Here is a 144,179-nt window from a genome sequence, read left to right as displayed (position 1 = left end):
TTTTCCTTTTGTAGTTAATTGCTTATGTTTTAAGTGATTTGATCTCAACTTTTCAATCTATAGTTGAACCTGAGATTTTTCGCTAACGACACTGTGCACAATAAATATCTCTTAATTAAGAAAATTCAAAATCTCAAAGGGTTAGAGGACGTACCATGGTATTGCAGAAACTTGCTTGCAGTCATAAAAATATCTACAGGGATCAAACTCTCAACTACACCCATGTGTACTTCTTGAGAAGTAAATGGTGCACCCGATGTAATGGCCAGCTTATCTCATTCCATAAAGGTTCTCATCATGTATGTACTATTCCTCTATTGGATAAAAGTTTAATTGATATTGTAACAAACAAAGTTAATCGAATGATTTACATCATGTTTTAATGCAAGCGAGGGTTTGCCTGACCCTATTATCTTTGTTTGTTTGTTTGTTTGTTTGTTTTTTTTTTTTTTTTAGTTAGTATCAAATTGGAGAATACAAAATGAGATGTATTTAATTGATTAGCACTAATCCAGATCCAATTGGAGAAAGCCCAAAGGGCTATATAATAATTAACATAGATGACAACTTGATCAAGGTAGATGACTATATTTGAAGTCATTGGACTTCAATGTACTTGCAAAAAATTGCTTTTAGTATTATTAATCTTAATCGTTGGTTTAGGTTTTCATTTCCTACTTTTATTGGAAGCGTATGACATTCTGTTGTAGTTAGTGGCATTCTGTTGTAGTTAGAGAAGTTTGTACCTGTAAAATCATCTCTTACTTTTCACGAATATGCGAAGGTATATCATATTTTTAACTCTCTCGGATCATTTCATTGAGCGTGGCCACACCATAATAGGATATTTGCAACACACATCTTTTTTGATTTGTAACGGTTATTTATCATTAGTAAGTTTCCAACGTTAAATAAGTGTTGACAATGTTGTAAAGCGTTGTTTTATTTGGATGAATTTTCGGAATTAATTGCTAACGCTTTTTATGCGTTGGAGAAGTGTTACAAATTAAAAACTTGGAAATTTCGCGAAAGAGGGAAATGAAAAAAATCGAAATATAAAACATAACTTTCTTTCCCTCCTCACTCTCTCTCTCTCTGACCCCCGCATTTCAAGATCCCTACAATCATCATCAAAACTAAAATCCAACTAATTTTCGTGACTCCTCAAAACTAATTTTCGTGGATTAAAACTTTAAAGTTCTAGTGTTATTCAATTTCTAGAGAGAAAAAAAAGGGAGGGAATCAAATTCCATATTTACCGAGTCAGTCGTTACTAGTAAAAAGAAAGAAGAAGAAGAAAACAAGGAGGAGACAGAGAGAGTTTGGAAGTCCATTTTGACATTCATTCCTCGTATTTTCTTGCAGTTTGAGGCTAGATCTCAAGTCTTGTACGTTCTTCTTTTGAGGTAAAGTGTAAATAACTTTATTATCCATTGAGGAAACTTGTTCTTTACTCAAAACCAGGTTGTTGTTTATGTGATGGTCTTAAAGAAAAACTTCATGCTGCTTTCTCTATCTCTGCCCCTGATTCACTCCATGACGTTGATTTGCAGGTATTATTACTCAAAATGTTTTTTCTGTACTTATTCTTTTGTGTTGTCATTTTGAATTTCTTTGTTTTGATGTTGTTGTTGTTTAGATAACAAGTAATCCAGAGTGGGAGAATGCTTATCAATATGAAATACCCGTTTTGGCTTGAGTTTTGTCTGATGGCACTGAGGTTAGTTTTTATACATTGTCATTGGTTGTGCAGAATTTTAATTGCAAGAGTGACTTTTTGTTTCATGGATTATTGAGAAATTTCCCCTTGTAGGCCATTAACAGTGAATGTAGTTACAATTTCATTTCATAATGACACAATTGATTTTCAAGTCATGGCTTCTGTATGTAGCTTTTGATTTGGATTTTAGGCTGCTAATGTTCGGTTTAATTAATCTGTAGTTTCATTTCATATTGGATCTAGTCTAAAAGTTGTATTAGTTGACAGTAGAGATTTTGGTGAGTTGATGATAAATGTTGGTTCAGCTACGTTTATAGGCAATTGTTGCATTTTATAGGCGCAAATTTTGTCATTGATGGTTTGTTGACCTACGTATCAATTACAACTATAAATAACAAATGACGTAGAAACGTAAGATTCTACAAATAGTTTATATATTAACACTTTTATAGGCGCAAATTGAGCTATGATACGTAGAATGCAGGCTACGTCTTACGTTTATATTATGCAGGCGCGTAGCTATATAGACGTTATAAAATCTTACGTTATAAACGTAGCCTATATCATGAAATAGTTTATATATTAACACTTTTATAGGCGCAAATTGTTGCATTAATCACGTTAACAAAAGAAAAACAATTTATTTAGGGTGGAATGCAGGCGGGTTGGGTCGAGTTGAGGCATAACCCGAGCCCAATCCTAAGTTTTAAATTCTTCAACCCGGGTTTGGGACCAAGCCCTAGTCGTAGTCGTAGTTGGTCTTTAAATTTTAAGTCTAAGCCCTAGCTTAGCCGTCAAATTTCTCAGGCTTTTTTTTTGGAATTACAAGATAAAAAACACTAAAATTGAAATATTATAATAAAATCAAAGAGATTTGATTGTTTGAAAGAAAAACTAAGAACATTTTTAGGAGTGATACTAAACTAGCATCAAACATCAAATTTCCAACAATTTGATATTTTTTCAATTTCAGGAGAGTCACATGTTGATGAAAACATCAAACCAAACACCAAATCGGCCAATATTTGGTTCCAGTTTTGGTGCTGTATCAAATTTTCAAAACCGCGTGGGCTTGGGCTGCTAAATAGGCTTCTATGACGCGGTTTTGGCAAAACCGCGTGAGAGATTGGGAAAGAAAATAAAAAAGAAAGTTGATGTGCGACATATTGCCCAAACTCGCGTGGGCTTGGGCTTTTAAGATGGGATTCAATGACGCGGCTTATCCAAAACTGCGTCATTTGATGTCGAAAATTTGATGTTGCTTCTAAAGATGGTTTGTATTTTTTTGGTTTGTTTCAAAATTTTGGTGTTTTTTTTGTTACTCTCCTAAAGATGCTCTAACCTTGTTGATTATATTATTCTCTCTAAAATAAGGATTATCAACTTTATTTTTTACAAAAATATAATAATTAAAAGATATATGTACATATATAGCACACGGGCTTGGGTTTTTTCGGTTTTTTGATATTCTAACCCTAGTCTAATCCAAAATCGAGTCGGATTTTGATTTTACAGAACCAAACCCCATGTCATAGATTTGACATGTTAGCCGAAGATAGGGGTGATAAAAGGACCGGATCGGGCTAGCCCCACCCTCAAACCATAAAAGCCCTTATGATTGAGGGCCGAGTCAGCCCACCTCCTATTTTGTATTGAGGGCCGGGTCGAGTGGAGTCAAGCATGAAAACTCAAACCCTTAACCCGCCCCTCGACCCTCATTTTTTAGGCCCAAATGAGGATCGGGTCGGGCTCGATCTAATTATACTTTACCAGTTTATATATTTTTTTGTGATTTTTTTTATTTATTTTTATCATACTTTGATTATGTATATCAATTTTAACTAAGTATACAAAACTAATTCTTATGCTTTTAGAAAAACAAAAAAGAAAAGAGATGGTGGAAGAGATGATACTCTTAAAGCATCTACAATTTTCATATTTAATTATGTTGTTAGATTGGATTTGCTTTTATGTATGGTGGGAGGTATGTGGCCCAAAATGTCAATTGGTTGGTTTCTGTCTGTCCTCTTTTCTTTCTTGCACAAACTTTGCGAATTTCTCCTCGCTCGTTCTCTCCGTCTAACCGATTGGAAAAGGAAGACGAACGACATCTCTCAGTAGCAGACGAACAACAACTCAGTAGTAGACAAACCGGGTCAACGATAGATTGAAGGAGGAAGACAAACCAAGTAAATCTCCACTATTATTGTTCAAAACTTAAGGTGTTGTTCTTGGACTTTGCTTCTTCAATTTCAATTCGATTTTTCGATAGCTTCCTCTAGGTTATGAAATCACCTAAATGGGGAGTCTTTGGTCCTGAAATTGATAATATTGTTTAAGATTGAGAGAAGGCTACAATTGAACTTACATAGTATGAAGTAGTATTTTTCTCTTACATCAATTATTGTTTTGTTCCTGCATATTCAATATTCTTATTCCAAGAGCAACTGGGGTACCCAAAGTGATCCTTCATCCTTCATTCAAAGGCTACCACAATGGGAACTCAGAACCTCGTGGCTTTGGTATGTATCTTTCTTTCTTCACTTGCAATGTTGTAGCTCAATCTATGGAAATGCCTGACTTGGATTTTATATGTATAACCACTCAAGAAAAATATGAAATATATCTAGGCTGGTGCTTGCAAAACTTTACAGTGGATATGCTATAAGGCTTTTTATAGTTAGTGTCGTGTTTAAGTTTAATATATCATTGAAGCATCTTGTCAGCTGATTTCAGTCGTCGCTTTCATTTTCAGGTCATATAAGCACTCCTCTCTCTCCGCTCACGCCCCCACTGCTTAGCAGTATACTAATTTATATACTTATCTTTGAAATGGTCCACCCATTTCAAAGAAGCATGGCATCGTGCCCGTTGATCTCAAACCACAAAAGGTTTCAGAAATACCGGAGGAAAAAATTGATGGGTGCGCAAAGGCATAACACAAAAAGTTTTACACGTATATTTGAAAGGAGAAAAATGCCAATTAAAAGAAGGCCCAAATTATCCACCAGTAGTCCAATATATTGGACAATTGGACCCTGTTTTTACAAATTAAGCATATTGTGGATGTGTCAGAATTCAGACTGATATATGTAATGATAGTTCCTACATAATACATGTATCGCTTTTGCTTTTTGAAATATCGAGATACTTTCGTGCCAAATTACAATGCCTTGGTGCGAGTGTGCGACCCTTGTGGATATATCACGTTATGAAGAATTTCTGAATATATGATAGTACAACTACAAATATCGAGATCAATTATACTTTGTTCCTAAACTTTGAAACATATTTCATGGTTATCAAATGAAATGAGGTCTACTAAGTACTAATGGTTCTAGACTTCTAGGAGACTACGAGTGATGACATTATTTTAGCCCGAAAGTGGCGGCAGCTCAACATCCCCGGATTGCTTAGGCCTTAGGATCACTTTCTGTATAGTTTTCAGCAGTCATAAAGTCTTCTGACTTCAATACTAACTAATACCATGCATCTTCTAGGCCTAATATCAGCAGAATATTTTTCAATTATTAGGAATCTTTGCTTAACACCTAAAAGTAAACAAATATAATGTTCATGTAAACTCTGTTGCTGTACCTGTAAAGTTGGTGCTGGGAATCTCACGGCAGATCTGATCTGGGAAAGTAATTCATCTTCATCAGTACCAACACACTGGGCCCTACCTTGAACAACAAATTTGAGGAGTAAACATTGTATCCAACCTCAGAGCTTCAACATAAGCCTTTTGTCTAACGGTGCATAAACTGGACGCATATGGATCTTTCCAGCCCATGTAATCCCAATAGTCTACATGAAATGCAAGTATAATCACAGGTACATCTAGCTCAAAATCTCCTCTTCCAAGCCTCGAGATAAGTAATTCAGCCTCGGGCGATGTTTTACAACCTTGTGAAGAGAATAGTTCGATCAATATGGCTCCGCCTCTTTTTTGTTCCTCCGATACTATATCGGCTGTAGCTGTTTCGGACGATTGTGTACGCATTTTCCTCGAGGATTGAGGATATGTATTTCGTCCGAAACATGCAAAGAGACGGGGCGCCATCCCGTCTCTGCCACACTTGTGGAAATGGGATGGCTCAGAGATTGAAGGAATGTTGGAGGAATGAAGAGATAGAAAGAGAGATTTTTAGTTTGTGGAAAAGAGGAGGAAGAAATCTAGAGAGGTGGAATGAGTAGGAATGTTTTGTTTTTAGGAAGGTAGAGTGGGTGGAGGGTAGAAAAAGGTGGCGAAGGTGATGGGAGAACGGTCTGAATGTTTTCCTTTAGTATATTTTTCTGCTTTTGGAACTAACTTATGAGACGTGGCGTGATAAAATGTGACCAACAGTGATGGGTCGGTGATGCGTTTCTTTGTAGGTGTGTGCTGTGGATTTGGTTCAGCTCGTTGTCAAACTTAACTTTTGTCATAAGGGAGCAGCAAGCCAGCAAGTACGTGGAAATGAAGACAAGATAAAAGAGATTCATTTGGGGACTGTATTCTGGTTTTGGGCTTGATATTTGGAACATGGATTGTTGTCTCACCGATAAACCAACGCCCAAACTGCATTTGGGCTTTGTAATTTTGTTGTCTTGTTGGGTATTTCCCTTAAAAAGCCTTACAATCTTCACTTAAACGGTTAGAGTGTTAGACCATTCAAGTTAAATTTTTTCCTCATCCGTCTGGGACAAATTTCGTTTAACATTCCTAATATTTCCACCTTCGACAAAATTTGCTAGTACTCTCCTGGTTAATTAACGACTCAAATTGTCAATTCTCCAGTAATCTCGAACTTATATAGAGGCAAACTAAATTCTATGAATATAAGAGGAGGTTCTGGAAGAGAAATATGTAAGACACCTCTAGAAATTTTGGGTGGAATAATCTCAACATATCCACCAAGATCGATCTAACATGCGCTCATTACATTTTTGAGAACAAAAAAAAAGTGTTAGAGCGCTAGCCACGCTAGCTATCTAGACAGCTAGACTCTAGTATTATACCAGGGTTGAGGCTTGACCATGGAGTTCATCCAAAATCACGATAGCTTATGTACTGAATGAAAGTCCGAAACAGATGAGCAAAGAAGTTTTGGAATGAAGTTATGATATTGGTAAGAAGTTAAAACCAGAAAACAGTCAAAGAAAAATAGAAAATGGTGTCTAATTAATAAAATCATGCATTAGGATTGGCAGCACCGACCAGATCTACAACACATACCATTTACAAACTTGTTTATAGGACTTTATATGATGATAGGAAGTTAATACACGTTTATATGCATGCAAGAAACTCAAATTTAATTTACGTATACGTATACAAACTATACAATAGGACATGAAGAACAGTAATTGTTTACGTTTTCTAATGGTAATATTTTAATTTGATCCATCCCATATTAGTCCTTTAGTTAGTTCTCCAACAGCTTAATACATAACATTTCGTAACGATTCTTCTGATTGTTTCACCATATCTTGGGCATCGACCTTCTTAGCTACTACTGAATTAGATAGCAGCGAGATTCTTTTTAGTTGAGCAAACGATTCAACATTTTTCTCATGTTGATGAAGGATTCTGAGACTGTTGTTACACTACTTCACCAGATTGGGAATTAAAAGACACGTTTAAGGACGCTGGCCACCTGTCTTTTTATGGTAATTCTGTTGTAGTGCACCTACTTAAGCCTTGATCCTTTACTGATTCTACAAATCCAACGGTTCCCACCACCGTCCATGCTCTGGCAATTGAAGTCATTATGTACTATATATGTAATCCTTGCTGATCTTAGAATTGCTCGATTGCTATGAATGTGATAACTGATAAGAGAAAGAGAAATGTAAGTGGCATATATATATGAGTGGAGAAACCGGGAGTAGTTTAAGAACCAATATCTTATGGCTTAGCATAACATGTTTTATTCTCTACGTGTCCAATAGTCATTGCATTTTGCCTTGTTCTCACACCACGTGTCTCATTTTAACAGTGAGAACTGAGAAGGCTTAGTGTATCGGAGTGCGACACGTATTGTGATGGGTTGAGTCGACTTAGTTAAACTCTCGTATCTGAGTTATATTGAATTGGACAGGTTTATGAACTGTGAGCATGGGTAGAATGGGAGATGATGAACACGTACGTACACTTGCAAGCTTTGGGAGTTGTAGGGGAGTGATATTCTCTATCCAGCACGCGCTTAGCATGGTGGAACTAATGCACCGACCTATGATATCAGGTCGCATCCACGAGCCAACATCGCCAAAGACAGATCGCAACATCACGCGAACTACACCAGCGGTGACATACTGCACTCCTATCCATAAGCAATCATGATCAAGGAGTACTTGCACTAATCTCGACCGACAACATCGATCACGGCCGCAGCTACTTGCTCGGATCGCTCCCTCATCATCACGCCAGGACCTATGTAGATATTTCACGTGCTCCCATGATCCACACCCCACGTTGGTGACATCCTCTACACGGAGGAGGTGAGGATACACTCCGATCTCTATAAATACCACTCCTATGAACTACGCCAGACTGATTCTACTCACGAGCCCGGCCCCGTAAGATATCGTAGGCGCTTAAGCTCCAAAAGCCGAACTCGGTCTCACCCATCCATCCATATCAGTTCCCCAGAGACTGTTTGTAAGGGAATATCACATCACACCTTTACATTGGCCGTCGTGGTCTCGACATTTGAGAAACCAAACCACTTTCACACTAATCAGTAACAAAAAACCAAACTAAAAAGACTCTCAAGCCCACGAAGCATGGTAAGCCTCGAAGCTCAATTCAACACTTTGGCCGGCCAGCTAGGAACAATGAACGAACAAATTGCCCAACTCAGGCAAGAAAACGTCACATTACGTGCACAAGTAGATACACAAAGCCCACTCGCTGGCACCGCAGACGACGACATCATCAACGTCAGTCAACAGATCACCAAGCTAAACCAAAGGCTCGACAAGAATGCGGTCAAGAAGGATTCCACCATGATAGTGCAGAAAATGTTGAAAACCTATCGCAGCGATCTCCATTTGTTTGCCGGAAGTACTTCACAAGGTCTCCCTCCGGACTTTGTCCAACCACGGTTCCCACTATATGACGGTCGCACATGCCCAGCCAACATATAGCAGCGATATGCTCAAAGCCTCGCACTTTACAAATAGCGCCCGAGTTCGACCATCTCCGATCGCGCAGGGCTCTTTCCAAAGAAGCCTAAAGGACGGCCCACCCGCGATTGGTTTTTCTCCCTTTGAGCCGGACTCCATAAGAAGCTTCAACGCTTACCGACTGCTTCAGCGAGCCAAGACGCATTAACAACAACGGCAAGAAGAAGGGTGATCTCAATTCACTCTTCCAACTCACTCCGGGCGGGAGGAAACCTACAAAATCTTTCTTAGCCGGTTCAAAACGAACTCTTGGACATGGAAAGCGGCCTCGAGAATCATTTGCCGCAGTTGGCTTTCACAACCGCTTTGCCGCGCATTAACACCGACCCTAACAGTGTCGCTCTTGAAAGACCAACCCGAACGCTGTTGAAGCCATGACGCCGAGTGGATAAATACATCAAGTAAAGAAGCTTTGCTAAAGCTAAAACGAAGAAGAAGAAGCGCCAGAAAGAGGGAGTTTTACAGTAGCATCATCCTCCTCTAGAAGCGACCCGACAACAAGGGCAATCATCCGGACCCAAACCAAGAAATGATCGAATTCGCCAGGTGCTCACCAGATCTCCTAGTCACATACTAGAAAAATCAAAGCGTCTTTGCATTCTACCGACGTGGAGATAAGGCAACCAACAGACGCCTGGACCAGCCCTATCAAGCGCTTTTCACCGCGCCAATTGCCACGACCGACGTCTGGGGGCTTAAGCATTACTTGCAAGACTGGATCGGGGTCGGGCACATCAAGCAAGACACTAATATACTGACGGGCGACTGCCCACACAAACTCATGGCTCGCGCGCAGGATACGGCGTCCCCACCCGCACGGAGCGACCCACGCTCTCAAAGTCGCCCTCATACCGAGGACGCCCCACGAACGCGTCCATCAAGATCGCCCGTCCACGGCCCGAGGTCGCGAGCGCGATGAACCATCCACATGATCACTCTTCAAGATGATTCCGCCTCAAGTTCACGAGAAAAAGGCGAAGGCGCCAGTAGGTGCCCTCCATGAAGTATACAATTTCTCTTCACAAGCCGCAGCCGCGCCACGCAGCTCGAGCGAACAGAGATATCACCTTCTCGAGGCCGACCTCAACAAGGTCTGCCCCATGATAACGATGCACTCGTGGTCCACGCCAAAATCAGTGGATCGGACCGTCAAGCGAAGTTTTGATCGACCACAGCAGCTCTTGGCGATATTTTGTTCTACCACACGATCCAAGAGATGAACTTACCAAAGTCGGTCTTCATAGACCCCATTGCACCCCTTGATTCAACGGCTCCAGAGCCGATCCAATAGGAGATATCATCCTCCCGCCTCTGCCGGGATCCCGGAAGACAAAGTCAGCTTCAACACGCACGTTTCAGCGTCCTAGATACCAAGTCGCCCCACAACGCCATTCTAGGGCGGCGTTGATCCATCGATGCAAGCCGCACCATCCACGCCGCATCAAGTCATCCGTTTTCCGCCTGCGGGAATGATGGAACTTCGTAAATCACCGAGGCCCATCATTGCAAATCCAGATCATCGCAAGCGAACTAAGACCACGGAACTTCCCATCTCCGCTCAAGAACTAACCTACCAACTATACAATGGCCAAAGATTTAGTGGCTGAAGTGAGAACTAGCGCAGCAAAACAGAACGCTGCCCCGATCTCGACCACTATCAAAGCGGCGCATCAACAAAGACAAATCCCGGAGGTCGCCCCATTGGAAAGCATCACGAACAAGCAAAGTCTCGTGGCAACACCACCACCTCCTCTCCAACCAGAAGAAAGGCAGGGAACTGCCCCAGTTCCTGTTGTCACGCCAACAGCAGTCACTTCTGACCCTGTTGTCGTAACCACAGAGGACGTCCCAGTTCCTCTGACTACTACAGCCAACCAGCGCACTAGCACAGACTCTACAAAGAACAATCCTCCGTGAGCGCGAGCACGCATTGCCGCAGCCAAGCACCGACTCAAGACAAGCAGCAAGTGAACCTGGGAACCGAAGACGACCCTAAACTCGTCTATGTGGGAGCCAACCTTGACCCCACACTTAAGGCTCAACTTGTAAATTTTCTGTCCATGAATAAAGATGTATTCGCTTGGTCGTATATCGATGTACCTGGTATAGACCCTAGTGTTGCATGCCACCGGTTAAATGTCAACCCTGGCGCCAAACCAGTTCGACAGCGTCCTAGACGATTGTCACTACGCTTTCAAAAAGCAATCAACGATTTGCGTAGATAAGCTCAAACAAGTCGGTTTCATCCGGAAGGTCGACTACCCAGAGTGGATCGCCAACATAGTGGCAACCCGAAAAGAATGGCACAAATCCGTTTTGTCGCCGACTTCACCAACGCCAATCAAGAAACTCCAAAAGACGCCTTCCCCTACCAAGAATCGACCAAACTAGTCGACCCGGACTTGTGGGCACGAGCTGCTATCATTCATGGACGCCAGATAGCGGGTACAATCGATACCACTAGTCGAAGAAGATCAGAGAAGACATCATTTATCACCGAGCAAGGAATTTATTGTTACAACGTTCTCCGCTCGACTAAAGAACGCAGAGCCGACCTATCGGCGGCTAGTAACTAACATGTTCCGTGACATGTTAGGCGATACCATGGAGGTCTACATTGACGATATGGTTGTCAAAAGCAAAAAGCACCCGACCACCTCACTCACCTCGAAAGCAAGCGTTCTCCGACTACTTACGAACCGGAATGAAGTCGAACCCGGAGAAGTGTCTTTTTTGAAGCGCCCTCCGAAAATTTCTCGGATATCGTCTCACAACGAGGCATCGAAGCAAATCCGGACCAAATTGGGCGTTCATCGACATGCCCGACCATGCAAAACAAAGAAACAGATACAAAAGTTGTCGTATGGTCGCCGACTCAACCAATTCATATCCAGGCGTCCGACAAATGCCGACCGTTCTTTCTGATACTCAAGAAAGGCGAGCAATTCTCATGGAACGATCAATGCCACCAAGCATTCGCCACCCTCGCGAGTACCTCACAACACCTCCCGCCCTAGCCAAACCAACCGACGGAGAAACTTTGGGGCTCTATCCGGGCGGTATCCGATTTTACATCAGTTCGGTCCTATTCAAGGATCTAACACAATTCAGAAAAGCCGATCTACTTCACAAGCAAGACACTCACTCCCAACCGAAGAACTACTCTTACATAGAAAGAGCGGTCCTTGCTTTGTTATACTTTCGGCAAAGAAAATTCGCACCGTATTTCCGTGCTCATCCAATCAAAGTGCTTAGCGATCTCCCTTTGAAGAGGATTCTTCACAAAGAAAACAAGACTACCGGGATGGCAATATGGGCGAAGAGTTGGGAACACCACATGGACTTCCGCCGCATATCCACGAAGAATCACGGTCGTTCTGCGGACTTCCTAGCAGATTTCCCGATTCGGACGACCCTAATTGGGAAAACACAGGTCGCGACCCAAGAAAGCGAGCATGCAAACGATCTCCGTCCCTACGTCGATGGTTCCGGCAACCCCGAGGCGATGGTATGGGAATCGCCTTAGTCTCCCCGAGGGAGCTATGGTAGAGAAGGCAGTTCGGATAGACTTCGCGAACGCCAAACAACGGCAGCGATATAAAGCACTAATAATGGGAATCTTGTAGCGGCGATCCATTTCGGAGTAAAGGAGATCCAAATCTTTAGTGACTCGCATGGCCGGTCGCTCGCCCAAAGTTGCAAAAAGAGTACACTACCAATGAAGGTAACCTCTCCAAATACCTTCAAGTTGTTAACAATTTGCTTCCGGCCATTTAGCGAGCGGCGACGACACCATTTTTTTATGCGTGACGAGAACCGCCACGCGATAGCTTGGCATACTTAGCCACTCGGACACCGAATCAGGTCCCCTCGACAACTGATTATCGGCGTAGTCGACCGACCGCTACCAAGCGGACCAAGTCTTGACAATTAGCGACTGTTCCCACTCTCTCGAAGATCGACGAAGTCGCTCCCCGATGCGACCTATTATACAAAGACATCGGCATGGCACACTCCCGGAGCGCACAAAAGCCAAGAAGGTTCCACACCAAGCACGTAGCTATTGTTTGGTGAACGCGGATTATTCCGCGAAATCGGCGGGGACCCCATCCGAGATGTATCAATCCAGAGCAAGGCTTAATTTTTCTGAAATTCACGGCGAGAGTCGCGGCAACCACGCGGAGGTCGGTCACTAGCCCACAAAGCGATCTCCCAAGGGTACTTCCGCCTCAGATGCAGATCGATGCTAAAGCGTATGTCTCAAATGTGTCAAATGCCAAACATTTGGTCACAACATCATACAACCAGCCCGCATAACCGATTAACATCGCGAGTCCTTGGCCGTTCCACATGTGGGGCATGGACATTATGGGACCATTCATCCCTCAGAAGAGCACCGGCTTCCGCTTCGTCCTTGCTGCCACAGACTACTTCACTAAGTGGGTTGAAGCAATTCCGTTAGCACACGTCAAAGAATCACATGTCAGAAATTTCATTTGGACTCATATCATCACCCGGTTTGGCCTACCACATACACTGGTGATGGATAATGGCTCCCAGTTCAAGGGCAAAACAGTCAAAGAGTTTCTGGCCAAATGGAAGATCGTTCATGCATTCTCTACACCACAGTACGCTCAAAGCAATGGACAAGCAGAGGCCAGCAATAAGGCCATTCTGGAGAATTTGAAAAAGAAAATTGAAAAGAACAAAAGCCAGTGGCCCAATCAGCTGGAGAACATACTCTGGGCTCATCGCGACTACAAACCGCCAAGCACCGGGCGAAGTCACCATTCTCCTATGCTATGGCACGGCCGCCATACCCACCGAAATGACAATCACGACAACCCGATCCGAACTTGTCGAAACAGGCCTTAATGACTTCGGTTCTAGCTCGAGATCGACCTCCTCGAGGAACGGCGCGACCTAGCGGCCGTCCGAGTGGCAAAATTACCAACAGTCCTCAAGAGATCTTACAACAAACGAGTACATCCACGATCTTTTCAACCGGGGATCTCGTTATTGAAGAAAACTCAAGACGATGCTAAGCTAGCACCAACATGGGAAGGCCCTTATATGAACGAACGCGTTAACCGTTAACGCTGTATTGATTAAAAAAACCGAGGAAGGATCTTTGCCACCACCATGGAACACATACTTGCTAAAACAATTTTACCAATAGTTGTATTACGCATTGTAATTCCTCGCTCCCGTGCACAAAAAGTTCAAATGAAAGAAACTCAAGATGGTATCATAAATGGCGGACCTACTCACATCTCCAAACCACACCTCCTCACAGAGCAAGCTCCATACCTAAACACGCCGCTCATCACGCGGGGGCGCCTCGGGGAGCTTACAGCTCAACGCCGCCCGAGTCTCGCTAAGTTGAGGACCTATACTTCTAGGATCAACTAAGCGAGAACGCTTCGAGAGCGTAACGCATACCGGGGGGGCTAAACACGCTCATACGCGGGGCGCCTCGGGGAGCTTACGGGCTCAACGCCTCTCTCCGAATCTCGCTAAGTTGGGGGCATACACTTTTCGGATTCAACTAAGCGGTGAACGCCTCAGAGCGAACGCCCTCGGGGCTAAACACGCTTATACGCAGCGGGGCGGCCTCGAGGAGCTTACAGGGCTCAACGCTTTCTCGAAGTCTCGCTAAGTTGAGGACCTATACTTCTAGGATCAACTAAAGGTGAACGCTTCAGAGCGTAACGCCGAGGGGGGCTAAACACGCTCATATTCTGCGGGGCGCTTCAGAGCTTACAGGCTCAACGCCTCTCCGAATCTCGCTAAGTTGGGGGCATACACTTTTCGATTCAACTAAGCGAGAGAACGCTACAGAGCGTAACGCCTCGGGGGCTAAACACGCTCATACGCATGGCAAGACGCTCGGGGAGCTTACAAGCTTATCGCCTCCGAAGTCTCGCTAAGTTAGGGGCATACACTTTTCGAATCAACTAAGCGAGAACGCTCTCAGGAGCATTACGCCCTCAGCGACTAAAACAAACTCCCATCCGAGCAGGACGTCCTAGAGAGCTTACAGGCTCATAGCCTCTTTCATCCTCACTAGACGAGGACCGATATTCCTAGGGTTCACCAACGAAGAACGCTCCCAGTGAGCACCATAACCCACGAGCTTGCAGGGGCAAGGCCCCTTCTCGTCCTAAAAGATCAAACACACTTACATAAGCGTTTCCCATGCATTGTCATAGCAAAGATAACATGTAACAAGAATACATTTCGGACGCTAAAATTCATACACGCGGAATCAAAGCCATGAACAAATCGGACCACAACATATACATCATTAATCAAGTGTTCACCAAAAGAAAACACATATCGGATCCAGGTGAAATCAGCTCGAAAGCACCGACCTGGCTGGTCTACCCGTAAAAATCCGTGTCGGTTACCAACTTACATATAACCAAAGGGAACGAATCGCCACTTTCGTGGAAACCAGCCTCCAAAAATCAAAGAAGCGAAGCCGCTTCGGGCAAGCCGAAAATGCGACTTAATGTTTAACCCTCTAGGGGGCAAAGAAAACACGCCGGTCAAATCAAACAAAACGAAAAACGTATCCTCACCAATAGTCGAATCGGCATCACGGGCGACCACATGTTTATCCTCGGGGAGCGTCTTTGAGTCGAGGGAACATGCTGGCGGCAGCTCGCTTGAAACAACACGCATACCGGCCTCTTGAAAGCACCATCCGCCTTCTTAAAGGCGACAATATTTCGCCCGTCCGGCGTACTCACTACTGAGGCGGTGGTATACGCGTCCCGAGCCTTTACGGGCAACCCTCGGCATTGCGTCACTTTCGGTGACTTCCAGATCTCCACTTGCGGATCGACCATAGACGCGGCAAGTTTCGCATTCTCATCGACAACGGCCGCGACATCTAGCCGACATAGTCTCGGCCTTTTTTCTTATCGGCTACCGAAAGAAGCCGGAACATCCCGGGCTCGACTTCGGGCATCGAGATGTCGATGTCGAGGCGTTGCCAACCCTCTTCGACTTTATCATAGCCGACAAGAAACTACAAGTCGCGGAAGCACGATGAAAATCAATCAAAGAGGACAACTGAAAAATAACAAACAAACAACGTACTCACCAAACAGCTCGCCATGTCCATGGTCCCCAAGAGCGTATCCATGTCGTCGTCCTCGACCTCAGCTTTGTCCCCGTCCAGCACAATACCCCTCAGAAGACTCGTCGCTATAGGCGCGGAGTGGAAGCTGCAGTCGGAGCGCTTTACAGCACGCCTCTTCCCCGACATCCCGACGTAGAAGAACTTCGCCCCCCCTCCAGTAGCGCGCCGAGTTCCCACTAGCGACGTGGCCCCCCTGCTCCAGGTCGTCCATCCGTTCGGCGACCCGAGGGACGCCGTCCTCCCGGTGGGGCGACCTGATCACAACACCTCCAGTAGGGCGCCACGACCTCCGGGGCCGTTTAGCTTTTTTGGACCCCGACGCTACCGCCTTCCTCTTGCCCACGGTCCTCCGTGCGTGAGGATGAAACTCCATTTCCCCATCGGTGAGAGAGCTCTCTCGCACATTGCCTTCCCCCCTACTAAAAGCGTAACAACGCGCCATAGAAAAATCTAAAGCACAAGGAACAAAACAAAGCCAATAAGCGAGAGACAGCATCCAACGTCACTATCAAAAGAATGACAGAACAAACATACCTAAGAAGATGACCAACGAAAGCAAGCAAGTTCGAGGGAGCCGAAGACCGCAGCGAATAAGGAAGTCCAAATGCCGTTGCTCCCCGAGCGATTCTATTTATGAAAAGGAAACGTCTCTTCCCCGAGGCAACTCATTAAGGCATCGAGCGTAAACGCCCGATCAACAAAACCATCATTTCATATTTCACAAACCGCTTCATCTCCTCGCGACACGTGCCCGGCCGACGATCGATAGAATGGAAGTGACCATCGCTTTCGCGGGGCGCTCGGCCGTACTTATCTTACCGATTAGCTAGAGGACGCTAACACCGCTACACGCATAAAAACATTCCAAAGGGTGACCGCAGTCTACCAACCCAAAGGCATACAAATCAAACGGACATACACATTACGCCTTGGAAGAAAAAGCAAAGAATAACAATATAGCCTTAATATAAAACGGGTTAGCCGACCGGCGACCGCTGATCGATTCTCAGTCGCCGAATAAAGCGAAATGCTGGTCTACCCGAAAATCCGATGACTAAACATCGATTATCATAAAGACAAACAAAGAAAAGGACGAACGCCGGTAACCCGGGAAATCAGCTCTATTGTTTTAGGCGGAGGCGCTTACAAACACAAAAACCGGACAAATCGACCCTCTCAAATAACACCATCGAAGCCTTCCACAAGAGGGGCGTCCAACACTTTGGGAACAAATCGGATCACGGGGGCGCCACCACTCCTTGATTAACGTCCCACCTGACCGCCAACGGCATGAGGTCGATCCGCAACCACCTCACCAAGAAGCGAAGTAAAGAACCGCCGCAGCCCCGCCACTACCGACCTCGAGTGAATCGACTGTCGGTTCTATTGCGGTCCATCTGGCCGACACCTCAGGCGAGTCGGTATCTACGCCTCGTTCTTCTTCTATTTCAAAGACGGATAGCAAGATAGGCCTCCTCGCCTCCATCGCGGTAGCTTTTACAACGTCGAAATATTAGCGGCGCAGCGGCTTTTTTCTTCGATCGTCGACCTCATGCCTCTCGGCCCGGCCGCCTGCGTTCACAGCCGATGTCTATCCAGAGAGAGCAGTAGCAGGTTATTGCCTTGAGTATCCAGCTCCACCTTCTCGATTGAGCTTAAATCGCGGAGATCGGAGACTTCGAGCCTCAAGGACTCAACCTCCGACTTCTCCATCTCGGCAAACAAAGGCGGTACCGTCTTCAATTTCGGTACCCGCAATCACCGCAAATAACTTCGCATTAGTACCACAAACGAGCGATGAGCAACGGTGTACAATAAGTAATAGTAAAAGCGGTAACAACACGACCACTTACCGGACAAATCGCCTTATCCACCCTCTCCGGATTCGACTCGAGCTCCTTGGCATCAAGGTCCTTCCTATCACCATCAAAGCGTCATCCCTCCGGCAAGCAAGCGGCTATGGGTGCGGACTTGTAGCTGCAACCGACCTCTTCACATAGCTTCTTCCCATTTGTCTCAATCAATGTACATCGGGTGCGCTCGGCTTCGTCCTTTCCAAGGGCGGCCCCCTTACCGCGTCTCTTGAGCCACCTTCCCTTCATCTTGCACGAGGGCATCTCCAACAACACGGGGTCGAACGACCTCCGGACAACCTCCCGGGCCGTCCCTCAACCCGAGCGAAGTCGGGCATCGGCCGACCTCGGGTTCGCGAGCTGCCCTCCCACCCATTCGCACCTCACCACCCCGGCGTACAGGCCCACCCTCGCCGATCTTAGCGGTGTCGGTACTCCGAACGCCGGAGGGAGTCGTCCTCCACGTCGAACGGAGCATCCTCCCCCATCCCCTCCCGGACCGGAGGCCCCAAAGACACCAGTGGGTCGCCACCCCCATGACGACCCCCGTTTCTATCCTCTCGGTCACCGACATCACTCCCACGCTCTCCATAACATCGCACTTTGGGCGACTCCCCTTACCACGAGCCCTACTTTTCGAGCTTCCTTTCTCTTCCGAGCAGCCCGCCCCTCCACGCTCCTTAAAGAATTCGGGCGACCTCGGCAACCATAATTTTTTCGTCCCGAAATTGACCTAAGCGAAGCTCTCGATCAACTTGCTTTCGGTTAAATCTCTCTCATGGGGGCGGTTATCCGTACAAAAGACAACATAACAAGTATTAGATCAATACAGGATCAATCGTTATCGGCATAAAACCTAAGAAAACGTCTTCGGGTACCCACCCAAAGAAAATCACACGTTTTCTTGTCAACACCGAACCCACTCGCCGCGGTAGTTACCCACTAACAGAACGGTCTTTTATCCCAAGACTCGTTACTCACTCCATCGAGCGGGTGGTGATGAGTAGCTCGGGTTTGCAAGCTAAAGTTATATGCCCTAGATCGCTTCAAGGTGAAGTGCTCAATAATATCGGCGACTTCGATCCGGTATTCACGGCCGGGCGTTCAACAGTCGAACACCTTCAACAACCGCCACGCGTGTTACCAACAAACCGCGACAGCGCTTTGCCCGCGTGGTTCAAAATTGACAAACCAACTTCCGAAAATGGTATCGTCATATATTACCAGCCTCCCCCCGAGACGATCACCCCCCTGTGGCGCGGTGGGGCGTACCTATCGCTAAAAAACGATGCGCCTCGATCGGTCCTCGTGGATCTCCGGGCCGTTTACGGTTATACCATATCTTTTCCTCGGATATGGAAACGCCTCAAAGCGTGTTTATCCACGATTCTAGTTGGTTACCGCCAAGAAGGCGACCTCTTACCGCGTCTGAAGTGCCAACGTCGGCAACCCGTAAGCCGGTCGAGCATCGCCTTCCTCACTCACCGGCCTCATCCCCATCACCCTCACCCCAAGATACCAACCGATTCATCCGCTCCTCCTCATCCTCCCAACCAAGGGAAACTTCCGCGGATCTCGTTCGAACGAGTGTCATCGGAATCCGACATCTTTCTCCTCTAAACTTATCAAATCTAGCTACTAGTATCTAACAGAGTACCCTAACAATTCTAGCACAGAAGCTTAGCACCAAACAAGGGAAACGGGTTCAAAAATGGCAGAGCACTAACCTGAAGATTGATGCGCTAATGAAGTTCTCTCTACCAAACGGCAACAAAATGAAGTCTCGGTCACGCAAGTAGGATTTTTGAACAACCGCCTCCGGTTTCAAAGGCATTATGATTACACCCTAGCCCTAGCCATCCACGACTTCCAAGTAACTGTCTTGTCTTTTCGCATCCCGAAAAAACGGGGCGCCACGTTTTCTTCTCTGCGAATCGCCGCTTTCCGGATCATCACGTCTTTGCAGCGTCACCGCGATCATACTAACTAAGCGACGCGGTTAACACCAAATTGTTCTACATCGATCGTGGCGCTTCCCAAATATCACATAGTACGCAGCGTGCCACGCGTTCTCTCTCGGTAGTCGTTACCCTGACAACCTACGCGAGAGGGGTCGGTAGGGAGTGATATTCTCTATCCAAAGACGCCGCTTAGCATGGTGGAACTAATGCACCGACCTATGATATCGGTCGCATCCACGAGCCAACATCACGCCACAAAGACGGTCGCGAACATCACGCGAACTACACGGTGCAAAGGACACGGACTCCTATCCATAAGCAATCATGGTCAAGGAGTATTACTTGCACTAATCCCGACCGACGATCAGCGATCACGGCCCATGAAGCTACTTGCTCGGTCGCTACTCCTCATCATCACGCCGGACCTATGTAGATATTTCACGTGTTCCCATGATCCACCCCCACGTTGGTAACATCCTCTACCGTGGAGGTGAGGATACACTCGAATCTCTATAAATACCACTCCTATGAACTTCGCCCGGACGATTCTACTCGACCCCCGAACCGGAGTAAGATCGTGGCGATTAATCTCCAAAAGCCGAACTTCGGTCTCACCCATCCATCCATATCAGTCCCCCAGAGACTGTGTGTAAGGGAATATCACATCACGCCTTTACACCTGTCTCGAGGTAAGGGGTTAAACGTGTTAGTTCTTTAGTGAAAAGACTAGACATAGAATAATCAATCTGTCCAAGACAACAGTCAATGGAATATTGATGCAATATATTACAGTAAATTCCACCGCAAAACACAATAGGCCTTCATCTATAGCAGAGTGAAAAACAGATATTGCAGGTGCCAACTAACAAAGTGTTATTATCTGCACTACAGCAAGGTGTTATTATCTCCACTACTTTTTAATATGGAAATCACGGCTTGTGAATGTTCTTATAGTAGTTACAAGCTGATTGAAACCTATTTGAATGTCAGTGACATGTTACTAGAGAGATGCCACAACCAATTTAAAAAACTGACAAACGTTTTTGTATCCAGGATCCAGCGGGTCACCGTCACAACATTCACCAGTTATATAGTTAAACCACTGCAATTATATAGCAATTGCTCCATTAAGGATTGAAAACTTGGAAAAAAAATATAAAATTGAATGAATAGAAGATAATGAACATATATATATATATATAGATCTGGGCTACCACGAGGATATCCCTATAGGGATGAGTGTTTCGAGACCGTTGGATCTCGGATCCAAAGGTTCGAAAATCAAAAACAAAAAGGAAGAGAGAGAATATGGGTTTGTTTTTGATTTTCGGACCGTTAGATCTCGGATCCAACGGTCTCGGCTGGCGTCCCTATAGGGATATCCTCGTGGTAGATATATATATATGAATTGGACCTAAAAAAGCCATTCAGGTTCGTTATCGATTGGGTATTAGTGGGAACATCAAGATAAAAGAGTTAACTAAGTATCAGATCGATCAAATACATCGCGTACCTCCAATTGATGCCACACCTGGGTAGAGCTATAAATGTAGTATGGTGCCGGCCATTCAAAATATAGAGCTCGCTTAGCATTTACTTTAAATAAAGCCCAACAAAGACTCCAATTTGATAGTATGGATTCGTTGGTAGGATCCAAAACTATGGCCTAAATTCACATAACCAGAGAGTTTAACGTCAAATATTACACATGATACTTAAGCAATACAGCACCAAAAGAGAATGAAATGAAAAGAAAAACTTTCCCAGGACACATTTTACAAATCCTGCCTTCAATCACATATCCATGTCAGGTGGATTATACTTGTGTTGCAGCTACATGGAAGTGGAAAGTAAGTTAATTTCTACGTGGTACTCCGATCAGAGCTCAAAGATTTGCCCTTCCAGTCATTTGGTATGTTATTAACCTATCATCCTCATCATGAACAATGTGCACGAGTGTACATTTTATCCATGGACGTAATTTTTGATATTTACAGTTAGAAGATTAATTCTGCTTTAAGTTTTTGTTGGCTCAAAACATAAAAACGAAAACCAAGACAAAACTCAAAAAAATCATCTCTTGTTCCTTCTCAAATTATATTTAGGAACTTGTCTCCTCATTATTCCTCAAACCTTGAAGGATGCCTTCTAACATCAAGGAAGCCCTACCTCTCACTAAGCAGTAAACTCATACTACCATCGCTTTCTAAAGAGGTATCACGGACACAGAACATCTCCCTAGAGCTATTGTTTGGAACCTAAGTTATCTGGACACGCCATATTTTAAAAATAAAACAATCCGTGTCGGATACATATCCACGTGTCTTTGTCAAACACATTGTATGTGATATACCTAAGTTTGTAATATTTCGCCGTGTCAAACACTTCATATCTGTGTCGGATAGGGTAATACGTATCCGTGTAAGCGTAACTTAGTTTGGAACTTGGAGACGAATGCAAGAATATATAAGCAATCTAGAGAAAGACAATCTCAAGGTAGGGGAAGGGATGAAAGAGGAGTTACATAATTGGGCATGTGCCAGCACATATTTCATAGGGGAGACCTACACGGCTTTATTTGTAATTGAGATACCCCTATACAATATAAAAGAGCTTATACCGGTAGTGGGTATCTTCTTGGGCATTGTGTAGCTCCTCCTTGGTATGTGTCATATTACGTGTAAATTGTAATACTATAATGTTGTAATATTAACGAATTTAATTTTACCGAATTTGAACATCTACAACATCATTTAATTCAATCCACTGTTTAAAGCATAATCCTAAAGCAAAATGCAAAAAAGCATCCTTTCATATTACAAATAAAAAAGATAGACCAAATTAAATAATCTCAAATCGTCACTTAAAATTGAAATGGCAAGAACAGTGCACCAAATTCAGATCTTCAAGGCAAAGATGTGACATTCTAAAACGGGTAGAGAGAGAATTCTTGTCATAGCTCCCCTTCATCTCCGAAGCTTTCCAAAAACAGGAATAGAAAAATCTGTGCGGGAGGCCGAGTGAAGAACTCGGTCATTTTTTGTTCGTACGTGTAAAAATGTGAAAATTGTGAATGACATTGCAGGCTTTTATTTGTAGCTACAAAAGTGTTTTCTTTTCTTTTCTTTTTTATTTATCAGTAAATTGAGAATTTTCATTAGAAATAAGTAGGTCGAGAAAACAAAAATAATATCTTTTAATTCAATATTGGTTTTTAAAGGATATATCTGGAAGTATAAAATGCTGACTCTCCACAAAATGTCATACTACGCATTCTAGAATATAATTCAGTAAATACTAAATCTCTGCTTAGTGGGTTTTCTCTCGCATGCACTCGCAATTTTGGTGGTCTACACACAATACTATATATCAAAAGCAAATAAGACCACAGCCTCCTTACAAACCATATTACCTTATTGTAGCTAGAAATGGCAGTTGAATAATTCTTTTCACATAGAGCATCCTCTGCCATTGTTTTCGCCTGCTTAAAATTTTCTTCCCGTATGAGCCCTCTCTATAAGAAGTAACATGTTTTCGTTAGAAAGCTTAGATATCTAATCTAAATTACATACTTGTAAGGTCTAAAATTAAAAAAATTATATTCCGACATCTTTGCAATAGAAAAAATTTGTATAAATTTTTTTTGGAAGAGTAACAACCCAAAAAATATGCAACGAGGGATATAAATAGCCGCACAATGCTATTTCTTATCAGTAACTGTACCAAAGAAAAACTCATGTCTTATCAGTAAACAAAGAAAACAAAACAAGGGCTTTATTTTCTGAGCCATTGATCTCAATGAAACAGAATGAGAACTGTCACAAAATTAAATGCTAACAAACATCTTGAGGTCCTGCAGTCCATCTCGAACCAGGAAATACATATGGACCATATGAATTTTTGATACCTGTTTCCGTGCTTCAGAAGAATCAATGTGCCTCATAACTCCATCTGGGCTCCACTGCGGATATGTTGGAATAGTAGAGGTAACACGGAAAAGAATTTTAAAATCTTCCTCATGACCTCTTAAAGCAGCAACTTCCATAGGTTTCATCCCATCCTGTCAACAGAATCAATAGAGTTAATAACTTTTCTGTTCTTTTTTGCTAAGTAGGAAAGAATCTATGAAAAAAGAAAAGGAAAACTAATTTTACAATGGTTCAAGTAAGCACATTATTTGCACAATTTCCCTAGCATCACACAAATCTAATGTACAGCTTATCAAGGACCTCCCATTTCTGGATTCATACCTTTTAATCTTAAGTTCATTGGTCATTAAGAAAGCCCTCCCATTTCTGTATCCATATTGTTTCTTCTTGAATTCATTGGTCATTTCCAAAGCCAATCCAACATTGGATTGCACAAATCTACCATGAATGGATCCCACTTGTTTTTCAGACACCCGCTCACCCACCTTTTCATTTCATCTCAACTGTAGTATCTAGAGAGATAAAATCTAAAACCCACAAAAAACTATCATCTACCGGGAAAAAAAAGGATCACTTACATATGCCTCCACATCTGGATTCGCTCCAACTTGCAACAAGTATTTGATAATTTCTGTTTCTCCTTCATATGCCGCGACAAGTAAGGGTACTAGTCCACAGGCATCATCATCTGGGTCAGCACCAGCCTGTAAAAAAGGTATTGTATAAAGGAAGTATTACATTTATAAATAGCTCATATCTTTCTTAATAGTGTTAAACATTACATTGTCGACTAAGTAGGCAAACAATATTGATTATTGCCATTTAAAGTGAAGTCCACTGAATACTGGAATACAAAATGCCCATTTTAGAGTTCTAGGAGGCGCCCCTCGTGAGATATCCTCCTAGAACTCTAACAGCCCACATTTCAAGATTTCAAAAATAATCTTGAAAACTGGTGAATGACAACCTTGTCTACAATTCAAGTGGTGCATCAAATGTGTGGAATTGTTTTCTAGCTGGTGGTCAGAGTCCAAACTCCAAACAGCTAATCAAGTATTTCTTGTCTTTTTTTTAATAGCAATGTTTTAAAGTAGTCTTTCTTGATAAGCAAATTCGACTCTGTTGAAAAAACAGCTTGCACTAGAGTAATCAGTTTTAGAACTAATAAAAATTGAAAATTGTGTTTCTAGGATTCTTGGGAAAATTCTCTTTCTGCCGATTTCTAGGGTTTGGAATTGACCCTTGTGCAGATTTTCACTTATCAGATTATCCGCTTTTAGGCTCTCAACTGTCCAACCCTTCTTTTCAATTGCAAGTTCACCTTCTCTGAAGTCGGCTTTCTTCTGGATTTTGATTCATGGCATATGTGAAGAAACGGATTATGACACAACTACAGGAAATTGTTGCAAATTTGAACCTAAAAAATTCAAGAAGCATTAGTGTCTCTTTAATCTGTTCAGAAATCATCAAAACACAAGAATCAACAGCAGTGAGTCATCCTTCGGATGATTCTTATCCACCTTCATTGACTGTGAATTGAACTCCACCCACAAGCAACCTTCCTTCTTATATTCCACCTCATTATCAAATTCCATATGCTTACCGTTCCTCTCGGCACTATGTGTTCCTCCACAACTTCACCCTCACTATTTTCTCTCCTACCCCTCCCACTTCCCGCCTCATTAACAGATTGCACCTGCCCTCCTCCATATCCCATGTATCCCACACCACAATTCTGGAGATGAACATCAGCACTGTCACATTGCCTCCTCCTGTCTACGCCTAATCCCTACCACGATGTATGGCCCTACTCCAGATAGTTCAGCACCAGCATCTAGCTGAACATCGATTAAATCCAGCTGATTACTGTCAAAGTCGGCAGTCTCCAGCATGCACACCACGTTCTTTCTTCTGCAAGCGCAATTGTGTTTCCTGGTTCTTACACTTCTTGGGATAACAACTTGTTCCCAGAATTTGCCGAGTAAAAGGTCCAACTTCTCTATTATTGACGTGTTTATATGGCCCATGCCCATTTCAGAAAGCCCCTTATCTACTTTAGGTCCATTATCAGAATCTGGTAGACTTGAGATACATATTCCTTCGATTCTAAGAGAGGGACCAAGGGAGGAGCATTAGGCACATTCTGCGGTAAGAAATGGCCTAAGTGATTTATTCTTTTCTCCATAGATTGTGACAATCCCCCAATCAGATTTGTTCTGATTTTGTAAAGAAGTTGTATGAATTATAAGTTAGTTGTGTCTAAATGAAATAGAAAGTTTCTTAGCTCGACTAAGGGTGTGTTTGTTATGATGGAAATACTATGAAAAGGAAAGGAAAATAAGAGTGGTCCACCTTTTCCATAGTTTTTAAGGCGTTTGTTTACCCATGGAAAGGAAATGGGCTTTTCCATATGGAAACAAATGGAAAAGGTTTTTTAATGTCTTTAGTTAACCCCCTAAAAATTTTGTGGAAAGAAAGGAAATAGATAGATGAAGGGACTTACTACTAATACACCCCACCCAACAATACAATTATTCCTTTCCATAGCTTTTGCAAACAAACACGATTATTCCTTTCCACGCTTTTACTTTCCTTTCCCCAATTTACCAAACACATACCATTTAAAATTATTTCCTTTCCATTCCATTCCATAGTAGACCACCCATTTTATTTCCTTTTCCTTTCCATGAGTTAAAATTTAACAAACACACCCTAAGAGCTTGAGACACGGTAATGATTGTGCAATAATTGATGCTACTACGGAGAAGGAGCATTATGAGAGTATGATTTAAATTTTGCATATACAAATACATAATACCGGTCAACAAAGAAGAAAGACTTCAAATTCTCGATTACAAATAGCGTCAAAATAAATCTTCATTGAGTAAATAGATATTTACATCCGCTTTATGAGCTAATAGCACCCTAACGGCTTCAACATTACTCCTTATAGTCGCCTCGTGTTGAAGGGCGTTCCCAAAGGAGACCTCGTGATCCACATCAAACCCTCGTGAAATTAAGTCCTCCACTAAATCATTGTCACCTATAAATACTGACATCATGCAACTCGGTGACACATAACTCCTCTTCATGCTCCATATGTGCCTGCATACACTGACATTTTGAAGTGTCCTTAACCATTTATTCTAAAACCACCAAAAGACAAACAATCTCTAAACAAATAAAATATATACTATCCCTTCTATGCATTTGATTTGTTCCATAATAAAAGTTAAGTGGTGCTTTAGTGAGTTGAGAACACCATAACATATTCCCCGTGAGTGAATAAAGAAAACCAAAAACTTCTTCGCCCGCCGACTGGTTTAGTGTGTGTGTGTGTGGGGGGTGGGGAGGAGAGAGTTGATACGAGTTTGGATCGAGAGCGGGCGGTGGAGAGATTAGCGGAGCACTAGGGCCAACAATAGTGGGGAGCGAAATACCCCGGTATCTACACTTATGTTTTCCCTTTTTTTGTTTAAACCGAGAACGGAATCTTACTCCACGGGCATTTGTTTAAATGGACCGCCCGCCCCTCAAACAAACACCGAAGCCCTCATCTTTGAGGGCCCGCCAATGCTTAAATCTCAAAGCCATTATCGCCTCAACTCTAGAAGAAGATCGTTTTAAAAATTGGTCGTATACGGTGAGTCTCTATCTATCTTGCTTGGCGCCTTAACCGACTCTTCGCTAGGTCCAAGTCATTTAAAAATCGGTGGACCAACTAGGGCGGGTCTAAAGCGACCAATTAGGGCGGTCTCTAGGAGATCCAGTCAAATTTTTATTATTATTATTATTATTATTATTATTATTATTATTATTTTATTTATTTTTAATGATTAAATGTCTAAAATTAAAGGCCCGTGTAGGCTTAAGATTTGAATGAGTTTAAAAGACTAAGTCTAATGTAAATTATATACCATTATAACAAAGAGTGTTTTTATATGAAGTCGATATTCTTCAACTATTACGTATTTTTGTAATAAGTATCTTTGTTTGTGTTTATTTTTTGAGTTATGGTAAATGATTTTCTTTATTTCTTGTAGTATAGGTGTGTATTACTATATATATTAGGGAAAAAAACGCCAGCTTATCCCGTCTAGGCATCGCCTAAAAAGGCCTAGGGCGCTTCCCACCGCCTAACTACTGCCCTAGTGTTTTTAGAACACTACTCTCGAAAAGGGTCGAGCACCATGTCATATATTTGATGAATATTTATTTAACCAAATAAATATAAAAAAAAATTATTAAAAATGATAAAAGTGTACTCACTTCGCCCCAATTAAAATTCCAAGCTACTAAAAAACTTGTTAAAATTACATTTGTCAATTAAGATTAACTAAATTAATTCATAAAATGAGATATATTACAATATAAATCAATAAATCTATGTTATAAATGTTGAGGGCCTAGTGAGGGCTTAATGAGGACCTATAAGGGCGAGTCGGTCGGCCAGGCGGCAAGCCGAAGGCTTGAGGGCCATTTTGACACCCAGTCCTACCTCAAGTCAATGCAATTAGAATCATCTCCTTTTTCCATGGTTTTAACAACTGGTTTTTAACCGAATCGGATTAGATCGGTTCGGTTCAAACTACTAGTTCGTTTAAAAATCCACCGGTTCTTTGTTAAGTAAAGTTTTAAATAACATTATATATTTAAATTAATGAATAAAAATGTTTAATGTTTAGTTGAGTCAACTCGGCGGTTAAGTAAAATCACTAAGTTGAATCAATTTTTCAACAGAGTTATACTTGAACTACCGAGTTTACGGTTTATAATTTGAATCGGACGGTTCAAACCCGTATTAAAACCGGATCTATGTTGAGCCAATTCATAGTATAAATATCGACTTGGAGAGTCTCCGACTCGGTTTAAACTTGAACTGGCCAAGTCGTAAAACCATGCCTTTTTCTTTTTAGTAAACCCCCGGCCACGTCACTGAAATTATATGATTATTATATGTATTTTAAAATAATTTAGATGAACCTATCATTTTTAGAATTTAAAAAATAATAATAATAATAATAATAACCCACTATCCATCCATTCTTGTTATTAATACCCAAAACATAATAACCAAATAGAACAACCCTGATAGCGCACCTAATCCAATAATTATTACTTTATTTTATTTTTATTTTTTTGAGCACCCCCCCCCCCCCCCAAACAAACTCTACATGCTGACATTTAAAGACACATCATTAGATGATCCTCACAAAGATTTAGCTCATTAAAATCTCAGACATTTTGATTGGTTGGAGAAGAATTGTTGTGTTGGTAAGGCTCGTAAATAACTGTTGTCGACTCTAGCAGTCAATATATACGACAAGGCTCATTATGTTGGCCAATGCATGTAGAATTTGTCTTTGATGTAGATATTTTATGGTTTGGACTTTGGATAGACATTCATGACAATTTAGATGTATATATGTATTCTACTACTAAAGAAAATGATAATAGGATTTTATTATTGTAATTAAGATGATTACATCAATCCCTTTAAAATGGGTTTATATATAAATAGCCAATAAACCTAATAAGGAAACTAGAATAACAAAATCATTATCAAAACAATTATAATATCTACTATTCTAGAATATCTTAATCTACCATTGTAGAATAATATTATATTCTCATATCTTTCATTTCTCCAATATTAAGCCTTTAATCTCATGGTATTGGAAAAAGTAACATGGGATTAACAGTAAAAATGAGAAATCAAATCCATTGCTAAACTTCATAGAGAAGCCACTAGATTTTCAAACTTTTAGTGGAAGTGACCCAACTAATGATAATAGTGTGCAAGTAACAATCCACGCTTTGACGAAGCCGATCGATCTGAATCCATGATGCAAGATCTGGATTCACGGGTCCTCTTCCCATTAGAGGCATTGATTTTTTTTATCAGGCATGGGTACTAATTTGTTGATAAAGCCTAACAACTCATGACTTTCATTCATCTCCGAAAACTGTGTTTTCCACAGCAGAAATTTTATTTGGTTAGGTTTAATAATTAGAAACAGTGACAACAATAGATCTGATGATGAACATATAGTTGACTCAATGGGGTTTGTTGTTAATTCATTGGAGAGATGGTGGTGGTTTAGGCTTTTGGCATTTATTAAATGCAAATATTGATGCACGGAGCAATAAATTAACAGGGGGAAAAAAAAGAAGCAACGGTGGACAAAAAATGGGCCAGTGGGTGGCGGTGCCCACCAGAAAAAATTCTCAAAAGATTAAACTAGTACCATGTTAGAGAATTTATGCTTTATCAACAAATTAGTACCCATGCTAATTAGGAGCAATGCTTGCAAAGAAAGAGGGAGCCAACTACATCGGCATGCAAGGAGATTGCGAATTCAAACGGTTATTAAAGCCCTTCAACAACCTGACCAAATCAAGTAGGAAGATGAATAGTGTAGTCCAGGCTACCATTAGTTGTCTAGACTCTAGATAGCAGTTTCCAGTTGGATTCCATCTTAGAATTGTTTTATTAGTTTCAAAACCCACCCATAAAATGGGAGACGAAGCCCACACTTAAGCCCAACACTCACCTCAAAGGTCGGTGTATCGAGCCTAGGGGGCTATAAATAGAAGAAAAAAAAAACTAGGGTTTCTCATATCTTCCAATCACAATTGTAGCGATGGACAAAGCCACTATTCTAGAGACAGAAGAAATATATCATCGTGCTGCGAAAATAAGTTCTAAAGATGAGATATTCAGAGAAGCTCGTCGACATGAGAGGATTGAAACCGAGTTCTGGTTCGATTATAAACCAATTGAGCAGTTCCCAGATCCCAGTGTCCCAGTTCTGACGCCGTGGTCAAAGTATGTGCCTTTTCGTCACACATCAATATTTGGTGCACGGCGTCCTCCTGCTGTCCCCAGTTGGGTGGAGAAGATTATTAATGGGGCTCCTCCTCCTGTGGTTGTAGCTCGGGAATCCTTGCAGGAACTGCAGATTAATTGACTAATCTTCAGAGTTAGGTGAGTGGGGATATATATAAATTCCAAAAAAGAAGGGGTTAGATGTTTGGACTCTTCTCCCTCACTGAGGTGGCTTTATTATGCTATGTAGTTTATTCATATCTATTGTTTTGTTATGTGAGTGTGTCATTTTACTTGAGAATATGGCTCACGGTTATTGCTCGAACTATTCAATTTTATTTTATTTTAAAGATTAAAAAATTGTTTTGAAAATCAATATTTATGTGTCTACCGCTCGAGAAAACGGTGATTGTTTAATATTTTTTCACGATTGATGTATTGGACAATATTTAATATGGATGTATATGAAGTTATGAACAAGTTCATCAAAAAGTGTCGAAGGCGTGGTAGAGGACAATGTCCATGTCAATTTTTTTATTTCCTGAATTCTTTTTTTTCCCAATAATTTATGTACATACTCTATAATATTGATTAGGTATAATTTACGCACCCAACTATCATCATTCATGTTCAACTAATCAAATTATTTTGCACATATCAATATTCAAATCATCAGTTCATTACAATTTAGCTTTGTAACTAGAAGTGAAAGAGTAGATGCATTTAGAAAAAAGTGATATTGCATAACTAGATCAATTTTTTATTGTAAAATACTCCCAAGACTACTACTAAAGGGCACAATTTTTTGGTCTGAGACACCACAACATACCGGCCTCCACAAAATAAACAACCACTTCAAAATAAATTGATTACAAATTCTCACATAGGCCACATATTTTGAAAATGTTTGGTTATACCAAAATTAATACCACAAACAACATAATAAGCACTTCATAACAAATTGTGCGTGAGGGCCGAGATGATACCTAGTAAACAAACAAATGTTAACATCATTTCAAACTAACAATGACAAGAAAAAAAATCCATATGGAAATTTATACTTTCATAATTTATTCTCTTAATTAATGTTAAACAACACGCATATACTTTAACACACCATATTAAAACACAAGCCGACCAACAATTAGGACATTCACAATGCAATTTTACTTTCGAGAGAGAAGCGATTAAGCAACCATCATTTCCGCTTCGCTCCTTGTAAACAACCACCTATCTCAAAATGGAGATATCAATAGCCTTGACATCGGGCTTCATAACTTCAGCCTTAGGAACGATGTGATAAGCACTCCATTCTCCATTGCGGCTTTCACTTCATCAACCTTAGCATTCTCTGGAAGTCTAAATCGCCTCAAGAATCGGTCCATTCTTTGCGTTCCACACTATGCCACTTCTCATTCTTTTCTTCCTTCTCTTTGCTTCTTTCTCCACTTACCTTAAGAACTCTCCCTTCTTCAACTTCCACCTTCACTTCTTCCTTTCTAAGTCTGGAAGATCGGCTTTGAACACATGAGCCTCACGGTGTTTCTTTCCATCAACAATCACTGAGTGTTCGTTGAATTGGGTTGATTCATTTGAGAACTTCGAGGCCGGAATGGAGAAAGTGGGAAGCCTTGGAATGGATCCTATATGTCAAGAGATTGGGCGAAAATGTTGCTTCTCGGCCACCGAAGATGCTTGGAATGATCGACATTTTGTGTTTTGGTTGAAAGAAATTGAAAAATTGGATGATTTGAGTGAATAAGAAGATGTCTTAAGTGTAGCGTTTTTATGTTATTGATTTTGGGTTTAAGTGTGGAGAGGCATTTATAGGAGAGGAAAAGTAGGAATTCCGGCAAAGATTGTTTCTAGATTGGTGGGACAATTTTGATTTTTACGGAAGATATAGAAGGGTCTAGGGCCCCGGTTGGTGTGGTCTCATTCTCTTTGGTTTCTCTGCGTTCTTCACACTTCCACGGCATCTCTAATTTGAGTGTGGTGCCACATAGGATGCTAAACTTAATTGGAATGTAAAGTCACGGGGAAATAAGCAAACTTACAATGGTAAAACTTCGGTCTCTCAATTATCCAACCAATGAGAAACAAGCAAATAAGGGGGTTGTTTGCAAATTAGATTTTTTAATAAATCTTCTATATTAAACGATAGCCCTTCCCAAATTTGTGGAATCTCCCCGAGTTTTCACTCTTTGGTTTGCAAAAAAAGCGAAAATCAAAATAATAACAAGGGAAATAACCCCGGCAAAAGAAATAAAACCGCCACATTACAAGATACTTTTCATCTTCCTAGAAACAAAGAAAGTCACCATTAATAAAACAAGAAATTGGTCCCAATGCCCATTTTGAATGAAAATCACTCTCAAAACCAACGATTTTTTTAATCACCCTCAAGGACAAATTTGGTGAAAATAACCCTAAAACCAATTTTTAAAACGAAAAATAACCCTTAATGACAAATAGCCGAATTTGAAATAAATATTTTCGATTTTATCCTTTCTATCGTTTTGCTATGAACAATGAGTGTTCATACCTTATGCTAATGTGTGAACAATGATTGTTCATACCAAAAATAGAAACGTACCTAATACAATATATTGATGTATAAACAATGATTGTTCATACTCCAATAGATGTTTTTAATAATCATACATTATGTATGAACAATGATTGTTTATACCCAAATAGGTAAACGTTACCTCATACAATATATAGTGATGTATAAACATTGATTGTTCACACCCCAAATAAGTATGAATAATGATTGTTCATAGCTCATGTTGATGTATGAACAATGATTGTTCATACCCAAATAGGTATGAACACTGATTATTTATACTCCAATAAGTGTTCTTATTAATCATACATTATGTTGAGGTATGAACAATGATTATTTATACCCAAATAAGTATGAACAATAATTGTTCATATGAACATTGATTGTTCATACCGAAATAGATATGAATAATGATTGTTCATAAATCATGTTGATGTATGAACAGTGATTGTTCAATCATTATTCATACTCCAATAAGTGTTCTAATTGATCATACATTATGTTTAGGTATGAACATTGACCCCAAATAAGGTATGAAAAGTGATTGTTTATAATCCATATATAGGTGTTTTTTTCTTGATCATACATTATGTTGAGGTATGAACAATGATTGTTCATTACCCAAATAGGTATGAACAATGAATGTTCATAGCTCATGTTAAATATATAGGTATGAACAATCACTATTCATATTATATACCGGTCGTTTTGGTTGGGCCAATGCACGCTTTTTATATTTAAAATGCACCCGGGTATACTTGACATTTCATCTACCCGAGCCGCTATTAATTTTGCCTCGAGGGTATACTTGACCTTTCATCTACTCGGTCTTTTTTTTATTAAAAAAAAAAGGTGTCCTCCTAAAAGTTACTTTTTCCTTTGATTTGTCTGGAGAGTCACTAGTTCAAAAAAGAAGAAAAAAAAATGAAAACTAAATCGATGGACAAAAGGACTTGAGAAAGAATTGTAAACATGTGTTAGTCTAGCTTGATATCATCTTTGCAGTCTTATATTGTGAATATGAGCTGATTAAATTGGTTTTGAGTTAGTTATTAGTACGTCTTCGGTATTGCTATGATTTAGTGTATAACACACCTTGATGTTGTTGAAATAACAATGTAACATATAATTTAATCCAACACCATTTTTTTTAGTTAAATCAATCAAACACACCATTGATGTTGATATTAGTAAAGATTGTTTCTTACGATCGATAACAAGTCTGCGACATCCGCGGACAATTATTTGGTTTTAATCAAAATAAAATTCCAATTGAGGTTTTGAATCTTTACTATTTTTTTAAGAAAATGAAAATCTTGAAAAGAAAGTAACATCAAGATTATAGAAAATTAGAAAATATTTCCTCCTAAGGCTGGTTAGGGCCCTAAGCACGCATCCACCACACATATCTACCATCTATTTTAACTAGTGATTAATTCTAGTTAATGAAAATCTAAACAAATATTTATTTAATACTCTCTCCAAATCATTCTATTTTTTTCCCACAAATCTTTTATTTTTTTTTTGTGTTTTCATAAAAAAAAAAGAAATTAAATTATTAACTAAAATTAAAAATTAAAAATTTGCAAATAAATTTTTAATTTTGTGTTGCAGATTTTTCAAGGGATTCTCTTTCATTCAATTACACCGCGAATTTATCAATTTTATTTTGTATTAGCTATTATCGTCAATATTTTGGGTTGTAATAAAGTAGCAATTTGTAATTGCATTTACGTTTATTTAAGAATTATGATAAAATTTATTTAAGAGTTTTTCATAAATGTTAGTAGCTTTCAATTTATTATATAAAATTTATTATTATTATTAATTTATATAATAAAATGATTTGGAGAGAAAATAAAATAAATATTTAATTAGAATTTAATTAACTAGAGTTAATCAATAGTTAAAAAGTAGTGGATGGAAATCTACTAAGCACCTAGGAGTAGGGCAGGGATCGGGTCGGGTTCGGGTCGGATATGGCTATATCCGAATCCGAATCCGAACCCGATTATATCCTAAATTTAATATCCGAATCCGACCCGAACCCGACCGAATCCGACTAACCCGATCTGATAACACTAAAAATTAAAAAACCAAAAATTATATCGAATCCAACCCAAACCCGAATCAGGCCCAAATATATAAACGGATATGAAAATGGACCCAAACCAATGTATTCACCAATGACGGTCGGATCGGTTCGAGGGGTCTAACCGATTCCCCGCCTCCTACCTAGAGCGACTTTTTCTCGAGAGAATCAGGGAGATTCCACAAAATTTGGGAAGGGCTAGTGCTTAATATAGAAGATCTTTCAAAAATTTAATTTGCAAACAACCACTTGACCCTTTATTACACCCGTGAGTTCTGGACTGACCAAACCCATTCCTCTCTCATGTGGTGCGGGGCTTGAATGCCTCAAAAACTTGCCACACCATATGTGTCTCAAACATCAAGGGTCATATCTTTTAAAGTTTACTCGAAAAATGTGTTTTGCTGCACAAGACAAGACATATTTTTTAGTGAGCTAACTTTTTTTTTTATTGGAGAGAGAAAAAGAAGGGGGCTTCTATTTACATCATTGTGGTAACCATATTTTTGTGCAACACTCATCCAATCTCAATACAAACACAAGGATAATGCATTTTGTATAGATGCAATTCCACCTTGGAAACAAGTTAATAAAAGTTATAATATGCTAGGTGTCTCCTATTTCTAACAATGAAGACCACACCCTTCATACACAATCGGGTTCTATCATCTAGACACATAGTATTTAGAAACTGTTTTTTCTCGTTGGAGCACGCCGACATTGACAATAATGCGATAAAAAGCACCGGCATGGGGTCTTTGTCAAAGTAAAAAAAAAATAAAATAAATGATTACAATGTCGTTCAAGATCCACATCCAAATTGTCAAATTCACGAACAAAATGTGAACAAGCGGGTTATCACGGTAGTTTACTACCACCTAGGTTAAATTCCAGAAAATTCGAATTATTTCTTCAAATTTGAAGATTTTGGCAGATGATACTACCACCTAAAGATACTCTTAGTTCAATATGCAAAGTCATCTCAATCTAGAAAAATAAACCATAGTAATTGGTTCAGTAATGCAAGTCCCCTCCGCTTTTGGAATCATTATTATGTCAATTTAAATAAGTCATTCTCGATCCCATCTCACAAGCAACAAACAAATGTTCACATTTTTTTTGTTCCTTTTTCAATATAAACAAACAAATGTTAACATGATCACAAACTAACAATGACAAGAGAAAGATCCAGATGGTAATTGATACTGTGACTTTGTTCTCTTAATTAATGTTAAATAACATACTTTTTAACACAACATATTAAAACACAAGCCCGACCAACAATTGGGACATTCACAATACAATTTTATTGAGAGAACGAAAGCAACCATATGTTCCTTCGCTTTCCTCTAAACAGCCTATCTATCCCGGAGATATCAATAGCCCTTGACATCAGGCTTAACTTCACCTTAGGAGCGATGTAATGAAAGCCTCCATTCTCCATTGCAGCTTTCACTTCATCAACCTTAGCATTCTCTGGAAGTCTAAATGCCTCAAGAAGCCCATCAGCTGCGTTCCACTCGATGCCACTTCTCTCATTCTTTTCTTCCTTCTCTTTTTGCTTCTTTTTCCACTTACCTTAAGAACTCTCCTTCTTCAACTTCGACCTTCACTTCTTCCTTTTTAAGTCCTGGAAGATCGGCTTTGAACACATGAGCCTCTCTACGGTGTTTCTTTCGATCCAATCTGAGTTGTAATTAGGTTGTTTCATTTGAGAACTTCGGGAGCGAATGGAGAAAGTGGGAAACCTTGAATGGATCCCATATGTCAAGAGATTGGATTGAAAATGTTGCTTCTCAGCCGCTGAAGATGCTTGGAATGATCGACATTTTGTGTTTTGGTTGAAAAAATTGAAAAATTGGATGATTTTGAAGGAATAAGAAGATGTAATAAGTGTAGCGTTTTTTATGTTGTTGATTTTGGGTTTAAGTGTGGAGAGGCATTTATAGGAGAGGGAAAAGTAGAATTCCAGTAAAAGATTGTTTCTAGATTGGTGGGACAATTTTTGATTTTTCGGAAGATATAGAAGGTCTAGGGCCCCTATTGGTGTGGTCTCATTCTCTTGGTTTCCTCTGCGTTCTTCACACTTCCACGGCTCTCTAATTTGAGTGGTGCCACATAGGATGCTAAACTTAATTGGAATGTAAAAGTGCGGAAATAAGCAAACTTACCCCAAATGGTAAAACTTCGAGTCTCGGTTTCTCAGTTATCAAACCAATGAGAAACAAGCAAATAAAGGTTTGCAAAATTAAATTATTTATAAATCTTCTATATTAAGCGGTAGCCCTTCCCAAATTTGTGGAATCTCCCCAGATTTTCTCTCTTGGTTTTCAAAAAAGCGAAAAAATATAATAAAGGAAATAACCACGGCAAAGGAAATAAAACCACCACAAGATTACAAGATCGTCTTCTTCTTCCTAGAAACAAACCAAGTCACCATTAATAAAAATCAAAAAATGAAAACTAAATGAAAATTTGGACAAAAGTTCGAGAAAAGAATTATAAACATGTGTTAGTCTAGCTTGATATCATCTTTGCAATCTTTGTCGGTCAATATGATAAGCCAATAAAAATTTGAGAGCTGGCGGAGAGAGATGTAAATTAATCAATGGATTTTTCGCGATGAGTAAGATTATCCTAAAAGGAACTCTAGAACCCATCGTTGTTGTCAGTTACCAACTTGGCAAACTCTATTTAATAGGTGAACAAAGCTAATGATGCAGTTGAAATTGATTGAGAGATATAGATCGAGAGGAGGAGCAATTAAAGGTTTTTAATGGTGACATGAAAAGGATTTTTGTTTTAAGAGTTTTTTTAAGTGGTGAATTCTTTGAGGTCTGAAGATTTAGTGTTGGGGAGTTCACGTAGGAGGCTTTAGAGCATCTCCAAGGTATAAACCATATAGAGTGGAAAATTTACACCCCAAGTGTCAAAAACTCTATCCAATGGGGTATTTAAAACAGTAGATAATAGCCTATCGGTTGATGGGGGTGGGAATTCCCCATCCCGCTATTAGTTGATAAAATATCGAAAAATTGGGCGTCACTTGAAATCACGTCTCAAGATTATTTAATGGCTTTGCCCGCGGATCCGGTCCGTCACTATGGGTTTAAGTGAAAATAGAAGTCCGCGGGCGTCCACTTCCACACACGTTTCAACATTTATTTAATATCATTTACAGCGGGCCAAGTCATTACTCTTCTTTATGTTTTAAGTAGCGACAATTTAAAGTCCCAGGTTGATGTCTGTTTTTACACATTTTTCTTCCCACCTACCATTAGAAGAGCTACAAGGTGTAAATATAGACCTTATTTACATTGGAGGTAGATAGAGTGTATAATCAATAGCACATGTGGAGGCTTATGTGGAAGTGGATTTTTACACTCTCCATATCAGAGCATCTCAATGGAGGTGTAAAATTGTTTAAAAGTGTAAAATCCACGGTAATAAACTAATGGTTAATGGGAGTGGAGAATTCCCCATCCGGCTATTAGCTAGTTAATAAACATCTCGGGTGTCACTTGAGTAATGTCCCAATTAAAAAGAAATTAGGGCGTCCTTAAACTCCGCGTCTGTTTGATTTTTTAGAATTGTAATGTTTGAAGGGTAAAGACCGCCATTTATTGGTTGTCTCAGGTTCATACTGTTATTCCTTGTGCATAGACTTCACGTGTTCTCCCACAGTTGGAAATACATGAGTAGCCATGTCTTCTCTCAGCTTCTCTGGTTCAACTTTGAAACTGATCACCGTTTATGAACTCATCTCTTTCCTTTTGAATTTTTTAGCCAATACTCTTGATCCTCCAACAACTGCAGAATCTGAAAAAAATTGGGTCAGACTTTGTTAATACCTGACTTTCGTGATTTAGCATGCCTTTCAGAAAAACTAAATGTACGTTAGTTATACTTCAAAATAATGAAATTGATTACAGATCTCATTGTTTGAGCATTGAGGATGTAAATTGGTGAAAGAGAGAAAACTAAACAGATTCATCAATCTTTTTAGATAGCATGTTTGTGTGGAGAAAATGAATTATCCTAAATGATGCACAAATCAGATTGTTAGGTTTGTTTAGTTAGAGCTGAGGTATATATGATAAAGGCTGTTACAAGTTAAGGACATACTGATTAACCAGATTTCTGGTCAATGGTAATCTCAAAAGGATGTTGGAAACTTGATGATGGTACCTTTGAGTTGGAACTTTGTGCAGCAAAACTTGTGTAAACAGAAAAGTTACATACTGTTTTCATTGTTGGCCTTCTAGAAGATGAATGCATGAGGCAGAGGCGTGCGGCCATAATCATCCTTTCCATCTCCTCTTTGTCATAATCTTCATTCAAGTGGGGATCTATTAGATTTTCACATAGCCCACAGCTGAGTAAAGACTTTGCCTGCAACCATAGTGGATTTAGTGCTTCCATTGTGAGTTCCCTTCAGAATAGAATGTTAAGGTGGTTATGTTTTAGTTACCTGAATTACCAGGCTTTCATGATTTGCTACCGTATCTTTGTTGGCTTGTTCCCAGTTATAAGTTCCAGAAGCACTATCCCATAGGAATAGACATCTATCTTCTCATCTACTTTTGCCAAACATCATGTACTCAGGGCCACATATGCAGAGATCTCAACCACATGGCTCGGCTTCTTAATTTTTAGGACGTGACTGATTTTGATGATGTACTATGGCAGCTCCAAAGTCTGACAACTGAGAAGTAAAAGGTTTACTTGGTAGAATGTGGAAGGAAATCGCTATTCTAAATCAATATAAGACGTTGAACAATACCATGAAAATATATGTACTTTTTGTGGTAAATGTTGATCTGCACATTTTGAGAGCCCTTCTGGTCTTATTATTTCTACTGAACTCTCAGTCAATTGTATGAAAAAATCATGAAGCTTTGCATAAATCTGGAATATGTTTTTGGTTCATAGATTTATTCCACCCACCCACCCCACTCCACGGGCAGAGTAGCCTGGTAAACTGACCACAAGTTTTGTGGGTATAGGATACTGCATAAGGCATACTACCACCACATCACTGCGATAAGCAGTCATGCATCCGTGACAGAGATTGAAAATGAATTCATAGAAAACTTGCCTGAGGCTCAGAGTGGCAAGAGAGAAGGATGTTAGGAAGACCTAACATCTCTGTGGATGACAGGTGGGAAGCAAGAATGGTGGAGATATTCCAATGCTTTTTGCTACACCAACTGCAACTCTCTTTCTCTCACTCCATCTGAGCTGTGTCAAGTGCTGCATCAAGTTCTTCTCCGAATAGGTTGTATGCCACTCATTCATTTCTGTGCTGTAGCAGTAGCCAATAAGGCTTACTATGTTCTCATGGTTCAACGCACTCAATATCTCAACCTCCTGTAGAAGGTCCTCTCTAGACCGGCTCTGTGATTTTGAGAACCTTCACAGCTGCAGGTTGGTCACTTCCAAGGTTGGCTCTGTACACCATGCTGTAGATACCCGTAGTTATCATCATGTGAGGGCTAAAGTTTTCAGTTGCTGAGTGGACCTCTTGTGGGGTGAGGCCTACTAGATCCCTTGACTTCTAGGAGTGCTAATTTTTGAATTGTTTCTGTAACATGGATTCAGGAAGCTGGAGGACATTCTTGACATTGTCTTCTATAGTGCCACAATGTCTTGGTGGTGATTGTGATGATTTGGTTCCTGTATATTTTTGCATTCAAAGGCTTGCCAAATTCTGGTTGTTCAAACCAAAACTTGTCGTTCAATAGAGATGACTTGTTTGGTGGTTTAAGGGTTTGGCATGGCGAGCCTTGTTCTTGAAGTACCCTGCTTTTGAAGTAGGAGTCTTCCTCTGGGGTCCATCACCATAAATGAGCAAGTAGGAGGGAGTCCTTTCAAGCAAGAAGCAACCACGGATTCTTTAGGTCTGCAAAACAGATACACATGAGAGAGAGAGAGAGAGAGATGGTTATGTCAGTTCAGTTTTGGTACCGGGGACTGTGGCATCCAATCACAAGTATTGTTGCATGGTGGAGTCGCACTTGATGGATTAGAACAGTGACAAAGGTGTCCCCTGTACAGACCTTGACTTGAAAATCCACCTGCAGAGACAAATACCAGGACGAAAAGAGAAAATAAATAAATGAAAGACTTCTACATCTGCCAGTTTTGATGTATTATTTTCTCGAACCTGCTTGGATTTGCAGATATCTTCATGGATGTGAAAGGTGTTTAGGTCAAAACTGTCGGTCGATTCTTCTACATGAACGGCTAGTACCTGATCACCCGAGGCAACAACCAAGGTAAGTAGCCGCAGCAGCGTCTCTCTACTGAAGTTGTCGTTTTTGAGGCCAACAATGATCTTTCGCTTCTTCTTTACAGACTTTTTCCCTAGAATTGACGGGGTTTGGAGCAGTCTCCAACTTCCAAACATCATAACCTGGTTGAGTTTTGATACTTAGACATCATTCCATTGCAAACAAGATTGAACGTGATTTCACATCTTTTATGATTCATAGATCCGTTCCTTTCTCCCATCTAAAAACCGACAAGTCTTTTTTATTAATTCCTGATCAGACAAGTTGCGGTCCCAGTTTCATACAGCAGCTATTTATGTCTTTGTAGTCTATAGTTTATACAATTAGTGCTAGCAAAAATGCAGGTAAGAACGACATTGCTAATTCGTTCTGTAAATTTATGGTACCTAGCTACCATAAAACTTGGATGGCCTACACTAGGTAATAACTAATAACCTAAGCTCCCAGTATATATGAACTTGTTTTCAGCACCATTACTCCATTAGTGTGAGACATGTTTCAGTAGTTTTTGCTTTATGTTCTGTCAATTGTTGCATTGGCAATTGGGCAGCCGTTTAGGTGTACCTTCGTCATACTCTCACGGTGAAATGTACCTTCGTCATACTCTCACGGTTTTCACCGTGGATCTACCTCCTTTGGTGATTGGATGGAGCTTTCAGCAGTGCTTTTAACCTCCATCCCTTCAACCCAATTTAAGTTGTCCACTTCGTAAGTGTCACCCTGAACATTCCTCATGGGGACCAAGCTGCAACGGACAAGCTCCTCATCAAGTACTGCAACCGATATAGTAGTTGAGTAATCAAGTCAGTCGAGTAGGTTTTTCGCTTTGGTGGCTTTTTGTGGTAACCACAACTTGTAGTTAAGCCTTAGGGTTGTATGTGACGCATCACAGAAGTTACTTTCAATTTTCTTGGCTAAAGGGTAGAAGAGAATTCAAGTAACGCCATAGAAGAATTTACCCACTTCGTTATAGTGATCTACTGCTAAAATACTTCATATATAAAATTTGCATGTCTGGAAATATTCCAACAATGGAAGATGAGAACCGACAAGCCACTGCTTACCATTAAGCTAAAACACACTCCAAAAATGGGATAGAGATTACTGCTTCACTAGAAAAGGGATAAACTAATAAAGTGTTACGTGACTCCTAAAAATTTATTGAAATAAAGAGATGATATTCGCCCATCAAAACTCTGAAAGCTGATGTAGATGCCTACCACAATTGACAGGAGTTACGGTTACTACACTTCAAATCTGAACGGTATCTCGTAATGTCCGCATGTATACTTACATTTCTTGTAATGCCCGCATGTATACTTATATTTCTTGTAACGTATGAATCGTGACTCTTAACACTAAAAAATTTATTGCTTGCTCCTTCCCTGTTAGGCTGTTGTTAGCCATTCATATCCATGCTGCTAGTCCAGAGGTCCGTCAAATCCACTGCATACACAACAATGAGCCGATGATGTACATAGGGCGGGGACAAGTTATTACAACCAAAAAAAAACAAAAAAACAAACCAGTCTTGTGTTCATACATGGTATATCTATTGTACAGGTCCATCGTTTTGAACTTCTGATATTTTTACTATCACAGGTGGCGTTCAAGAAGGTATGCACATAAGCCAGCATGTTGCTGCTTCATCATATTTTTGATATGCACTTGTTCCATCAAACTTTTACCTTTATGTGACACACGCGGAATTGCTATGAATCACTGACCAAGAAAAACTTAAACTACTGAGAAAGGTTAAAAAGACAAAAGTATTCAGAGCCACTTCTACCGCTTGGAATCAGTCTTTAGGCACCTTGATGTTGCCCACCTCTCATTCATGCAGCCTGCCCAACTATAATGCCTTGCTGACCTTGATTTGGAGCATCGACAGAATTGACTTAGCTGCAGGGCAAGGTCAACAAAATCATATCCTTGATGTGTGGTAGAAACTCAACATTTTGTCTATATTCATACTTACCTACATTCTTCACTAGTAGCATTTGGTTAGTTGATCCAGCAAACACCCAGCACCTTAGACATGAAACTGTACGCATCAGCTTCCCCATCAATCTGCAATGAAGATGACAAAGACCAACCATCAGGTAACTCATATAAGTCTACTGTTTTCTCTAACCAAGACACTCACCACTTTCTGGGTAGGACGGCCCGCTCCATGTCCAGCATTTCGTTCAATGCGACCAACAATTGGATTGGTCTGCGGGCTGTTCTTCAAACTTGTACAGAGTACATATTGCATTGTCTGAGGGAGAACAAAAGAATCAGTGTTCAGAGAACAACACAGCAAAACATTATATTTCCAGAATACTTCCATAATATCAATGGACATCTCAGACTCACCAAAAAGACAAACCATTGGGTTGTCAACTACACTAAACACAGTATTGAAACTATATAGGGTTAGCTAGGGATGACCCCCCATTTTCAAAAGGGATACCCCCCCACCCACCCCCAGTTGCAACATCCAACGGTAATTCTTCATCCCTAACTAACCCCACCTTATATTGGTAACCAAATATCCCTAAGAATTATGTAACGTAGCTCGATAAACCATACAATGATATGATTCCAGCCACCTTATCATATATGATAAACAATAAATTACAAGAGACACAACTAAGCAATTAATTGTTTGATTCGTGAGAGATAATGTTGTCAGAACATCAGGGCCTTCAATGAACGCAGAAGTCCCGATTGACAAAGGTAATGTCGTATGCATTGCTTAATTAGCTAAAAGTATCATTATTATCACCCACATTGCAAAACCCAACCAGCTAAAATTGTAATTCATACCTAAGAACCTGTTTTATCAGAAAAGGCCGTGAAATAAGTTGACACACCTAAGAACCTTAAGAAACAGCTGGCTCAGCAGTGACGCAGCTTAGCACAGATCTAAAACTCATTTCCCCAACTTTGGTGACAAAAAAAGGATTCTTCCCCATTTCATATGTTATTTTTTTCCACCTCCCACTCTTCTTATTTAAGAATCACTGAAAGCCTAACTTGAAAAAAATATATTTTAGTGCAATTAAGACTATCAAATTATAATACAACAAATCAGATATGTACACTATTAATCTTGTCCATCTCTTTATGACAATTTATATTATATCCTCTTTGTATTGATATTCAGGTTCTACAAGTTCCTAGAATAAAAGGAAGTCGACATTACTCATTAACAAGTTCTGCAGTTCACTGAATCGGTGTGTTTGCTTTCCTATTATCTAGCCATCATTCATTAGATATATGATTCATGTTGTCAACAAATATAGTACGGTTAAAACTAACATATAGCGCATCACCAGTTGTTTTCCTCTCAGAGCTGTATATACTGACGAAGTAGCCAAAGCAAATAAGTATAAATTTTTATCATTTGGTTTGAACAATTCATTTACAAGTTTTTCCAGCATCAGATGATAAATCAGAATGGGACGCCGAATGAAAACAAAAGAACTTTTCTGACTATTTGGAAGTCATCAAAGGATAAAAGGGTGTACCGCCAATAACTTCAGAGTGTGTAATGGCACAACCCTGTCATCGTGATCAGCTGTCAACAGCATGGTAGACGGGTACTGGCATTGATTGTCATGATTTTGTTCCCATGGTCTTTTCACATTATGAAGTGGCGAGTACCTGGAAATAAAACAATTAAACCCAATTTCACATCCCAAAAGTAATAAAACTAGTTATGACGTGCTTAGACAGATACATATTAGAAACAGTTATTTGTTTGACCCAAATTAGAATTACAGGATCATTATTTCGGGATATACGCCAAAAATTTGTCATGTGGATGCAATATGAACATGAACTACAGCAAGCAGCTGCATATATAACTCGAATATGTAAATATTTATTAATAACCGTTTGCTATTAAAGAATATATAATCATACTCGATTACTCGGAACTAATTATGAAGTCTCAAGAAATTTTTATTTTTTAAAAATAAATAAATTGTCTTACAACATATATGTTTACAGTACATACCCTATACGTATCAACCATCAAGTGTCTTAAACAGTTTAGGGGGTAAAATGGATATCTGAGAAACAGAGAATCTAGTGTTCATAGTGAAGATGATGTACACAGAAAATAATGAAATTCCATTTCTAATTATGATTGAAATGAAAAAAGAACTTAAAGATTCCATTTCAATCATATCACCACCAAAGTCTTATTTGTGTTTGTCACAAGAGAGTGGGCATGACTCCGGAAGGTAGATATATTGAAGTATATCTACGCACTTAACTAACCGAAAACCCCAAAGCTATACATAAGATATCCCAAATCAATAAGAAACCATAGTTATTTTGTTACTTGATAAGCCAGTGGAACTCTTCCTCCTTATCTGAGCAGCCATAGTCCGATGTCCATGAATGGCCTGGAAACATACGCTTACATCAATAAACTATATTGAACATATCCAAACTGAACACAAATTGTAGAGAATTACCAACAGTAAACAAATGGAACCGCAGCATGTCCATGACACCAACATGAGCCAAAGCACATCCATAAAGATCAGGTCGCTGCATGCCATGTTTGAAGGTTATTCATAAATATACTCAATAATTAAGAGCAAACTAAGAAGATATAACGGCATGTCCAAGTTCCAAACCTGATTTATGCAAGCAGCAACAAGAAGCCCACCAGCACTTGCACCTTCAATGCACAGCTTTTTGGGCTGGGTATAACCAGAGGAAACAAGAAACTCTGCCGAAGATATGAAGTCATCATGAGAAATTTGCCTTTTGTCAAGTGATGCAGCTTTATGCCAATCTTCTCCATATTCACCACCACCGCGAATGTTTGCCATGCAGTAGACCACACCTAAATGCCTCATCAAAACAATGCGGCTGGTGCTAAAGTAAGGTGTCGAACTAATGTTAAAAGCTCCATAACCATATAACAAACACGGATGAGATCCATCCAAAAGTATATTCTTCTTTGAAACAATGAACATTGGTACTTTGATCCCATCTTTGCAAGGTACAAAAACCTGAAAATAAAAGTTCAGTCAGAAGAAAGAGATTAAGGCTAGTAACAACATCTAGAAAGTATATCACTTTCGTCAAGTTCAAAAATAAAAATGTTGTTGTAGTGTATTTGCAGAAGTTGGGTGCATTGAAGCAATAACAAATTAACAATAAATAGTAGTATTCATGGAACCTTAACAATGATAACATTTTCGGTGTCCAACCCATATCGTCAGGATTCAGCATCCCATCCAGGATGTCTCACTCAAAAGAATCAAAAATCTAAACCCAAATAACATGAAGTATCTACACACCCGCATTCCCCAACCCTTGATTATTCAACAATGCAAATATGGAAACAGTTCAGAGCATATGTATGTGTGCCAACTGAATAGAGAGAACTTGTAGAATTAGATGATTCCTAATCACTACAGTCACACATTTGTATGAGTCTATATTTTCAAAAACTAAGTTAAAGGGATTTATTCAGTAGGTGAGTAGAGTGAAAAGTAGTTAGTATGATTACCTGATTAACTTCGAACTCAGTGCGGTCAAATCCACGAACAACACTCTCTTTAAATATCTTCAGTTGTGGAACCTCAGCTTTTAAATTGCACTGATAGATGATACCTGGAGTGAGAAAGCCAGCGAATTCAACATAAACCTCACTGTCTTTGCGCCTCCCAGAAATCTCTCTGACTGTGCCAAGGTCAAGAGGCAAATCATGTAGCAAGACACCCGTCTTCAAGTCCCTTAATTGAAGAACATACTTAACATCACTCAAATAACTGACCAGAATTTGGTTACTGTTCACAGTATGAGCTGATTCAAGAACGTCTTTTTCCGCTTCTCGGATGACATCAGTCCAAACACTCGGCTCCTTGAGATCTACATGCACCACCTTATATTTTGGAGCATCTTTATTAGTTAAAAAGGTGAATTCTGTACCATCATTTGCAATAGCTTGATAACTTGCATCAAAATTGTCAATGAGCTTAGTAAAAGGAAGCACATCTTCTTTCCCACTAAAACCTTCAAGCCCATGTGGAAGTTCTGATAAGTCACAGTAGTAAAGCTTTTTAACTGGATCACAACTCTCGTAGATGTAAAGAAGAAGATACTGTACATATAAGGAACAAAAAAACGGACCAAGAGTCAAAATGCCAAACTTGGGAAGAAAAAAGAAGATTCGAAAGACATTTTGCTAGTTTAAAACTTCAATTTGAAAACCAACTAGAAAGAAGCAATGAGCTGATGCCTAAAATATGCAGTAGCACACATACACGAATTGCTTACCCAACCCCAACACAACACTTATGTGTTCCAGAGGCTAGTACACTACTACACTGAAACGTAAAATGTGGAAAAGGTTGATAGTAATGTTGGCTTCTTAAAAAACTGGTATACTTTTGCTAGAAAGCTTTGTTTTGAAGAAAGAAAAGTATAAACGTGAAACTCTTATTAAAAAATACAAGTTATGAGATTCTTGAGAAAAAAAAATACAAGTCGTGCATTTCAAAATTGCCGTTACAGATATATGTAGCATGTCTAATACCTTCCCATCATCTGTTACTTGAGATCCAAACGAGTATTTCGGATTGTTCGAATCTTTCCAGCACAAAATATCTTGATGTTGCTCGGTACCCAGAAAATGATAGCAGAGCTCACTGTTTAGGTTAAGAGCTGTCTCAGTCCCTGCATCTAGTTGTTCCCCTTCCCTATGAAAACAAAACACCATCCTAATCAATCAACATTCTAATCCAATGGAAACTAAAATGTAAAAATTTCTCCTACAAAATTAATACGAACTTTGGAGCAGGATAGCGACTATAGAAGAAACCTTTGCCGTCATGTGTCCAACTGACGTTTGACCCCTTCACCTGCAAACAACCAAAATAATTAGCAAAAAACCAATCACATAATTGCTTTTGCACCTTTTGTTGTTGTTGGCTTACCCATCGAACAGTATCAGGCTGAACAACTTTACCCTCGACGCGCATAACTTTAATTGTTTCCCAATCACTTCCGCTTGAACTAAGTCCATACGATAAGTACTTACCATCCTCACTAAACACAATATCACCCAAAGCAATTGTTCCATCTTCACTTAGCCCATTTGGATCAATCAACACCTCTGCTTCTGCATCCAAACTAGTCTGTAATAATAATAAAACCAACACCAACACCAACACTCCATCAAAACAAAAAAAAAAAATCTACGTAATCATCGAATTAGTTAGTTAAGGGTCCAAAACCTGCATGTAAACAACACATTGAGCTTGGAGGCCAGTGTTATGGAAATAGTAATATTTATCACCTCGTTTGAAGGGTGCATAAGACCGTGGGTAATCCCAAAGCTTACTAATATGTTCACGGAGTTTATCTCTCGTGTCACATGTTTTAAGTACAGATTCAGTCAAATCCACTTGTTTGTCAACAAACTCTTTCACTTCTTCTGCATCAGGATTTTCAAGCCTAATATAACAACAAACAAGTCAAAACTTAAATTTCAATCAAATCACGACACTAATGAAGGATTTTTATTTTATTTTTTTACCAGCGGTAAGGATCAGGTACTTTAACACCGTGAAAATCATCAACAACGGATTCGTCTCTTCGGACGGACGGGTACTGTAAACGGGTCATGTTTTGTTTGAAGAAGAATAACAGTTGGAGAGAAAACGGTTTGTGAGTTTTGGTTTATATTATTATAATAGTAAGTAAGAAGGAAGAATGAGATGAGGCAAGTGGCGAATTTAAAGGGGATGGGAGAGAATGTGAAGTTAGTACATGGTGCAGCGAGGTCTACTGGTTTTGCCATTTGTGAGAAAATTAGTGCGGTATTTAAGCGGGAATGAAAGAAACAATCAAAGCATTTCCCATGCAGGTAGATAAGGTGGGAATGTGACTTTATTCACCTATTTATAGTTGAAAACATTTGACAAATGCAAAAGTGAATATATTGGTGACTATTTTTCCAAGTGAAAGCGAGAGTGAAATCTTCAACCGAGATAGTGGTTAAGTTGTGAACTTTGGATAGGACGTTGGATTTCGTCTCATGTGTTTTTTTAAAAAAAATCGGTTTTTTTTTCGTACGGAATGTTAGCCGTCTATCGTGTTTTCGACTTTTTTCGGTTTTTTTTTTAACTTCAGACGGGATGTTTCATTTTGTCCGGCGCGTTTTTTCGATTTTTACATTCAGATGGAATCCAACATTCCGTCAAAGATTATTTTTCACCTTTGCATTGGGCAGCCTCACATTACTTTTCACTAAAACAGTAGAAAAGAGAAAAAATACTGTCTATGGAGGTGAAAAATCATCAACAACGGATTCGTCACCAGTACATACAGAGTCGCTGGTAAATTGTAACCGAATTTTATGAAGCCGAGAGATGACCGAAATTCCAAAGGCATGTTGCCACGATTTTTGGTGCCTAAATTTGGGAAGGTATTTGTTATAAATTTTGGCACCTTGTTATTTCCTATATACTGCGTCAATTGTTGCATTGGCGTTTTGGCCCGAAGGTGGTAACTTCACGAGTTCACCTCACTTGCACTCACTGCTGAAAGGTGTCTGAATGATTTGAACTTTTTGATGATGCCCCATTTCAATGGTAATTAAAATTTTGTCATAATAAGAACCCAAGAAATAGGAAATTAGGAATATAGCACCCTTCAAGCTAAATATGAAGCTTCTCTCAAATTTGCAAAACTACACACGCATTACATTAAGTGCATTACTGGCTTACAGCTTCAGATTGTCACAAATAAAGTTCAATATCTGAATTCCCAATTCCTAATTCATGCTATTCTAAGGGGGTTCAAGTGTTCCTTGTACGAGCTCATCTCTGCAAAAGCATCCCCTTCCCCTTTCCAACACAAACTGAGGTGCCCCAATTAACTTGGTAAAATGCCACTGGAGAATTTAAGACATCCACCCAGATAATTGGAACCTCGAACTGGAGAATTTCACTCGAGTCTAAAGAGGATCTGACAAAGTGACAATATCCGCTTGAGGCGTTGACATGCAAACTTATGAGCTCTCAACTATTCTTGCATAATTCTGACTTTGAATGCTAATGTACTTGTAAAATTGCCCCTTCAATTCCCGTAAAAGCCAATTCAATCATGCTGCTAGTTCAGAAGTCCATCACATCCATGATCCGCCAACAAACATTACACGAAGTTGTGTACTTATAAGCCAAGTAATTATGATTTATGACACAACGAATTACACTGCAAAATACAACCTGCAGTACACTTGTACACAACAGATGGAAATCAAAGATTGAGCATGTAGAGGAGCATCACAATGACCATTCTAGTATCAGTCTATCACAGTTCACAGGCGAAGTTTCAAGTGTAAAAATATGCACATATACAGGAACGTCAGCTGTTTTTAACAATTTATAATGCACATTTTCATCAAACTTAAATCTTTATTTGTTATGTGCATTTCCTGTCTGCATCATAACATGTACCAAACCACAATAATCAGAGTTATGAAGAGGTGCTTAAATTATTCTTCCTTTTGTTCCTTTCTCAAGCTGAACTTTCCCTCAAAAAAATAAATTAAAAAAACTTTCATTTTATATAAATGAGGACGGTAACACGACAAAAAGAATTTGGGGGCAAGTTCCTAATGACCCTATATTGTTTCCCAGCTCGATCTTTAACGTGCCCAAGGATATGCCTTCATACCTAAGATAAATTACCTTGAACAAGCAAAAACAATAGCACTAGGTTAGTTGGTCCAGCAAACATCCAAGCTCTTAGCCATGAAACTGTACCTATCAGCAGCTTCATCAATCTGTGACAAGGGGCAGCAAAATCAGATACCAACACTATACAAGACTACAAGTCTACTGATTGCCTGTAACAAAAAGACACTTACCAACTTCTGCGTGGGGCCGGCCAGCTCCATGTCCAGCTTTTTTTCGGTCAATGCGACCGATAATTGGATTGGTTTGTGGACTATTATCCAAACTTCATTACACAGAACATACTGCATAGTCTGAGGAAGAACGAAAAGAATCGTGTTCAAAAAACAATATAACAAAACATTAGATTTCAAGAAACAAAACGAGCTATGATCATGATTCAAACACTGATCATAATGAAAGTAGCATAGAAGTCTTTTCAGCATGTAAAATTGTACAAACTACATTTACGAAGAATGATAATATAACATACCGCCAATAACTTCAGTGAGTGTAATGGCACAACCCTGTCGTCATGATCAGCAGTTAACAGCATAGTGGGCCGGTACTGGCATTGTTTGTCATGTTGTTTATCCCACGGTCTTTTCACATTATGAAGTGGCGAATACCTGGAAACACGAACAATTACATCAAATTTCACATCCCAAAAGCATGAAGCTGGTAATGAGGCAATTACACCATAACAGAATTAGAAACAATCATTTGTTTGACGCTATAGAGAATTATAGGTTTCATTTTTCAGGCAATACACCTTCTCTTTGTACCAGGGACGAATTAAGAACCTGGCCCCCAAAAAGTAGCTGTGGAAACTTGAAAAGTACTTCCTTGATCTCGACTTACAATTCAAGGAACATATTCAAGGTAAATACCAAATCACAATTTGCAATTCAAGGACCAAACCAATATATGAAGTATCATTAGATTTTTTACTGTTTTATATTCTTTTAAAAGTAAACCTGCTTGAGCAATTCTGCTGGGTGCTCATACCCATGTCAATAACTCAAAAAGCGTGAATTCAATTCCCATTCATATACATGTTACAGTAATAGGTGTCAAAGTTATCCTTCAGGACTTCGGGGGAACAGATGTAGCAACTAGGTACAAAGAAAGTAGAGCCATAGTAAAGATGATAGAGGCCATAGTAAAGAAGCTAGAGGCCATATATACATATAAGAATGAAACTAATTTCATCTCCATTTATTACTGAAAAGAAAAAAAATATACAGCTTCCATATCACTAGATTGACCAAAGCAGTGTTTATTTAAAATTGCCACAAAATACCTGCTCTCTCTCTCAAAGTCATGTTCTATCTGAGCAATAAAATTATCTCAAAAACCAAAAAACTTTCTTACTTGATAAGCCAGTGGAACTCTTCCTCTTTGTCTGAGCACCCATAATCCGACGCCCATGCATGGCCTGGAAAAGTATGGTTCAATCACTAAGCTGTACATGAAATTATCCAATCTGATCAGACAAATGGTTGAGGCTTACCTATAGTAAATTTGTGGAAACGCAGCATGTCCATGACCCCAACGTGAGCCAATGCACAGCCAAAAGATCAGGTCGCTACTGTAAAAAACAAGTTCGTTACAGACTATTCATTAGAACAGGGAGGCTAGAGAAGAAGAAATAGCCGTATCTCTAAATTACACACCTGATTTACGCAAGCTGCAACAAGAAGTCCACCATTACTTCCACCTTCAATGCACAGCTTTTTTTGGTTGCGTATAACCAGAAGAAACAAGATATTCCCCAGCGGAAATGAAGTCATCAAAACAATTCTGCTTTTTTGCAAGTGATCCAGCTTTATGCCATTCTTCTCCATATTCACCACCACCACGAATGTTCGCTATGCAGACAACGGCACCTAAATTCCTCGTGAGAGTAATGCGGCTGATGCTAAAAGAAGGTGTGAGGCTAATGTTAAAACCCCCATAACCATATAATAAGCATGGATGTGATCCATCCAAAAGTATATTCTTCTTTGAAACAATGAACATAGGTACTTTGGTTCCATCTTTGCTAGGTACAAAAACCTGTAGACAAAAAAGTCCAATCATAAGGGGGGAAAATTAGAATAAATATATAGGACCACAACAAAGTGTTGAACTTATGGAACTTATTGAAAGGGTAAAAGACGAAATGTGTTGCTTTGTATTTGCAGAATTCCGAGCATAATGAACAAGGAACACAAGGATCAGGATACTGCTCACTGAAGCTTGAGAATGTATTTTTAGGATTACAATCCATAACAGTCAGGCGCCTCACCCAGGAAGTCCCCACTCAATCATAAAAATTTGTTGACTTGGTCACAAATCAATCATAAAAATTTCACTGGATCTGCGTGTCAAGGGGGCGCAATTTTTTTTTTTAAACAAATTTATTATATTGTAGAATTCATTAAAATGTTGTAAGAAGTATAAGAAATGTTTGAATCCCCCCAAAGTAAAACAGAAGTATTAAGTATGTCAGAAAAGTACACAGTTTACCTGATCAACTTGGAACTCGCTGCGATCAAATCCAGGAACAACAATTTCTTTGAATATTTTCAATTGTGGATTCTCAGTTTTTAAATTGCACTGATAGATAATACCAGGAGTGAGAAACCCAGTGAACCCAATAAAAATCTCACTGTCTTTGCGCCTTCCAGAAATCCCATTGACTGTGCCGATGTCCACAGGCAAAACATGTAGCAAGATACCCGTCTTTAAGTCCCTTAATTGAAGAACATACTTAACATCACTCAAATAACTGACCAGAATTTGGTTACTGTTCACAGCATCAGCTGATTCAAGAACGTCTTTTTCTGCTTCTCGGATAACATCAGTCCAAACAGTCGGCTCCTTGAGATCTACATGCACCACCTTATATTTTGGAGCATCTTTATTAGTTAAAAAGGTGAATTCTGTACCATCATTTGCAATAGCTTGATAACTTGCATCAAAATTGTCAATGAGCTTAGTAAAAGGAAGCATGTCTTCTTTCCCACTAAAACCTTCAATCCCATGTGGAAGTTCTGATAAGTCACAGTAGTACAGCTTGTTAACTGGATCACAACCCTCCCCGATGTAAAGAAGAACATACTGTACATATAAGGAAGAGAAATAAACCAAACACAAGTCACGATGACAACATTGGGAGGAAAAAAAATATGTAAGCCATGAGGTGTATTAGTTAACTGATAATTCTATGTGAAAGTCTAAGCAAATGATCTAATGCGTGCTCATCAGTCCATGTAATTATTGTAGTTAAAGTGGTGAGGAGAGTATCGATTACCTTTCCATCATCCATTACTTGAGCTCCGAACATGTATTTAGGATTGTTCGGGTCTTTCCAGCACAATATGTCTTGGCTTTGATCCGTACCCAGGAAATGATAGTACAGCTCATGATTAAGGTTAGAATTTGTCTCTGTCCCTGCGTCTAGTTGCTCTCCTTCCCTATAAAAACACACCAATCATAATGAACTCAAAATATTATAGAAGTCAATTCAGCCCAAATACATCAAGCGCAATATTACTAGAATCGGGTACTAACTTGGGAGCAGGATAGCGACCATAAAAGAAACCTTTACTATCGTGAGTCCAACTGATTGAAGAAAATTTAACCTGCCACAATATAATAGATATAAGCACAATCTCATACAATAATATCAGTAAAAAAAAAAAGCAATACCTCAAAAAAAAAATTATGGTTCTTCTCAAAAACTATTAGTACAAGTATAAAGCTCAAAATCAACTTACCCAAGACAACATATCAGGCTCAACAACTTTATCCTCAACGCCAAGATTACATTAATCTTCACCCAATCACTTCCGCTCGAACTAAGTCCATACATAAAAGTACTTCCCATCTTCACTTATTGAAGCAATGTTCAAAGCAACGGTTCCATCCTCACTAAGCCCATTTGGATCAAGCAAAACTTCTGCTTTCGCATCCAAACTATCCTATAATAATAAAACCACAATAACAATACATCATTATACCTCTCAGAAAACCAAAATTTCTCTCAATTCACAAATTTCATAATTTTTTACCTGCACAAACAGAATATCCTGTGCTTGAAGCCCAGTGTTATGGAAATAAAAATACTTATCCCCTCGTTTAAACGGAGTATCGAATCGAGGGTGATCAAATAATTTAGTAATCTGTTCTCTAAGCTTCCCTCTTGTATCACAAGTTTCAAGTACGGATGCAGTTAAATTCACTTGCTTTTCAACAAACTCTTTAACTTCTTCCGCATCAGGGTCTTCAAGCCTTACATAAAACAAATAAATCAAATTTCTGCTGCTAAATTTTCCAAAAAAAAAAAAAAAAAAAAAAAAAAAAAATCATTCTCTTACCAGCGATAGGGGTCAGAGATTTTGACACCGTGGTAATCCTCAACCACAGATTCATCTCTTCGGGGTAATGGATACTGTAGCCGAGATTCATCTGCGACGGAGAGAGAGCCCATGGTTTTAGATTTTGAGGAATGAGAAGAAAAGTTGGAGAGAAAACTAGGTGAGGGAATAAGTGTTTTGGTATTTGTTTTTTTTATATTAAGAGGGAAGAAGGTGTGCTGTTGTGGTGGGCGGTAAAGTTTAGAAAAGAAGCCAGATTTAAGGCTAATTCGAGGGGTCACTATATATCGCGCATGGCGGGTGAATGTGGACATGGTTGGGCGAGTTCTATGGTTGGACGATTTTGAGACAATATAGCGGGAAAGATTAGAGGATTTTAGTGGTAAAAGTGATAACATTTAGATTCAGAATGTCGCCATGCTCTCTACATTTGATACTTCTTTCACTTTCTCAAGGTATTATCGTTTTCGGGTTATTAGGACCTTTTTATAAACCACACATAAAGAGTTGCACCCATGTTACTTATTTTCTCAAGAAGTATACACAATCGTTTGGGAATACACATCGGTTTGAAACTTGAAGCTGAAAGCTTTTGGGTGGTTTCTTAAACTTCATACCTAAACTTAAGCAACGTAGTGGGAAAATGCGACAAAATCCAAAAGTAGAGTCAAATACTCAAATGAATGCAAGGGTCGAGTTATGATTCTGATATTGTGTGCCAACTGCCAAATGAAATCTTAGCCCAATGACATCTTGTACATCTTGGGTATAGGAGTGTAAAAAAAAACTGTTGACCCATCATCCGTTAGGGTATCCGGTCTTCACCCGCCACCCAAACCCGCACCGACCCGAAAATAGACCCGCCCGTCCCACCACCGTTTTTACGCGGTCGGGCTATGGGTGTAGGTTCTATGCTCAAACCCGACCCGTCAAGCCGCCCGACCGGTACCGTGTCAAAAGCCGTTGACCCAACCCCGTTGACCTGCACAATTTCAAGACTCTAACTCTAATATTTTTGTATTCAATTTATTTATTTTTTTTAAACTTTTGTAGGAATTTGGGAGATCAATATGAACACAAACTTATGAGTTCAACATCAACTTCAAATATTCAAATTTGAATATTGGGCATATATCAAAAGTTCAAATTCAACTTTCGAATTTTGGAGAAAATGAATCATTCATCCTTATATTAATTTTAAATTCTTTTAGTTTATATTTTATTGTTTTGTACCATAAATCCTCGCTTCCATCTTCATTTTATCATGATATAGAAAATAATCAATTTACAAATGGTAAATCACGAGAAATAAGTTTCAAATTTACAGATATGGTTTTGAGTTCAAGTTAATTTTTTTTTTATTCTTGTTAATTTTTTATTGATTGATTCCAATTTTTTCTCTATGTTGTGAATGAAAAATATATTACATGCAGAATTAGAAAGTTTTTTTTTAGATGAAATTGGGTTAAAATGATAATTTTCACCCGACCCGGATGACCCAAAACCCGCCCCGTAAACTGACCCAATAGACCCGGGTGATGGTACTAAGACATGACACTTCAACCCCACCCCACCCCGTCGGAGACCACTGGATTTGTATCCCCTAGACCCGCCCCGCTCCGACCCATCATTATTTGAGCCACGGTTGACCCGGCCCGCCCCGTATTACACCCCTACTTGGGTATGAAGTTTAAGAAACCACCCAGAAGCTTTCAGCTTCAAGCTTAAGTTTAGGTATGACGTTTAAGAAACCACCTAGAAGCTTTTAGCTTCGAGTTTCAAACCGGTATATATATATATACACAGTGGTGGAGCCAGGACTTTATTCCAGGGTGAGCCGATTATCACTATAAATTTTCAATGCAACTTAATTAGAGGTACACATGTTTTTCTTGTTTTTCTCTTTAGTTTAATATTTGATAGTCTCTCACTTTTTTTAAATGCAAGCAAACAATTGCTAGTTTATTTTGTCAGTTTTTAAAATCAAATCATATTATAGTTTAGGTAACGAATTTTTTTTAATTTGAAAGAACGATCATATATAACTCATACCTGAGCATTTTTATTCGTGTCTTGGATGGAAAAATAGTAGCTGGAAATCTGCGTGCTGGTCTGGAAAAACTTTGGGCACCTTTCAAGATTGTTAAGATGGAGCTTTATAGAAATGAAGTCTTTTCAGTCCGGCTTGAGAACCAACACCAACCGAACTCGATCCTCAAAAGGCAACCTTGGATTGTGTCGCAAAGATATCTTGCAGATTGAACCTTGGATAGATGTGAAGGAAAACAAGGAACTTGATTTCAATAAGTTCTTTATATGGGTTCAATTACTAAACTTTCCTGAGATTTTTCAGGACAAGGAAATAGTTGAGAATAATCTACTTGAATCTGGTTGTTTTGGACCAACCCAACTGATGCACTTAGAACTATATCCAAAGCATAAAGAAATGGCTGAACTAACAAGAGTCAAGGTGTTGCTTGATGTCAACGACCCCATTCCACCTGGTTTCAAGCTTCCAGAATCGATTAATGGAGCGGAATGGATCCAATTTGCCTATGAGTATCTACCAATTTTCTGCTTTCGGTGTGGCTTCATTGGACATATTCAGGCCTCTTGCAATTACAACAATGCTGATTTCTGTGCTGAACCTCAATTCACCTCAACTGGTTTGAAGTTTGAACTCTATAACGCCAAGAACCGCATTTTCCCAAAACTAATTGCTGAGCGCCCCCTCCAAGAATCTCCAGTGATATCGCCAACTGAACCACCTCGAGGACATTACCCTTTTCTCACCAGGAACTCTTTTAATGTAGAAGGGCTGTATACATCAATGAAAGGACCAAATGACGATGATTACAACCCGGACCATCGTAAAGGTAAAGGTAAAGGGCCAGATGATTATGGAATTAAACACCCCTCGACTCTAATCCGGGCGCAGTCGGCATTTTAATGAAGATCGGATGATCAATGACAACCCCACAACTCAAGTCATTTTTTCTGATCAACTTGTTTTAACCATCAACTCCACGCCATTCGGTTTAATCCACTTCAACAATGAGACTTTCTATGCGGGCTCATCACGCATTTAAACCATCTAATCCTAATGTGGTTCCTTTGGTTGATCTTACTACGCAGTTGGATGGCGAGAATCGCGAAACGGATGAATCAATGCAAAAGGCAAAGAAATTAGTCAAGGCAAAGCCTGCGATCTCGATGAAAACTTTACCCATGTCCGGTGAAGTGGTGGATAGCTTTAACATGGACCGGAGAAGCGGACGCTAAGACTCCTCTTCATGTAATTATGGAGGATCGTGAAAACTCCATGTCTTCAAATAGTAATACTTTGTGCCTATCTAGCGGTAAAGAGAAGCCCGACGGTGAAGGCGGTGCCCGTAGCTTGACTCCACCCCAAGCAATGAATTGCATCAGCTGGAACTGTCGAGGATGTGGCCGTTCCTTGACTTTGGAGGAGCTTAAAAAGAAGATTTCTGTTTTTAGGCCTTTGTTGATTTTTGTAATGGAAACTAAATGTAGTAATCTAAATAAAGCTGCTAGTATGATACGTAGATTGGGTGACTATCGTTCTTATATGGTGCCAAGTATGGGTTTGTCAGGCGGTATGTGGTTGTTGTGGGAAAGTTTTGTGAAGGTTGAAGTGTTAGGAGCTGAAAGTTGGTTTATCCATTGTAATGTCAACTTATCTATGAATGGAAAGGAAGAGAGTTTTGTTTTGTCTTGTGTATATAGAAATCCAAAACTGGCAATTCGAAAGATGCAATGGGCTGTCTTACCTCTGCTAAAGCCACAAAATGATGAAAAATGGATTGTGATGGGGGATTTTAATGAAGTAACAACCCAGACTGAAAAGAGGGGTGGTCGACCTTTCCACTTTGTACAAGCCATACCATTTCGGATATGATTCTTTTGTGAATTGATCGACTTGGGCTTCATTGGGAACATTTTCACATGGACAAATAAACAAGTTGGACGACGACAATTAATATGGGAACGACTTCGATAGAACTCGGTTAATCTTTGCTTGGATTCTTCATTTTGTTAACACAAAGGTTTACCATCATATGTCTATGACTTCTGATCACAAGCTCTTGGTCATCAAAGTTTGTAATGAATCAAATCACCTTCCAAGACCTTTCCGTTTTGAAGCCATGTGGTTACAAGATAGGAGCTGTACTTAACAAGTTCAGCTGGCCTTCGAAATTGACACTGCGGGCTCTCCCTCTTTTACCTTGTGTAATAAGCTAAAGCAATGCCAGAAGAACCTCAAATGGTGGAATAAGAATATTTTCGGTCTCTTAGACACCAAAATGCAAGACGCACAGCATAGACTTGAGCAGATTCAATATGAAATCCTTTCTCAAACCGACCACGGGATGATTTGTTTTAAGGGCCGAGCACACTCAAATTCAAAGATACAATGATCTTCTAGTCCAACAAAGCTACTCATCGGGTCGAAAATCTTGCTCGACCGGGTACAAGTTCGGTGACCTGAATACCAAGTATTTTCATGCTCTAGTCAAATGTCGTCGGCAAAGATCTTTCATTCACCGGATTAGTGACCCTACAGGGGCAATACTCACTGAAAGGCGCCAGATTGGAGATAGATTGACGGAATTCTTCGCAACATTAATGACAACTTCTGAACCGTCTTTTGATTCGGAGATTCTAAATGTAGAGACACCAGTTTTGTCCACTGAGGATCTTCTTTGTCTCGCGAAGCCAATTGACAATAAGGAGATCTTGTTTGCTTTAAAACAAATGCACCCTTTCAAAGCTTCAGGGCCTGACGGTTTTCAAGCAATTTTCTTCCATCATTTCGGCACCTCGTCGGACCACGGGGTGTGTGATGCGGTAAACAGATTTTTTACCCAAGGATCTTTTTTCTACAACTCAATCATTCTTTCATTGCTTTAATCCCAAAAATTTCACATCCTACATCCCCCTAACATTATCGCCCAATCAACTTTAACTAATGTAGTGTACAAATTAATCTAAAAATTATTGTAAATAGGTTACGCCCTATTCTGAGGAAAATAATCAGCCCTTATCAAACCGCTTTTCTTCCACATAGAAGTATCCATGACAATGCTCTTCTCGCCAATGAGTTTTATCATAAAATTAGAGGTCGTGGAAATAGGAAATCCAAGTTCTTTGCTTTAAAGATTGACATGCAAAAAGCTTTTGATAAACTTGAATGGTCTTTCCTTAGAATTGTTCTTTCCAAATTTGGATTTCCGATTGACTGGATTAACCGCATTATGTTTTGTGTGGAGAAAGTTTCTTACTCTATTCTCTTAAATGGAGCTGCTCATGGTTTCTTCAAACCAACAAGGGGTCTCGGGCAAGGGAGACCCTTTATCTCCGTATCTATTCATTATATATGCACTGAGATTCTATCTTTGAATTTTCTGAAGTTACAAAGACAAGGTCTAATTCATGGCTGCCGTCTTGCAAGACATTGTGCTGCTGTTTCCCACCTTATGTATGCCGATGATCTCTTTGTATTTGGGAAATGTGGTCTGCCGGAGCAATTTCACTTGAACAACTTGTTATCAGAATACTGCAGAGTTTCTGGCCAGACAATTAACAAAGACAAGTCTCAGATTCTTCATCATCCAAAGCTCCACAGGAGGCTTGTTTATTTTCTCCGCAAATCCTTCAGAATGCCTTCCACCAGCTGTATGCCGACTTATTTAAGAATACCAAATCTTACTGGTAGAGGCCGCATTCATAAATTTGCTCCGTTACTCCAGCGTTTTCAAAATAAGCTTGCTGGCTGGAAGTCGAAGATTCTATCTAAAGCAGGCCGTTTGACCTTGGTAAATTCTGTTTTATCTTCAATACCGACTCACACCATGTCTTGCACTTTACTACCGGCACAGATTGTTGACACTATGAATGTCATAAGAAGGTCTTTTCTCTGGGGGCACTCTCCTTCTGAACGCAAGATGCATTATTTTTCTTGGAGGCTTGCTTGTACTGCCAAGGGTAATGGAGGACTTGGCATCAAAGACCTTCAGCTTCAAAATTATGCACTGTTTGCCAAAAAAGCTTGGGATTTGCTACAGCAAAATTCTATGTGGGCGAAACAGATGAAGGGCAAGTACTTCCATTCAACAAGTTTTCTCAATGCAAAAATTCGAAGCAATGACTCCATCATGTGGAAGCAACTTTGTGCGGTGCGAAAGGTGATTAGAGCTGGTTGTTTTTGGAACATTGCAACTGGTTCATCAATTAAAGCATGGGAGGATGCTTGGATTTTAAATGCTAACGAACCTTCACGATGCCTCCAAAACCACAGGCATGTGATTTGGAGTTAGTTGCTGATTTTATAAACCATTCTAATAACACATGGAATTTGGAATTGCTTCGTCAATTTTGGCCGCCTGATTTTGTTCATAAAATCACTTCCATTCCATTGTTTCACACGACGGACATTGTGATAAACTTGAATGGAAGTGGACCAGTTTCGGGATGTTTTATGTCAAGTCGAGATATAATGGATGTCTACATTTGGTGAATTCGAAGTAGTTTGGTGTGCGAACAAAGGGTTTTGTTCAAATTTGTATGGAGACTCAAGTTACCTTTTCGAATTAGATTTTTCTTGTGGCAATGTTTGCAGGGTGTCATCCCCACAGTGGATCATTTGGCATCTCTTCATTTTCAAGTTTATGCTAGATGTACTCTATGTGAGACTACTTGAGACTCCATTTCATGTTTTTTCGAATGCACTTTGCAAAGGTCGTATGGTGTGGTACAAATTGCTTGACAATGATCGACGACGTCCTATACTCTTACTTCGGATTTTAAACAAAGAATTTTCCGGATGTTTGATACGAAGGAAGCGCAAACAAGGGGATATTCAAGTTTGCCCCGCTAGGACCGGGTTTGTGGTTCATTTGGCTTGCAAGGAACGACTCACGTTTCAACCGCAACAGTCCAGATCCTATTTTTTACATCAGAAAGATTTATGGACAGCTGCAAATTCTTAAAGACATCCTCGATGAAAAAGAACACAAGGAGCTTATCACTATATATATTAAGTGGCATCCACCTATTGAAGGGTGGGCAAAACTCAACACAGACGGAGCTGCCCTCGCGAATCCGGGATTCGGAGGTGCTGGTTGTGTTTTACGAATGGCTAATGGTCAGTTTATCATGGGTGCTGCGATCCCAATACTTCACACCTCCAACAATTTGGCTGAGTTTTTGGCTATGTTATATGGTATCCATTTGGTTGTGAGACTCGCGATCCGCAAGATTGAACTGAAACTGATTCTCAATTCTTGTACAAATACATGATCTGCTACAACGGTCGATACAAATTGGTCGTTGGCGAAAATAAACAGGGAAATCATGTCCTTGTTACAAAATTTTGAGGAATTCAGAATTCTTTGGTGCTTCTGAGGAGGGAAATTCAAGCTGGACCTGTTTTGCTTCTCATCTTTGCTAGTTTGGCATCGTCGATATCGTGGAAAGCACACCCGCCAAGCAGAAAAACACATCTTGGTCTTTAGATGACTTAAGTTTTTACCTCCTTTCTCTTCGGTTTGGTTACATCGATCACTGTTTTTGCTTTTTCTTCCACCCTAGCTTTTTGATGCTTGGGGCTTTTGTAAATATAGAATTATAAATAAATAAGATCTTAGCTTTCGATCAAAAAAAAAAACTCATACCTATTGTAATCCATAGGAGTAAACAAGATCGTGAATTGCAAAGGTTAGTTCATTAATTTGTTTGTTTTGTTAATTGATAATTTCCGTAGTTAAGGTGCATCTAATTGTCTAAACTCTCTATTTTTTTTTTTATCATTTTTGTTTTTCTTTTGCCAGACTATAGACCATATTCTGAACAAACTTACAGAACTACACCATCTTCAGTTGAAGTGCACGTGTGTGCAATCATAACCTATGTGCACTTGTGTTTTCAAAGCTAACTAATAAATTAAAGTACAAAATTACTTTTAGACCCTTAGCAAATATAACTAGAGAGTAGAGACACTTGCTCTATTTTTCTTTTTATAGTCAAAATTGACAATACAAAAAATAATGATATGCTCAAGCCCTCAGGGAATGGGAAAATTTTCAGTTTTACCAAGAGTCGAGTGGGAAGGGTGTGGTTATTCAATTTCTTGTATTGTCATTTATTGTCACCTGTTGTCCAACCATTGGTTAGTTATTCAAGAGTGTGTGAGTACGGACTAATTTCTTTTTGTACCAAAACTCAGGGGTGAGCCAGGGTGTACCCTGGGCCCCCTGGCTCCGATATATATATATATATATATATATATGATTGGCAAGTCTATTTTAAATAAGATCAGTAACTCTTTGATATTGGCGGGTTCGAACTCAAACCTCTTATATCATCACCCAAAAGTTTTACCGATTTTAGTAGTCAACACCTGGTATGAAATATATAAAATATAAAAATATATTTTTGCAATAATCGAACACGATTATTTATTTTTTAGATTAAATAATTGAATTTTCACAAAAAGGATAACGTTTATCATTTTCACGACCAAAGAATACAAGTCCAACATATTGAGTATATGTATGATGTGTTTGTTTATCAGGAATCAGGATTTTAGGAATAGAATTAAATAGAATTCTTATTGAACCACTCCCTTTTGGCATAATTGGGACCAATATAATTGAATTCTAAACATACTCCAACGTCTTTAACAGCGACAAGGGATGCCCGCCTGGCTGACTGGCTCACATGGGTGTTGTTATAAAAATCATTTAGTCTTGGTAAAACTATAAATTTCACTTTCCTTAAGGTCTTCAGCATACCCATTATGCTTTGAATTGTCAATTATGTCTATAAAAATTACCTAAAATCTAGAGTACGCATGTTGTACTTGCGCTATCACATATGGGCCCTCTAATAAGCAAGAGGTGAGGGTGTATTGCATGGTAAAATTTATAACCAAGGGATGAGATGCCAGCGCATCCCATATTGAGGGTGTACTCTAGAACTGCTATAAAAATTAAAGACCAAGCAAGTGTCTCTAGTGTTAGAAAAATGGATTTGCACATATCCATTAAGATATGAATGAGTAATTTGTCTTCCAAGTTATCCTACATTGAGATGAAATGAATTTATCTTGAAACAGTATATAAAGTGAGAAAAATCTTTTCAAAATAGTGCACTGGTTCGAAACAGTGCATTATGCCGAAAATGTGCGACCTTTCGAAATGTGCACTGGTTCGAAACAATGCATCATGCCGAAAAGGTGTGACTTTTAGAAATAGGCACTGGTTCGAAGCAGTGATTTATGCTGAAATGGTGTGTCTTTTCGAAACATGTGACTTTTCAAAGAGTTGCTTACTTTTTTCCAAGAGTCACTGTATTGTTTCAAAGAGGCACCACTCACCTATAAATAGTGGATAAATTTGGAGAGAAAAAAATACACCATATCACACAGAGTTTCGATCTTTCTCTTCTCCCTATGTTCTTAGTCAAATACTATGTTGTGTTCACTGATTCTATAGAATTGAAGTGATATCTTTCTATAGAAGGAAATCCGTTATATCTTGAGAGACAGTTTCCCATCAACCTTCAAGCACTATGAGGGGGAAAATCTATCTTAAAGACATAGTGAATCTTCACTAGGCTCGGATTTAATTATTGGTAAATTAAGTTCATTAGTTGAACTAAAATATTTGTTTGCTTATTGATATTAAAGGTTTGTTCATATCAATTTGATTTATTGTTTACTTAACAATAAGTATATTTTTGGAATAAATTTCCTACATCTAGTTAGATTTGCCAAGGTTCTGAAAGTAATTTTGGAATTTATTAGTTGGTTTGACTTGAACACGATTGCATTTGAAACAACAATTGCACATGGCTTCCACTTACACTTCAACTGAAAAGATAAATATGGTAGTGCTACTGAACCTACTCTAAGTTTGTCACATGAATGTTTGCGTACTCCTTTAACCATCAATCCATAACAAGCCATAGTTTGACAAAAGAAAAACAAAAAATGAGAGCAACAAAAAAGTAAAAGAGTATAGATATTTAAATGCATCTTTTATATATAAATTAAATTATCAAGGGAGGGGTTTTAGGGACATATTTTATCTTGACACGTAAACAAACTCAAAATTGTTAGGACATTTATAAATTTTGGATTAGGCTAATTTTTGGTAGATAAAATCTCATAAATATTATAAACATTGTCACAAATAATCAAAAAAATTAAAAATATCTAAACTCGCCAAATATAATATAAAAAATTGTGAAAATGAACGGTCTACAAATAGTCAGATTTTATAAATTGTTAACTACATTTTGCAAGTTTGAAATTTTTTAATTTTTTTGATTATTTGTGACAATGTTTAGAATAGTTAGGAGATCATATCTACACAAAATTTGCCTAATCCAAAATTTACAAATGTCCTAAAGATTTTGAGTTTGTTTACGTGTCAAGATAAAATATGTTATTAGAATCTCTCCCAATTATCAATTAAGAAAACAAACAGTTTAATTAACTAACCTATGCAATTAATGACTTTGTTTACTCCTCAGTAAGTTAATTGTTCTTTCAAATTAAAAAAATTTGTTACATAAACTTGAATATGTTTTGATTTTGAATTTTTTTGCAAACTAAACTAACAATTGTATGTTTGCATAAAAAAATACGATAGATTGACAAATAGAAAAGTAATAAATACATGTACACTCTAATTGAATTGAGTTGAAAACTTATAGTGCTAATCGGCTCACCCTGGAATAAATTCCGACACTGTTTGAGAGACTCTTGTTAATCCAACAAAATTGTACATAGACTACGTAACTATCAAATACAAAAAATAAAATATGAATTGAATTCCAATAATTTATGAAAGTTTACTAAACACACATTTTATAAGTTGGAATCAAATTCTATTATAGTAGATTCCATTTTAATAGATTCCAACTCTACTATATTCTTAAGTAGTTTCTACTTTCAATACCAAACACATTTGTGATTTCAAATGGAATCTCATAATTCTACCTAATATTTTGGGTTTAAAAAAAAAATCAAAATAATATAAAAAATGGCATTGTAAATATCAAGATTTAGTCAGAATCTATCCAAATTCTGGTTGGAATACTGATTTTTGAAACTATAGGCATTCTAACAATTCCAAAATCGTGAACTATATGACTCTGAGTATATCCAGATAACCGATAACGCCACCTTGTAGTAATGTTAACAAATTTTTAACAATAAATACTGTAATAAGATTTTTCAAACACCAGGGTTTAAGAGTACTCGAGGTTTAAATCCCAATTTTACATGTTGACGGTGTTCCACATTACTTTCCATTTCAGCCATATCGGTATTGCTACTAGATCCGCTTCACATATGGCAAGATGCATGTCCCGCTCCATTGAACAAATTGGTCATCATCTCTACAAAATTTACTTCAGCATCACAATAAAGATTTTCCCATTCTTCCTGTTAATATTGAGCTTTGGTTCTTTGACCAAAAAAAAAAAAAAATACTTTGGTTCTCCACAGTCCACACGACCACACCTCTATCTTTAATATGTAATCTACTTTGTATAGACGCTGCGAGTGTTTGTAGCTAAGGTTTGGTTTAATTAATAAAAGGAGGTTTATTAGAAACTTTTCTCTTTATTTAAATTTTAAACAGAGGTTCTACAAGCTCATTTGTCCACCCAGATGGAGGGCTGATTCCAGCATACATATTTGCCGTTAGCTGGTTACTATATATTTTTGGGAAAAAATAAAAATCAACAAATGCATTCAAATTTCAACTTTCAAAACCTTGGTAGACCAAATCACCAAAGTACGCGCAAACATTCAACAACCTTTGACCCTTGGTCTAGGTCAAGACTTTGAATTCTGGTGCGTCATGAGATAGTAAGTGACTGTTAAAAACTAGATGCACATCTACATATGATTTTTTTTTAGTCCTATTACTGACGACCCATATTGTGTTCGGCAGACTCTAAAAAAAAAACAATTATTACAAGTGTGTCATTAGTTTTAAAAATCCAAAAAAAAAAAAAAAAAAAAATATTACAAGTGTGCTATTGGTCTCAAAAAATTGAATTCGAAAACCCTAAACTTAAATGAGTGGCTAGATCGTTCGTTGTGCAAACCCAACGATGTGGCCACACTATTTGGACTGAGTCTCCAACGATGTGGCTACACCGTATGGACTACGTTGGAGACTTAGTCCATACTCTGATCATGCAATTGTCATTTTAGATTTGAACTTTGAAAAATATAAAGTTACGTTTTTGGACTTAACGACCACACCGCCGCGCCCGTTTGGACTAAGTCTCAAACGCCAAAAAATATAACTTTATATTTTTTCAAAGTTCAAATCTCAAACGGTGTGGCCACACCGTTTGGACTAAGTCTCAAACGATGTGGGCCGACCACATCGTTGGGTTTGCACAATGAACGGCTTAGCCGGGCCGTTTAAGCTTGGGGTTTTCGAATTCAATTTTTTGGGACCAATGACACACTTGTAATATTTGTTTTTTTTTTGATTTTTTGAGACCAATGACACACTTGTAATAATTGTTTTTTTTGTTAGAGTCTGCCCAATACAATATGGGGTCTGTCAATAACAAATACTTTTTTTTTTGCTTCATGAGAGCAAGTCCAATGGGGAGCAGCTATAATGGGTTGCTAAAACGGTGCCACATATGTCCTTTAGCAGCCCAACTAAATTTGGCACCCCAAATTCGAAAAATCAGTCTAATGGAGACTTTTAAGCAGCTGTTAAGTTCGGGATACATACGACAGATTTTCTACCGTTTGTACATTAAATTGCAACGGACAGCATAAACTCTGATGTCTATCTAGTCCAGACATCCGAACGGCTAGAAACGGTTAGTTTTTCTGAAATTGCAACTACTTTACACAACTCTCCTACTATTTGCTCCCAATTCTCATACAATTTCTATTTGCTCAAACTACAGCAATCACTACTCCAAGTACAACAATGGATCCAAATGAACATGCAACTACATCAAAAGAAAAGAAATCTACAAGGCTCGTCAATTTTTCAATTCAAAAAGACGAAGTTCTTTACAAAGCGTAGATATATGTTAATGAAGATCCAATTGTTGGTGCGGGGCAACGAGTCACACACTATTGGGAGAGAATATTAGAGAAATTTCAAGAGAAAGTTGACAAAAACAACAAGAGAAACAAGGATTTGGTGTCCACTCAATTTGGACATATCCAAAAAGCTTGTAACTGGTGGGCGGGAATTATCTCATCTTCAGAGAGGACCGCAAGAAGTGGCACAACGATCCAAGATCGGTTGGCCAAGGCAAAAACAACATATATGTTAGCTCATAACACACAATTTCAATTTGAGTATTGTTGGGTCATCCCCAAAGATAGCCCAAAATGGAATGAAGAATTGGATAGTCGGTCCATAACTACATCAAGGAGACGAACCAATGTCATTCTCGATGTAGATGACGAAGTCATGCCTTCAACGCCCGCAACATCGTCGGCAACTCTCGGTGACGTTCCAATTGATTCATTTCCTACACAAGTTGGGGATAAAAGTGGAGGTGGAGGTAGATCCTAAACCTTATACGAAAGATATCAAGAGAATACTTCGGGTATTGCATAAAATAATCCCTCATAATATTATTATGAGCGTCGATTCGATCACGATAAATGTACTTTCTACCGGAGACCGAACTTCGATGATCACAAGTTGCTTCGTACATGTCTTGCAATAATGAGAAAATAGGTTCGAATATGTTCTCATCGTCATTCATCATGTTCTCATTTTCGGATGATGAGTTCGATTCAACATAGCGATAAGAATAAGTTATTTTGAATGTGAGAAAAAATGTTGCAAAGTTGAGAATGAATGTGAAAAGTGTGAGTGAAAGCAAAATTGAGAAATTTGTAGCCTATAAAGTTGACATAAGAAATGAGGTTGGTGATTGAAGAGTTGATGGTTTAGGAGTTAAGGGTTAAGGCTTTGATGACAAGTAAATGTATGTGAGTGAAAAATTGGTTGAATTTGGCTAAACCTAAATCGGGTTGAGTGTCACGAAAGGTATGGGCCGATGCGATTAATGCGCGTCGGATTAATTTAATTAAAATAGAAGGCAGGGCGATATAATTTACGTAGATGCATACATAAATAACCAACAGACGGCAGAAACTATGCCGTCTGTCTCCCATAACTTATTATGGCAGCTGTTAGCAAAGGTCTTAATTTTGGTTAGGGTTTCGACTCTTTCTAAATTTAAGACCATTTTAGCAGTCCCATTAAAATGACATTTTTATGATTGGGGTGTTATATTTGTCTTTAACAGCCCATATAACCCCTATTGGACCGGCTCTTACGAGATAATAAGTGACTGCTAAAATATAGAGGTCCATCTACATAAGGTCTACCGTAGGATCAGATGGTCAGAATCACCAAAATGAATTGATTTCTTGACGCAAGATATCTATCTCGTTAATGATGCACTAAATAATTTTCTGACACGTAAACCCATACACATTTTCTGACTGTACAACTTCTATACATGAAAATCACACCCCCACTCTCCGCTTTCCCCAATCCAACAGCCATAAAGTGAGTTTTGAGTACCAACATTCTACGTAACCGTATCGAAGACCGAATATTTTGCCAAATGCCAACAAAACACACACACGACCGAAGTCCATAACAGTCATTTCACCTACACAGCTTGCTACACTCACTAAAAATCAAACAACAAACCGCTAATTTCGGCTCTTTTACAACGTACAAAACTCTCCCGAAATCAAGAGCGTCCATTATCCATAGAAATCACATCAAATTCGAACACAGGTCCCACTCGGTTATTACGGCATAGACTGATGATAGGCCCATGAGACGTGTCAGCTAACGTGGAGTAGGTTAGCTGATAAAATTTGTCGTTTTCAATGTACCGTTGTTTTAATTAAACGTCGTTACAAACGGACGTGACTTTGTTTTTTTTTTTTATAGTTTTACTTTTGCGGCAGTAATCAGTAGAGCAGAAGTGTAAGCTGAGGTTTTGAGGCGTGCTTTATTTTTATGCTTTATTATTGTCCTCTATCTCATTCATTCTCTCTCTCTTCACTGCACTTCTTGGATCACGTGGGTCATTATCACCGTTTCATCAAAAGAAAAATGAACGGTTGAGATCTCATTTTAGTCATATTTCATCACTAGACTTGACTTGTTTTTGGTTTTTGTTTTTTACAATGGCGAGTGTATCATCTTCATCTGAAGAGAGTGAGAGATTTGGAGAGAGTTATAATTTAAGTGCAGATGTGAGTGAGTCAGAAAGTTCAAGTAGTTTTTATTGTACAAGATATAATAATGAGCATGAAGGGGCTTGTTCAAGCTCTTTAACTTCTTCCCCATTAGTTGTTACTACTACTACTACTGGTACTTCCAGTTTCCCGGTTCAACCGTTTATGTTACCTGTTATTGGTGGTAAAGATGTTGTTATTTGGGAAGAAAAGAGTGAAAAACTCGACTCTGATTTATCTGGTAATAATATTATCTATTATTTTTTTACTGCTTTGTTTTAATTTGAGTAATTAAACTAATTATATTTTGAGTTTTGGGTACAGAGCTGGAAATGATGAAGGAGAGATTTGCTAAACTTTTACTTGGAGAAGATATGTCAGGTGGAGGGAAGGGTGTTTGTACTGCCCTTGCTGTTTCTAATGCAATTACTAATTTATCTGGTTAGTTATATATTTTTTTGTCTCTATTATTTTTTAATGTGACATTTTTTGATTTATTTATGTATTTGGGGAAAAAAAATGGCAGCAACTGTGTTTGGGGAGTTATGGAGGTTAGAGCCATTAGCAATACAGAAGAAGTCAATGTGGTGTAGAGAAATGGAATGGTTATTATGTGTAAGTGATTCGATAGTAGAACTTATTCCATCTGTTCAAGAGTTTCCAGGTGGAGGGACATTTGAGGTTATGGTACCTCGACCTCGTTCGGATCTTTACATGAATTTACCAGCACTTAAGAAGCTAGATGCTATGTTGTTAAGTATGCTTGATGGGTTTCGTGATACGGAGTTTTGGTATGTCGATAGGGGGATAGTTATGGGTGATGGTGAAGATGGTGATGTGTATCCTTCGCCTTCGGCAACGGTAGGCCTTCGGTTAGACAGGAAGAGAAGTGGTGGCTTCCTTGTCCTAGAGTACCTCCTAATGGGTTATCGGAAGATGCCAGGAAGAGATTGCAGCAATGTAGGGATTGTACAAATCAGATTCTTAAAGCGGCTATGGCTATTAATAGTAATGTGCTTGGGAGATGGAGATACCGAGTGCTTTTCTTGAGACTTTGCCAAAGGTAATCATCTGTTCCTTTTAGTTAATGGTTATCTGTATATTGTGTTCCACTGGTTATAATCGAGGAGCATAAACATCTTAAAATTACTATGCCACGAACATTAGTGTCTTGCATTCAAATATTGCTCTGTTTTGATGTGAATTTTAGCCATTCAGTATAGTAGAGAAGAGATCAGTCTAATATAAATTTTCATTTGAAGTTAACCATTATAGGTTTAGGAACAGGTGATTGCTTCTCGTGGAACTGAGTCATTAGTAATTTTAACTAGGAATCACTTGTTTGTTGTCCTCCTTCATAACTCTCGAGATGTAGCACCACCTGGGCGACTGTGGCTAGGTATTTAAGGAAATGTGTGGATAATAGCTTGGGGACTGAATGTGCTACTCGCTTTATTAATGAAATTTCTTGTTTTAAAGAATAAAAACAATAAAAACGAATGTTTTCTGGACTCTAATGGTTTTTTTTTTTGATGGGAATCATCAAAATCATACTGGAAACCTAATTTTATGGATCAAGTCTGACACTGAACTTTCTAAAAAGATTTGAGTGCATACCGAATTGTGGTTTTGAATAGGAGTATGATGGTTAATTGAAATTTTGTCTGGATGTGAAATTATTTGCTATTCTGACTATTTTACCACGTACTATATAATTGTCTTGACTACCTTACAATTCGTCGTATATGTTTATCTCATTGGTAATTCCATGTTGATTTATTTTTTCATTTATTTTGTTTTTGCAGACAGGAAAAGCTTGTTTGGGTGACATTATCTACCGCTACGTCACTGCTGAGAAATTCTCGCCAGAATGTCTCCTTGATTGCTTAGATTTGTCTTCAGAGCACCACACATTGGAAATAGCAAACAGGATTGAGGCTGCTGTGCATGTTTGGAAGCGAAAAGACCAGAAAAAGCGTTCAAATCACACAAAAACTATGCGGTCATCTTGGGGCGGCAAGGTTAAGGGTCTAGTAGGTGATGTAGAAAAGAGTCAGTTTTTAGCAGATAGGACAGAAACTCTCTTACACAGCCTAAGGCTCCGGTTCCCTGGTCTCCCGCAGACTGCTCTGGACATGAACAAGATACAATACAACAAGGTATGGTTTTCTTTTTAACATCTATAAAATATTGAAGAAAGTGTAGTTCTTATAGTTGATAGTTAATTTGAACTACTAGGCATGTTGTAGTGGTATAATGTTACTCAAACATTCTGGTGCGTGAGGTCTCAGGGTTCAAACATGCTAACCTTAAACTGGGATGCTGAACTCATCACATCTTTTTTGCTTATACGTTGTCCAGAATCAGGCCATTGAGAAGACCCCAGCCACCAGGATAAAAAAGTCATACTAATTCTTATTTTGCTAATTTATTTGTTCTTGTTATTTCCACTCTCTAGCCGAATGTAAATTGTTCATATTTCACGAAAAGGTGTTTTCAAATGCCATCTTTTACAGTCAGAAAGTTGGTGGATCCCACCTCAATGGTGAAATTACTTTGTGCGAAAATTTCTCCATGTTAAACACAAGGTTAAAGGTGTTAGACAACACTGTTAACTTACCTAAAGAAGGTCCTTTGCCAGCCTTGGTAAATTATCGTTATAATAGCTTGTTTGTTTCTACACTACTTTAATAATTTGTTCATGAATATAATCTATAAATTTTAATTTTGCTCTTCCCCTTCCCAGGATGTAGGGCAGTCTATCCTTGAGAGTTACTCAAGGGTGATGGAGAGTTTGGCATTCAATATAATGGCAAGGATTGATGATCTACTCTATGTGGATGACGCAATTAGGCAATGCGTGGCAGCAGAGTCGATGTCCATGTTTGGGAGAGGAGGATTTCCCATACAGAAAAAGATTTCACCTAGCCCCTTCTCAATACGTCATACTCCTTATGCGTCGCCATTTGCGACTCCTACCTTCTGTTCGTCTACACCAGTAGGTGGAAGCCCCAGAAGAACACATCCGTCATAAAAGAAGATCAGTCATCTGGGCATGCAGGATGGTAAAAATTGATTTCTGCTGAAGTGGAGAGGATGTGGTCTTATGCTGGAAACTTGAGTGCTAGAAGAGATAGTGGAGATGCCCCAGAGCGAGATTGATTAAGTTATTTGTCAGCATTACAAAGTTGGATCCGGAGTACTTTTGAGCGCCTCTGAGTTGGGAAGTTCGGTAATTAAGGTTGGTGGCGCTGGTATTGTATATTCTTTATATGTGAAAACAACACAGTTTAAATTTTTCGATGTTGGCTTAGGCACTTAGCATCAGGGTTAATTGAGGATTACAGCTCGTCTTTGTAACAGTACTAACGCTCTGTTTGTTCTTACTCCTTCAGAAAATTAACGGTCTATTTTCAGGAAAAATAAATATATATGAACCAGTAAAAGAGGGGCGGACGGTGTTAGTAACAGGGTAGTAAGAGGATTAAACATTTAACTATTGTAGCGTTAGGGAGTGATTCTGCATCCCATGAACTATAATTGAAATTGTGTTCAACCACTTGCAAACTTACACAGTTACACTACACTCTGCTTGTGGCTCACCCCCTACTTTAGATCTAGGAAGCATGTGGCATTGTCTAAAATTCTATTACTGCTTGTCTGTGAAGGACCACCGAGTTTGGAACATATTAATGATCATTCACATGGTACACCATAGCACATGCATTTTTGTAATAATTGGTGTTTGCTCTTGTGCGGGTACGGGCTATTGCTGCCCTGTTTTCACTTACAAATTTACAATGGTGTCGATGGATCGAATTTGAATATAGACGAGTTCCATACCATTATCACTATCGCTATCAATATGAATTTCCCGATAGAGATATTGTAGTTTAGTAAGGTTGGTATATAGCATGGACCAAAATATCACCGATATATTTGATATATTGTTGATATATATTGGTATTTTAATATATTAATATCGATATTTTTGATATATATCTACCGATTATAGATTTTTTTTTCCGATATATATTGGAAAAAATATAAAATTTTATATCACTGATATAATTGATATATCTGATATTTATGATATATATATTGGTTGACTTTTTGATATTTTTTAATATAAATTCGATATTTTCAATATATTTCCGATATTATATTTCTAATATTTTAAATAGTTTGGACTGGTCACAAAAAAATAGATATATCCAATATATATCGGTTTTTGGGGACACCAATATATTCATCGATATCGATATTTTGGGCCTTGTTTTAAATTACATGTGTATAGATTCACATGAAGCAACAACCAACTAAAAGAGGACAACAACATGAATAAGAATATATATGAAGGCAATTAGGCAAATAAAAGGATTTCTAATAAAGCAAAAAAAGAAAAGAAACAAAACCAAACTTGAACATATGACACCACACTTCGTCCAAACTTGAATTCCAAAGAAACAAAACGATGCGAAAATTAAGCGTTCAGAACACTAAGTAATATTCAAAGACCACCTCTCAAGATGGAGAACAGAAGCACCCGTCACTGTTGCATTCCTTGGCAGAGTACTCATCCACCCTCACACCGATTATTCTTCTATCAATTTCAGTTCCCTGTCCTGTCCAAAATTGAGCCCTGTCCAAAATTCAAAACCATGTAAACCGTCGACCCGTTTTGAATGTTGCACTCTGCAAGGGTACGCCCATCTTCTAATAGTTTACGCCCATCTTTCAATTGTTCATCAACAAAAATCAGTTTTTGGATAGAAGGGGGAATACCTCTCTCGGTTTCAATCTTAACCTTGACTTCGTAAATGGTGTCACTGCTCTCGACTTGGAGAGTAGTGGTTTTCGGTTCTAGGCTCCTCACGAATATCTGTATCATCGTTGATTCCTTGGCAGAGTACGTTATGTCATCCACCCTCACACCGATTATTCTTCTATCAATTTCAGTTCCCTGTCGCTGAGTCCTGTCCAAAATTGAGCCCTGTCCAAGATTCAAAACCATGTAAACCGTCGACCCGTTTTGAATGTTGCACTCTGCAAGGGTACGCCCATCTTCTAATAGTTTACGCCCATCTTCCAATTGTTCATCAACAAAAATCAGTTTTTGGATAGAAGGGGGAATACCTCTCTCGGTTTCAATCTTAACCTTGACTTCGTAAATGGTGTCACTGCTCTCGACTTGGAGAGTAATGGTTTTCGGTTCTAGGCTCCTCACGAATATATGTATCATTGTTGATTCCTTGTCTCTTCTTTTCTTCTTTCCAAAGGACTTCTTATTAATATATTCTTCCTGAGCGCAGATAAAGACAGATGTTAGTGAATAATGACAGATCTCCAGAGTCCAGAATATATATAGACAAGTCGTAGACCAAATACAATGCGTTATAGGAGTCCAGCCCGTCTCCAATAAGGTCTTGGATTCGAGTCTGTTTCTAAATATGGATCTCCTGGCTAGGATTCAATCTAACGGTCGATAAATCAAGGGTCTGTAACGCCTCGACCACAGTGTGAGATCGAGAGATTAGTCCATTACTTAATTAGATTAGATTAGGAGTCTTAATTGTCTCTATATATATTATTACCAAATCTCCCCTCTCCAATTGAGGAAGCGTTCTAGAGTGTCACGTGTGATAACTAATTACGAAAAAGTAGGAGTGAAAAAGAATTTTTTGTTTTACTTTTAAAAAAAACACTATAAAATCGCAGATAAAGTAGGAAACATCTTAAAAAATAGGAAATAAACAAGGGCGTAAGTAGAATAAGAGTCCTAAAGCTAACCTCCCTCATTCTACTTTTGTTAGTTTCACCGAATATACAATCATAGGCTTCTATATTTACAACCTACAATCTTCCATTCGCTAATTTGTTAGTTTAACCAATAATGGTAGACACTATCTTTGAATCCCTAAGAGCATATCCGTTTCTTATCATTACTTTTGTTATATAAGTAGGTATAGGCAGTGGGCAACAATGAGGGACTCGAACACTAAAGATGATATGCAACAACCGATTGGCAGCAACAAATAACGCATAATCCAAGACGTGAGAATTCCCTGCCTTCAAGTTTATCTTCCATGCATCTTATTAAATTCTAGAGTTGAAATTGCGAGAAAAAGTTTCCCTCTGTGAGATTATAGAATATCGGTGTGGCTTCTGTCTGTCAATCTGGAAGGACTAGAAGCTGTATTGAATAATTGGTTGGGTGTGACTAAATTGTTTAGTGCTTTTTGTTTGATCAGGGACTAGCAAGACTGGGTGTTAGATAGCCTACAGTTGTGCACTTAGGAGTTCGTTCCAAGTATCAGGAATCCCAGGCAGGCACCAGTGCAAGCAATCCTGCATACCCTATTTGGGTCTAATGGTGTACTTTGATAAGTGGCCTTTGTCTTTTAGCTGAGATACAACAGTAATATCCAAGATCGCAGTAATGAACTTGCCCATAGTGCCTAAAAGCACAAGGCCCAGCTTTTCAGTTTTCACCTAGTTGGCTGTGTAATTCATACAGGTAAAAAAACAAGTCTGGAGACTGAAAGTTGGCAGTCCCCTGCAAAGGACCAGTAGGGAACTCTAAAATGTAGAAACATGTTAATACGGAAATCGTTTCAATCTACACGGTCAGATTGTCCTTACAAAGTGGGTCGGACTTCCTGTACGTTTCGGTTCAACTGCCCCCGAAAAAGAGATTGTTTCTTCTGAACGTTCAATCTGCCCTTAGTCCCTTACCCCTTGCCGATCTAAACTTTGGGACAATCTGGGCCAGTCAATCCCCAGTTCCCCACCCACTTTGCGACTAATATAGTTTCTTTGGTTTGGATTCTGTATCCAGGTAAATCAAGCCACCTTATGTATGCCATTTTCGATAACAGCCATATTTTTTTTTTATGATAATCATATAACAACCATATTCAAAAAGCATTCCATGAAAATAATATAGAGCATGGCATATAGCACATAATTTTGAAAAAGTTGGCAACATTTTAATTATATTAATATATTTTTGTAAAATATGTTTAATCTTATGTACTTAAGCTGTGGAACTAGTACTGATAAATGCTATCTCGAAAGATTAAACAGCTTCAAGTATTAGTTCTAAACTGTCTGTAGATATGGTGGGTGTTTGTGCGTGTGGTCGCTGCTTTTGCATGTGATTGTGGTGGGTGCATATAAGGTACTCTCATACTTTGTAATATGTATCTCCGTACGCCTTTGACTCTATGCATACTTGGAGAAAAAGGAAAGTTTGGTTTTGCACTGTATAACGGCCTGGGATGCATCATGCATGCAGTGTGTATCCAGAACTTATGTCATAGTAATGGCCCTTTTAGATGCTGTTAGTTTATTGTTTTGTATATGAGCCATTTATGATGGTATGTCCAGACAAATGTGAGAGCTCATGTATACTTAATTGAGATGATGTAGATTCCAGCTTCCTGACATTAAAGGCTTCTAGAGGTCCAAAACACATATACTTTGCTTGTATGGTTTGTTATGTTGTCCTTTTTCATGACCCAAATCTTAAGATGGTCATTTCCATATTCAAAACTGGTTCGAATTTGAAGTGTTCTTTCGGGGAGTACTTGAATTATCTACTTTTTTTTTTTTTTTTTCTGTTATTTAGTTTCTCCCACAATTAATAACTCAAACTATCTTCATGGTATGGCCCTTCTTGGTTTTCAGTATAGACATTTTTGGTTTTCAGTCATTTTTAAGTGATATGCTAAGTCTCTTTTCAGTCATAGCATTATTTCTGTGCGTGCCTTGTCTTAGATGCAAAAAGACCAATGTGTCTACGTTTCAAGTATTAACTAATTCTTAAGGTCCAAATCCAGTCTCTTCCATGGAAACTTTTTAGAAGTCTTGAGTCGTCCTGGATTTGGACTCAAAAGCAGTAACAGCAATTATATTTAGCCTTACAAGGATTCATCAAGACCTATTGTTTACACATCAATAACATGTCTACCGTATAATCATTCCCCTCCACCCGTGCATTCATGTGAAATCAGTTTGCTAAAAACATGGAATGTTCATGTTAGCTTGATGAATTGCATTTTTGACATGCTCTTTCTGTCAGCTCCCCGTGTTTTGGACTGAATAAATCTACTCAACATAGTTATGATATTTCCCAAATCTGTGAACTGTGCGATATAGTTTGATTATTTGACTGTCACTTAACCAAGTTTTAGTAGTAACTAGTGCAGCACTGCAGCTATATTGCCGATTTCTTTTCTATTTCTCATACTGTCACAATTTTTTGTGTTTTGCAGATTGTGAGACCTTAATTACAGATCTGGTAGATTTTATATATGCTGCTCGAATGCCAAAGAGAGGTGATTTTTCTCTTAGACAGGCTAGAAAGCCACCTCACCTGCTCCGGTCATGATGAGGACATGAGGTGCGGTTGTTATGACTCAATGCCTGTGTATGACATGATATGCATGCTTACTTAGTAGTAATCTTTCAGCTTTTCTTTTTCATTCGTAACTGAAAGCTCACTGTATTCATAATTTCCGTCCTTGGTGCAGGGATTTTCTTCTTCATAACGTTTTATTTTCTAGTTTTTTTTTTATTCGTCTGTTATACCTTCCAGGTCATCATCTGATTCCTGATGTTGTTGCGTTGCTTTTTTTAGAGTTGTGGTTGTGTATAATATGATGTATCTGCTTTTTATAAAAACTAAGAAATAAGAATAAATGCTTCTCTTTCATAACTGAAAGCTCAGTACAATCCTAATCTCATATTCTTTCTGCTAAATGATGCATGGAGTTATTTTGTTATTCATAACGTTTGCTTTTTACTGCTCTGTTATAGACACTTCCTGATTCCTCCTACATTCAGGAGAGGAAAAAACTCTTTGATGCAGAGGAAAGATTGGGAAGAAAACTGGATATGGAAGGAAGCGGCAACAGGAATCTAGAACAAATTGTAAGAGACTATGCGAGAGGAAGATGGAGTTAATATCCCTAATCTTATGATTGGGTGGAGTTCTGAATGAGCACAGACCAACGTTCCAGCGAAAGCTCCCTGAGGCAGCAATCAGGACACATGTTACTTTGAAAAAGTGGATTGTACTCCATTAAGGGTTTAGAGCACAATTTGTCGCTTTGTGTACAAAGTTAAACCTGAGTCTGTTGACTCGCTTGCAAGGAAAAGACAGTATCTTCACAACCTTCCAATCAGCAACAGATACCCTCTCAAATTGATTCCTCGATTTACGATTCAGAGAGCCTTACCACTGACGATGACCCTCCTTTAGAGACTCAAAAAAGTGGCCTTAATGGGACAGTAGAGATATGTTCAATTGCTTGCATACTTGTATTGGTATTGCAAACTTTACAGAGGATTAAAATGCGTAGATGCTTGGGACCAACACCTCCTTTTAGAGACTCAGAATTATGTCCTTTGTGAGTGTATGATCTGGAATTTTGGTGTGGACTGGCAATAATAGAGCAGCACCGTACCTGATGAGCCTGAAGAAATAGAGATGATTCTGGTACATCCAGAGAACCATACTATGGGATTCAGTGGAGCTGAGAGATATAAGTCCTTGGTACTTCATATCAGGTTTGCACTCTCGTACTCTTTCCAGTTTCTACCGTCTCTTACTATTTCTCATTACTTAGCTACCAATATATCTGTCGCAGGTTGAGACAGTGGCTTGCCATTTCTCTCTTTTAAAGAACATGTTTCCTAGTGGCATCACTAGGTTCTCTTTTCTGGGATTGGAGGTGCTGACTTTCCACTGCAGCAACTTGGTATTCCGCTGAAGTGCAAGAGAAGCATTTTTCGTAGCTGGTGGGAACAAACGAACGAGTCGAGTGACCTTGTTGAACATGATGTGCAACAGTTGAGTGCAGATAAGCTGGAGAAACTATGTCCCTTGGTGGATTTGATTTAGTTGTTGGGGGTAGCACATCTGCACATGAAACAATCTTACAGGTAGCAACCTCAGAAGTAGAGATGGCCTTGAAGGGGAGCCTCAATTCTTTTATACAACTTCTTTAGAATTCTGAACGTTTCAAGTGCATAATGGGGAACAACGGATCGATAGCCTATTGAAACTGGAGCAAGGAAGGACCTTCATTTCCTTATTCAGTCAAGTAAGTGCCCTCAGACCTTAATGACAATTCTCTAACCAGAAGATAGACAACTACTCTTTTGGAAATTATATACACGTGATGAAGTATTATAGGCTCTACTTTTGTAACAGTTGATTTTGGATTTTATATTTATTAATTGTACGTCTTTTCATAAGATCTAACAAATTGTTCTTATGTTGATCTAATCCGTGAGCGTGAGCGAACTCTTGAGGTCACTATTCAACACTCTCACAAAAAACCACTTCATACGTGTCACTCTCCCATGTGTCTGTCCGTACCCCTAAATAACTCTTACTTTGTGTCTGACCGTACCCCCCTCTTCTCTCATTTTCCCGTTTCGCCTCCAACCTCTCCCAATCTCTCCTCCAAACTGTTATCACAATCTAAGAGTGATTTACACAGCCTCAATCTCCCTCCTTCACTCTTCCTCTCTCTCTCCCTCCTTCTCAACCAAACCCAACTCTCTCCCCACCACAAACTCATCTCTCCCTCTCTCTTCTCCACCTCCGCTCACGCCCCCACTGCCTTGCAGTTATCTAGTATTTGGTTTGCTTGTAAAATACTGTCAGGCTCTTATCTTTGGTAAAGCTATTATTGAATGCATATGTTGTTTCTTATATTAATCATATGCCCATCCTTGCAATTTCAGGTTGCATGAGAGAATGGTTACAATGTGGCATTGGCATTTTCTGAAAACAATATACTGGCAGTGGTAAAGTAACAATGGCCTCAAGTAAACCTCTGTAACTAAGTCAACATCATTAGATCGGTAACCAAGTCTCTACGATTGTTAGAAGCTTACTACAGAATTAACGTCCAGACTCCAGCCAGAATGCTTCTTTATGGAAAATGCTGTTTTTTGTTGATTTTTTTTCCTTAAACACAGGAAAGTAACTCATTATGAGATTATACTAGTTGCAGTTTGGACTTTGTTAACTCCAAAACTTTGGTATGGCTGAAGATTGTAAAGGTCAAAGGATCAAATACACGAGACTCGTCTCATTGAAGGGTTTTGCATAACAACTTGTTTCCCTCTCAGGACGCTACACTAGCCAGGCTTTCCTTCTCGTAAGACTGGTTATTATATGTAGTTGTTACACGCGCCTATACACACACGATAGTGCACAAATTTATCGTCCGAAAGTCGTATCAGTATGATACATCGTACTAATCCAAAAAGTTAAATTCATTACTAAATTCATCCGAGTGTAAGACTCGAAGTATATGTGTAAGGTGATTGGTTACAAAGCATCGCATTTCGCCTCTGCGCGCAGTTATAGATCAGAACGTATTTGCAGTTTTGCACTACGACATGTTATCTTGTCTTGCTTCTTCAACAAGGCGATGAAAAAGAGACCAACTAATGCCTTTCCTTGTGGCAAATTGGCAATGCTGTCCGTTGAAAAATTCATAGGAAGCGTGCCCTTCTCTATCATATTCAATAAAACAAACAAAAGAAAAAAGATACAAATAAATATCATAGACAGAGCAACAATTGATGTGGTTAAATTTGATACGGGGACAAGCCCAGAAGACCGTCAAGCCTGCCGACTGCGCAACCGATCTACATATTTACGTGCTGAACAAGGGAAGCCGTTGTCGTTGTATCCCCAGTTTGGATCCACCAGTTCTGCAAGAGGATTTGAAGGATACTGAGATCTTAAACTACGTAGGTAAAACTGGAAATTACGATTGCATGCCCTAGCATAATCACGACGTATAGCTTGGTCTATCTGTTCCCTTCTTTGCTTCCAAAACTCTTTAGACTTTTCTTCATGGCCATAATGAGGATGTTCAGATCCCAGTGGAAAGAAAACTACGCGTTTATGACTGGCTTCATTAGAGGCTGGTGTTGGTGTTGCGTATGAGTAGAAGAAGTAACAGCAAATAGACAGTATTAACCAATAATAACCCGCAGCAGTCATGACGAATTGTTGTTGTAGGCGAGAACCATAACCAAATTCTTGATAGTGTTGTGTATTTATAGACTTATATTAGGTATCCGTGAACACACAAAATAGAAAGTCTCTTGGATTAAGGAAGCGTGTATTCTGATCGAAAAAAGGCAAGCCGTGTATTGGCAAAGTTTTTTATTTCTCGATAAAGCTTATCGATATTTAGAAACCGACCCGAATCCGAGTCCTTATTGGATACGGATTATTAACCATTGGTTTAGAAAGACTGCCCCTTTGGATTTGTTCCACTACTCTGGAGCAAAGACCAAAATATCGCCGATATATCCGATATATATCGGTATTTTGGTACACTGATATCGATATTTTTTATATATATTTACTGAATATAGAATTATTTTTTTTCGATATATATCGGAATTTTTGATATAAAACTTTATATTGCCGATATAATTGATATATTTGATATTTATGATATATATCGGTTGACTTTTTGACTATTTTTTAATATAAATCCGATATTTTCGATATTTTCGATATTATATTTCCGATAGTTTGGACTAGTCACAAAAAAAATTAGATATATCCGATATATAGATACACCAATATATTCATCGATATCGATATTTTGGGCCTTGGTATATAGTCGGTTCGGGGCATCTCTTAAAATTGCCCCTGCCCAAGAATGACGCACACAAATCGAGAAATGGTCCAAAATTTTGAGTTATCGAAAAAAAGAAAAAAAAAAAGAAATTAGTATATACCAACAAGTATGCAAGTGACGCAACTCAGATGTCAACTACTTCTTAGCATTTCGGTCATGTTTCGCTTCTTCCATCATGCATTCGTGAAACATATAAATAGTTGCAAGATTAGATCAATAATGTTACCAAAAAAATTAAATTAAATCTAGATTGCTTGCTGGATAATTGGCTAATTGGCGTGACTATTTATGAAGATGTGGCTTGTGGGTGATATATTTAAGCTTCTTCGGTAGAAAGCATGCGACTGCATTCATAGCAACAAACATTCTCATATTTCGTTACGGAATATGGAGTGTGCGTCAAGAATTGAAGCCCTAGCTAGAGTTTGGGCTGAATTCTGTTCAGTTGAGATGGATGCCGAACTTGAGCCCAAACGTCTTCCTTCATGGATTGCACAGACAATCTGCTCACTTGTGTTTTAGCCAGGAGATTGGGAGAAGAACAAAACCTTGTGAAATCAATATGGGTCCTCGCCCATCAGTGCATTGTGTTCTTCAACTCATTGTTATTAGACTGGGAAGATGTATTCATTGTACCCAGGTTAGTCTTTACATAAAGGAATGGAAAAAAAAAATGTGGTCAATCCTTGCATCAGTGCTGTCTCAACTGAGATACGATTTGGCAGCAATTTTTACCAACATTACTAGAAAGATTCACCAAAACACAAAAGATTTTACGGGTACCTCACTTCTTCAGAGACATCCAAGCACATGAATAAGAAAACGTCAATAATTTCTCTTTTGTGAACGTCTCATAGATCTAAACGTTCAATGAAGCAGGACTGGCTCGTTAGTCTTGGATTTGGTTTTGCATTGGGTGATTTAGCATTTTAGCCCATAACTCTGCCTTGCGCCATTTTAGAATCCTCAGTAGATTTAATATGCTACTAGGCAAAAATTTCTCTTACTCTTCCTATGTGTAAAGCTACCAAGTTCTTCCTCGGATGTCGATGGAAGTGTGACTCCTATGTTACTTCGAACTTAGTGTGGCTTTCTGAAGCAGTTGTGCTCACTGGGAATAAATCTCAAAAACAAAACGAAAAATAATCCAACAGCAAGACTCAAACATTGCATACATACGGTAAGGAAATGGGCTTGTAAAGAAACCAGTCTGCAGGACTTGGACAATATGAGACTGACCGATCATACACAAAGTAAAAAAACAAAGCGAGTCTTGCCGCGGGACTAGAATCCATGAACTAGGAACGAAAACTAGTCGATGTATGTACATATTCAAAGCATATCTTGTCAAAACAAGCTTGTCAAAATACCAGGCGCAAGGACGGATAGGTACAGCTTGCATTGTCACAGAATCTTACCAAGACATCTGAAATCCCCCAAGATACACTTCTACATAAAAGTAGATAAAGCATAAGTACCAGCACCCAACAACAACGATAGATTTTGAAATGAGTTAAGGACCTAAAAATGAAAGATATTTTGTCAAAAGTTCGCAAAAATGAAATGTATTTTCATTCCTTCCCAAAAATACAAGCAAGTTTCAATAGGGTTTCAGATATGAATGTCATCAAATTATTTGAATGGCCTGTACGCTAGACTGTCAAATTATTTTGCTAATATTTCCAAAATCAAATAGGTCTCTTCTATTGACTTAAACAACAAAGAAACATGTTTAGGTTTGTAGTAGGAGTTAGAGTTCCGAACTTGAGTATTTGAACTCCGGAGTTGGAGGGCTAGTTCCTAGTCAGATAGTGGTTCTCTGAACCTACTACTCCAGCTAGTTCTGAACTTCTTACCACGTGTTATGTATCTATTTGCTAAAATATGTACACACAATCCGCCTCGACAGTTTTCCATACGTCCACATGGGCAGAAAATAGATTGGAGAAGGATTTAACAGTCTAGTGTACAGGCCATTCAAAAAATTTGACGACCTTCATATCTGGAGAAACCCTATTGAAACTTACTTGTATTTTTGGGAACGAATGAAAATACATTTCATTTTTTCATTTTTCGAACTTCAGCAAAGTATCTTTCATTTTTAGGTAGTTAACTCATTTTTAAATCATTAAACAATAGCATAACTTCAGAAAAATTGATAATGCTGAAGGAAGAAAGTAACGTTCGTTGTGTCAAATATCTTTCCCACTGCATATGCAAAATTGAACTTCCATTTTCTTCTAGCATAGCCCATCAAATTTCCTCAATCAGCATCTCCTACAAGACACCCACAAGCTCAACACTAAAATCAGTGTAATGTAAATAGTTCTGTTTGTTTAGCAAAATTAAAAATTGATCATGAAATTAAATCACAAAAGTTGACCAAAGTTCGAAAGAGATTCGTAAGAAACAAAAGCTATGAAAGTAACATTCATAATCACCTTGTTTAAAAAACTGTTATGGCTGCGTAGGGAGAAACTGTAGTAAACATCTGTATCTTGCCACTAATACTTGTTCAGTTTGCTGCATCAGTTCGATTCAGTTTTTTTTTTTTAGAGAATGAATTTTATTTTCCCCTTAATGTTGGCTAGACCAATTAAAGACCACCTCACCAAGTCCATTTCACTCTAGCTTCTTCAAAGGACACAATTTCAAAACTTCTCAGTTGCTTCAACATACTATCACTACAGAATTCGTGTTTGACAATGTTCTTCCTTGTTGAAAGTATAATCACGCCTACGGTGTGTTAACTGTCTATTTAAGATAGAGCTACCGAATGGATAAGAATTTCACATTAAAAAAATATAGACCACCTCACCAGGTATGCAGCAAACGCTCATCTACAAATCTCCATGAAATACTTTACCAGTGTGGAGAATGTCCGTAAGTGCCCATGCAATCTCTTAAGGAATAGGACTGGGATGAGCGGAAGCTGCTCCACCTTTTTTCTCTTTCATCTGGCCCCAGCACCGAAAATCACCTAAGAAAACCAGCTTCAGTCTTACTATTCTGCCCCGTAGTTCAAATAACACAGCTGGAAATGTTAATAATAATTGAGCGAGCAATGTTCTTAGAAGCATATACACTAGCAGCATGATTTATTTAAGATCAAATCCTATATTTACCAATGCAAAATTTAAAACAATGAACATAGACCACCTCATAAGTCACAACTATATATAACGTAGGGTTTGTGTGTGTGTGGTAAAACTGACCTTGGGCAGGGAGTATTAACGAGTACAAACATTAAAATGAAAAAGGTTCAACCGCCCCTGCGTTCATACATCACTCTTCTCTCTTGTCATTCCTAAAGAAGAAGCATACGAACAAAGAGAATGAAGAACAATCACCGAAACAGTAGCACAACCACCTTTTTTTTTTTTCTGTGCCTTCTAACACTGTCAAAGGAGAAGCATATATTTTTTTCTTAATTGGATTAGATGGATTTGAACCATCAACTTCTCATATAGATTGGATAAGAGCGCTCTCACCATTTTGAGCTTATGAATCCAGTAGTGAACACAGATTGACAAACATATTTGCACAAAATATGTACTAAATATAGCCAAAAACAATTGGTCTTACACATGTAGAATAGTACTTTGCTAATAGCCAGCTCATCTATCTCGCTAACACTATATTAGTATACTGCAAAGCAATGGGAATGAGCGGAGTTGCAGAGTAAGAGAGAGAGTGCGAGTTAGGACTTTGGGTAGGTGAAGAAGAAGGGAGAGAGATGGGTTCTGGGCGAGAGAGATATTGGAGAAAAGAAAGAGTATTTGGTGAACAACCTACCAAATAGCATTTTAGGCCACATAGGCACATACCTCCTGTTGGAATCTTCATGTGTATTTCAAATACTTGTGTGTTGTTTAGTCCCACATTGGTGAACCACCACTAGGTAGTGAGGTATTTGAGGTGAACCTCTAACATAAGGGCGTGCCCTTAGGGTACAAAAGCTTTTATGTTAGGAGGGAGGACTCACCCAAAGCCACCTGCCAGCTCATGCACCGAACCGAGCCGAAGTGGGTAATAGGTAATGGGTCATTTGTTGTCTAGTGGGTAGTGGTTTACCTATTCCCTAAACTGGTTTTTTGGTGTTGCAGCATGTTTCGGTTTGCTAGAAGTTCTACTCCAAGTTGGTTTTGTTTTGTGAGGTTTCCTTCTCCCATCCGGTTTTGAAGAAGAGAGACGAGCGAAGCGAGTAAGTGATACACCCTTCTCTTTACCTACACAAAACGGATAAGTCTTTATTGCTTCAATTCTTCTCTTCTCTTCTCTTCTTCTGTAGCCTTGAGGAGAGTTATATTCTTTGTTCTAGAGGGTAGTCTATTCTAGTGCAAAGTTAGACCTGCTTTTAACCATTGAATCCTGAGGGAAGGCGCCCTTTGTTGCCTTTCGCACCATTGGAAGGGGCTTAAATCTTTCCTTAAGGACTGACCTAATCCAGCGCCTTGGTTATTACATTGTTATTCGTCCTTGTCTTCTATTATTTTCTTTTATCTGCATACAACAATCTTAAGGAAAGATCAAGATGTCTACACACGTTGACACCATACCGATCAAAAAGAAACTAATGCAGAGTCATGGAAGTAACCGTCTATGAGAGATCTTTGCACCTCTCTTGAATGCTCATGAATTTACCTAATGTGTCTAAGATTGAATCCTTCAACGGTTCACACTTCAAGAGATGGAGAGAAAGGGTGTTCACAGACCACTAGATGTACTCAACTATGCAAAGTATCTCAACGTCTGACACCCATGGAGGGTTCTAATGATTTGAAAGAAATCAAAGGCGCTTAACTCAATGGGAATAAGGTATGTCGTCATGCTATTTTGAGTACCTTGTCCATAAGATTTTTGATATTTATTGTTCAAATAAGAATGCACATGATATATGGGAGAGTTTGAACAAGAAATACATAATAGAGGATCTTTGGTACTTTCGAGAAATATGCTATTGGGAATTTTCTAAAGTTCCATATGAGAGGATATAGAGATGTAACGTCTCAAATCCATGATTTTCATGTGGCGATTAATGATTTGAAAACCGAGGGTATTAATTTACCCGAATCCTTTGTTCTTTGGATGTTTGATTGAGAAACTTCCCGAGTCTTGGAAACACTATAAAAATAGTATGAAGCATAAAAGCGTAAGCGGATGACTCTTGAGGATGTGATCATTCACATTCACATAGAGGAAAAGAACAAGACTTCGGGATGAGGTGTTGTCTAAGGAATTTCATTCTAAAGCCAATATCGTTGAAGGTAATCCCAAAGAAATCTAACAAAACCTCTAAGAAGCGTGAAGTCCAACAAAATAAAATTTCAAGGTCAAAGGCACTTCTTTTAAAATCGAAGTGGTACTTGCAATGGAAATTGTTATGTTTGTGGTAAACTGGACATAGGGCTTTTCGGTCTGGACACAAGAAAGACAATCGATGATCCTCCCAATGCTAATCTAGTTGAGGGAGATGATATTGTTGCTACTTGTCGTGTCACAAGTGTTCATAGCCAGCGGAAGAGGAACTGGGTACTAGATTAAGTGCCACCCGCCACATCTGTGGTGATGTTGAAGCCTTCTCGATTACATACTAGTGAAAGATGAAAAGGTCTATATGGGTGACTCTAGGTCTTTCTGTTAAGGAACAACAGCAAGGTTCTTCTCCAAGTTAACCGAGGGAAAACCCTTTCACTTAGTAATGTTCTTCATGTTCTTGAGATTAAATGAAATCTGATTTACTGTCCCTACTTGGGAAAAGCAAGGCGTCAAGGTGACTTTTGAGAGTGACAAGTTTGTTCCTCGACAAAAGAATGAGGGTTTTGTTGGTAAAGGTTATTGTAATAACGATTGGTCTTTTCATGTTGAATGTACTTGACAACATTATTATTAATAAGAATGAATCTGCATACCTTATTTGCTTGCCTCTTTTAATATATGGCATGGTAGACTAGGACATGTGAATGTTCAATATGAAAAGGATGAAAGCATGTGGTTTATTGTCTAATATTTCTGATTTTTCTAATGATAAATGTGAGATATGTCTTTGAGACTAAAGCCACGAAGAAACCACAATAGAAGCGTGTCTAGAGATAAAACCGGATTACTAACTCTTATTCAATGGAGTTTGGGTGAATTCGGAAGTACCATGTCTAGAGGGGAAGTTTTATTATATTACATTCATAGATGACTTCTCTAGGTACACATGGTATATTTACTTAGACACAAGCATGAGGCAGTGAGATGTTTCTCAAGTACAAAGTGAAGTTGAAAACCGGGCAAGCTGTAAGATTAAGAGACTTGGTTCGATAGGGTGGAGAATATGAGTCTAACCCCTTCCGGGGACTTTTGTGACAAGAGTGGCATTATTCATGAGACTACTCCACCATACTCTCACGAGTCTAATGGAGTAGCCAGAGCAATTTGTTTCCTTTGAAAATTGGCATTGAGAGGTTGGTAGCTCCTAGTGAACAACAATCAATCAGATCCCCGAAAATTCTGAACAAGAAATTCGGAAGAGTAAAAGAGCAGAAATCCACCAATTTTGGTGATGACTTTTACACATTTCTTCTTGATGATGATCCTGTGACGTATAATGAGGCAATCAGTTCTCGAGATGCACCTTTCTGGAAGGATGCTATACACTCAGAGCTAGATTCGATTATAGCTAATCACACATGGGAGATAGTTGATCTACCTCACGAGGCTAAAACCTATCGTTACAAGTGGATCTTCAAAAAGAAATTGAAACTAGATGGTTCCATTGAGAAATACAAGGCTAGACTTGTAGTCAAGGGGTTCTCCCAGAAGAAAGGCATTGACTATTTTGATACTTATGCTCCTGTAACTAGGATTTCTTCTATAAGAGTTCTAATGGCTCTAGCTGCTATTCATAATTTATTTATTCATCAAATGGATGTAAAACTGCATTTTGAATGGTGATCTTGATGAAGAAATATATATGATGCGACTGAGGTGGTCTCTGATAGTACTGGGGGAATGAGCATAAAGTATGCAAGTTAGTTAAGTCTTTATATGAGTTGAAACAAAGCAATGAAAACAATGGCATGAAAAGTTTGGCTGGTGTCATGATGTCTAATGGATATCACATAAATGATCTTTGATAAATGTATTTACTTTAAATCTTTTGATGTGAATACATATGTGATTATCTGTCTATATGTGGATGACATGTTAATCATGAGTCCTAGCCTTGATGTTGTGAGAAACACCAAGATGTTTTTATCCTCCCAATTTGAAATGAAGGATTTGGGAGAAGGCGATGTGATTCTTGGAATCAAAATCATCGAAAAACATTGATGGCTATCTGCTTTCTTTCAAAGAGCATTATGTTGAGAAGTTTTTGAAGAAGTTTAACTTTTATGATAGTAAGCTGTGTCGACACCTTATGAGGCAAATAGTGAACTTCAGAAAAATGCTCAACATGGTGTACTTCAGTCTAGATATGCCCAAATTATTGGTAGTCTCATGTACTTGATGAATTGCACTAGACCGACATTGCTTATGCAGTTAGCGAGCTAAGCGAGATACACTCATTGTCTAGTCGGGAACATTGGAGTCGTTAGAGATTAGCCAAGTACTTGAGAGGAACAATGAATTACGGCGCATAAGGTTTAGACAAACTCCACCGTGATAGAGGGTTATTGTGATGCAAACCGGATATCGATTCTCATGATATCAAGTCCACTAGTGGTTATATTTTCACCCTAGGTGGAGGTGCGATCGCTTGGAAATCTTCTAAGCAGACCTTGATAGCTCGTTCAACTATGGAGTCCGAGCTTATTGCTTTAGATAAAGCAAGTCTTGGTTTGAGTGGCTTAGAAACCTCTTGGCGAGATCTTCCTATTGGTACAAAACCGCCTCCAAATTACCTATGCATTGTATTTGTCGATCATGCCTTGATAGCAAGCAAAGGCAAAAGCAAATTGTATAATGGGAAAACAGGCATATTAAATGCGAGACTACGATCCTATAAAGCATTTCTTTGGAATCTGGAGTTGTGGCTCTAGATTATGTGAGGTCAGAGTTAAATTTGGCCGATCCTCTGACAAAGCCACTTAACAGGAGACAAGTGGTTGATACGTCGAGGGGGATGGGACTTTTGCCTTAGATAGAGGGCGACACTGACGGCAACCCCACCTATGTGATTGAAGATCCCATGAAGTAGGTTCAAAGGGAAAAACAAGTCACCTAGTAAGCCTGGTATGCTATTGTCTTTATTTGAGACGTCCCACCCTATGACTAGATAGCATTATTGTATACTTTGTATAACTTGAATAGCAATGAGAAAAAGGATGAGTTATTTTACTCTTAATGGAATCCATAGTCCATTATTTTTATGAGATAGTGTATTTTAACTGCTATGTACACTTGATGGATATCCACCTACGTGAATGTAGAACTGGGTCGGTTCTTATGGGTATTCCGCAAATACTCTAGAGCATTCACTTAACACAGGTAATAGTATGGCCAAAAAGCGCAACAATGAAACAGGGCATATAATGAAGGAGCAATGTGGGTGCATGTCCTCTATTTTACTACAAGGGAATGTTGGTTCAAAGATTTTTTAATCCACCACTTTCACGTATTATAAGACATGTTACCCTATGACTGGTTCAAGCCCGAAAAGCACCAGTATCTTATGCATTGTTTTTTCGATTCTCTCTGGCATTTCGTTAACCCATTTCTTTTGTAATATCCTATTCCAAAATAGTGGGGGACTATAAGTATTTTGAAATAGTGGGGGATTGTTGGAATCTTCATATGTATTTCAAATACTTGTGTGTTGTTTAATCCCACATTGGTGAACCACCACTAGGTAGTGAGGTATTTGAGGTGAACCTCTAACATAAGGGCGTGCCCTTAGGGTACAAAAGCTTTTATGTTAGGAGGGAGGACTCACCCAAAGCCACACATCGCCATACGCCCCTCGCAAGACCAACCGAAGTGGTGTGTCGTGGGCTTGGGCTTGGGCTGGTTGTCTAGTGGGTAGTGGTTTACCTATTCCCTAAACTGGTTTTTTGGTGTTGCAGCATGTTTCGGTTTGCTAGAAGTTCTACTCCAAGTTGGTTTTGTTTTGTGAGGTTTCCTTCTCCCATCTGGTAACCGGATCACACCTCTATATAAACACCTGGCGTATGTTCTATGGGGGATCATATCTGAGAGGCAGAGAGATAGAACTTCGAGTAGAGAGAGCCGAGAAATCGTCCTGGCCGCTCGTCTCCATAAACCAAATATTCAACCCTTTTCGAAAGAGAGAGAAGCGAAACGTGATACACCCTTCCTTCTCTTACCTACACAAAACAGATAAGTCTTTATTGCTTCAATCTTCTTCTCTTCTTCTTCCTCCTCTCGGCCAGAGAGAGAGTTATATTCTTCGTTCTAGAGGGTAGTCTATTCTAGTACAAAGTTAGAATTTCTGTTAACCATTGAATCTCTGAGGAGGAAGACGCCATTTGCGCCTTCTGCCTTCGCACCATTGGAAGGGGCTTAAATCTTTCCTTAAGGACCCAATCCAATCCGCCTTGGTTATTACCTGTTATTCTGTCCTTGTCTTCTATTGTTTTCTTTTATTTGCATACAACACCTCCCACATAAGAGAGCACGAGTTAGGACTTTGGGTAGGTGAAAAAAAAGAGAGAGAGAAATGGACGCAAGAGATACTGGAGAGAAGAAAGAGTATTTGGCAAAGAACCTACTAAATAACATTTTAGGCTCTGCCCAGAACATTTGCTCCACTCACCACTTGATTAGCATAAATGTTAATCAACTGATTAACAATGGGGTGTGTAATCCCAACGTGTGTAACCATACTAGTTGACTTACTGTTCTATTCCTAATAGTCTATTAGATGTATCAACCTGCCATTAGAAATTGTCATTATTAATTTTCTTCCTGGCATTTCTGCCTTATTTTCAAGTACGTTCCAATGCTAATAATAATCTCTATTTCTCATATATATATTAAATGAAACAAAAAATCTGGAACAATTCGGCATCAAGCAAGTCAATTACGGTTTGTCGTTCCGACAAACAAAGGTTTACAGTAACATAGATTTGGGGATTTGTTAATATTTGGGTTATAATTAGAGCAAATTGGGGTCTCGATTGAATTAAAATTTTACACATAACATGTAACGGCAATATATAACGACAGGTTGACGGATAACCTAATTGACCAATTCGAAAAATAAGTTGTTACAAATTGACAAAAAATACTAATACATTGCCTCAATTGAATTTTTGGACAAAGTTCATGTTCTTTTTTGGTCAATTTTCCTTAACGCACTTTGAAAAACCAATCATATATTGGAATAAAATGAATGTTGCAATAAAACAAAAATCATCACCAAATTCTTTGAGTAACTTGTCAGGCATGTTCTTGAAATCTGTAACATGAAGTCCCAAACTCAAACTATATACTCGTCAACAACATTAAAGTATAGTGTTTATTATATATACTATATATATGATCGTAACAGAGAGTGAAACACATAGTTATAGAGGATTGCAGCTCCTATCAGTAAATTACTTTAACCAAATCTTCACATGCAATGTTCGATTTAGCTAGGATCAATAGCATACGTATGTTGCAACTTGCAAGCTAGTAACCAAATAACTAATCCGCCCCATGATCAGTAACACTGTAACAGTAAGAAAAATAAATCCTCTTCATATCAAGGGGGGTATCATTGTATAATAAATCAAATCTTCCAAATAATATATGCACAAAGAAACTGCATGAGAGAAATGATCAATGGATACCTTTTATTGTAACAAAGGACATAAGCTTTAAATTTTCAAAAGCATTCTAATTTCAGGAATGGTACGTGTCTTTAAAGAGTACGCGTCGAATACTATATATGGATACAACATTCTTACAAATCCAGCATACATGATCCCAAACCATTGTTGTGTTTCTCAATGGCTTGTTATAGTAATGATTACATACAACTCTATGATGCGGTGATGGCTTCTTGTGTTTCTCAAGCAGATTATATGCTACTACAAAAAATCACAAGTAGCAAGAATTACGATCGATAACCTTCCCTGAAAATGGACTTCAACATGCTCCAAGGCATTGTGTCAATGGTAAAGGGTAATTGTATTGATAGCAGCGAAAACAAATGAAATTACACCATACAATGCTGTCACAGAACACAAATGTCTTTGAAGTCACGAGAAGTCTGTCCATGGTCAGATGGTCTTACTTAACAAGAATGGGATAAGAAATGTGGGTCTTATACGCGAACATATCCAAGGGATCAAGGCTTGTTGTGTACTTGTGGTCATATTGTATAAGAGGTGCGACGGTTGTGGAGGAAAGTGGTCAAATCTAAGAACAAAATACACTCGAATGCTGGCTAGGTTAAAGGAAACACTTTTAACGCATGAAAAAGGTCAATTGACCATGTTCTCAACTACAACTGCAAAGAGGGAAAATTACCAAGGCCATCACAACGGAGTTTCTGCAGCGCACTCACTGTAGAACTGTACCGTGTTATCCTTTGCAATCAAGGGGTAACTAATAACTTATTTAGTATGCTAGATGACTAGCAAGGGCCAAGGGATAAACCCTAATGTCTTCAACCACTCATTTCTGCACCAAAATTGAAAATATGAAACCATTATTACCAGAAAACAGGAGTGGTAGACACATAATTAGCTTTAGCAAGGAAGGGGGCCGGGACTACGTTTTTTGCACTAGTAGTACTAACATCTCATATAATCATATAGGCACTAAGACTGTATATAACACAAACAACATAGAAACCAAGATAACTGGAGTAAACTCAGCTCATTAAGCATTTTGAACCCCATCAAATAAAGCCGTAGTAATGAGTCTACAAACAAGCGATGAAGTAATATAGTAAGACTAACTAGAAAAAAAACCTCCTATAAACAGTATAGCATTATTTGATTATTTCTGATTTCTAAATGGAAGGGATAGGGACTAAAATGAAGCTAGGAAAACTGGGACTTCGAAAGAACAATTTCAAACTGTTCTGCATCTTCACTAACCCAAAGAGATTCTAGCTGTATGCTTATTTATACTTGAGAAAGCTATAAAGAGTGAAGATGAGATCAGGTACAATATAGTGTAAAAAGTATACCAACAACAAAAAGAAATAAAACCAAGTAACAAATGATATCAAACATGTACAACATATGCAACCAAAAGAGATTATATATTGTATGAAATGAGAGATTTTGGTAAGATTCTTGACACGACTGACTGGTACTACACTTAGGGCATCAAAGAAACAAAACATATAATAAATTGGAGCAAGCAAATAAAGGTGTTTGTTCAGAACTTTAGATACATGAAATGGCCAGTTAAGAATCTTACCTCTAGATTGTATAAAAGAAGAGAACAAAGCACACCAAAGTTGAAGTTGAGAAAGAGCCTCATATGGGTTTTACAAAGAGAAGCTAACAGAGTTCAGTTGGCTATATGCCCACCTCCGATCCATTAACAAGGGAAAAAAACATACTGGATATATGACTTGTTATAAAACAAAGAGTAATGGCTTTTTTAGTGTGGATGGAGGTGGACAGAATGCCAATAAACTCTATAAGAAACCCTTTGATAAACACACATGATGGAAGAAACACATATTACTTCTCCACCTCTTGCACCAAGTCACCAAACACAAGAACATAAATATAAAGGATAGGTAAAGGTGCTATTTAACGAGGAAGGATGTAATGGTTCATGGTTGTAGTAAATACGAGAGAGAAAGAGATTATGAGAGTTATTGAGTGGGTTGCACGCATATAAATGCATAGGTAGAAGTGGAAGAGACAGATGGGCTAGTTTTGAAGGAAGGGGAGTTTTAGAAGAATAAGAGAGATGGGATTGTTCTATGTTTTCTGCTTTTTCTCTCTGCTGGTATTCAATATGAATAAAGGAATTATTGACCTCTCTTCCTTCATCCTCGTAATTGATGCCAACTCTCATCAATCTTTCTTGCCTTCTTCACCTACTATAGGCCGCTACTAATATCACTCTCAAAGACTCAAACAACACACGCACCTCTCTCTCTCTCTCTCTCCTCTTCTTCACTAGGATAAAATTGAGTTACTAACTTGATCTTGTTTACCGACTACTATATAAGCGGTCATTTGCAATTAACAGTTTACTGAATTGATCAGCACCATCTGGACCATTAATTCTAATCATGTGAGTGATTGATTATTCAGTAGTCAAAATGCAAAAAACTCCCTATAAGATATGTCATACATCCTCGGCGCGTAGATAAATGAAGCGGCTAGTGAGGAACTGAGGATGTTGGTAACTTGGTATGGCAGCAAGTGGTAAAAAATGAGGATATAGCTAGAGTTGATTATTTAATAGTGACCAAAACCTATATGGCTATATGATATTTGTAAAATCGGGTGTGTGAATTTTCATCACCCGATCCCCACTACCATAAAAATAGTATATGCCCAGCACAAAAATAAAAGTTAATGTAACGTTTTCAAGGATATCGAAATATCGAACCAACATGTACGAACAGCACTCTTTAGTGTGGGTCATTTCGGTCGAGCAATAGGTTCTAAACTATTGTTTTAAAAATACGTTCTTTTGCTCTCAAGTCTCAACCATGTTTCATGAAACTTAAGCCAAAAGAGAACAACGGTGTATCATGAAGGAGAGAACTGGTGATTTCAAGTTATCCGATTTGTCGTGTGATACGTCTTTTTCATGCATTAAATAGACCCACAAGAACGCTCCTCTGCCTCTTAAGAAGAATTTATTAAGAAAACGACTCAATGGCCCCTATCAGACATCTAGTCACATAGGTGTGTCTTCACTCTTCACCATTCAATTCAGTAGCATCACTCTCTTTCTCATTTAAGTTTCTTCTAATCTGCCTCCAACCACCTTAAGATTCATTCACTTGTAACTTGTTCAGTCTCCTTCAATTTTACTTACTGAACTCCAATGAAATATTCTGTATAGACTCAAAATGTGAAATATAAATTGTCACAACGCGCGTATTCCTTGGGTAAGAATAACGAGCTATTTCGGTCAGATATAATGGTTCGGGCTGAAATATTATAATGTTGTAAGATATATATACTGTGAATTGAATCTATTTACGTTTACTCTTTGGATATGTTGGCAACCAAAATTTTAAAGTGGAATGGAAACCTCAAATCTCTCAAATCAAGAAATTGTATGTTTCTATAGGAAACATAAATTTGAGATTACCATATATTTAGGAATTTTAACTATTTGAAATGGTAAGTCCTAAATATTTTCAATTCCAATTTCAAAGAAAAACTTCCAAACAAACTCTTAGTATTTTTTTTTCTTCTAAGTTAGCAAAATCTATTTTTATTCCAAGTTAGCAAAATCTTGGTAATGCAGCGTAAGGGTTTGAGCCGTGACAGATACTGTTCGCACAATCGCACAAACCAACACAACTTTTTTTTATTTAGATTTTTATCTAATGTGGGCTCCACACATATTTATTTGTTTTGATTTTTCTTTCTATTTTGTTAAAGTCAAACACCATTCCACCCCATTTTTTTCAAGTTTTTTTATAATGTGTATTTAGTTCATGCCGGAGTATTAGTTGTATTAATATGGGAAAATGATTCACATATTACATATTGGTTTGGGTTTGTACAACCCCAAACCACTTTTAATTGAATCTATAATAAGTTATTAAGGGAGAATCCCATCTAGTAAGGCTCTATGGCCTTCTCTCATACAAAACTTGATCTGTATAGTTGAGTGAAAGCCTATGATTTGCGGCTAAATCAGCTGCGAATTTTGCTTCCCGCCGTATGCTTGTAAACTGAATTAGTTATATCTTGACTTGTAAAGCAAACCACAGCCTTTTCAAGTTCTCAAACTTTTGCACTTGACTATATGGAAGTCGTTACTTGGAAGTTTGAACAACAAAACTAATCTTATTCTGCTTTGACTACAGCATGATTTGAATGTTTGATTGATTTCCATTGCGTTGTGGGCTTGTGGCATTGCGCACAGGCTGTAACCTTTTAGGGTGAATTTCTTCCGATGCAAGTTATAAAACAAGAGGGCTTATTCTATGCTGAAGGCTATTATCCACATCCCATCCCATATGTACAAAATATATACAAGCAATAATCCCAAACAAATTGGACATTTAATTTGGTGATGTGGTCGTGTGGACATAGAATGATTCAGATATCATGAACCATACGTTGCCCCTCAATTGTTTCACAGCAAATTTTAATGAGTACGTCATGTTCTTTACCCAAATAAAAATACGCCAAGTTATGTTTTTTTTTTGCTCAAATACGTCAAGTTATTTATTTTGATAATGCAATTATGTTGTTTTTGATGCTTTGATAGTAGGATACTCATATCTATTGAAGTTGTGGAACTCAGAATCCAAGGCTGAGACTCGACTGTTAAGAGAAAGTCCGTGGACTTTTGTTTTCTGATCTTTTGGTGCTAACTTTCTTTGTCCACTAGCTTTTGTGGTTGAGTGGGTGGAGTAACAGGAGAGGGAGAGGGTACAGGTTGGACATGCTGCTTCGCCCACTGCTCGATGCATGAAAATCTTAACTTTTCATGATTAGGCGTTCTGAATTGGTGAGGTCTCAAAAGAGATCGAATCTCTCTTTATAAAACAGTCTTACAGCTTATGCAATCAAGAAAAGAAATCACATTTGTTTTTTTTTTGCTAGAAAAAGGAAATCACATTAAGCTAGATGTGGTTATGCAATATTGAAATGTACGTGTGGTTGTCAAAGTTAGACACTTTACTAGTAATGGTTAGTGAGAAATTTCAGATTAGATAATGGGGATTGGGAGCAGGCGTTGACAAGAGAATTGTCCTTTTAAGATAATTCAACAGCTTTAATCATTGCCTGTTACGTTGATTATATAGGATGACTGTGGCTTTAATTGTTGAATTTTGCTGGGTGAGGCAGTTAGGCCGCTATATATAGCTGCTATCACACACTGATACACTACTGTAGGCAGACATCAATTTGAAGAATCAAACTACAGATGACTGTAGGGCTATTGATACATCATTATACGAATTGCTGTATTATAGGTTGAATTTGGGAAACGCCACAATTTACGACATAGAATAAAAAATTGCGAATGACCAAAAATATACTTTTAGGAACCTGCAGATAGTGGCTTTAATAATCGAGTCCAGTTATATATATTTACCAAAAAAAAGTCCAGTTATAAATAATAACGTAACAGTACCTTTTACCTCATTGTATAGTTATATTATTCGTTTATTCCCGTTGCATGGTAGAGCGGTAGACTGTTAGTGAACGCAGTAGTTTTTTTTTTTTTTTTTTAATCAACGTAGTACAACTATAGACAACAAGAGTCTCTACCTATATATTCTGGTGAATAAGTATCGTATGGGAAGTTGAGAGTGTAGTTGTGCTGGTATGATTAGGGAGACCAAACAAGAGTTAAATTACTATATAGAAGAATCATGGAGAAAACCAAGAAGAAAGATAATTGAGAAGCAAGAGAACATGTGAAGAATGATGAAGAACATGACAGTGTGTCACGTGACCGATGATGATGGACCTTGGTTCTTGTAGGTGATATACATAGATACTAAATATAGAGATGTAATGGGGGTAGATGAAAGATGGGTCACATGGTAGCATGGCTGGAAAGAGAGCAGACAACATATCACAATCATCACCATCGTCATCAAGCTCATCATTCTTGTTTTGAATCTTACAACCACCATATGTGCTTCCCAATTTTTCTTTATTCTCTCAGTCACTGGTCTGGTTCTCTTGCTAATAAGACGAAATGTCATATATATCCAACCACTTTTGTATCGAGTAATTCTGCTAAACTCTAACCATAGGAGATTGCTGAAAAATGATGTTTATCGAAATACCAATACCAAGTTTTGGCTGAAGTCAGCTTGAGGTTTCAGTGCTAATGTATACGTGAGATGGCCGCTATTGAATCCAACAAGCAACTAGCATTCTCTCCATGTCACCATGAGGTCCAACAAGCTTGGTATAGTTTAATTGCCTGCCGTAGTGCAATTGAACGTCCTACTCTTACAAGATATGGATTTTTGCATCTATGGGATTAAGGTCGTTTTTTGCATGGAGACAACCAAGCTAATACTTTTCTATATATGAAACACCACTTTGATTAAGATACCCATTTCCATCTCATATTCTCATACTAAACGATTTTATTCCATAGGATGCTTTTGACATTCCCTTCATTGTGTCACGTCTAACGCTCCAACCCACTACAGATTCTCACTTTCTCGTTTTTTTTTTCGATAATGACTACTAATTCTCACTTTCTCGTAACGTATACAAAATCACACATTATCTTTATAGCTTAACCCCCTTAAATCTTCTTCTGCTTTCTGAAAAGAGACTTTTGGAATGCAAGCATGCAAATCCACTCTTCCTTGATGGAAGATCTAATGATCTGGGCTTTTGAACCACCGGTTCACAGAAATCAGACTGGCTGGTGTTTTCAGGAGTAAAGAATTAGAAATCAAAAGACACGTACGAAAGTCAAAGAGATGCTTTTGGCAATGGGCTAATCTTTTGTAATTCGTAGTTTCGTACAAAGGCAGAGAGAAAAAGGTTTTGGACGTTGCATTCATGATGAAGACTCCTTTGACCTGTCGAATGGCAGGCAGACTTTTGGGCCTCATTTTTTTTTTTTTTCAAATTAATATTTTGTTCATTAATTACTGTTGGATCATTAAGCGCAGTTTGGTTCGCTATTATGTGGTTGTTACCCGCAATGGGCTACACCAAATAACAGTTTCACTGGTGAACGGTGATTCCATTTTGGAGGACAAATGACTGGAGTGGCCACATTACACCAGGACAGTCGCCCACAAGACTGAGGTCCCCTTGAACAATCCTAGTTGAAATTTCAATAACACAACAGAGGGATAAAAATAAAAAGGAACTTTGGTGTGACCGTGTGGGTGATATCATAGATGGCATTTTAACAGGAGAACATACACATTTATTTACTTATACTGGAGATCTCAAAACATTCAAGATCTGCGAAATCGGACAAATGTCCTCTTTATTTACATATGCCTTAGTAATCTCGACGAAGGCCTAAATTATTCATAGACATGTAAATCATAATTGTAGATGAAAGGAGCATTACTTGTGCCAAATTGCATAATTGCGACCACTAGTTGCCAATATCCACTCTCCACCAGCTGGGCACCACGACTCAACCCCAATCTTCATGCATACACACTCTCCAATGATCGCAGAGTAGAGATTTGGACGCGCCTCCAAAATTCTAACTGAAGACCTACTGTGTATTCCGTGACTTCTCCGAATATCAATCTGCAAAGAATTCAATAAAGTTAAGAGGAATTCAACGCAAACACTGTTTCAATGGAGATTCTCAACATACCAGCTTCACAATCTGGTCATGGATGGTTTCACCCCAATCGTAAAATGATCGTAGAATACTGTTGGTATTCCAGGATCGTCAGAATATATGCATAACCCTGTTGAATACATGGTCAAACTTTCAGGAAAGTTGGATGATTTAATCTTTTAGGTGGAAAAAAGTGAAGTTCTATCTTTCTTTTATTTTATTTTTTTTATCGTTAAAATTCACTATATATAAATGTATAGATTTTAAAATAAGAATTACAATATTATCCAGTCTAAGTAGCAAGAAACTACTCGATTTCATATAATCACCCCAAGTTTCCCAAAAGACAAAGACCTACTCATCTCACAATCCCATATCCCATTTACACATAAAGTCTAAAAAGTTTATACCCTTAAGCAATGGATTAGCACAAGCCCAATCAAATAGAATATCCTTGACTTCCGATAATAACTTGTGCATTTCTCTTTCTTTATGCTCAAAGATCCTCAAATTTTAAGTTCTATCTAAGCACCACCTCAGTCAACTAAAGCAAAAATCCTAATATCAAAACCAAAGTCGACATAATCACTATTACACTGTTATAGATATGGTAACATAGGACACGATCATATGTTATAGCAAACCAAAGGAACAGTCACCACCTCCACAGATGAGTTGTGATTCAAAAGTTACATATCCTAAAAAAACGGACCAAGTGGACAGCTAATTCCATGTTTCCGTTGTGGTGCTGTTTGATGCCTAGCATACACTACGTGCTTTCCCAAATCAACCTTTGTTAAGCCCACACCTTGGGGAACAATCAAACAAGACCAAAAGTCACCCCTTACTAACGATTTGTAGCCATTTTATATAATGAGCTTGAAAAAATCCCCCCACCCACCGACACACAGGTGACACAACAGACACACACACCAACAAATGTCTCCTCTCACTATCAGTTATGGAAGATGGTGGTCTAAGGTGTCAAACATAAGCTTCAATCCATGGGAGTAAACTGAACATGAAATCATGATGAGCATAGAGATTACAAAAAGAGAATACTGCAATTTTATGTCACAGAGGAACTAGTATAAAGAAAAATTTAACGTACCTCCATAATATGACTTGAGGGGAAAGGCCAATGACCCTGCAAGAATTACAGAATGTCACTGATACCAGAAGTAGAATTTTAACTTCTAGCTGAAAGATGATTGTAGCAATGACTGCTAACCAGATTTTTTAACAAAAAAGAAGAAGAAGAAGCAATTGAACAGTATTCTGCTCCTGAATAATCAAGTAAAAAAGTATCGAATATTGTATTAAGATGGGGAGATCATAGACATTTGATTGATTTAGAAGGAGATCCTACCACACTGAACTTATTGGGTCACATCTACTTAACCATTTGATCTGCAGCTCTTTCCTTCAATGGTTTATCTATTCTATTACTGACTTTAAAAATAAGGCAAGATTGGACACTTGAGATAACCCTTAGTTCAGCCAATTTACACACTCTTTTTACTCACAGGTCGAACCCAAAAATGGGAAGACCAGAGATTCAAAATGTGTAATAATGTGCATCAGGGGCAAGGGAAAATGTTTCCTAATATAGCTCAACCATCTCCACTGGGCCAAAACTCTGTGTGTGTGCATGTGCATGTGTATTTTAAGTACCTGTGTTGACCCGTATCATGGTTATCAATAAATGTGACAGCCCTTGAAGGCCACCATCCCATTAAACCTGGTGGTTTCCCTTGAGGGTCGCACAACCGCCACAGTTCTCCTTTAACAGCTTCCTGTATGGACAAAAAAATCTTCACATTAATAACTTGCCAAGCATATCCTTGTAGTACCCAGAACATCTAGACAGATAAAGATAGTTTAAGCTTAAAAGATTAAGATAAAAAATTGAAAACTTAACAGATCATGTAAAAGTATTGGTAGCTGCCCAATATAATACCTGAAGTATTCCTTTGGTTGTGAAATCAAATGCAGTGGAAAGGCCTCCTGTGTTATCAATCCAATTGATGATCCGTTGTCTGTGACTATCTGCACAAGTTTTGATTCTTAAAGTAAGAAGTCACCTATACATAGAAAAAGTAAGGTTGTACTGATGACCAAAACTAGAACCTCGAACATAAATAATAATAATAATAATAATAATAATAATAATAATAATAAAATCAAATCAAAATAAATCTAATGTTGGTGTAAAAAGCAAGTGCTTAAAGTTTATTAATTAAATATTTACACAGACGAGTTAATAATAACAATATCTCAAACATATTCAGTGAATGTTTACTAGTCATCTTTGAAGGTCGATATAATTGGACCAAGCCCTTCCATATATTGAATACACATAGGTTTGTTAAACAAAGTACCAAACAGATGTTCACTTATCCATCAACCCAATTTTCAGACCCAAATCATAAATCAATTAAGAAATGACAGATTCCAAACCCCCAAACCCCATACTATGGAACGAAACATGGATAGCACTTTGCCATAAAGTGTCTGATGTCCACTCATCAAATATCAACCAATAAAAGCACCAAATATTGCAACTAATTTCAAAATGGATTCTAGTTGTACCTACTCATAGTTGTTTGATCATATCATAATAAACACGGTTTAAGTAACTTACCTTGGTTGTATTCCAAGCGGGTACCACTGTAATTGCATGAATCCCAGTACTCCCCAACAGAAAAGATTGGCTTTGCCCCCTCAATGTATTCTTTGACATACTTTGGCGCATAGCTAAGTTGAACATCAAGAAATGTATATTGAGCTAATAAGTACGAAAATCAACTTCACAAAGATTATAAAAACAATTATGATCTACTGACCCTTTTGCAAAGTCGAAACGAAAATCCTGGAATCCGACATTATTGCGGAGCCAGGATAGCCACTGGATAATATCTTTCCGAACAAAAGTTTGGGTATGATCTATGTTGGGAATCCCGTGGAAATTGTCACCAGTGCTTTGGTTTCCCTGGATCAGTCATGCAAACAGGTTTACACATGTACAACTCTACTTGTTGATGAAATATCTAAAAACAGTACTTAAAGCAATTCAGGAGGGAAAACGAAGAGCAGAATAAATAATTTTTACCAGTCCACCAGAACAAGAGGTGACAGCACGTTCATCCCATGATAATGGCACCCCATCATAACGATTATATCTTCCCCCATGCCCTTGGGTAGTTCCAACACGATGATTAATAACGATGTCAGCCATTGCTCTGACATTGTACTGCTTCATCTTTTGCAGTAAAGTTTTTAACAGGTGCTCAGACCCATAAGCGGAGTTTAGCGAATAAAGATTCTGTGGTAGGTAACCTTCAAGAGAGGTCAAAAGAAGGAGATAAAACCACAAGCTGTGTATACGTAAAGTAACAGAATTGGCAAACCACTTCTAAGATAGCTGACCTTCAGGTGAGAAGGAATCTGTTGCAGGTGGTATCCATACTGATGTAAACCCAGATTTTGAAATATCAGGAATCTTTCTAAGTTTTGCCACCAATCATTTTTATGCGACTCCCAATTGAAAGCCTGGTTTTCATCAAACCAGTGAGCATAACAAGCATGTAGTATAGACAAACAACGTGGTATTGCATGGATTTATTGTAAACGATTGATTCTAAAGCATACAGATCGTTGCTAATATTCTCGTTTTAATAATATATAACAAGTTTGAAATGCTAAAACCACAAACTAATATTGGGGGAATCCTATGTACAGATATAGAAATATTTTCCCAATCAATTGTACCTGGATAAGTATTTCCTTTCCATCCCGTAGCACTGTACCTGCATATGATTACAATTGCATAGTGCGAGTATCAGAACATGTCCTTCTCCAAAGTACATGTTGTAAGGTGTTGCACAATAACCCACTGAACATAATTAGTTTTTGACTAAAATATTTATATAACAAACAATTGAAATGAAAATCCACAAACAAGAAAAGCATACTCTGATCTCTGTCCTGACTACCCTCACGATGTTCCTGCAATTGAAATAAAAATAAATAAAGAAAGAAAGAGGAAATTATGTAAAGAAAAAATGAGACGTGAATTGGTATACGTACATTACTTAGACCACCCATGTTAAATCACAGGTTAACCGTAAGATAAAAAAGAACTCCTGCGTCGACCATAATACAAATGTCAGTTTACATATTCTATGCACTGTAATAGACAACTTCAGTCCACAGAAAGGGATGAAAAACGAACCAGAAAATGATGCTTGGGGTAGTAGAGAACCACCTTGGACCTCTATATGTATATATATTGTAAGAAAACAAGGATATTCGACCGGGCCCACAACAACTGACTAGAATCTAATTCACGGCTCTTCCATCCATCAAATGCCCCATCGAATTCTGACGATCATTCGATTTGATACCTTTAGTTGGGTTTGATTCGAGATTGAAGAAAAAGGTATCAACTTTCGGAAGTGGATCACTCACTCTTTTGCCTTTATTTACTTATTATTTTTTCTCTTCTATTCGATTCTTCGTTTTTAATTCTGGTGGTCTTGCTCTGAAATTTTATGAATATGACCTTTTGAGTTTGACACTTTTAGACCCTTTGATGGCTTCCCTCTCTTTTTTTCGGCTGCTTTCCATCCCATGTAAGTTTTCTGCTCCTGTTTTGTAGACCGTGAATTTGTTGCCACTTGCCACTTGCCACCCATCTCCATAACTAGTATAGTACTAAGCCAGTGGGGTGTGAGCGGAGAGGGACCAAGAGGGAGAGGGAAGAAGAGAAGAGATGAGGACAGAAAGAAACCAACCAAGTACATTTTCGTCTCCGTATTCCTTTCTTTTCTGCCTAGAATGTTCGCTCCGCTCACTTGATTAATTCAGTTTGATCAATCTAAGTTCCTAACCTAAAAAATACCTAATCTTCCCGACTCTCAATGAAATTCAAAGTTTATGATCCTTGATTTGCTTAAAATCTGAAATTAACTGATTTTTCTGTATGACAACCAGTTTAGGAGAGGTTACTTGAAACCACTCCTACTCCATAAGACAGATAAATTACAGATATCTCTAATTTATACTACACGAACTTGAAACTTCCATGTTGAACTCTACATCCTCACATTTCTGAGTACATGCTGAGGGTCAAATAAAATTGGTGATACATGTATAGGACCGTAAGCTCAGTTTGCAAGAGGAGATGCTAATTTGATATAATATGTGGGAAAGGAAAACTGGCTCGGGACTGTATAGTTTTGCTGCTGCAAATGATAATTGTGTCTAGTCCATTTCATTTGCACCTGTACCTTCATACGCCATGCAATTTTATATTGTAATTTTTAGCAAACAGAAAAGAAAATAAACTGAAATAAAAACTTCCTGTTTCGTCTACTCAGTCACTGGGTCAAGCAGGTGAATTAATGGATCTAAAGGTGCTGGCAACACCCTGGGACATTGATCCATGCTCAAAATATAAGCAATTCAATGTTTACAACCTGTGATGATTTCCTTGAAGACTTGTGAAGAGGTCAATATATAAAAAAGACATAAGTAAAACAAATAGACGTTCTAAACTCCATTCAGTACTAGAGATTGCGAGGCGCTCTTTGAAAAGCAATAGGTGGGTAAGATGCTCACCACGAGTACATTGGATGTTGAGGTATATGTTGACCAATAAATTATGAACTAGCACATAACGAAAATTGCGCCTTCACTTGTATTGCAGTGAAGGGTGAGAAGTCTAGCACAAATTCAGTCAATTCCACTATTTTCCTAAAAGCCTAATACAAATGCAGTCACATGTAAATATCCAATCAACTAAGGATCTGCCACAAAATTAAACAAATGGATCAGTGGCATAACAAAACAGTAAGCATAAACAGAGGCTCAAATAAAGTGGTGAGATTCAATATTCATGTAGGCATGCTCAAAGTATGAATCCTTCCCAACATTGGAATGTCCACGGGTCAAGAAGAGTATTTTGAACCTTTTTAGCAATTCATAGTATGATTTGAGAAAGTCAAGCAAGTCCAAAGAAAAATCCTTAACAAAAGGCAGTAATTGTAACTATTAATTGCAACAAATTGGATCCATATTTGTTTTTCCTACAAAATCTACTCCAGAGTCCAGATGCATGCTCAGTGGAGGATAATTAGTATCCAAAAAGTAAATGTAAGGCACGTACACAGTTAGTGACCAGCCCTCGATTGGCATCCACTTTGGAACATTGATATTTCCTCATAGATGATGTGGCAGAGCCAATCATACTTTGCCGCCAATGCTCTCAACTTGAACATTTTCTCCAATGGTGCAAGTTTCATTATCCTCCACAAAACGCAAATCAGGATAGTTTCGAAGGTTTAGGGAGTGAAGCCAGACAGCCACAGAACCCTCTTTCTGCTCCATGGAAGCGATATGAGAGTACACTTGCTTCATTTTGAAGTCTTCGGCTTGTTCCACATAGGCTTCCATTGAAATTTCTTCGTGCGTGTCTTTCCACTTCTGATTATATGAAGAAAAGAAACACTCCTCCAGGTAAAGCCCAACCTCAGGAGCTGTGGGCACATTAATCCTTACATCCCTAAATTTCACAGAAACAACAAATTCATACTGCGAACAATAGGAAATTCATAGTTCCAAAAAACATAACCAAAAAGTACTTACTTCTGCAGAGCTGTTTCAATCAAAGACTCCGGTGCGCAATCCCTCATGATAGCAACTGCAAGCCCGACCAGCTTCCTAATCTGATGAAGCATAAAACTCTGACCCACAACCTCACACTTAACAAAATCCATCCCGTCAACCATAACAACACTATTTGCATTAAACGATATAATAAAACGTACTGCAGATGGATCTTCGGCTTTTATTCTAGTAGTGAAATTGTGGAAATTATGTGTTCCCACATAATGACTCAAAATTCTATTAAACCTCTCCTTCTCCTTTTCTCCATAACTAAATCCACTTCCATTTTCCAAAACCCCCTTCTCATCCCCATTTCCACATTCAACTGATGCCATTTCCACTTTTTCTTCTCTAACCTCCACCACCACAGATTCAATTTCAATCTTTGCTCCACTATAGTGTTTACCCATTGCACCTAAAACTTTCCTACCTCGTTCCGAACACTCTAAACACTTGACAAGTTCATTATCAGAGCCCAAACTAGCTAAAACACTCTCTCTATCACGATGTGCATTACGATCAAGTGCAAAAACAGGAATCAAATAAACATACCTTCTTCTATCACAAAACTTCTTAGCACTAAACGAAGAAGTAACGCGATTGAACCCAAATATCCGAATTTGATTAGGAAGATTTGAGTTGAACCTATCAATAAATCCAGGTGGGTCGACATAAAACCGACCCGAAACAACCTGACCAACCGCACTCACACCTTTATCGGTTCGGGCTGAACGAGCCCAATCGAATCTTTTGGGCTTGCCCCGGTCGTGTTCGGGTATTGCACCGGATAAGTAGAGTGCTTCTTCCAGTTCACCTTCGATGGTTTTAGCTCCAGGGTTTTTTTGCATACCTTGATAACCTACGCCGCAGTAGGCCAAGAATATTGCTATCTTGCGCCGTTTGTATCTGGGCTTTTGATCTGGGTTGGTAATGGTTATGGTTTGTTCTTCGTCGTCAGATGTGGACATTTTGAGTTTTTTGGGTTCGGGTTCGAGTTTGGGTTCTTGTTTTGGCGGTGAAGGAGGGGTAATGGTGTCCATTGGTTTGGTAATAACTCAAAAACCCTAGACATTCCTCTACTAGAAAATGCAATTTGTCGCTAAAATATTTTCAGTAACTTTAATATCTCGACATATCACGCCATGTCTCGATAAATACCGAATTTATGTGAAATCAGGATGAAACTTTGACACATCACAACATACGTTAACAAAAGAAAAACAATTTATTTAGGGTGGAATCCGGGCGGGTTGAGGCATAACCCGAGCCCAAACCCAAATTTTAAATTCTTCAACCCGGGTTCAGGACCAAGCTCTAGTCGTAGTCGGTCCTTAAATTTTAAGTCTAAGCCCTAGCCTAATTCGGGTTGGGTTGGATTAGTCAAATTTCTCGGGCTTTGTTTTTTGGAATTATGAGATAAAAAACACTAAAATTGAAATATTATAATAAAATCAAAGGGATTTGATTGTTTGAAAGAGAAACTAACCTTGTTGATTACATTATTCTCTCTAAAATAAAGATTATCAACTTTATTTTTTACAAAAATATAATAATCAAAAGATATAAGTACATATATGCACACGAGCTTGGGTTTTTCGGTTTTTTGATATTCTAACCCTAGTCCAATCCAAAATCGAGTTGGGTTTTGATTTTACGAAACCAAATCCATACCATAGATTTGACATGTTAGCCCAGGATAGGGGTGATAAAAGGACCGGCTCGGGCAAGCCCCGCCCTCAAACCATAAAAGCCTTCGTGATTGAGGGCCGGGTCATGTTTCAAAACCTAAACTCTAGCCCTCCCCTTAAATCTGTGAGGGCCAACTTTTGAGAACTTGAGCATGCAATTTTGAGGGCCGGGTCAGGACCAACAAAAGTCAGGTTTTAGTACATTGGGCTGGGCTGGGCTGGGCTTGGGCTAACCGACCCAAGTTCCACCCCTAAATTTATTACTCTAAAACAAGTCTCGTCCACTCTTCTCCTTGTCTCACCAACAGAAAAACTTTCCACCAGACGAATGGGAGGCCACGGTGGTCTAAACATCCTTCCTCAAAAACGTTGGAACGTATACAATTTCGACAACCGAGAAAAAGTTAAAAAAGACGAAGAAGCCGCTGCAAATCAAACGTGAACAATCCCGTAAACGCGATACCGAATTCCGTATCCACAAACTCAAACTCGCAAAAGGCTTACAACCTGACACAACAGATTCCGTTTCCGTTACAACAGAATCCAATAACAATCACACCAATTTATTCCAAGGTATTAAAGTATTTTCTTTTTTATTAAGTGAGAATAAAGAAGATGATAAAAGGAAGAAATTGAAAAAACAAGAAGAAGGGAAGGAGAAAGAGAAAGAGAAGGTTGTTGTTTCAGCTGAAGATGACAAGTATGGAGGATGTCATTCATTTGGAAGCATGGTGGGATGTCGTGGTCCTCTATGTAGTTAGTAGATCTCCAGTCCTCGATAGCCTGTTCTTTTGAGGAGTATTAACTTGCTTATTGACTTGCTAGAGAATGATTAGATTCTGTAAAGCTATTCAAGTGTAGGTTGAAACTTCATGATTCCTTTGTTAGAACTTTGGAACTCATTCAGTTTTTTCTTATTAGAATGTTTTTTTAGCAAAATTTAACGATAGAAAGTCAGTAGAGTTGTGGAAAACATTTTGAGATTCAAGTGCTAGAAAGACAAGAATGTGAATGGTAATGTGAGTCTCATATAGTCATATATACTTTTTCAGTTATCACATACTCCTGTAATATCAGTCACAAATGTTAAGAAGATGCTAATATATGATATAAGATTATAAGCAATGTAAGTTTTAGAATATTCTATGTAATGCCAGAGTTTACTATCTCTTTGCTGAAAACTCTAATTTACAAAATTGTGTTTCTAGACATATTAGAGAACTTTGGAATATCATGCCCATTCTATTAATTAGAGGGTGAAAATGTGTACGTCTAGTTCGTGTGAAGCGATGAAGTTGACCAGAATTCAGGGCATTAGAATATCTTCAACTGTTACGGTCTAGTTTGAACCTAATTAATGGGCTTCATAGGTCCGGAGAACCTAATGGGCTTTGTAGGTCCGGAGGAATGAATGGGCTATTAGGATGAGTATGCAAAAACCATAGAGCGGAGGATATCGAATAATTGGCTAGGCGGTGGATATGTATGTGTCACGTAGTAGAGGACACATAGGAGTAGCACAGTGGATGGATGAAATCAAGATAAAGGGTTAAGCGTAGAGAGCGGAGGATCGAGTATAGCGGTGGATCTGTATGTGCCATGTAGTAGAGGACACATGGGAGTAGCACAGTGGATGGATGAAAGCAAGATCAAGGGTTAAGCGTAGAGAGTGGAGGACCGAAAGTATAGCGGTGGATCTCAGATGTGCCACGTAGTAGAGGACACGTGGGAGTAGCACAGTGGATGGATGAAAGCAAGATCAAGGGTTAAACGTAGAGAGCGGAGGACCGAGTATAAAAGAGAAGAGAAAACCTAATAGAGAAGGAGGACGGATAAAAAAGGAGGAGAAGAATGAGGTTAGAAAAATGAGATCATAACATTGGCGCCGTCCGACGGGAACTGAACCCACGACCACGAGGTTGAAACCCAGAGGTAGGAGAAGGTTGGACATCACCGAAAGGAAAACAAGAAGAGAAACGAAAATGGAGGTCGTGGCGGCAGACGGAGGAGAGAGGGTAGTCCAGACAAAATCGGTAGGAGGAGAAATAGATCTGACTGTGGTGGAAAGAATGAAAGAGATGGAGGTTTGTTTGATAGAAGAAAATGAAAGGTTTAGAGGAGAAGGGAGTGACGAAGATGAGAAGAAGAGGAAAAAAAAGCGACAAGTACAACACATGCTAGAGAGAAAAAGAGCGGGAGCGAATCGTGACGATAGAGGGGTGAGACATAACCTAGTAGTAGCGGTGGTGAGCGGTGGAGGTACCCAAAAACTTTGTTCACCTTAGTTCGACATATTTGATGGAAAGGAGGATCCGGTGCACCACCTCCAACACATTCAATTTGCCACCGTTGGGGCGGTGGTAAGATAAGAAGTTTGATTGGTTGTGGTGTATATTTTTCCGGCAAGTCTTAAAGAAGGAACTTCCAATTGGTTTTACCGTTTGCGGTGGAGGGCATAAAGAGCTTCAATGATCCGGAGAAGGCATTTGTTACTCATTACATCCGATCCATTAGGAAAAAATAAATAAATAAAATGGGTGGGCGTTTCAAAGATTGTTTTGTGTGAAACAAGAGGATGGTGAAGCACCGAGACTATGTCGCCAGGTTCAACGAGAAGATATGGAGGTAGAATACGGACTAGAAGACCGCGTAATAGCGAGTTAGAAATGGAGTCGTCAATGGAGTGAAATACGCCGCGATATGTCTATAATCGGCGTGAGGAAGGGATATCCAGTTTGGCGGAGTCGTACCCTAAAATAAGTTGGAGAAGTACATATGATGAGAGGACTATATACTGCGGACTAGTAAGAAAATGGGGAGAAGGTTAGCCTTACCATGATGAAGCGGTGGTGGTAATAACTCTCCTAGTAGGTAACTATCTTACCAAACAAATTTTAATTGATTGTAGTAGCTTAGTGGATTTATTGGTTTGTAGTGCCCTAGATGAAATGCATACATAGACCTTGGCCTTAAGAAATGCTAAAAGTAATTTATTTGGCTTTAACAAAATTATGATTGAACCACTAGGGGGATAGAATTGCTAGTGTTTGTAGGCTCAGTTATCGTGGTGACCACAGTTGTCGTAGTAGAGTCCACGCCCCAGTATTCAGTGCAATAGAAGTCGTCCCATCTACTTACCACAAAGTGGTGAGATCTCCCACAACGAAATGTGAGGTACGATATTAAATGGGACAAGTCTGCCGCATAAGCAAGTTACCTGGCCACAGTGAATGATGTTTTGAAAGGCAGCTGAGGGTCAGAGGGAGCAATACTACCCCAATTATGCTTCATGTAAACTGTGGACGACCTGTCGGTGAATACAAAATCTAGAGCAGTGGAATCCGAACTGAATGAAGAAATAATAAGGAGAGAACACCGTGGAAACCAATGAAAGACAGTGGGGTCCAAACTGGGAAGGAACATACCCAGTAATTTGCGTAGGGGCTAATGGAGCATATATACAAATTGAATTATCCAGAAGGAGCAAATACGTGGTTAGATCCCCTATTACAATAGGGTCTTATGAAATCAAGAGATACCAATCCGCAGCACAAGCAAATTATTTCGCTACAGTGAAAGATATATATGGTGAAGAGAAATGGTGGGGCAGAAAAGTTCTAAACCCCAAGAGAAAGCATATCAATTACAAATAGGGATGTCCGTGGATAAGCTTCATCCGCGGACCAAATCTAACTGTGGAGGAGGTACAAATGATCAATTTGATCGAGGGTAATGAAGTGGAACTCATTGATGTGGGAATATTGTTAGCAGGATCTATCATGGAAGAAGAAACTGGTAAAATGATCATAATCAAATAATGCAATTGATATAGTGTTTTGTAAATGATATGTAATGAAAATGATATTTTCTTTTTCATAACATAAATCTTTTTACTTGTTCTCCGAGGAAAAAAAAGGCGATAATAGTTGTCCCCTGACTTGGCATGGTGCACTAGTCGAATCAAAGATATAGGGAGGAGGTCCCCGGACATGGCATGGTACTCAGTCCAAATCAAAGACTTCGAGGCGGATAATAGTTGTCCCCTGACTTGGCATGGTGCGCCAATCGAATCAAAGATATAAAAGAGGCGGAGGTCCCCGGATGTGGCATGGTACATGTCTGAATCAAAGACTTCGGGGGCAAATAATAGTTGTCCCCGGACTTGGCATGGTGCGCCAATCGAATTGAATCAAAGATATAGGGCGGAGGTCCCTCGATTGTGGCATGAAATGCACGCCCGATCCAATCAAAGACTTGGGGTGGAGGTCCCTCCCGGCCGGCATGGTATGCCAATCGAATCAAAGACTTCGGGGGCATATAATAGTTGTCCCTGGACTCGGCATGGTACGCCAGTCCGAATCAAAGATATAGGAGGAGGTCCTTGGGCGTGGCATGGTAACGCCCGATCCAAATCAAAGACTTGGGGGCGAGATAATAGTTGTTCCCGGACTCGGCATGATGCATGATCCAAATCAAAGACTTGGGGCGATAATAGTAGTCCCCGGACTTCGGCATGGTACGCCAAATCGAATCAAAGACATAGAGGCGGAGGTCCCCGGATGTGGCATGGTACGCCAGTTTGAATCAAAGACTTGGGGGCATATAATAGTTGTCCCCGGACTTCGGCATGGTACGCCAGTCCGAATCAAAACTGGGGGCAGATATTAGGTGTTCCCGGACTAGGCATGGTATGCCGGTCTGAATCAAAACTGAAGAGCGAATATTAGTTCGCAAACAAGACACTGCCCAAGCCGGTTGAAAACACAACTATATTCAAATAGTAATAGCCCCAATTGATGCAAAAGGAGATACAATTACAAACAATGCGCAACGAAGAGGTTTATAGTAAAAGATAGCTCAAGTATATTGTGAAGACAAATTGATTCAAAAAGAAATGATATGTATGCATACAAGAGAATGACAATCACAATAATTTGGTTGTAGTATGCCGCAATTTTCTGAACACAAAATTGTTGCAATACTGGGGGACATATATTAGTTGTCCCTGGACTTGGCTTGGTACACCGGTCCAAATCAAAGACTCGGGAGCAAATATTAGTTGTTCCTGGACTAGGTGTGGCAAGCTAATCTAAGACTATTAAAGTATCCAAGCAAAGGGTCAAATTATGCAATCACATTGCACTCCACGCATTTGTAAATGAAAATAAAGTACATGTGCAACAATGACATGAAAATTGTATGAAGTGGCATTGGGCGGTGCATAATTTAGGTCCGCAGTATACCTTCTATAGGCTTCAATGGTTACTTGAACCTTCTCACTTCAGTTGAAATTATAAGAAAACAAATGGTAGTGTAGTATACAAGGCAGCGTCAGACCCAGATGAAATATTTTATTAATTGGGAGCATATGTCAGATGTCCCCGGACTAGGCAGGTACGCCAGTCTGAATCAAAATTGGGGGCAAATGTTTAAGAGGGCAAGACAAGGCAAAGCTAGTTGGTAGACGGAGCGTGACAAATTATCCCGTATCAAAACAAATAAATATCAAGTTTAATATGAATTTGGTGAATTGACTTCACTTACAATTGTTTCAACTTGTAAAATTTCTCATACATTGTGGTCCCATTGATAAAGTACAGCGGAATGTTCGCCGCTACGGCTTGCATAATTGGAAATTATAAAGCTTGTTTGGTAGAAAAGATAAGACCGCAGTACACAACGAGTTAAGGTTAATTTCATCGCGAAATAGTAACAGTTCCACTCTACTATGCGCTCATAGCTTGTAAGTTTTGGTGGTTTAATTTTGCTATCCTCGCTCAAAGTTCACACGACAAATGCCAAAACTAAAAGGGGCATATGTATAATGAATATCCACAGTAGAAGAGTTTAACACGATCAAGGGAGAATATGACTGTACTTATGGTTCGATAATAATGTGCGGTACCACTGGGGAGACTTCCTCTGGAGCATATTCCCACACTACACCATAAGGGCCAATTTGTAACAGACGATATTTTCGATTTCTAACGGATATATCCGTAACCAAGTAACTTTCTAACGGATATATCCGTAACCAAGTAACTAACGGATATAATTGTTACGTATCAAGTTATATGTTAGTTTATTTCTTTTTATATTCTGAATTATTTTTTAATTGCTTTTCTAGCAAATAAAAGGCAAAAAAAAATAAAGGATTAATTGTTCTACCCGACTAGAACTCTCTCAAACCCCGACTCTCTCCATGATATTCAAACCCAAGGTTCCAAATATATCACCCAGATATGAAGATGAAGATGATGCATCTGGTTCGATCTTCGATTAAAACCGGAGGTACACCGTTATTTCTCTTCCTTACTTGAATTTTTTTTCTAATTATTGTCACTCGGTTTGGGAATTTGATTTTGGATGATTGAATTGAGGAGCTATTGTTGCAGAAGTCAGTTTTTCAAGTGTTGGGTTTCATGTTTAGGATTTTTGTTAATAAGTCTTGGAAAATAATAAATCTTGTTACTTTGTGAAGTTGTTGTGTCCGTCTGTGTCGAAGTAGTGTGTAGAAGAAGTAGTCGTGTTGGAAGATGAGAATGTGGACATGGGGTTCATCTCTCGTTTCTTCGGCTGGGACCCTACTACTGTCAAGCTCAACAGACACTTAATCGGCAATGTGTCGTCCTCTTCTTCTTCCCTCACTTGGAAATCCCTACTCTCTTGCGTCGTCCGAGTTTGATTTCTTTTTCTGCTGAGTAGCTGCTATTAAGCCTGTTTACTCAGCATGCCATTTGTTTGTAACTTTGTTTGTGCTTAACCTTTTATGTGTGCCTTATCTGCATTTCTTTTTTAATCATCTCTTGATTACTGTTATGATTGTTTTGTAATAAATTGCAGTCTCAATTCTTGACAAGTGGAGCCCAAGGAGATAGACAATGGATTGTCCCAATCACAGTATGTTGTGGTTCATATAATGCTCGCAAAAATTTTCCCTTACAAAGAAAATCAGAAACTGTAGAAATGATGGATCTTCTGGGCTCTACAAATGCTACAAATAACCACCAGAAATGGATTAAGCTTAATGTTGACCAAACAGGCTTCTACAGAGTAAAATATGATGATAAACTTACAGCCAGACTCCAATATGTAATACAAGCCAATCACCTTTCTCCAACGGATAGATTTGGTAAGATGATTGTTCACTATGACAGGCTAGCTTCTGCAGTGTAAAAAAACTCAGTCATTTTATTCTTTTTGTCAGGCATTTTGGATGATTCATTTGCTCTGTTTATGGCTTGCAAACAATCATTGTCTTCATTGTTTAGCTTGATGAGTGCTTACATGGAGGAGCTTGAGTATACTGTCTTGTCGAAATTTATCACTGTAATGTTGATCTCCATAGTTTGTACGTGCTCACTCTTCCTAGTCTATGCTTCCTTGACGTTAATTTCTAGTTTCTTGATTTGTCAGATGAGTAAGAAAGTTGCAAGGATTGCTGCTGATGCCAGTCCTGAGTTATCAGAGTACATCAAACTATTCTTGATCAATCTTTTTCAGTATTCTGCAGAGTAAGTCTAATATCTTCATTCCATTAGTACTCCATTAGTACTTAAAACATACTTAAATATTCTTTTTTTTACCTGTAAAACTGATGTGATTCTAGATTAAACCATTTATTTTTGTACTTGTTAATAGTTCCTGATCTTTAGCCTAAAATGAATTTTGTCTATATGTTCCTTAACCCTTTTTACAAGAAAGTTTTCGAGAGGCCGCTAACAATGGCTTGCTTGGTCCTCCTTAAATGTATCCATATTGACTAGTTTTGTGGAGTCTAACATGATGCAAGAGTTAAAGCTTCCTATGATCTTACATTTTTTTTTTCCATTGTGTGAATCATTTGAATATTACTCTTTCCTATAGGTTTCTTCCTCACTTCCCTTTTTGTGAAACTTTTTTCAATATTTGTATGTTTGTAGGTTGAGAAATTAGAATTTCTTGTAAAGGACAATTTATCTTGCAAGCATCTCATTCTGTCTGTTGAAGAAGCCTTGGTTGACTTCCTCTAGATCGATACTAGGAAAACTTTGTAGGCTCTGTTAGCTTGCGATGATAACCTATTTCTTGATTCTTCTACCTGCATTGTTTATTGTTTGACCTAAATTCATGATATGAGATTATAACATGGTGTGAAACTATCATTTTTATTTTTATTTTAATATAAAATGAGTATTTCCTTGTAACATACTTGTTATGCAATCGCTCTCCTCCATTGAGATGCTCTAGAAATATCCAAATTCTATTGAAGCCCCTCGACTGGATCGCTTTAGTTTTGTTGGGTAGAGATTTTAACTTTCTTTCTTTTCTAACTTTCCCTTGAGATCTCCTTTTACCGCAAAATGATAAGCCCCGACACAAATCTTCTTCTCAACAAAGAAGTGATTCTTTGATGTTGTTCAAATATATTTAATGTTAATGGCAATGTACATCTAAATGATCACCTTAAGTGGGTTGTGTCTTCCATATGGAATAACTTTTCATTAGTTCAATATCAGAATCTCCAAATGCTTTTTTGATTTTTCTCCAATCGTTAAGTCTTTTCGGGGAACAATATTCCATCCACATCTTCAATTTGGAACGCTGCTCTTTTGGAAGAAAAGAATGTGTCTTCTTTTCCAACTTTGTGGTACATACCATTTCTTTCCCTATGGTTTTAAATTTAAACATTTTCTCCTAGTTATGCTTCTTTTACAATATAGTATTTCCATCTTTTTTTTTTCCAAAATAAGCGGGTTAGGCAGACCCCCACCTGTATTAAATTAACTTTTCCTTACATATATATTACCACTCGCATCCTCATTTACAATTTCCTGCAGACCCCCATCTTATTTGAATCAGCTGTCTTCTTTCCATTAAGTTTTTTTTTTTTTTTTTTTTTCGTTTTTAAAGTATGCATACAATGATTTCCTCTGGCATCTTTTGAAATTACTATGATATACACATTTTTGAGTTGTGTGAGACCGTAAAGAGTGAAACCTTCAGAATTCATGTAGTTGTAACTTGTAAATATGAACTCGACGTATTTTACGCCAATACAAGGAAAGTGTCGATTCACGATCACATTGTTTATCTGCAGTCTAGATGGTATCTTGGAGCTGAATGCAATGAGTTCAGATAATCGCCTTCTTTGCATCTTTGGGCGGACATTTTCGGGTAAGTTTTTTATGTTACAACCCAACTTCTTTCTTCATTTTCATATCATAATTATATTTGAAAGCTATAGCCAGACTTAAAATTTCTAAATCTTTTTGCATAATTATTTGATACTGCCGATCATATTTGTTTCACCCATCTGTCTTTGCTACAAGTTCATTCTAGTGACTCCGTGAAGTTTTTTTGGTACTAGATTGGCTCATGAATCCGTTGGTGAAGGAGATGACCGCCATTTAATCTTAGAGAGATCCCCTGAGTCATCAATGTATGTATCTTTCATAGAGTGAATGGTATAAACACATGGATTGGAAATTGTATGCATCCTTTTATATAAGTGATTAACGAATTGTCATAATTGTGTACTTTAATGTCTTACTTTCCTGATTATGACATCCTTCTCACAAAATTCAGTTTGTTACCAGTGTGATTGACTTTTTCTTTTCTTTTTATTTTCTTTTCTCTTTATTTAAGCCGCAAAGAATAATCCAACATCTTTGGGGACTACGTTGGAGGAAAGAGAAGCGGCTTACCTTGCTGCTCGTGAGCGGATCTTTTCTGAAGAGAATGGAGGGATAAGAGAGTCAGTCGCACCAAAGCCGCGGAATGTACCTATGGTTGCACGCCGGATGATTGCTCATGCACTGTTTGAAAAGAATGAGGAAACCTCAAAGAACCCTCATATTCATGCAAATGCTTCGGGTGTCAAAGACGATCAGGAATTTGAAGGCCAGGAGATGCTCCATAATAGCACATTCTCTCTCTTTTACTTTTACTCCTTTTTATCATCTCTCCTGGTGTCATGTAAGACATTGAAAAAGGAAAAAAAATAATCACTTTTCTTCCACTAGACTGAAACAACTTGCATTGTGATATTTCTTCCACTTTTCTTCCTTAAATTGATAGGTGGCCTTGCTGATTTATAGTGAAGTTGTAATTGTTTGTCGCCTTGGTGTAGAGGTACTTCCAAAATCCTCTATGTACAATTCCCCCTTCCACTTCTGCATCTAATACCTCTTTTGCACTCTTTAGGTAGCAATTGTTATTGGAGGTCGGATTGTTTTTTTGTGGAGACTCATGGGTAACTATTACTGGGCTGGGTAGACCTACAACCTATAAAATCGGGTAATGGCTTTGTGATCTTTCTTCTTTCTTGTTTGTATTACGATGTTCATATAAGCTTTGGCACAAGTTTACTGCACGTTCTTTGCTGTGTGCCTTATGCAGATATTTAGGCGCCTAATGCCTTGAATGATTCTTTTTTGTCAGTGTGATTGTGGGTGCTTTGTTGCTGGAATATATTGTACAGAACCTTGTGCATGCCAAGGGTGCATTAACAAACCTGAATATGGCTCTTGGAACCTGACAACAAATTGAAACACGCAGTCAACATGCATTTGCTCCAGAAATTGTACTTCATGTGACGGCATCCCCAACAAATAGTGGAGTAAGGACTCATTTGCAAGAAGCCCACGTGTCTTGGTGAATTCAATTCTTTGTAAGTTTGATTTGTAAATTAGGATTTGGATTGGTGGCTATGTTCTCATAATAATACTTAATTGATGATGTTTAATTGATTGGTGGTTTTGTTTCTGGTTATTCATTTGTTGATCAAGTTTGTCGAATGTGATATCTTTATAAGAGAATAATAGTATGTGCTAAAACTAGATGTGCAAGGGAAACAATTTGACCCAGGAAATTTAATTTGTATTTTTTTTGTGTTTACTGCCTATAGATTACTAACGGATATTTTCGTTACAAACAATAGTTAGTAAATAACACATCCATTACTAACGGATATATCCATTAGAAATGACAAATTTAATCGGGCCATTAACTATTGGCTATCTGTTACAAAGAATTTTAGTAACGGATATAACCGTTACTAAAATTATTATCGGTAACGGTTATATCCGTTATTAAATTTGGCCTAAGTGAGAGTGACGCCCCAGAGCTAACGGATATAACCGTTAGTAAAAATATAAGTAACGGATATAACCGTTAGTAAATGCCTTTTCTGGTATAGTGCCAAGTGGCCAACTTCAATTTTTGTTTCGACGGGCTAACTCCTTACGAACCTTCTTTTATGCATATTCCTTAGCCTCATGAGTTGGTATTGTGCTTGAAGATTGTTAATCTCCACCATAAATTGGCCATGAAGTTCACGCTCTTTCTCAGCCACGTGCTTCTCTAGCTCTGCTCTGATTTGGGACCTTTCAAGGCATCAAGGCTAGACTTCAAAGTTTTGATTTCAACCCGAAAGCATTCTCATACTTAAAACGAAGACTGGTCGGGTTTCGCCCACTCGAGTTCTATCTTTAGATTTTCATTATCACTTTCGAGAGGGGTGAGTGCAATGACAATGTGAATAGCATCTACCACTAGAGGAAAAGGGAAAATAGATGAGCTTCTTGATACCACAGATTAATACAAGTCCGTGGTACCAAGACTGTTACGGTCTAAATTGGGCCTAAGGGGTTCTATAGGTTCAGAGGATGCAGTGGATTCATGGGCCTAAAGTGGTCCGCGGACTGGAGCACATAAATATCATGGAGCAGAAGAGCATTGAATAAGGGGGAAGGCAGTTAATAGGTGTGCAAATTAGTTGACAGAGTGAGTTGGATATGGGTGATACTGCGGACCTATCCCTTGGATAGTAAACTAGTTGACAGAGCGAATTGGCTATGGGTGATACTACAAACCTATCATTTGGATAGTACAGAGCGAGTTGTGTATTGTTGATACCATAGACCTATATATAAAATTCTTTCAATTAAACATAACAGATTGAGCTAAAAGATCTTAAGTGAGTTTTGGTAAACTGAAGTTTCTTGGCACCGCAGACCTATGGACACTCAACGGAGCAGTACTAGGGGGCAAAAGGGAATTGTAATCATATGCCTCGAGACAAATAGATGAAAGAACAAAGTAATTAAAGCGATTCTCTCTTTTGTAGTATATTCACCCTTCTACTAAGAGATCGAGCGGGGCAATCTAATTGAGATGCTAGTTTGAACTGGAGCAACGCGATAAATACTTTTAAGTGTAAAAAGACTGTTTACATGAGTCAAGTGTGGGTAAAGGAGCTTGTTGAGTCTAGAATAGGCATGCAAGGAGGGGAACTAAATCCCTATATCATTATTGGAGGCAAATTTCTTCACCAAGATATTAAAAAGCTTTCTTAAATGACCATATCGAGACAAAAGCCAATAGTGCCTGGGATACCAGGAAATCCACTAGGGGCCGATATGTGGAACAAACAAAAATAAACAACAAGTCTTAAACCAGAAGTGGTGAAAGCGCCATAGTAGTAAGATTACTCTACAGCTGGAGTATCGTCTACAGCCGCGGGATTTGATTCTTCCTCGATGGTTTTTTCGGTAACGTTAAGGGAATCCGCAACAATTTTCTCTTGGGTGTCGACCATAGGAGAATCCCGCTCAACTAAAGGGTAAGTGGCTGATCTTCGGGGACAATATGGCGGAATGGGGACAATATGGCGAATAGTTGCCAAGGAAGTTTCTCCCATAGCAATTTCGGGAATGGATGAGGTTCTGCCCACACGAGCCACCTTTTGGCATACCGCACACCGCATACCGCAGCGGCTCAGTTGGAACCATGGACACAGTGGAACTGGGGGCATGGGGGTCTGCGGACCTAAGTTTCTTTTGGATGTTGATGATTTCAATTTAACTAGTAGTAGAATAGTCGATCTATATGCCAAAATGACATAATTTTTGTACACTAGTAGTAGTATACAACCAAAGCTTCCGTCCATAACTCCATTGGCAGCTGATTCCGCCATGATGCGAAGACTTACCTAAAAAAGTATCGGGGGTACTATATATAGGGATTAAAGTCCACTAATTTCCGTTGAAATACTTCTTCATTGCTTTGCGATGCGAGACTAGCTTTCTTAGAGATGATGATCATTAAGCAGTTCTTCTTTTTGCGATATGGAGTCTCATCTAGAAAACATAAATGATAAGCTCATGTCCTCTAGAGGAAAATCATAAAGTCGATCAAGAGGAATAAAATCAAGCGTAGATTCCTCCGCACCACATCTGTTCCTACAGAGGACGAGTTCTTGGCACCGCAGACTTATAGTTCGCAGCTCCAAGAGGGGGCAACTGTTACGGTCTAGTTTGAACCGAATGGGCTTCATAGGTCCGGAGAACCTAATGGGCTTTGTAGGTCCGGAGGAATGAATGGGCTATTAGGATGAGTATGCAAAAACCATAGAGCGGAGGATATCGAATAATTGGCTAGGCGGTGGATCTGTATGTGTCACGTAGTAGAGGACACATAGGAGTAGCACAGTGGATGGATGAAAGCAAGATCAAGGGTTAAACGTAGAGAGCGGAGGATTGAGTATAGCGGTGGATCTGTATGTGCCACGTAGTAGAGGACACATGGGAGTAGCACAGTGGATGGATGAAAGCAAGATCAAGGGTTAAGCGTAGAGAGTGGAGGACCGAATAGCGGCGGTGGATTCAGATGTGCCACGTAGTAGAGGACACGTGGGAGTAGCACAGTGGATGGATGAAAGCAAGATCAAGGGTTAAACGTAGAGAGCGGAGGACCGAGTATAAAAGAGAAGAAAAAACCTAATAGAGAAAGAGGACGGATAAAAAAGTTGGAGAAGAATGAGGTTAGAAAAATGAGGTCATAACAATTAGTAGCATTTTTCTTAAATTATAGTGACAACCTCCAATTTATGACCTCGTTTGATCTAGTCCATTCGTTTCAAGTGTTATCATTTACTTTGTTGCGGGGTGGGAAAATATTGCAACAAACTATCAAGGCGCCTTGATCACAACAATATGCGACATGCAAAGGGATGCTGACTTATAGGAAACAGCAGAACCTTATCTAGGCGAATCAGTAGCAATGTAATTAGACAAAAGCTTTGTTATAAGGCGAATCAGTAGCAATGTTTTTTTTTTGGGTAATCAACATTAAGAAGCAGAATTTGCATTCAGTCAATCCTCTTCCAATTCCACATGGGAGTAGGATGCACAATCGCCAACTCTTGTCTAAGTACATGAGGTATGGATCCACAATAAAAAAGGTAAAATTCAACTCGGACGCCACAAAACAAAGTTCAAGAGTATCCATTAGCATGTTACAAGGTATCATAAAAACGAAACTCGAGAAATTAACAGATTCATTGGCGTGGCTCAATTAGGACGCCAGAGTTATTTCTGGTCCTGAGGACTTGAGGTTTGAGTTTTGAGAGTTAGGGCATCACCAATGGGACCTTGATATGGCCCTGTATCTTCAAATTTAAGAGAACAATACATAAATGGGCTTCCAATGCAGCCTCTATATTGGCCCCTATAATTACCATCCTTTAAAACTATCTCTATTTCTATCACATTTATAGAGGTCCCGGTCCGTTTCGCGAGATAACACCAAAATGGGTCATAATAATTTCAGTTGAGTGGTACCAGCAAAGTTGGTCAAAATTGCTCATATATTGGGAAATATCCCAGGTTCGAAACCCCACCCGAACAAGTTGTCTGTTTAAAGTTGGTCAAAATTGCTCATATATTGGGAAATATCCCAGGTTCTGGGTCTTAGGCTATCTACACTTCCACCATGCCAATTTCACAAGAATTGAGAGTTAATACAAGATTTAAAATTAATTTTAAAAGTTAGCATTGTAGGACACAAAATATAAGGGTCCTCTATGTCCCTTCTCTCCTCTATACATATCTTCAAAACGCTGATGTGGCCCTCTATTATGAGGGCCTGCATTGGTGATGCCCTTACGCCAGGAATAAACGTGACAATCAGGTGAGTAAGGTGACTCTTCATGACTGAACCTGAAAGTATATCAGCATATGCAAAGACAAATACTAAAAAAGTAAATCATCCGATGCAGAGACAAAGTCTTATTGTCTTTGTCACACATGACGCATAGCTTGTTAAATTGTTTTCGGCTCATTAGATAGACCGAGTGCCCAAATGGTGAGCTATGAATTATTTTGCAGCTGACGTACGACTTTTGTTATTTCTAGCCACCGTGCGGCTCAGGGAGGTTTGTAGCCCACCCCAAATTTTCCAAGAAAAAAAATAGTAGTAATAGTAGTATATAATTCACCCAAAAATAAATTAGTAATCAACTGAGAATTTATTGTATTGCCATTAATTGATCGAGGAATATTCTTCATTTGCCACATGGTGAACAAATATCATTGGGCTTTTCTTTCCTACAGCTACATTTTTATTCATATCCCAATTCCATATGAACGGCTTATGCATTGGAGATGGTATTAGTCATAAATCCAGCTTATATTCTTTCTTCTTTTATTTACAGGCCTACATTGTTACATTGAAATGTTGGATGCCCGTATTGCTAAAAATAAAAGTTGATTCCCCAAAGTGTGAATTGGGTTATAGTTGGATGCCAATTTATTTTTCCCAATTTTATTACAGAAAGATCACACACATTGTGAAATTAAAACATTTATAGTCATATATATGCCGAATATCATAGGACGAGAAACATAAAGATTTCGTACTATGCTAAGTACAGCCCCCCAGAATTTAATTCCGAGTTCCTCCCCCTGATTTGGTCGGTTGTGAAGAAGGTGCCAAAATACAAGCTGCTCACCTTTTCAGCAAATGAAATCAAAAGGAACGATCTACCATACTCAAATACTCATGCATAAACCACCTGACCGGGGGGAGGGGAGGGGAGATCCGAAGATACACTGTACATAGTCAAGACCCTTACTATCAAACAAAACTAAATGACACCAAATTTATATATGTTTTAATACAGCAAACACCAAATCACCATATTTAGCAAATGCTTTCTTATTTAAACTGACTATATCCCTACTAAAAGTCACTAACACAATCAAGACCAGACAATCAACATCACTAGATTTACAATATTACTTGCGTTAGGAAACCACCACTGCACGTACTCATGTCGAGTCCTCACATTACCCATGGTCCATCACCTCAACAATGCAGCTCCTTTCAACTTAAACAAATCAATGCACCTATCTCACTGGTGTGGTCTATTGTTCGAACCTTCGATAAGCGTCAACTCTACAAAAGATTTATTGAGAGCTGTTCAATGATTAGTGGTGATGGTGATATTGGTAGTATTCGAAGAGTACATTATGTATCAGGTTTTCCTTCTGAGATGAGCATTGAACGACTTGAAGCATTCTATGATGATATACATCTCATTAGTTTTAGCATCATTGGTGGTGATCTTAAGCCTTCGAACTATAATTCAAACACGACACTCCATGAGAAAGTAGATGAACCAGAGAAGACTATCGTAGTGGAGTCTTATAGAGTCGATGTCCCTGATGGAAGTACCAAAGATGATACTGATTATTTTGTCAGTAACATTATCCGGTGGAACCTTGAGTCTCTAGCTTGTGTGGCAGAGAGTATGGTTTCTGCATCTTAGATTCTTAGCTGATCAGTTTTATGTCTAGTTACATAAAAGTATTTGTTGAAGAATTATGCCATGTAATCTTTGCTTCAAAGGTAAAGTAGAGCTTTAGAGCTTAAGTTATGTACCATTATCGTTTTGAGTGCTTCTACAGCAACACACACTTTGAACACAATTTGTGAACACAATGACGTGGCAAGCTGAGAGACCTTGATTTTCAGTACTTCTTTGAGAAATACACACGCACCCCCTGCCTGATGAGTGCCACGTCATTGTGTTCACAATTTTCGGTTCATTTTGTGTGTTGCTAAAGACTTTTCTTTATTTCGTTTACTGAAAGACTTTTCGTTTTTGTTAGTTTCTTTATTTCGTTTACTGAATCTGAACTCTTTAAGAACTCTGGCCGGATTCATGGAGAAAACGATTATGCAGTCTAACAACAGTCCACCAGCTCATGACACTGTCAAAATCAACTGTGACTCCTCCTCCTTATGAAACCCACGCATGGTAGTTCTTGGATCAACTTTTCGCAACACTAATGGTGACTTCTTGCTGGTTATGTTGAAGAAATAACTTGGCGTGAACAGTGTAGCCAAGGCACTATCTTTGTGCCTTAGGGGCAAGTCGCGAGGCATGGCGCGTGACTTATTAAAGTGAGGTGTGCCTATTAATAAAAAAAGAGATTTAACAAATAAAAAAATAAAATAAATATTAAATATGACATAAATTATCACTAATTTATTTAGCCAAACATTAAAATTAATTCTATGTGATTGTAAATATTAGCAAAAATAAAACTTGTATTTCTCAATACAATTTAGCTCAACTTCAATAAACTAAAAAAGTGAACCAATCGAATTGAACCAAATGAGTTCTTCACGAAATAGAACATATTATTCGAATTTTAGAATCCCGTAAAATTTCATTTAATTCATATTTGTGTCTAAAGCATAAACGACAGCTAATAATTCTTTTTCAGTAGTTGTATAATTCCTTTGAGCATCGTTTAAAATTTTACTAGCATAATAAATGACAGTGGACTTATTATCTAGTTTCTGATCTAATACAACACCAACGGCATAATCACTAGTATCACACTTGAGTTCGAAAGGTTTAGACCAATCGGGAGGCTGTATAATGGGTGCAGATGTTAAGGCGGCTTTTAAAGTTTCAAAAGCCTGTTTACAATTATAATTGAAATAAAAAATGGCATCCTTTAAGAGCAAATTAGTTAAAGGCCTAGCTATTTTTGAAAAATCTTCGATAAAACGCCTATAAAACCCTGCATGGCCTAGAAAGGCTCTAATATCACGGACAGTCCGTGGTATAGGTAGAGATGTTATCTTATCTAGTTTGGCCTTATCTACTTCGATGCATTCACTAGATATAATGTGACCTAACACTATTCCCTTTTTGACCATGAAATGACATTTTCCCCAATTTAAAACCAGACTCTTCTTTTCACACCGTGTCAAAACTTTAGACAGATTAGATAGGCAGTCAGTGAAAGAGTCTCCATAGATAGAAAAATCATCTATGAAGACTTCCATGAAGCGCTCTACCATGTCACTAAATATATGAAACATACACCGCTGGAAGGTACCAGGAGCGTTACAAAGGCCAAAAGGCATTCATTTATAGGCATATGTTCCAAAAGGACATGTGAAGGTAGTCTTTTCTTGGTCATCAATATCAATAATAATCTGGAAATAGCCAGAGTAGCCATCTAATAAACAATAAAAAGCATGACCAGCTAGACGTTCGAACATCTGATCTATAAATGGTAAGGGAAAATGATCCTTCGTGTCATGACATTTAAACATCTGTAATCAATACAGATCCTCCATTTCATAGGACCATGGGTGGAAATATATTCACCCTTAGCATTACGTATCATGGAAATCCCTGATTTATTAGGAACTACATGAATGGGACTTACCCATTCGCTATCGGAGATTGGGTATATGATACCCGCATCGAGTAAAGGTAAAACTTCTTACCTGACCACCTCTTTCATGGCAGGGTTCAAGCGACGCTGATATTCGCGAGAAATCTTTGCATTATCCTCCAAATGGATATAATGAGTGCAGACATTACGGTCAATCCCCTTAATGTCGTCTAGGGACCAACCAATCGCAGAACGATGTTCCCTAATTATCCTAAACAACCGTGCCTCTTTATCCGCAGATAACAGAGAAGATATAATTACCGGGTGACTACCATCCGGATCAAGTTGAATATATTTTAACTCAGAAGGAAGAGGTTTAAGTACCGGGGTGGAAGGAATGTCGATAAATGCTTTTGGAGGGTCTTCATCTTGAGTAATAAAGACTTGTTTAGGTAGCAGGTCTTCAAACTCAGTAGATGGAGCAACAGAAGGGTCTAAGGTAGGTGTAGACTCGAAGAGGGCATTGACTTCCTCTACGTAGGAGTCATCCTCAAAATCTGAACTTCCAAAGAAAAGGAATTTATGTATCTGGTTTTCTGGAAACGTGTTATTAAAATAGTCTTAAGCTAAGCTTTCGATCATGCTAACCTCCCTATCTACAGACGAATCTAGTAACTATTTCATCATTTTAAAAACATTTACCTCAACAGAAAGATGGCCAAAAGAGAAGGACATCGAACCATCACGCAATTTATAAAAGCGGCGTTGGCGGTTGCAAGAAGGGGCCTTCTAAGATGATCGAACGAGTTGTTAGCGACTTACGATCGAGGATAACAAAATTAGCAGATAGTAGAAATCCCGAACCTTAGCAAGCATCGCCAAACACACCCTTATGATACTTAATAGACCGATCCGCTAATTACAACATCATTTTAGTAGGTTGCATCTCCCCGTAGACCTATTTGTTTATATAAATAATATGGGAGTAAGTTAACACTTTCCCCGTGTCTAATAAATACTGTCGTGTGGGAATCTCCTAAGGTGCATTGTACAATATAGGACAACTAAGCCTCCTACTTAACGATTCCATTATGTTCGATAAAGTTGAAAACTGCTCAGGTTAAAAGCGCCTTTAGGAATATTTGTCTTCGCCTAGTAGTGCAAGACAACTCTTTAAGAAACTTAGCATGGTGAGGTAACTTTTTAATCGCTTCCAGAAAGGGTAGGTTTATCATTAGATTTTTGAAAACTTCCCTAATCTCGTCAAAGTTTGTATCCTTGTTTAACATTGCTAATCTCTAGGGAAACAATGGTTTCTCTCTATATTTAGCGTATGGATCAATATGATGTCTAACCTTGGCTTTCTGTTTCTTAGGTTGTGGTTTAACTGGTACCTCTACAGGGGTGGGATCTTCAGTTTCTATTTCGGTATCTAGTTCAATATCTGGTATAGGGACTACTGGTGGGGTAACTATAGGCATAATTACGGTGTTATCAACCACTTTGCCAGAATGGAGAGTGGTGATGGCATTTAGCTCACGTACGTTTGCATTGTCCTTACTAGTATTACCGTTTACCTCAAAGGTTGTGTTTGTTGTTTTAGGATTAGGTATCGTTTGACCTGGAAACACACCTTTGGGTTATACTTTCTTGGGCTAAGCTAGCGAAGAAAGTTGAATGGGTGATAAAAAATCTGTTGTTGGGTTTGCATAAAGGTCGAAATGATCCGGTTGTGGAGTAGTGTTTATGCAGGGTTGTGTCAGGTGACAGGAACTATGTCACGTTGATTATTAACAGGTGGGTTGTGATAGTTATGATTAATCGGAACGATACCTCTATTAGCATTATAATTATTATTGTTATAATTATTATAATTCCCTTGTCCTTGTCCTTGTCGTGGTGGAGCTTAGTTGTAATTGTTTAATGGCCTAACATTTTGATTATTATACCCTGGAGGTGTAACTTGTTGATTATTTCTCTAACTAAAGTTGGGATGTTGTCTCCAAGGGGCGTTAGGAATAGGATAGCTATTAATAGAGCAAACATTATCTTGTTGTGATGTTTGTTGTTCATATATCTTGAGGACAATGATAGAGTCCGGGATGCCTGAGATCCGATTGAAAATTACATGGATTATAGTTGACATTCATAACGGGGACATGCTTTTGTTGAACAGAAATAGCTTCTACCTTTCTAGTGAGAGATTCGATTAAAGTTTTAAGCTTAGGATCGGGTTTAATCCCAAACATACCGGCATCCTTAACTGTTGAAGAAGAACTAGCAGAGCGGGGGATATCGTCACTACCCCCCCAGTTATTATTACGCTTTGTTTGATTTTCTAAAAACTTATAAGCCTATGAGGCTCCTTTACTGAGGAAGCTACCCATATTCATTATATCAAGGACCTTTTTATGGTGGTGTAGAAGTCTCTTGAAAAAGGCACGAACTAACGTGTCTTTCGCAAGGTTGTGATGTGGACACTCTATAAGCAGTGTCATGAGGATTACATTTAAAAAATGAATCTTGGAAAGCATTTAATATGTCTTCGATTGGTGGGTAAAAATGTTCCATAAATAGTTGAACAAGTTTGGCCCATGAGTCCACGAATTAATTCAGGGGTAGTTAACCAAGACGCCTTGTCGGGCTAGGAGGTGAAAGGAAACACCCTCAGTTTAATTTGTTCAAAGATCAACCGTAGGATGATGGAATATGGTAAGGACTTGTTCAATCCTACACATATCCTGATAAGGTTTTTCATGGTCTAACCCATGAAAAATGGCATGAAAAAATGGGTAACAAATTAAATATATTTGGGGATTCGAAATCCTCCAATGGAGTCCTGCAATAACGATGCAAGATTTTAGGCTATCGTTTAAGGCTTTGTAAAATTTAGAGAAAGGAGACTCTTTCTTCACCATTATTTCAAAATGGCTTAAGCATCACGCACCAATAAAAGACCTAGAGATACTCACCGACAAAATTACGGGTTAAATATCAAATCGAAAAGAAATGAAGAATTAAGAATCCTGATGCTATATAATAGAGCCTCAAAATAGCAGCGCCAACATTTTAAGTTAACTATAAATATTCTGGTAGTGGTAGTCCATCGATCCGAATCCAAAAAATATAATGATGAAGTTTTTTTTTTGACCGGTGAAGGTTAAATTAAAAAATTGTAATAGATCAAATGTAATGATGTAGTACAATGTTTGTACAAGTAAACTTGCATAAACACACTGATTGAGAAAAAAGTATTAGCTAACCTCAGGTTTCAGAAACTCTTCTCTTCAAGCTGGATGCGAGAAACATCGTACGGGCCAACAATAAAAAAACTAGAGTTCTCTTCTTGTGTTATTAATTCTTGAGACTTACAAAAATCAATACTCGTCTATAGTGTGCAAAAGAAATATACCTTCTCCAAATAGTTTTGAAACAATTCCTTATAACTTCCACTGTATCGCTTAAGAGCCTCTCGCTTAAGAGTCTGAAAAATAAATTCCCATTAGGAAAGAGTCAAATTTGTTTCAGACCAACAAAATAGAGTAGATGACTTAACAAAAGTATATAACGAAAAGGTACACGAGAGAACATCAATACTCACATTCCCTAACTCAGTCCGGTATTTCAAAGGGTCAACATACAGGCTAAAAGATAGCAAGAGTTATTACAAGCAATACAAACACAAAAGCCAATTGAAAACAGTAAAACACCGCAGAGACTACTCACTATCTATAGCTCCCGTAGACTCAAACAAGAATTTCTTTTGCTGATTTTTTCTTGGGTTTACTGTCCTTACTCACACATTTCTCATCCACCACCTACATAATGAAAATATCAAATATGGAAGTTAAAATAAAAAGTTATTTCCTATAGTAATGATGCACATCATCATCCAAGATATCCCGAAAAAAAGTACACAGACCTGAGCAGGACGCCATGAGTGATTGTGTATCCGTAACCATGCTAAATCTCCTCATACAAACTCTCAAGCCTAGACTTGAGTTTGTTGTACTCAAAAGAAAGGCTTCCCTGCATCGTAAAAGAGTTGTTTATAGCCTGATATAACATCACTCAACGACGACAAACTTTTGTTTATAGCCTGGTTATAGTTGTTTTAATAGAATTTAGATTTTGTATCCACTAAAAAACAAAACAACAAACCTAAAAGTCAAGGCAAAATTGAGAATCCATACCTGAGTTTCTTTTAGGCGGTCTCCAGTGGACCCACTCTTTGATAGACGCTCACTACCGGCAAGGTCAATAAGATTTAAGATGCCATGTACTTGTTGTTCGGTGCTCTATCAGACAAGAGTACGCTTTGTTACTACATAAACTATTTGAAATTTAAAAATGCCCAATAAAAAAAACCTATACCTCATTAACACAATAAATGAGTTTTGCAAAAGCTTATCCAGATAGCTATTAAGAATGAGCACGATTCTGCAGAGGTTTGAGACAGGTTTTATTTTACGTCCGTGGGATTTAATCAAATTTGAAGGAAAAACAAAAACGAAGAGTCAAAGCATTAACTGGCATATATTCTATGAAGTAGATAAACAGGTGGCATGTACATCAACACAATTACTATGATATTGTAAACCTAGTAACCAGTTATTGAAGAACCGAACTGATCACAAATTATGTTAAAGAAGCATCTTCTAACAGTTTCATCCAAAAAGTCAATTTTTATGAAAGAGAGAAAAATATAATAATTAAAATATCAGATCAAGTACTCAAGCACAAATCTAAATAGGCAACATAGGTAATATCTGAAAAAAAAAATAGACAAATGTTAATCACCTCAAAACGAACATTTATATAAGCTCAGAACACTCTTTGACAGCAAAGAATGAATCCAAACAAGGTGTAAAGCGTACGTAAAGTAATCATCGTTAACATATATAAGACCAAGTAACAAAGCATGTACTCTCCTTATAACCATCCAGGGCACTCTGAACAAGTTGTGAGATTTCTACAAAAACATCTTGCTGTGAAGACTCCGTGTGTAAAGACTTTATCAAAAGTAAACTGGTGTTTTTGCCCAATATTGCAATAAAATATGACATGTTCATACAAAGTTTCAATCACGATAAGACCCCATTCAATAAACATACAATGTAGTTGAACTGCAGTAAGACCAGATTTGTCTATACCTAAATTACCATTTTGTAACAAGTCTATGCCCCGACCCAGAGACTCCATTGATGTAGGATAACAAATAACTGAGGCTTCTGCACTAGCACCATCATCAGGTAACATGGGTCGCACTCTGCAGAAGACGCGAACGTTACCTTTAAGCTCCTGCAGTTTGAAGCAAGGTTATCACTATATGAAACAAAGAAAATTGAAGAAGTGTTGAGGGGAAAAACTATCAATATAGTGTTGTGTAGTTTCTTGCGCGGCTTTTCAGCCTCAACAATTTGAAACTCTGCGTCTACAAGCCAATTTTGTAAATCCTCCACAAGCCTATTTTGGCTTTCGTACTCTGTCCTTGTCTCCAGAGTACATTAAACATTGACTTCCCTCAATACCTTTGCCGCATCCCCTGGGAAGACAAGATTTATGTAACACCCACTTCCGATTTCAAAACCCCCTACTCCGCTAAGCTGTGGTACAATCTGAAGAAACCAATGGGCGTAAGGCAACTGTGAGGCATCAACCTTAAAGGGAGAACTGTGGATCATGAAATTATATGGAGGATCATTCAGTTGCCGAGACAGCTTCAGCAGCATAAGCTTCAGTATTCCCCCAAGATCAACTGCCTGCTAATATTTATATCAGATGGTAGACATGAATCGCTAATACAAATGGTTTTCAGACAATTATACAAAGAACCTATCTGACTATAACACCACGTTCATTAAATATACTGTCAGGCCTCTAAACCAGTTCTTCGATAGATTACTTCCGTGTTCATTAATTGAGGACTTGCCTAATATGTTTAGATTTTTGTCAACTGTAAGCAGTTCTATATGTTTATTAAAAGCCATGAATTATATCACTTATTCACCACGAATGCCTCCAAGTATTTTTGAGCAACGTTGGTACACATTTTTTTATCAAAAACCCCTTCAATATCTTTTTCAATCCTATTAGCAACCGGGGCCACACACAAGATGCTCAGGAAGGTGTTCATTTCTATTTTTCAGTATCTCCATATACACCCTCACCTCTGCTATACTTGTACTAACTTAACCTAGCAGATTTATGCACTGTGACAGTGATATACATTGGATCATATAGGTTCGCTGAAAGATGAAGTTGGCACCTAGTATCTATGAATTAGAGAAACAAATGACCCACAAAAATTATGCATCAGAACAAATATTTACCTCATTATTGTTTAGTTCATGGAAGTGAGAAGAATGAGCCTTTGGAACAAATGAACAATCCATAACTCGAAAGGAAACAGAGCAATCGACAAAAAATGCCTGGATTCATTGTTCAAATATACAAAACTCATAGTCCAAGTTTGTGATATAGAACACAAAATGAAATAAAAATTCCTAACAAGTGGCATCATCGTTGAAAACAACTAAATGTAGATCTATATGATTTTTATGACTCTCTTTGTGACAGTATGTGAGTATCCATGTCATGAAATATGGACTCATATCATTATTCTCTTGAGCAAAGTAAACAAGCAATTGACAAAAACTGCTACCAATAACATCGAGTTATAGGCGAACATACTTATGAACAAAGGTTGAGCCCCCTTTCCAGGCATTGCCTAATACTTGTCATGCTCCTGATGCAATGTTTTCCACAGAAGTATCAAGAACCTTTAAACCCTACACATGACAAAAGCAAATGACATACAAGAGAAACAATGAAAATTTGTATAGAAAAATAACAGGGAGAGGCTCTTTGAAAATGTAATGCTTGCCTGTCCCAGAAGAGAATCCTCACTAACTTTTACAAGGAAATCATTGACTTGGCTAAAGCACCTTCAAGTGCAGGATTTTCAAGAGACAAGAAGCATATAAATATTCCTCTCAAGAATGATGGGATTTTAAGCGAAAATCTCCAAAGGAAATTGATCGAGCGAGTGCAAAGGTAAACAGAAACTTCCCATCTAACCAAAAATGAGTGTAATTTTGAATTCCCTAACTCGTCGATGAGGTCTATAAACAGGAAGTGTAATATACAGAGTCCATTTTTATTGAAGGTTGGCAGGTTTCAGAAGTTCAGCAGAGTGTGACATATAGAGTCCATTTTTATTTACCAAAGCTTTTCATTTCAGTCATATTTAACTTGACAATATCCGTTAGTAATATACGTGTCACTTGCTATTAATAACAATTTTTGTAACAGAAATATCCGTTACTAAACTTTTGTCAGTCAAAAAAAAATTATTTTTTCCCAAGTCAAAATCTTTCCACCCTGCACATCTAGCTCTAGCATGCACATCTAGCTTTAGCACATATGAGGACTCCATCTTATAGAGATATTACATTCCATAAACTTAATCAACATATAATAACAAGAAACAAAAACACTAATCAATTAAACATTATTATAAAAACATAGACTCCAATCCAAATCCCAATTTACAAATCAAACTTATATAGAAATTACTTCACCTAACTTAATCTTGGGATGTCTAATATGTTGTCATAGAAGATCCCATTGTATTGGTCGTCACTGTTGTGACACTTTAGAATTGTTACAAAAGACTTTTGCAACATTTAAGTAAATGTTGTAAAAGCCATTGGTACAAAGTTTGTAACATTTATAAAATGTTACGAATGTACACTATGTAACATGTTGAAAATGTCACAAAATCCGTGATATTTTGAAAGTGTTATGAATTGAGTTATCGCAACACTTTAGAAATGCTACAAAGCTGCTTTAATTTTGTGGATTACCAAATGGACGTGATCACGTGACTACATCAATCCACAGATTTGGGAACTTACATGTGTAAAGAAAGATTTGGGAACTTACATGTGTAAAGAAAGACCTAAAATTAACCATCTTGGAGAATGAACTGTAGAAACATGAAAAAGAAACAAATTCAGAAACTAAGGATGTCATTAACCATCTTGGAGTTTTACCAAAGTATCATTTTAGTCATTACACATACAGAGTCAATTACAAAATCCCCAAACATAATGTAAAGCAACAAGCAAAGTAGCGACATTGCAATGTTGATTAATCTAGCAGGATCAACACTATTCTCTATAAGATGAGCCACAATGCTCAAGTGTCCTCCAACACATAGAAACCAAAGAAATTTACACATCGGACTATACAATATAGTAAATTAAACAAATCAGGACATTCAACTATCTGCCAAAGCCTCTTTTTCCGCGTACCACCCAATGCTGAAGACAAAGTTAATGCACGTCAGCTCACCACCTATGTTTCTGCGTATATGTGTAATATGGTTATTAGTCTCAATATTTCCGCAAATGAATGGCACATTTGGACCTCGACTGCCGTCTTTATAAAAGCAAGTATTGGGTAAGGCGTAAGATATCCATGACTGACTTATTATATTGAATTCATTAGAGAAACCATAACAGTAAAAACATTTGACCTTGATTTACTTGAAGATGATTCAGTTGTAAATACTAGTCTACCACCCATTTAGTTAAGTCTGATTCTCCCCTACTTGTTTCCTAAGACAACCGTAGATAAACCAAGTAGTGCTTCATCTGCCTGAGCTTACTAATGTCATTTGGCTCTGAAATTCAGGCCCACAAGAGATGGACCAAATAAGCATTGAATCAATCAGATATTGCCCATAGAGCAAGCTACAACGGAGCTCAAGCTGGACCAAGCCATCCCACCATGCCTTGTGAGATTAAGCATAACACTACACAATTTACAATTGGACAACATGAAAATCAAGTCGACACTAGGCAAAAAAACAACAACTGACAGGCTATCACAAAATCCAACTTGGTTAAATTTAAAGACATAGACAAAGTTACACAGCTATACTATGTGGCCTGAGCATTACAAGATTCACTATTTCAATACCATGCCTTATGTGCTGACAGTTCAATGATACTCCCAAATGCATCCCATGAGAACTCTAGTCAAGTTCCAATAGTAAAACAAACTACACCAACAAGTTCCTATACTAAGGACTTGAAGAGAAAGATAGTGACATCGAATTTTTACAAATGCAACTAAGCAAAAGTTGCATTATTAACTAAATAACCATAATTAGTCAAATGCAGAGTACAAATTCTTAACTCAAACATCAGCACAGGCATTATTAAAAGAGCCCAATTCAGCAGCAGTTAAATAGCAATGACCAGATCAGGTAGGTGATCAAGAGGCATTTTAAAACTTTATATAACCTTAAGTATGAACTACTACAATAAACCAAAATATACTCAAGATTTGCCGCCACAAGGCATGCACAGTTACTATAGAAGCACACCAAGAATGTGATTATTGATCATAGAAGCACCATAGCTACTGAAAGCCCTTTTGTAGGCTTAAAGTTTTCACAGGCTTTTAAGTCCCTTCTGTGATCAAAGCATCCTTCAAAGAAATGCTATGAACATCACATCCAACCATGGAAAATAACAATCCATCAAAATAATCAGAAATGCCCACCCCTTCTTTTGTTTCCCCTTTTTCTATTCAGCTGGTTTATGATCCACAAAATACCCAATAGATTCGAATACAAAATAGAATTATGTCTAAGTTCCTACCAGCTCCGAATAGGAGAGCAGAATATGCCCAAGTTCATTTCGAAGGATCCCAATCTGCTATCTTTAATTGTAAGCTATTTGACTATTTACTTGTAGTCGACATTTACATTCTGATGAGACTTAAGGCAGACCTCGGTAGAAATATACAATTTAAGACATACTTCTTTTGTGCTAAATACTGGCTCTTGCCCCCTAAGATCAAGGAATGGAGGTGGGTATTACCTCGCTATCCACACCTCAAACATCAGCACAGGCATTTTAAGGGAGATTTTCTCATAGATCATCCCATGTAAAGATTTTACAAATTCTTTAGGAAACTTTTGACCAATCAAAGCCGGCCTATACATCCGTTGGACTATAAGTAACTCAGTCAAGCAACCCTTATACGCAAAAAAATGCACAGAGGTTATAACCTCTTTGTTAGTAGAAGAGGCTTAAGTCTAACACTACACTCACTCAAGAAGAACTAAAAAAAACAAGAAATGGACAACTTATTAATAAAAGAAAATCACATGTCAAAAAAGGATTTAAAACTAGACCAAGTCAATTACCTTGGTGACTGAAATGAGCCTAGATCTTCAAACTCTCAAAAAATTTGAATTTTTAAGGTTTAAGCAGTTTGAGAAGAAAAAAGTGATTAAATACCAACCTGAAAATAACTTGCACAGCAGGATGCAAATCCTAGATTCCTGGACAAAGATGATTACGAAGGAATGCTCAACACGAAAAATTAGATCTAAATTATTGACTAAATCTTGATATCATTAGTAGCTAAATTACCTTCTTTTATTACATGGTCAGTAGGCAATGCAATGGAATAGCCTAGAGCATCTTCAAATGTCTTCATACCATTGCTTGGTCTCCATAACTTGGCCTTAGGATAGTTGACAAATTTTACCTAAATCTTAGAAGCACCAGACCCAAGTTTTTTTCCCTGCACTACGATGTTGGGATTATCTGATAACCAAACCCCTTCAGCCATAATGTCTCCTCTATCCATTCGGAACAACTTGCAGTTGACACCCATGTGTGGGTTGTTTGGCTTTAAAAACATAATCATACTACTTAGTCATTAAAAACCGTTAAAAACAAATTCAAAAGTAATAAAATTGGCTTTACCTTTCGTGCATTTGTAGTTGTACTGAACATTGGGTCGTAGCCCTGTTTAAGACAATGCAAGAAAATATAAGGAAATGCTCAAAAAAATGCACATATGTAATGCCTTGCATGCCCTTAACCAATAACCTGAGTTATCATCAACTGATTCACTAAATTCTGCATAAGGATAATTTGCTCTTGCATCTCTTCCTTTTCAAGGATATGTTGTTGCATTTGTTCTCTTATTGCTCCATGCATCTCTTCCCTTGTCGCTTCTTGCATTTCTTGCCTAATATTGTCTTGCATCTCTTCCCTTACGGACTTAATGCTTGAACCCTTTCTTGATAGTTCTTCTACTTGTCGCTCTAGCTGCACAACTTTCTCCTTGCTTTCTGATAGGATACCCATTTGTGATGGAGTAACACCAAATCCAACTCCTCTAACATGACCTGGACGTTCAGGCCCAAAGACTTGTGAAATTGCATCATCTTGGAGGGAGGAGAAAGAAGATTCTGATGCCGTGTCCTTGATTTCTTGTATTGGTTTCTAAAAATTTGGGTAAGACCAATAAACAGTAAAAGAGCAAAAACAGGGAGTCACCCCTCTTAAGGAATGTATTCAGAAAATCTTTATCTTACCATTTTCTCAGCTACTTCTGCATTCATAGGTTCTCCATTCTTTTTCGTATGTCCCTTTACCCAGACATCTGATCTAGTTATGGAGGAGGGATCCGAACTCTCCTTTTTCTAACATAAGAGAAACTTAAACAATTTAAACATTTGGTTTTCTGTACTGTATAAGCATGGAATTCAAGTATTCAACATCGACATGAATTACCTCTTATTCTTCTCTAGACGTGCATATCCTAGTCGACTACTTGTAAGGGGAAGTGTGTGTTTCAACCGGATTTGTCTGAATATTTGATAGGGTTATATACTAAAAGCATTACTTTTGTATTAACTCTTATTCTTTATATTTTGAATGAGAATCATATGGGCAATTATTATGCATATTATATATGTTATTAGTTATATCGACGCTGCCTAATACTTTATGTTGTAGATGATATGGTGTGTGGTGACACATAGAAGATCATATCATCAGTACCTTATAAAGTATAAGTAAATGTTCACAACCTAGATGGATTTGGACAAACCATTGGTACGGTTGTAGTATAATATGGTATTAGTCTATTTTGACTATATGATTACACTAGTACACTTTGTGTGTATTGAATAGGACCAAGTGAGGTTGTTTCTCTTTATACTGACTATATAAGAGAACAAATGCCTCTGTCATTATGGATGCTTGTCTTCTTAATCCGGATATAATAACGGGTACTTATATGCATTGTACATTGCTTTAAATCATCAATGAGTGAGATTCATTTGTGAATTAACAAACTCGATGTATTGGGTAATGACATTGTATGTAAGGTGTCGCGATTGATTATAGAAGGAATCGGACCCATGAAGTCGGGTTGATGATGTCACCTTGAGGGAGCTTCATAAGGATTGTCATGTAAACCCCGCAGGTGGATTTAATCCGACATGACAATGAGGTTGAGTGGTACTACTCAGGACATAAGAAGTTGATTAATGTAGTTGTTAGTAACTTGACTTAATCAACCGCATTCGATATCTTAAACACAAGGGGAGATCAACGAAAGCATATAATATGGAGCCCACAAACGTAATGCAATTTGGGATTAGGTGAAGTCTGACAATGGCTTTTAGTGGAATAAACCATTTGTTGACGGACTTGGTTTGGGTGTGTTGTTGGCGAACATGGTAGTAAGCCCAATGTCACACCTCAATTCGGACGGCCAATTGAAAAACAATATTTGTTCCCGACTTTTCGATCTTGAGGTGTGGCGACTCTCTCGACTCCCAAAACCCAAAAACAAAAATAAATATCGCGGATAATTAAAACCAATAAGAATTTAACATTTAACAAAAGTCATCTTTATTACAAAACTTCACAAATAAGATTAGGTTACAACTCTCCTTTCAATAACTCTTTAATTAAAATTACAAATGAAAATACAAAAACATTGTCTGCACCGAAAATCTATATTACCTCGAGGAAAACAAAACCTATCTTGAAAAGTGACGCTAACGCCAACCACAAGCAAAGAACCAACCTTCTTCTTCAACACTAAACCTCATCCAAGACTTATCAACTATGTTCATTTAATGAACACACCCTATAAGCAAACATGCAAATCGGGTAAGCATTATAACCAATGCTGGTGTGAGTAGCTCTAAAATACCACAAATATTTATATGACAGTCCATAAGGCAGTTAGTTCCTCCACTGAGGCGCCTTAACTTCCAACAACTAATATAACATTCTTAATTACAATAAGTAAGGCAGGTAGTTCCTCCACTGAGGCACCTTAACTTCCCACTAACCACACAACAAACCATATGCATAATAAAAAGGCATTTAGTTCCTCCACGAGGTTCTTTAGGTTCTAAACTAAACTAATAACCCGATGAAACATATTCTATACTTACCGCATTTCATGCTTAATTACGAGTGGGTCGCCTCTCGCGACAAGTAATTAGTTTGACCCACCCTTCGTAAAACTCTATCCAATCATATATTTAAAGATATATTATTAACCAACATATTACCATAATTATATTATTTAAGGCTTTCATTGTGTGTCCCTAAAATCACGTCGTATCTATGTCTTACCTATTTTCCCTGGCTACCACAATCGCTTCCCAACGCCGAACATATACATCCACATGCCTCCCCTTACATAATGAACCACTCGTATCGTAACTACTACCCGAGTGGGATGCCGCGACACCGGTAACCCTCACACGAAAGCCATTATGTAAGTACTGTCACTATTCGGCATAAAATATCGCGCGTCTCATTCTAATTTTGCGAACGGAATAATCAAGCCACCATTCGGCTACGATTGCCCAACACACGGGTCAATCAACATCTTATATATACACCCTATATAAGGGCCAATCAAATTGCACACGCCCACACAGGGCAAATCACATGAGTTATGGTAGCTAGGTTCTAGGATTTTCGTTACGTAATTTATTCAGGTGTCATACATTCATGACTCATAATAATTCCACTATATCACGTGCAGGTCAAATACCTTATTGCACTAAGCCACAATATTTAGAAATATCTCAATTATATCTCGTAACCACTTTCATTCTTTCACGTGCCAATGTATTATTGCACTACGCCACACTCTGGTGGGAAAAAGTCAATGGTCAACGGTCAAAGTTAACACGTCATTGTCAAAGTCAACACATCATTGTCAAAGTCAAACTGTCGTTTTCATGTTTAACGTACAGGTTCATGATCATGGCCATGGTTCATGGCTAAGGTCATGGTTCGGACCCAACTAGAAATATCTAAAGGGGACAGATCCACTTAAAAACCAAAATGACCCAGCCCACAAAATAAAAGAAAACTGGCCCATGGTTACAAAAATTAGAACTGGCCCCCATAACAACTAATTAGTTTGGCACTGGTGTTGGCAGGCGGGTCGAGATGGTGGAGTTCGGGTCACCCAGATCCATCCGCATATCTTGGGCCTGAACTTGTTGGGCCGGTAGACATGAAGTCTTGGGTTCTTTTCGTCTTTGGGCTTGGCTTCGTTGGTTGCTTAAGGGATTGTTTCTAGCGTAGGATTATAGCATTTGTACGATCCAATTTGGGTATCCTCTAGATAATGATTTATATGCCTATGTAAAAGAGGATGCCAGTGAACTTGTCTATGTAAGAAGTTCTTGATTTAATACAGGTGAGGGTCTGCCTAACCCTAGCTTAATTTGGAAATAGAACTCGGCCCACAACTAACATAAAAACCGGCCCAAAACTAAAATAGATTTTTGGCCTAACCAAAACCAACTAAGGCCCATCAAAACAAAACCCATTGGCTTTGGCCCAAGCCCAAGCCCAAACGATAACAACGATTCTTCTTCTCCCTCCACCAGACCATCGATTTGGCCACCGCCCCCGGACGTCGCCACTCCTCCCAACCTACTCGAAAATGCTCAGGGGAAAAACCCCCACTACTTTAACAAAATCGAAACCCTCAATTCTTAAATTCCAAACTCTTCAACCAAACTAGATCTGGAATCCATCGACCTCCATTAATGGCTTCCACAAGCTCCACTCGACAGCCCTCACGCACCCTCACTAGCTACCCATCACCCACAACCCGTTCAAGCCGACAAATTCCAAACAAACAAAACTACAAAAGTTCCAACTACAGTATGACAGTGGACGCCATTAACGCCATTTCCCAAGCTTTAACAGCCCGACATCACTCAACCAACATACCACAACAACCCAACATTCATCCCCTTACTACCACCCATCTTCAATCAATAGCACAGCAACAAAAACAGTTAACATAAACTTTACTGGCGATTTCTCTGGCCGCCATTAACGGATTTTCAAGCTTCGACAGTTCAAAGGTACAGTATCACAGTATAACATAAAAATAAAGGTTCAAATAGAAATACTAGGCGATTTATTGCTGTTGGACTCGCGACGCCGCCATTGACGCTCTTTCGAACTTCAACAGCCCAATAA

General features: G+C 38.5%; 6 protein-coding genes, 2 long non-coding RNA genes and 6 pseudogenes across 52 annotated transcripts; 4 read left to right on the top strand and 10 right to left on the bottom strand.

Annotated features, from left to right (window-relative positions):
• Positions 1-1,286: 1,286 nt before the first annotated feature.
• LOC147520230 (uncharacterized) lies at positions 1,287-1,747 on the top strand. The gene is made up of 3 exons (XR_015214390.1): positions 1,287-1,406; positions 1,492-1,553; positions 1,640-1,747. It is a non-coding gene; the product is annotated as an uncharacterized LOC147520230 (long non-coding RNA).
• An 18,827-nt stretch (positions 1,748-20,574) lies between these two features.
• Positions 20,575-26,211, bottom strand: LOC147520229 (uncharacterized). Of its 3 annotated transcripts, XM_086594938.1 has the most exons (7): positions 25,304-26,211; positions 25,105-25,200; positions 24,362-24,487; positions 23,762-23,914; positions 23,267-23,368; positions 21,368-21,520; positions 20,575-20,956 (listed from the first exon to the last, which is right to left on the bottom strand). In XM_086594938.1, exons 4-7 carry the CDS (start codon positions 23,906-23,908, stop codon positions 20,855-20,857), a joined length of 504 nt encoding a protein of 167 aa, XP_086451064.1. In that variant the 5' UTR covers positions 23,909-23,914; positions 24,362-24,487; positions 25,105-25,200; positions 25,304-26,211; the 3' UTR covers positions 20,575-20,854. The 3 variants fall into 3 exon arrangements, with proteins under 3 accessions (XP_086451064.1, XP_086451063.1, XP_086451065.1); XM_086594937.1 differs by having other exon boundaries at positions 25,105-26,211; XM_086594939.1 differs by lacking the exons at positions 25,105-25,200; positions 25,304-26,211 and having other exon boundaries at positions 24,362-24,644.
• A 5,631-nt stretch (positions 26,212-31,842) lies between these two features.
• LOC147520228 (17.8 kDa class I heat shock protein pseudogene) lies at positions 31,843-32,323 on the bottom strand (annotated as a pseudogene).
• A 6,709-nt stretch (positions 32,324-39,032) lies between these two features.
• Positions 39,033-42,018, bottom strand: LOC147520227 (protein CYTOSOLIC ABA RECEPTOR KINASE 9-like; annotated as a pseudogene). The gene is made up of 7 exons (XR_015213156.1): positions 41,440-42,018; positions 41,241-41,350; positions 40,880-41,175; positions 40,368-40,827; positions 39,745-39,853; positions 39,516-39,665; positions 39,033-39,092 (listed from the first exon to the last, which is right to left on the bottom strand). The product of XR_015213156.1 is annotated as a protein CYTOSOLIC ABA RECEPTOR KINASE 9-like (transcript).
• A 672-nt stretch (positions 42,019-42,690) lies between these two features.
• Positions 42,691-49,341, bottom strand: LOC147520226 (uncharacterized). Of its 8 annotated transcripts, XM_086591756.1 has the most exons (15): positions 49,119-49,340; positions 48,817-49,036; positions 48,517-48,717; positions 48,371-48,441; positions 48,117-48,279; positions 47,088-47,681; positions 46,204-46,584; positions 46,039-46,114; positions 45,903-45,966; positions 45,082-45,217; positions 43,713-43,826; positions 43,545-43,636; positions 43,356-43,468; positions 42,861-43,012; positions 42,691-42,782 (listed from the first exon to the last, which is right to left on the bottom strand). In XM_086591756.1, exons 1-12 carry the CDS (start codon positions 49,205-49,207, stop codon positions 43,571-43,573), a joined length of 2,175 nt encoding a protein of 724 aa, XP_086447882.1. In that variant the 5' UTR covers positions 49,208-49,340; the 3' UTR covers positions 42,691-42,782; positions 42,861-43,012; positions 43,356-43,468; positions 43,545-43,570. The 8 variants fall into 8 exon arrangements, with proteins under 8 accessions (XP_086447882.1, XP_086447885.1, XP_086447881.1 ...); XM_086591759.1 differs by having other exon boundaries at positions 42,691-43,012; positions 43,549-43,636; positions 49,119-49,341; XM_086591755.1 differs by having other exon boundaries at positions 42,691-43,012.
• A 1,964-nt stretch (positions 49,342-51,305) lies between these two features.
• LOC147520225 (uncharacterized) lies at positions 51,306-56,090 on the bottom strand. Its single transcript, XM_086594252.1, is given in 16 exon segments — positions 51,306-51,371; positions 51,456-51,575; positions 51,755-51,890; positions 52,636-52,699; positions 52,775-52,837; positions 52,840-52,849; positions 52,938-53,000; positions 53,002-53,319; positions 53,773-54,366; positions 54,560-54,722; positions 54,820-54,890; positions 55,026-55,070; positions 55,073-55,123; positions 55,125-55,229; positions 55,320-55,539; positions 55,626-56,090. Coding segments are annotated over 16 exon segments (2,487 nt in total). The 5' UTR covers positions 56,024-56,090.
• A 14,314-nt stretch (positions 56,091-70,404) lies between these two features.
• LOC147520224 (rop guanine nucleotide exchange factor 1-like) lies at positions 70,405-74,347 on the top strand (annotated as a pseudogene). The gene is made up of 5 exons (XR_015212530.1): positions 70,405-71,161; positions 71,245-71,361; positions 71,447-71,983; positions 72,726-73,079; positions 73,667-74,347. The product of XR_015212530.1 is annotated as a rop guanine nucleotide exchange factor 1-like (transcript).
• Positions 74,348-75,532: 1,185 nt separating this feature from the next.
• LOC147520223 (polyubiquitin pseudogene) lies at positions 75,533-76,162 on the bottom strand (annotated as a pseudogene).
• A 3,523-nt stretch (positions 76,163-79,685) lies between these two features.
• On the top strand, positions 79,686-81,013 carry LOC147520222 (DNA (cytosine-5)-methyltransferase DRM2-like; annotated as a pseudogene).
• A 13,363-nt stretch (positions 81,014-94,376) lies between these two features.
• Positions 94,377-96,831, bottom strand: LOC147520221 (uncharacterized). Its single transcript, XR_015212529.1, has 2 exons — positions 95,976-96,831; positions 94,377-95,225 (listed from the first exon to the last, which is right to left on the bottom strand). It is a non-coding gene; the product is annotated as an uncharacterized LOC147520221 (long non-coding RNA).
• Positions 96,832-101,626: 4,795 nt separating this feature from the next.
• Positions 101,627-106,376, bottom strand: LOC147520220 (putative alpha-amylase 2). The gene is given in 17 exon segments (XM_086591753.1): positions 101,627-101,965; positions 102,036-102,079; positions 102,082-102,111; positions 102,114-102,132; positions 103,114-103,149; positions 103,482-103,492; positions 103,687-103,798; positions 103,963-104,051; positions 104,647-104,759; positions 104,849-104,994; positions 105,115-105,341; positions 105,432-105,509; positions 105,512-105,554; positions 105,774-105,811; positions 105,977-106,010; positions 106,092-106,147; positions 106,237-106,376. Coding segments are annotated over 16 exon segments (1,230 nt in total). The 5' UTR covers positions 106,110-106,147; positions 106,237-106,376; the 3' UTR covers positions 101,627-101,773.
• A 975-nt stretch (positions 106,377-107,351) lies between these two features.
• LOC147520219 (uncharacterized) lies at positions 107,352-109,795 on the bottom strand. 2 transcript variants are annotated; one of them, XR_015212528.1, is made up of 3 exons: positions 108,651-109,795; positions 108,172-108,567; positions 107,352-107,812 (listed from the first exon to the last, which is right to left on the bottom strand). XR_015212528.1 is itself a non-coding variant. In XM_086591752.1 (2 exons), the coding sequence occupies exons 1-2, from the start codon at positions 109,709-109,711 to the stop codon at positions 108,249-108,251; spliced, it is 1,380 nt and encodes a 459-aa protein (XP_086447878.1). In that variant the 5' UTR covers positions 109,712-109,795; the 3' UTR covers positions 107,964-108,248. The 2 variants fall into 2 exon arrangements, 1 of the variants encoding a protein (XP_086447878.1); XM_086591752.1 differs by lacking the exon at positions 107,352-107,812 and having other exon boundaries at positions 107,964-108,567.
• A 16,657-nt stretch (positions 109,796-126,452) lies between these two features.
• Positions 126,453-126,950, top strand: LOC147520218 (abscisic acid receptor PYL4 pseudogene; annotated as a pseudogene).
• A 5,113-nt stretch (positions 126,951-132,063) lies between these two features.
• Positions 132,064-140,581, bottom strand: LOC147520217 (ADP-glucose phosphorylase-like). Of its 33 annotated transcripts, none has more exons than XM_086591727.1 (16): positions 140,433-140,525; positions 140,234-140,341; positions 139,743-140,141; positions 139,617-139,658; positions 139,278-139,539; positions 139,147-139,186; positions 136,771-136,813; positions 135,710-135,770; positions 135,517-135,614; positions 135,156-135,254; positions 133,977-134,585; positions 133,017-133,121; positions 132,746-132,852; positions 132,550-132,641; positions 132,425-132,467; positions 132,064-132,307 (listed from the first exon to the last, which is right to left on the bottom strand). In XM_086591727.1, exons 2-5 carry the CDS (start codon positions 140,258-140,260, stop codon positions 139,396-139,398), a joined length of 612 nt encoding a protein of 203 aa, XP_086447853.1. In that variant the 5' UTR covers positions 140,261-140,341; positions 140,433-140,525; the 3' UTR covers positions 132,064-132,307; positions 132,425-132,467; positions 132,550-132,641; positions 132,746-132,852; positions 133,017-133,121; positions 133,977-134,585; positions 135,156-135,254; positions 135,517-135,614; positions 135,710-135,770; positions 136,771-136,813; positions 139,147-139,186; positions 139,278-139,395. The 33 variants fall into 33 exon arrangements, with proteins under 33 accessions (XP_086447853.1, XP_086447861.1, XP_086447849.1 ...); XM_086591735.1 differs by lacking the exon at positions 135,156-135,254 and adding an exon at positions 133,198-133,263 and having other exon boundaries at positions 133,986-134,585; XM_086591723.1 differs by having other exon boundaries at positions 135,517-135,770.
• Between the last annotated feature and the right edge of the window lie 3,598 nt (positions 140,582-144,179).

This window comes from Coptis chinensis, chromosome 2 (assembly GCF_015680905.1).
Source record: "Coptis chinensis isolate HL-2020 chromosome 2, ASM1568090v1, whole genome shotgun sequence".
Classification (NCBI taxonomy): Eukaryota; Viridiplantae; Streptophyta; class Magnoliopsida; order Ranunculales; family Ranunculaceae; genus Coptis; species Coptis chinensis.
Note: the sequence above shows the minus strand (reverse complement) of the source record. Positions and strands in the feature narration are given on the sequence as shown.

Bases quoted from the DNA above. Each gene is read 5' to 3' on its own strand.
- LOC147520229 (XM_086594937.1), bottom strand. From the start codon at position 23,908: ATGAAACCTATGGAAGTTGCTGCTTTAAGAGGTCATGAGGAAGATTTT. The intron at 21,521-23,266 runs GTAATATGGTTT...ATGTGAATTTAG, and splicing joins CCATTTCTAGCTACAATAAG to GCCATAGTTTTGGATCCTAC. The intron at 20,957-21,367 runs GTACGCGATGTA...ATATAATTGCAG, and splicing joins AGGTGTGGCATCAATTGGAG to TGGTTTAACTATATAACTGG.
- LOC147520226 (XM_086591759.1), bottom strand. From the start codon at position 49,207: ATGACCCGTTTACAGTACCCGTCCGTCCGAAGAGACGAATCCGTTGTT. The intron at 49,037-49,118 runs GTAAAAAAATAA...TTGTTATATTAG, and splicing joins GTACCTGATCCTTACCGCTG to GCTTGAAAATCCTGATGCAG. The intron at 43,637-43,712 runs GTGAGTGTCTTG...TCTTCATTGCAG, and splicing joins GCCGTCCTACCCAGAAAGTG to ATTGATGGGGAAGCTGATGC.
- LOC147520219 (XM_086591752.1), bottom strand. From the start codon at position 109,711: ATGGACACCATTACCCCTCCTTCACCGCCAAAACAAGAACCCAAACTC. The intron at 108,568-108,650 runs GTAAGTACTTTT...TGTGAAATTTAG, and splicing joins ATTGAAACAGCTCTGCAGAA to GGATGTAAGGATTAATGTGC.
- LOC147520217 (XM_086591742.1), bottom strand. From the start codon at position 140,260: ATGAATGCAGAAGTAGCTGAGAAAATG. The intron at 139,659-139,742 runs GTTATTGGTTAA...TGTCTTAAACAG, and splicing joins ATCAGTTGATGATAACTCAG to GGCTACGACCCAATGTTCAG. The intron at 139,540-139,616 runs GTAAAGCCAATT...ATGTTTTTAAAG, and splicing joins CAACTACAAATGCACGAAAG to CCAAACAACCCACACATGGG.